General features: G+C 62.3%; 2 protein-coding genes, 3 long non-coding RNA genes and 1 pseudogene across 8 annotated transcripts; 3 read left to right on the top strand and 3 right to left on the bottom strand.

Annotated features, from left to right (window-relative positions):
- Positions 1-37,531: 37,531 nt before the first annotated feature.
- Positions 37,532-92,694, top strand: BAHCC1 (BAH domain and coiled-coil containing 1). The gene is given in 28 exon segments (XM_039859900.1): positions 37,532-37,773; positions 59,112-59,288; positions 68,739-68,861; positions 71,657-73,372; positions 73,667-73,775; positions 74,112-74,320; positions 74,486-74,644; positions 74,851-75,053; positions 75,198-75,534; positions 76,420-77,241; positions 80,452-80,651; positions 80,771-80,907; positions 81,271-81,399; positions 83,268-83,373; positions 84,030-84,304; positions 85,045-85,223; positions 85,299-85,600; positions 85,807-85,914; positions 85,963-86,030; positions 86,032-86,126; positions 86,236-86,350; positions 86,447-86,522; positions 86,640-86,748; positions 87,239-87,358; positions 87,546-87,722; positions 87,825-89,008; positions 89,664-89,900; positions 90,341-92,694. Coding segments are annotated over 28 exon segments (7,860 nt in total). The 5' UTR covers positions 37,532-37,592; the 3' UTR covers positions 90,548-92,694.
- A 6,456-nt stretch (positions 92,695-99,150) lies between these two features.
- LOC120600049 (uncharacterized) lies at positions 99,151-105,907 on the bottom strand. 4 transcript variants are annotated; one of them, XR_005652069.1, is made up of 5 exons: positions 105,100-105,904; positions 103,766-104,627; positions 102,716-103,311; positions 101,924-102,089; positions 99,151-101,634 (listed from the first exon to the last, which is right to left on the bottom strand). It is a non-coding gene; the product is annotated as an uncharacterized LOC120600049 (long non-coding RNA). The 4 variants fall into 4 exon arrangements; XR_005652070.1 differs by having other exon boundaries at positions 105,188-105,904; XR_005652068.1 differs by having other exon boundaries at positions 103,766-105,905.
- Positions 105,908-108,902: 2,995 nt separating this feature from the next.
- LOC120600050 (uncharacterized) lies at positions 108,903-111,456 on the top strand. Its single transcript, XR_005652072.1, has 3 exons — positions 108,903-109,114; positions 110,507-110,590; positions 110,714-111,456. It is a non-coding gene; the product is annotated as an uncharacterized LOC120600050 (long non-coding RNA).
- A 6,010-nt stretch (positions 111,457-117,466) lies between these two features.
- Positions 117,467-117,585, bottom strand: LOC120600515 (uncharacterized; annotated as a pseudogene).
- Positions 117,586-125,872: 8,287 nt separating this feature from the next.
- Positions 125,873-128,655, bottom strand: ACTG1 (actin gamma 1). Its single transcript, XM_039859144.1, has 5 exons — positions 128,499-128,655; positions 127,760-128,128; positions 127,045-127,483; positions 126,768-126,949; positions 125,873-126,679 (listed from the first exon to the last, which is right to left on the bottom strand). Exons 2-5 carry the CDS (start codon positions 128,120-128,122, stop codon positions 126,536-126,538), a joined length of 1,128 nt encoding a protein of 375 aa, XP_039715078.1. The 5' UTR covers positions 128,123-128,128; positions 128,499-128,655; the 3' UTR covers positions 125,873-126,535.
- A 6,393-nt stretch (positions 128,656-135,048) lies between these two features.
- LOC120600074 (uncharacterized) lies at positions 135,049-136,936 on the top strand. The gene is made up of 2 exons (XR_005652086.1): positions 135,049-135,813; positions 136,647-136,936. It is a non-coding gene; the product is annotated as an uncharacterized LOC120600074 (long non-coding RNA).
- The last annotated feature ends 479 nt before the right edge of the window (positions 136,937-137,415 follow it).

The following is a 137,415-nucleotide window of genomic DNA, read 5'->3' as shown; positions in this document are numbered from 1 at the left end:
TTTAACTTACTGTACTGGGTTGAAGAACGGGGCCCAGTTCCTCACCCCATAGCAGGATTTCACGTCCACCTCCTTGCCGTGGCCTCCGGGTGAGTGGGGTGACCTTGGACTTGGCAGCGTGACTCATTTTGGCCATCAGGAGGCTGGCAGATGTGAAGTGAGCAGAAGCTCAGAATGTGCCAGCACCTTCGGCCCTGTCCATGGGAGACTGTGCCCGTGGAAGGGTGACCTCATGCTGACGGGGAGCCGCCGGCCCGAGGAGGAGGGGAGCCCGCGCCGCACTGACCCTCTGTCGTTTTAGACACGGCGCTTTGGAGTGTCTGTTGTGCAGCATTGCTGGGGCCACTGCTGACCAACATGCCCAGCCTAACCGATACAGAGATGGGCACCCAGGGAGCTGGTGTGACCAAACCCCAAGTCCGTGGCGTCGGCTCAGCAGTTGGCCTACGGATGGCGGGAAAACGGACGTGGTGAGCTGGGAATAGTAACGGATTTCTCTTGCTGTGTCGCGGCGAAACGCTTGGGAAAACCGGACGCGGGTGCCTGCTGGCCAATCCCGCTGCTTTACCATGGCGTTCCCAGGACGCGAGGGCCAGTCTGCAATCAGGGCTAGCCGGGGAGAGCCCAGTGCTGACCCCTGAAACTGGGGGGAAGTGCTCGGTGCTCAGAGCCTCCCGTGACAGCGCTGAAGGCAGCGTGGGGACTGTGGCAGAGGTGGGATGGGGCGGGTAACGGGATACCTGCTCTGTCAGCTGGACCACGAGGACGCACATCTGGACCCAGCATGAGGCTGCGCATAGCTGAGAGCGCGCGCTATGAGCTGGGTCTTCTCCCTCAAGACGGGGGCGTGGGGCTTTTCTCCACATGGGAAGAAGGCTGGGGTATCTGGGGGCCGGAGGGCCGACTGTCCTCCAAAAGCTGTTTCCCCACCCTCTGGGCTCCTGGACGCACCTCATTTCCCAGGTTCCTTTGCAATAGGTGTGGCCAGGTAACACAGTCCATCCAAGAGAATGTGGAAAAGCAACAGGTACCACTTTCAGGTTGCACAGAGACCTCTCACAAGCCTTCTTCTAGGGTCCCCTTCCCACCGCGGGGGGGGACAGTCAGAGCCACCGTGGAAGCCACATGTTGCCAATAGGACCCTACCCCTCACTGGAGCACTTGCCCTGTGTGGGTCAGAGGTAAGTAAGCCGCTAGTTTGTTGCTCTTAGAGTCTACCTGTTCCATCAGGTTAGCCTGCACTGATCGCAGAGGAAGCAAGTCTTCAGAACACATAGGATGCTCGCCGGCAGCACTGGGGGTACCCTCACGAGAAAAGAGGAAAGATGTTATCTTTTAAAGATAGCCTTTGGGGAGGTGAAGTCTTGATAATGTTCACTTTCTTCCTTATAATTTTATGTATCATACACGTTTTCACAAGGATATATTATTTATATATTCAGAGGACAAAAACAACAAAAATAAGAATAAATTTGCAAAGATACTTTCCAAACATCTGCTAGATATCTTGGGACACTGAAATAAATTGGGACACCAAAATTAAAAATACTCAACAGGCAGGCCGAGGAGTCAAACGGACACGGTGGATCCTTGAACGAGTGAGCTGGGAGGTCAAGCCGAAGAATCCTCAAACAGATAGAGGAAATCTCCACAGCACAGAGGAAAAGACAAGGAGTGAGAATGTAGCAAGGAGAAGTTAAGGACGGTGGAAAATAAGCCCATCGTCTCCCGCATCCAGTTATTTAAAAGGCGTTCCAGAGGCCTGAAGGGAAAGGGTGTAGGGAAACCACCCCTGGCTGGAGAAAGACAGGAGAAAGAGATCAAATACAACCTCCCAGCGGGAAAGAAAACAGATTATGTCCAGGAAAAGAACAAAGGCGGAAAAGCACGAGGCTGACGTCAGGCGTCGGTGACTCCGGGCTGAGCAGTCGAAGGCGCCTTGGGCCTGCGGTTCTCTGCCGGGCTCGCCGCCCTTGAGCTGGGAGCAAAAGCTGACCCTTTTTTTGGGTCGTGCTGCGTGTTGGGAGAGTTTATTTCCAACAAGTACTATTTGAAGTCGTCACTAGATTCTATGCTTGAGCAAGACGAAAACTGAACCCGGGAGGAAGGCTTGGCCTGCGAGAGCCAGGGACGCTGTTTGCCCCGGGGTCGCCTGCTGGAAAATGCTCTGTGCAGTCTGGGGGACGGTCCAGACGAACTCAGCCGGGTAGCGGAGGCGGGGAGAGGGACAGGGGCGGTGGCCTTGATGGCAGCAGCCTGGGTCCGGATTCACTCCGGGCAAGGCTAGGGAAAGGCGGGCTCAAATATGCACGTGCTAACAGATGCATATGTTAGGAATCTAAAGTGACCACTGGGTGAATAGAAAGACGGTGTAAAGTTTCCAGCCATGAAACAAATCGGAACAACAACTTGCTGCATCTTAACGGAAGCAGGAAGCAGGAAATGGGGGTGGGAGGGGGGATGAGAACGACAGGAAACATGCAAATGGGGAGCGGGACCCCAGCAGGAGGCTTAAGCAGTCATCACAATAAAGGCTGACCAGCTAAAGCTGTGCGTAAACGGACAGAGACACTTAATGGGTGGGTAAAAATTCCAACTCCGGACACCTGCGCAGCCCCCACAGGTGGCGGGCGGGACAGGAGTCCCTCCTGGGTCCATGGGAAGTGCCCAGGGGGAAGGTTCACGGGCAGTCGGGCAGTCGGGCAGTCGGGGGGCCGGGGCCTTGCATACGACCGCATTGTTACCCCTTTCTTCTCGATGACCTCTAACTACAATCTGGCATTTATTTCTTTCAGTTACGAACCTGCGACTTCACTGAAATGACAGTTACTTTTAAATCAGGCTGCGATTCTTCCCGATCGCTCGAGAGACTATTTCCGGTCGCGGGTACTTCAAGCCGTGGGTAGCCCTCCCCTCGCGTGCGCGTGCGCACAGAGCGTGGCCCGCATTACAGCATCGACAGGCGGGCTTTGCGTTCCCTTCATCAGCCTGTGCGCTTTCTGTATCTAAAACCCTTGTTCTGAGGAGGGGTCCGCAGACCTCACCGGTGCCGGGAGGGGTGCGGGCCAGTCTGGTGTCTCCACTGCTGAGGCCTGCTCTGCTCAGTGCCCGCCAAGGGACACGTGCTCCGGGCTCGGGGACAAGCTCCCTGTTTTTGCCAGAGCTCCGGGACGTGCGCGGGGCGTCCCTGTGGGTCTGGACGGGAAGCCCTCCGCGACCAGCCACCTCTCCCAGCCCGAGGGCAAAAGCGACCCCTTCCTAATTCCCTGAGTCCGAGCGAGGGACCCTGGGTCTGGGAGACGCTGCTGGACCTCTGAGTCGCCGCCTCGGGCGTTTGGCCACCTCTGTCCCGTGACATGAAACTTCACTCTTGGTGCCGGTCTGAGGCCGAGTTTCTGCTACTTGCACACCCACCCAGAAGAAACGCCGCGGCCGCACGGAAAGGGGCGACGGAAGGGGGGTCTTCGTCTCTCTGTCTGGGTGTTGGATGCCTGGGGGCATATGTTAGTCGAGTGGGACTTTGAGAGCTGTGCGTCTGCGATATACAGACTAAGGTTAAGGCCTGGTGCGTTTTAATGTACATATATGGTGCTTTGATACGAAGTTTGCAAATGCCTATCAGTGACGATGGCTGCGCAACGTTGTGAATATTCTTAACGTCCCTCGATTGCGCCGCCTAAAAATGGTCGAAACATACATTTGACATGTATATTTTGCCTCCGCCAAAACGAAACAAAATGGAACGCGCAGGGCTACACAAAACGTGCTCCAGCAGACAAATGCTGATGAGACAAGCGCACGTACTAATAGGAGACAAAGAATTCAAGGCAAAAAACACTGAAAGTGACCCCCCTCGAAAAAAAGAGATCCCTATATTTATTCACGGCCATCACAGAAACATGACGGCTGTATCAGATGCTCCTGTAACCGTTCACCTGCAAATAACAGAGAACTTAACAGACCGTGGGATGCACAGGCAAAGGGTTACTTGGTCTCACATGGCCAAACGGGTGGGAGCTGGAAGATTAATGCCACATCGGAGACAGCGATTCTGTCTTTTGGTGACACCTGGCTTTTGTCCTCATGGTGGCAAGATGGCTGCCACGCCTCCGGGTCAAGCCTTGTCTCCAAACGCCTTTATATTTAGGAAACCTTCCTAAAATCTTCTGCCAATGTCTCCTCAGCCAGGACTGGGTCACACGGACACCCCTGTCCTCAAGGGAGACCAGGAATCTGGGTGCTTCCTTTAGGGAGGAGGCAGAAAAGGGGGCGGAGTGAGTGGCGAACCTTTTTCTCCAGAGCCCGGCACACCCGTCGTGACCTGCTATGGCCCAACCGATGTATCTTAAAAGCATAGGAGCAAAAAATTATGAAGTGCGCGTATTAACAAGTCCACGTGCAGTGGAAGATCTTAACACACCTTTCTCAGAAACGGAAAGACCCAGTGGACAGAAAACACTGAAGGATAAAGCAGATTTGAAAAAGCACAATGAACAAACTTGGTCCGACAGGTCGACGCGATAGAACTTTGCGATGGATGAACAGTCTGCTTTTCATGCCTATGGATGGATCAGCCCCTAGAAGCTGACCATTTATCGGGCCACCGAAGAAACTGGATAGGTTAACAAAGCAGAAATCACATGATTTTCATTCCTTGACTGCAAACAAATCATTTCGAAATTAAGAGGAAGAAGATAACAAAAATTAGTCACTTGGACGTGTAAAGACACCCTTCTCAATCACTCTTGGCTAAAAGGAGATCAAAATAGAAATTGTAAACTTTATAAATGAGGAAACAATGAGAACACTATGTCTCAAAACCTAGGGGATATCCCAAAGGAAAAATAAAAATGCGTACCCTTAAAGACATTTATTGGAAAACGAGGCAGATGGACAAGGAACAGGCTGAACTTTCAACTGGAAACATTTATAAAGAACAGTAACGAAATCCAAACATGTCGGTGAGGGGTCTTGCGTCTGTGCTCATAAAGGAAGTGGAAACTTTGATTTCTTTTGGTTTTCCCGCTTCCGGTCCCGGTTTGTGGGAGAGTGGGAAAGAGCCCCGTCTTTCTCCGAGCTTTGAGGGGCTGTCTGCGTGTGGAAGTCCTTGAAAGCTCGGGTGGAACTCGCCTTAGCACGGTCTGGGGCTCGGGATGCTTTTGCGAATGGGTTCTCGGCCGCCGTCCCAAATCCCAACGGTTATTTCTACTTCTTCTTCGGTCAATTTTAGGATTTGTTTCCTCTAGAAAATAATCTCATTTAGATGTCTTTTGTTTGGTCGGTGCAGAGGCGGACCTCGCATCTCATACTTTTTTAAAAAACCTCTGCATTCGCAGGTTTGCTCCGTCTCCTCACTCTGCGTGCGCGTGCGTGCGCGTGCGCGGGTGCCTGCGCGTGCGTACGTGCGTGCGTACGTGCGTGCGTGGGTGCGTGCGCGCGCGCGCGCGCGTCTGCTTTCTTGGTTTCCCTTCCCCGCAGCTCAAAAGGGGGACTCGGTCCCTCAGTTCTCTCTTCTCTGCTGTGTCCTGTCATCTCTTTCTTTCTCAGCCGGGCTTTTCTCCTCGGGTCGTAACCATGCTCAAGTTTCTGTCATCCTCACAGTAAACGTCACCATCACCATCATCACCAACCACCAACCAGCCGACCTCAAATACTTCCTGTGGCAGCACGGTCCTTTAGCTCGGCGGTCCCCAATCTTTGTGGCCCCAGGGACCGGTGCTCCCATGAGACTCTAGTGCCCGGCGGTCTGAGGCGGAGCTGAGGCGGCTGCGGACGCACACGAAGCTTCGCTGCTCGCCCGCCGCTCACCTCCTGCCGCGTGGCCCGGTTGCTAAGAGGCCACAGACCGGTACCGGTCCACGGCCCGGGGGTTGGGGACCCTGTTTTAGCTCAGGCTCTGCTGCTCCCTCTCTCAGCCGCACATCTGGAAAGAGTGGTCTTCGCCAGTGCTTCTGTGTTCTGTTCTGTTTTGTTTTTCCCGATCCATTACGACTCAAACTTTTGTAAAATATGGTAAAAAGGATTACTAGAAAAATGAAATTAAAACCTCGAAGACATCCAAAACGCAGGCGCTAATCATTATTGGACGCGACAGACATAAACGATTCTGCCAGGTCGCCGGAAAAGTGGCAGGCGCTCACCCTCGATGTCCCGGATTTATCTGGACGTGGACGAGTAACCAGAGCTCAGGGCGGCCCCGGTCTGCGGCCACACGCAGCGTGCGGCCCAGCAGCTCCCACTTCCAGGCCCCCCACACGCGGCCAAGTCCACGACCGCCATCTGGCTTCTGCTCCCGCCGTGCTGGCTCCCGCCACCGGCTCCGAAGCCTGCCTACGGCTGCTGCGCCCTTGCCTCCCGGGCCACCCGGCTGCCTTCACCCACATCGCTCCCCCCATCCCCTCCTACGGCCCTCTTTCTCTGTGATGTCCTTTGTGGCCCCCTTTCCCTGCCATCCGTGGAGGCCTGGTGTCCGGCCGCCTTCACCCCTCTCTGCACCCACATCGTGCGTTGCGTTTTTGACCACGCGCACCTGCCGAGGGCTTCCGGATTGGCGCTTTAGCCACAGGCTCCGGGCCACTTCTCGGCCACCTCCACGTGGATGTCCCCAGATCCTCTGCATCTGTTAGACTCCTGGGGCTAACTTGGAAAGATGTCGCTTGGCTCGCTCACGGAGTGGAGGGGAGAGCTGTGGGTGTCCAGCAGGACAGGGCGGGGGGCCTGAGGTCGAGGTGGCAGAAAGCCCGAGCCCCCTGCCTGGGCTCCCACGGGGTGTGTCTTCTGTGTCCCAGGAACCGACGCTACACGACAAACACCCCAGCTCCCTGTCTAGAACCACCAGGTCCTTACGCCCACACACCCTGCAGGTCAGGGGTTCGCAGGGCAGGGAGGGCACAGCTCGTTTCTGCTCCACGGTGTCCGAGGTCGTGGTTGGGACAGCGGCCGGGGCTGAGTTGAACAGCGAGGGGGCTGGAATCAGCTGGGAGCGACTGCACTCACGCGTCTGGCGGCTGACACCAGCTGTTGGCTGGAACCTCAGCTGGTCTGTCCCTTGCACCCACCCCTGGTGTCTCTTTGTGGCCTGGGCATCCTCCCACATGGTGGCCTCAGGGGTGTCAGGCTTCTCCCGGCACAGCTCAGGGCTCCCTAGCTGGTGTCAGAAGAGAGACAGGAAGCTGAGGGCTTTTCTGAAGGAGCCAAGCCAGTCCCCGAGACCAGCGCTGGTTCCGGGGGGCAGCGGGGGACGTGTCCCCTCTAGTGGGCAGAGTATCGAAGAATTTGTGAACATGTTTTTTTTTCACAAACCACCACATGAGGGAAATCTTGTGCAAACTCCTGTCACTGCTCGAGAGCCGAAAGCGGGGAGTGACAGTCTCGCTGCTGAGTCCCGTCCCTGTGCAGAGGAGTCCCCAGGACCGCTCATTTTAAATTCAGATTCCCAGCCAGAAAATTCGGTTTCATATTTGGGGAAGAGTCTGAGAAGCTCACACACTCGGCTCCCCGAGTGATTCTGATTGAGCGACGTCTCGAGTGCGGGCAGGATGCGTCAGAGCTACGGCAATATGTATTTACCAATTAGTTCTATGAAATCCTATGCATGTAAACAAAAAAAATCAGGATTGTTTCCGGTTAAGCTTTTCATTTTGAAATCATTACAGATTCACACGCAACCGTCAGAAATGACACAGAGAGATCCCGCATACGCTTTACCCAGTTTCCCCCCAAAATTATGCTCCAGGATCTCAGCCAGCCTTCGAGCGTTGATACAGTCAAGATACAGAACATTCCATCACCACGGGGTGTCTCCCGTTGCCTCGGTGCAGCCTTGCCCGCTCCCCTCACCCCGCCTCGCCCCTGCAGCCACCGCACCGGTCTCCATGTCTGTAACTCTGCCATTTCGCGAAGGCCATATCAGCGGGGTCACGCACAACGTGACCTGTGGCACTGCCTTCTTCCCCTCGGCGACACTCCCCGGAGATGCACCTGGGCGCCGCGTGTCAGCGGCGTCCGGGCGTCACGTGTCGGCATCTCTCCTCCCTCGCTGGCGGCTGTTCCGTGCGTGGTCCGGACCGACCAGTTGGCTTCAGCATTCACCCCTGAAGGTCGTCTGGGTCGCTTCCCATTTTTGGCCGTGACAAATAAAGCTGCTACGTACATCCGTGTTGGGGATTTTGTGTGAACGTTAAGTCTTCGCTTCTCTGGGAGAAATGCCCAGGAATCGATTGCACGGTTCGAGGTAGCGTGTGTTCAGCTTTTAAAGAAACTGCCGACCTGTTTTCCAGAGAGGCGGGTCCGTTTCGCATTCCCACCAGCGATGCGGGAGTGATTCGGTTTCTCCACGTCCTCGCCAGCATTTGCTCTCGCGACTGTGAATTGTAACCGTCCGGATAGGCGAGCACCTAGAATCTCACTGTGGCTGTAACTTGCATCTCCCTGGCAGACGCTGACGTTGACCGTCTTTGAAACCTCTTCGGAGAGATCTGTCATCATGTCTTTTGCTCATTTCCTAATTCAAGTGTTTGCTCTTTTACTGTTAAGCTTTAAGAGTTCTCCACATATTTCAGATACTAGTCCTTGGTTGGATTTGTGGCCCACATATGTCCCAGTCCGCAGCTTGTCTTTGTTGTTTGTTTTGTTTTGTTTCGAACAGTTTACTTTTGAGTAATTGCGAACTTACAGAAAAGTCGTTGGAACAGAACGGAGTTCCTGTATACTGTCCGGCCAGGTTCCCCAAATATTAACATTTGACCACGTTTTCTCGTTCTACTGCTTTAAAAATGTTTTGGACCCTTTGAGAGTAAGTTGCAGACACGATGCCCATTATCCCTTGACCCCTGAAACAAGGACAGCTCCGACATAAGCATCAAAATGGGGACATCGATGTTGACGCGACACGACCCTCCGCCCACCGGCCCCAGCGACGTCTCACGTGGGCCCGAAGCTGATGCAGCACCACACGTCCGTTTGCTGCCGGGTTTCCTCGGCCTCCCTCGATCTGATTTCGGCCTCCTGTTGTGGCTTCGCTGCTTGGTCCGGAGGAGGCTTTCGTCCCACACCTTGGTCTGATGGTCGGGTCAGCGCCTTGGAATTCAGGGGCGAGGCAGGGCAAACGGATGGGCAAGCCGAGGCTGGAAAATGTGGGGTTTGCTCAGAACGGCACAACTGGCCGATAGTGGGGTTTCCAGGCTCGCTTCCCCTTCCCTGAGACCCCGAGCTGGGACTCTGAAAGTCACTGTCAACTGACAGGGCAGCCCAGGAGGTCGGAAGGCAAGAGGGCCGCTTTTTAAAAACCTAATCTAGAATGTGGTGCCTCAATCTTTACCCTTAAAACCGGACTTTACAGTTCGCGACTGTGACGTTTTTGAAGTGTACCAGCCCGTGACTTCAGAACGGATCCCCCCGGTTTGGGTCAGTCTGGGCCTGACGCTTCCCATGACCGGACGCCGCTTCTGCGTTTTCGGCAGGGCCATCTCATGGCACCAGGAGGCACACGCTGTCTGTTTGTCCCCATACCAGGTGATATGAACGTGTGTCACCTCCTTAGAATCACGCCTGCCAAGCTTCTGCCCTGTAAAGTGAATTAATTAGTATTTCAAACTCACTGGTTAATAAGTAATAATTCGTAACCACTTCGGGAGGGGACACCTCACGTCCCTGCAGACATCCTGTTTCCCATCAGCCTTTCTCCGGCGGGTTCGCGCATTCCTTGTAGATTTTTCCCTGAATCAATTACTAACGTGCTGGTCGCCAAATGGAAGTTTTCTAAGTCCATTATTCCTCATACCTTCAAGAGTCGGCTTTCTCTCCCATCTACATATTCATTCATTTATTTACATCATGAATCATTTACATCATAAATAAAGATAGCACTGCATTACTCTTTGTCTTGTTGCTCAGATCGGTCCAGAGTTGGCCAGCGGGAGCCCCTGCGGGCTGTCCCCCGCTTTCTGACATCTCCGGGCTCCTCCCAGGACACCCCACGCTCACCTGGAGCACGCCCTGCCCTGGTCCCGGGATCAGCCATTTCTCCAAAAAGCCCCGTTCCTTCTAGTGGAGGATGGACTTTTGAAGCCATGATCTGGGCACTAAGTGTGCTCGCTGCTACTGAGACTTCATTTTCCCAGGCCCTTTTGGCAGACAGAGCTAAGAAATACACACACGCGCGTGCGCACGCGCACACCCCCCCCCCCACATCCATTTCCACGTAAGAAGTGTGCGTTCACGCCAATGCCTCGGCCGTAGCCCAGCTCCGCAGAACCGACTCTGGCCTGCCTCCTTCCGGGATCGGAAACTCCCTGCCCCGGCGGCGAGAAGCCCAGCTCCTCATCCTCGGACCCTTCGCAGCGGCTCCACTGCCCCGCGTGTGAGTCTCCGGCCACGTCCGCCTGCTCCCTCGGCCCAACGGAAAGGACTGGGAACGAGGGAGGAACAGAGCAGAGCGCAGCGGGAAGGGAGCGTGCTGCGTTTTCGTGGTGGCTGGAACAAATCGCCGCCAACCGGGTGGCTTAGGACAACGGGAATTCATTCTCCGAGTTCCAGAAGCCGGAAATCTGAAATGAAGGTGTCGGCGGGGTTCGTTCCTTCTGGAGCCTCTGCGGGAGAATCTGTCGGTGTCATACCTTTCCCAGCTTCTGGCGGCTGCCTGCAATCTCTGGTGTTCCCTGGCTTGTGGCTGCGTCACTCCAGTCTCTGCCTTCATCGTCACACGGCCTTCTCCTCTGTGTCCCTATGTGCAAATTTCCCTCTTTTTGTAAGGACGCCAGTCATTGGATTAGAGCCTTGGTTTATAACACTAGCTTCCTGTTCTGTTTCAGCTGCCGGCATAACCACTGGCGGGTTAATGAATCCCAACCTAATCGCATCTGCAAAAGCCCAAATAAGGTGACATTCACGTTGGGGCTGAGGACCTGGGCGTGTCTTTTGGGCAGATCACAGTTCGGCCCACGGCAGGTGGAACCTGCGTTTGATAAGCCCACGGGCTGGCTGCTGCACAGTCTCGATGGACCCCGGGCTCGGCCATCCCGTTCAGAGTGCACGGCGGGGCCGCGTGCGGAGCAGAGGCAGCCACTGGGGTTCCCAGGGCTCAGGTCTGGACAGGCCAGAGTGGGGAAGTGGTGGTCGACGGGGTCTGCACGAGGGACTCTCTCTGTCCCCACCCTGCCGCCAAGCGTGAGAGCCGAGTGGCCTCGAGCAAGAGCCCGAACCTCTCAGAGGCACCGCTGAGCACTGCCAGCCCCTGGGGGGATGGGCGTTCCAGAACCTGCCCTCACACGCAGGGGTGGGCGGGCCCCGCTCAGGTGTTAGCAGCACTGGACCGATTCTGGCATGGGGATTCAAGGGAGGGAGTCAGGGTGCTGAGCAGCATGCAGGGGGCCTCTCACCAGAGAGAAAGGGAAACTGAGGCCCAGAGGGCGGTCACACACCCGCCGGAGTCAGCCGGGGACCTGCCCCAGGCCCCGCCCCGTGGGCTGTTCTGTTGGAGTGGGGAGGAGGGGCAGACGCCCCAGTCTGCGAGCCTGAGCGGACCTTGTCTCCCGGGAGGCCCGGGGAGGCCGGGGCCACGGCTCTCTGTGCTCACGGCTTCATTTGTTTGATGAATTTGTCATAACTTGAAAGGCCCTGGTTTATAGCACTAACTTCCTGTTCCAGTTCAGTTGCCAACACAACCGCAGGCAGGTTGACTGCGTGTCCATCAGCTCGTCTGGGGAGGCGGCCAGCGGAGCCTCCCTCCTGCCCTACCCTGGCCTCGGCGTGGGGGACTGGGCCAGCACCCCCCATCTGGGCTCCATTAGCTCCTCTGGCCACACCCGCACCCCAAAGAGCCAGAGCCTGCGAGGTGGCCCAGATGCGGGGCAGGAGGAGAGGCAGACTCGGCGCTTGCTGGAGAGAGAATTGGAACGGCCTTCCTAGAGCCGCCTGGCAGCGTTCAGCCCCACGTGCGAGTGATCTTAACCCAGCAGTTCTGCTTCCTGAGATCGTTGCCGCTGCCAAGCCCACAGCGACCCCCGGGTGTGGCGCATGGGATGTGCACAGCCCTAATAAGGCTGGGCCGGAGCTGAGCGCCGGGTGACTCGGGCGGGGCGCGGGGCGCGGGGCGCGGGGCGCGGGGCGGCGTGTGTGGCGCTGCGGGCTGGGACATGGAGCAGCTGTCTCTGCACGTGTGCCGATGCCCTGACGGGTGCCAGGGCCATCCTTCCGCTTTGTCATCTTTCCTACCTTTTGGGTTTTTAAAAGTATTGTAGCATTTTCCTAGGATTTCTCTGACAAATTTTCACAACCTCGGTGACTTAAACACCCTCTCTCAGCTCTGGGGGCCAGAAATCCTAACTCGGGGTGAGGGCAGGGCCACACCCCTGCCAAAGGCTGCGGGGAAGAACTCTGCCTGGCTCCTCTGGTTCCCAGTGGCCCCGGGCACCCCTCTGCGTGTGGCCGCGTCACCCCAGTCTCCGCCTCCTCCTCACGTGGCCTCTCCCCGTGCGTCAGGGTCTCCAACCTCCCTCTGCCTTTTTCTTATATAAGATTGGATTTTGGACGGAGTATCGACGAGAACCAGGAGCGACCTGGGGACCGGGAGCCCAGCCCTTCCTCTCTAAGCGGGGGGTCCACAGCCCTGGGAGCAGCGACTGGCCCAGGCTAGTGCCCCCAGCACCTGTACCCCTGGCACCTGGTCACCTGGGCACCCGGACCGCCCTCCCGGGGCCTCTTCCTCAGGCCCCACCCAACCTTGCTGGCCCCCAGGTTCAAGGTCAGACAAGGCAGGGGGCATGAGGGTGGTGGGAAGGAAGAGGGCAGAGAAGCCGCAGCGAAAGTGTCCATGCATTCTCGAGGCCCGCCCGCCCGCTGGGGCTCAGAGGCCGGGTCGTGCTGGGCCCGAGGCGGCTATAACCAATCGGGCTGGGTTGATGCCCCCTTGGGTGGCATTTGGCCCCTGCACAGCCCCATAGCCGTCAGGACGCAGTGTGTGGGGTCAGATAGTCCTGGGCTCTGTCCACAGTCGTGTGGCCTTGGCTGAGTGACTGCTGCTCCTCATCCGTAGGCAGATGGAGACCTCCACGTGGTGCTGGTGGCCGCTCTTGGGACTGGTTTGGTCTGGCCACCAGACTTCACCCCAGACTAGGCCTGGGGAGGAGCAAGTGGGCATCTCCTCCAGCCCTCTGTGTTCCCCCAAGTCTAGAGGCAGCCGGGCCCACGATGGTACCCCCCGCATGCAAGCGTGTGGAGCCTGAGGTGGCTGGGAGGGAGGGAGGCCCAGGGTGCCACTCGGCCAAGGCATCAGGTGCTTCCCCTCATAACGGAGGCAGGATCCGGCCCAAAGCTGCGGCAGGAGGCTAATGCCGTGGAGCGCAGCCCACTGGGGTGGCCTGAGAGGCCTGGGCCCCAAGGCACAGGGCCAGCTCTCTCCCTCCACCAGGCAAAAGACAAGGTGAAGGGCGGGGAGGCCCAGGGGTCCCACAGAATGGGCTCGTGACCTCTCGGGGGCGGAGCCCGCCTTCACAGAGGAACCAGATGAGCTGGTCCCAGTGAAAGTGGTTCGTAGGGACCTCGAGTCTCCCTGAGCTCGGTGAGGATGAGGGAGGGGGCGTTCAGTGGTCCCTGACCGAGCGGTGGAGCCCGGCCAGCCCTTCTCTGCTCCCAGGTGCAGGGGAGGCTGGTCCAGCCCACGGCAGCCTTGGAGGGGGCCAGTTAGTGCGCCTTTCGGATGAGGCTCAGCGGGTCGCCCGCTGGCCAGGGACGACCAGAAAGGAAGGAGCAGGCTCCTGTGGGGTCCCCAGGGCCTCCAGCAGCCCCCAGGCCCGGGCGGAGCCCACACTCCTGCTCCTGCTGGGCGAGTGGGGGTGGCGCTCTGCTCTCCTGCAGCCGCCTGGCTGGCTCCCTGCGACACGGGCCCACCTGGCAAAGGTGCGGTTGGCACCGCAGGTCCGCCCAGCCTCACCTCTGCTCTGAACACCGCTTCTAAACTCTCGCCTTCTTCCTTCTCTTCCTCGAGGCTCCTCTCTTGCGTCAAACCTTCTCCTCCAGAGCAAACCCTCCCTCACAGGCGGCCATGGAGCAGAGACTCCCGGGTCCCCAGGAACCACCTGGGAAAGCCACGTCCGGACACGGGGCAGGGGCAGCCAGGCTCAGGGACACAGAAGCCCGGGCCGTGTGGGGTGTGGGGGCTGGGAGACAGGTCTGGGCTGGCCGGCCCGATGGAGCTGGGTGGGCTTCTGGAGCTGGACTTCAGTGGGTGCCAGCATGCGGTGTCACATGCTCCTCCCTGCCTGGCACAGGCCCACGGGGGTCCTCCACCTTGTTCACTGCAGCCTCACTTAGTGGGTGGAACCGTGTCCCTCAGAAGGATGTGTTGAAACCCCCGCCGTGACTGCGACCTCATTTGGAAATGGGATCTTTGCAGATGGGAGCAAGACGAGGTCATATTGGAGTAGGGTGGCCCTCACGGTGACTCACGGTGTCCCTACAAAGGGGAGGCACCAGGAATGGAGGGCGGTGACAGCCGCACAGCACTGTGAATGCACGTAACGCCACCGCCTTACACGTGGTTCAAACGGTAAATTTTATGTACATTTTACCACAGTTTAAACCAACAAATAGCCATTGTAAAGATCAAAAAGAACAAAGCAGAGATTCGAGATATAGAGGCAGAGATAGGAGTGATGTGGCCACAAGCCGAGGGACAGCGAGGATGGTCACAGGCACCAGAGGCCCTGGGCGGCTCTCCTCAGAGCCAGGAGGAAGCAGCCCGGCCACCGTGGCATGGACCCCCAGCCTCCAGAGCTGGGAGACAGCAAGAGTCCTCAGCCCCCTGTTTGTGGACCTTTGTCGCGGCCCAGGAGGCTAACGCCCAACAGGGGAAGGACGAACGTGTGGCCTGCTGGGGTCACACCCGGGAGGAGCCGGCAGGAGGCTGGGACCATTCCTCCATCCAGCGCCAGCTCCACGTGGCCTGAGGGGCTGCCGTCCCTAAGGCCTGGGCCCCGCGGGGACCCTGTGGGACTCACAGGGCACCGAGGCCACCAGCCGTGGGGCTGGGGCCTCCCTGCAGGGTCGGGAGGTTGGGGCTGGGAGGCCCGTTCAGGGAGGGGACCCTGGGGTGCCCGCCGGGGTGGGGAGGGTCAGTCCTGTGTGGGCACTTAGCCTGAGAGAGAAACGGGCCCTGGCGGCCTCCACTGCACCAGAGCTGAGGGTCACCGTTCTGCCCTCCTCCTGGTGACCCAGGGGAGGAGGGCGAGGACGCCTGCCTGGGACCTTCCTGCTCCAGGCTCCGAGGACACACCCCGGCCTGCGGCGCTCCTGCCTCCGCTCCCCCTGGCCTCCTGGGCCGCCCCCTCTCGCCCCCGGGCCGGCCTCGTCCTCACCTCTGCTTTCTGTCCAAGCTCCCTCGCCATGGTCCAGGCCTGCGAGCCGACCGCTGCTCTCACGCTCTTCAGACTGAGCCAGCCGCCTGACAAGGCCTTGTGCCCCGCGGACGTGCACCCCGCCCCGAGCCGCGCCGCAGGCTGCCGGCCCTCAGCTCCCCGGCCCACGGAAAGCCCCATCCCTCCGGGCTCAGGCCCAGACTGAAGTCATGCTTGATCCCTGTGGCTGGAAATTCATGCAAATTCCCTGCCACCCTCCCAGGCTGAGCTCGGCCACCCCTTCCTGACCTGCAGCCCCTCCCCTGGGCTGGGCTGGGCTCCCCTTCGGCCTCTCCCAATAGCCACAGCGGTCCTTCCATTCTCAAAGCCCCCTCCTGGCCTCCGGAGCTGCAGGCCCAGGGTTGGTCTTCCTAGTGGCCAGCAGGACCTCTGGGATCCAGCCACCAGGGCCGCCACTCTCTTCCTCGTCTCTCCTCCCGCTGCCCCCACTGAAGGCCCACGGCCGCCCTCCCTTCCAGGAAGCCTCAGGGCCTTTGCACCTGCCGGTCCCTCAGCCCGAAGTGCTGCCCCTGGGGAGCCTGCGTGACTAGCTCCCTCATCTCCAGCAGCACTTTGCTCAAATGTCCTCTCGAGCACCCTGTCTAAAACACACACGCTCCAGCCCCCAGGGTGCCATGCCCCCCTTCAAGCATGCCACGTAATGGGCCACGTAATGGGCCACATAATACTTGCTTCGTCTATGCCTGTCCCCTCCACCCGCCCCCATGGCAACATAAGCCCCAGTGTCCAGCTCCACGCAGCCCCAGCTCCCTGTGCACACGTGGGCCCAGGCCGGGGCCCAGAGGACGGCTTGGTGGCTGAACGAGGGGCAGGTGGGGCCGCCCCTGGCGTGCCCTTTCCTTGGGAGCTGCCTGCCCCTCATCCAGAGGGTCCTCCGGGAGCCATGCTTGGCCTGAGCCCCAGGCCTGACAGCTGTAGCTGGGTCTCAGGGCTGCAGCTGCCTGTCGGCCTGGGGGCCTGGGCTCTACCGGGGTGCTGTCGGGGGGCCCTGGTCAGTGGAGGGGAGGAGGCCGCCTTCCACACAGAGAGGGGCCAGCTGAGCGAACTCTTGGGGGTCCCAGGAGTCCGAGACAAGCTCTCCGCCGTACCTGCAGCCTCATCCCAGGGCCCTCTGCGCAAGCCGGTGGGCGGGCTTTCTGAGAAGAAATGAAAAGGCTCAGGGTGACCGGTACATAGACTGGCAGACCGACCAGTGGTACAGGAGAAGGTCCTGAACCAGGCACCCCCTCGCCGCCTCCTCAAATCAAGCGATTTATAACAAAGGCCACCACGGTGCTGGGGAAAAGGACAGCTTCTCATTTAAGGTGCCATGTCGGCTGGATACTGATGGGAAAAACGACCTTCGGTCCCTACGTCCCACCATTTCCAAAAATTAATTAAAAATGGATCACAGACCTCAGTGTAGAAGAGTAAAACCAAAAGTAAAACCAGAAGCTTCTAGAAGGAACCGTAAGAGAATCTCTTCAAGGCACTATCACTGGCAAAGATCTCTACACAGGACACGAAAGGCACTTGCCGTGAAGGAAGAGACTGGCCTTCATGGAAGGCAAGGACATCCGCTCACCGTCACGAGTGAGAAGGCCACGGCCTGGGGACAGCTCGCTCCGCACGTTCTGCGTCCCGCTGGATACAGCTCTCCCATCGAAGCCTCGTGTACGGAATATATGAAGAAATCTTGCAAATCAATTTCTAAAAAGACAGACGAGCCAACTTTTGCAGGAGCAAAGCCCTTGAACAGGCACGTAGACCTAACGCGTATGCAAATGGCCACCGTGCAGATGAAATCGCGTGGCCTCATTAGCCATCGGGGAGTAGGAGCTAAACTGCACGAGGCACCACCTCCCACCTGCCGGAGAGGCTAAGGGTCAGCAGGCTGGCGCTGTTGCGCGCTGGCGAACGTGGGGAGCAGCCGGGCCCCCCCACACTTGTGGCGGGGTGAAGGCCATGCACCCACCTCCGAAAGCCATCTGCGATTCCTCTTGATTCCTGCGGCTGGACGCCGACCCCATAATTCCACCCGGGTACGTGATGCTTAAGTCTGTGCGTCAGCGTGACCAGGTCCCCGTAGTTGGTCCAACGTGATTCTGGGGTGTCCATGGGGTGATCAGAGACGAGATCTCCTCTCGAATCGGTAGATGGAGTGAAGCAGACGGCCTCCCCGGTGTGGGCGGGCCCCGTCCAAGCGGTTAAAGGCCCGGGCAGAACAGAGAGCCGGGCCCTCCCAAGGTCAAAGGGACTCCTCCTGCCTGACGCCCAAGGCCTGCGCTGGAGACAAGGCTTTCTCCTGCCTGTGGCTCGAACTGAAGCATCAACTCTTCCTAGGTTTCCAGCCTCTGGAATTGCATGAACCATTTCATTATTAGAATAAGTTTCTTCATCTCTTTATATATACAAGTGACACATAATACCCGATACGAATAAATGAGTAAGGGCCACGGCACGGAAGGCGTGAGTGAGGGTGTGCAGGACACACAGCTCGCCTTGTTAGTGTCCTGGGGGCTGCTCGCCTGGAGGACCACCCACCAGCACAAACTCACACCCTCACGGCTCCAGCTCGGGGACTGAGAGTCTGGGCTGGCTCCTTCTGGAGGCTCCGAGGGAGTCTGTCCATGTCCCTCGGGGCCCCTGGTGGCTGTGACAATCCTCGCCGTCCCTTGGCTCGTGGCCGCATGATTCGTCTCTGCCTCCGGCATCACGTGGCCTCTCCTGTGCGTCCGTCTAATCTCCTCTAGGGATGTTCGTCACGAGACTTGGGGCCAACCCTAGTCCGGGGTAGTCTCACCTGATGTTGATAACTAATTACATCGCAAAGACCGTTTTCCCAAATAAGGTCACAGTCGTAGGGCCTGGTAGACGTATGTTTTTGGGGTGAGGAAGGGGCCGGCGTGGGAGGCCCAAACAGGAAATGACCCAGGTGCCCATCTGCGCGGAGAGTGGATAAGCAAATGCGATTATTCCCAGGACGTGGTGTGCTCCAGCCGTGGAGAGGCACTGCCGGTTCACGTGACAACACGGGTGAATGTGGCTGGAGGACGCGGCATGAGCGAAGCCAGACCCGAGAGGCAGAAGAAGCAAAGCAAATCCATGAGCCGGAAGTCGGAACAGTGGCGCCTGGTCAGGCCCGGGGCAGTCAAAGACCGGAAGGCCCAGGGACAGTCTGCGGGGGCAGGTTCCGGGCCCACCTGGCTGCTGGTTCCCACGGGTGAAAACATGGGGATCTGTAACTAGAGATGAGTGTGTTTTACTGGCCCAACATCGTAGCAAAATTGAAGAGGGAACCTCAACCAAGACCGCAGGCTAGGGGGACACCTGCAGGGCGGGGGGCACCACCCCGGGGTTTGGGGAGCGTGGGGGTGGTGCTGTCAGCCTTTGGGGGGACTCAGTGACTCTGCCGTTTGTAGCTTGACCTTGACACCTCACTCCATGTCCCCGAACATCAATTTCCCCATCGGCCAGTCCGCCAGATGGGTGGGTGAGCCCTCACGTCTGCACAGGGAGCCGCTGACCTGCTCCATCCATGCGGGGGGGGGCCGCAGGACAGGGCAGGAGGCTGCACCCTGTACCCACAGCTGTGCGTGTGTGTGTGCGTGTGTGTGTGCGAGTGTTCATGTGTGCGCGTGGGAGTGTGTGTGTTCATGTGTGCATATAGGAGTGTGTGTTCGTCCGCACATGTCGCGATATGGGATGTGTTCATGTGTCGCAGAACCGTGTAGAATAATATTCATGTGCGCATGTAGGAGGTATGTTAATACATGTGTGCGCGGATAGGAATGTACATATGAGATGTACATATGGGATAGTGTGTGTGTATGACTGTGTGAAGTATAGATGCATGTATGCCGGATGAGTAATGCGTGCATGTATGCGCGTGAAGATGCCACGTACATGTATAATGAGCGCAAAGTGTGTACATATACATATGCGGGAGTATTATGTGTGAGTGTGTATGATGTAAAGGTAATGCTACATGTGGGAGATGTGGGCATGTCGCGCCGATGAGTGTCTCTTGTATGCAGTAATAGGATGTGCGCATGTGGAGTAATGTGCGCATGTGGGAGTGTGGCGTGATTATTAGGAAGTGTGCATGTATGGATGTGTAGGAAATTAATTGAAATGCGTGTGATTATGCGGGAGTAATGATGCGGAAGTAATGATGCGCGGGAGTGATGTGTGTAGGATAACGAGTGTACACGTAGAATTAACGCACGTGCAATTAGTAGCGATACATGTATGCGCGATAATAGGAAGATGTGTACGCATATGAGATGCGTGTGAAATTATTAATAGTATGTACAGAATGATGTGAAGTATTCATATGTATATGTGTAAGGGGTACATGCGTGATGATGCGATGTAGAGTGAACTATATACATATGCGTATAGTATTATTGTGCATATATGCGTGTAGGGTAATATACATGTAGGAATGTCGCAGCGATGCTCACGTAGAGTAGAGTAATATGCACGTATGAACGCAGGAGTAATGTGCCAAAGATGCGATGCGCATGTGATGCCACGTGGCGGAGGTAATATGCGTAATGTCTGCGCGCGATATGATGTGAGTGTGTGTGTAATGCGTGAGAGCGTGTCGTACGGAATTTGTGTGCATGTGAGAGTAATGTGTGTGAGTGCGTGAGGGAGTGTATGTGCGGGAATTTGTGTGTGCGTGTGGGAGTGTGCGTGTGCGCGTGCAAGCACGCCCAGGCACAGCTGTCAGCACACTCGAGCGCCTACGTTAACTGGAAATCCTCATAGGGAGGGGCCGGAAAAGTCTAAATCCTGTGTTGCGGCAGGAATGATGTTTCCGTGAGGTGGCAGTGGTCTAGAAGGTGACCGGGCAGGTGCAGGGCAGCGGGAGGACGGAAAGAGGGTGTGACCACGGGAAGAACATCAGGAAGTGACCATCCCTGGGGCCTCGACCTCGTACTTGCATAGGACACCTTGGAAATCCTTCGTAATTTTTGAACTGGGGGATCCCACATTTTCATTTCATGCTGGACCCTACAAATTATGTCCTGGCAAGTGTGAAGGCATTGGGACCCCGGCGGCCTGGGCAGGGGCTCCCAGGGGCTCGGGGCTGGGGCCGAGGAGAAGCAGGGTCACCAGGCCCGGTGACCAGCCCCTACCTTCCAGGGCAGGGGGCAGCCTGTGGTCAGCGCTGTGGAAGCCGCCCAGCATCTGGGGTCTGGCACTTGACTGCTCACTCGGGGGGGTGCGCCCACATGTTCTCACCGCCCCCTGGCCCCTCTAGGGGCCATTCGGCTGGAGAATCCTGTGGCCTGAGCTACAGCAAGTGGGGGGCAGCGGGGGGGGGCTGGGGCCTGCAGAGCCGAGGGAAGCACCACGACATGGCGCTGCCGCCCGGCTCGAAGGCTGACCGGAGCCCGCTCCTGTTTAGCTGCCCCGGGTGTAGGACCTCTATTGCCGTCAGAAAAAAAACATTAATGACACGTGTGTGAATTCAAGACGTGTGTGGCCGCACACACTGGGGCCCACACTCACTCGGAGGGGTCTGCCTCAGGCCCTCGTGGGAGCCGGATCTGTCCAGGCAGATCGAGGACGGCTGGGAGGGGTCTAGATCAGGGCCGCCATGACGAGTGACCACGAACCGGTGGCTTCAAACCGCAGAGACTCTCTTCTCACTGTTTCAGAAGTGAGAAGGTCAAAATCCGGGCGCCATGGGGCCGCCCTCCCTCCGGGGGCTCCAGGGGAGGGTCTTTCCTTCTTGTCCAGCTTCTCGGGGCTCCAGACGTCCCTGGCTTTGTGGGGGCATCGCCCCCAGTTCTGCCTCCTCCTCACAGGGCCTTTTTCTCCTCTGCCCGCCTCTTACAGGGACCCTTGTCATTGGACTGAGGGCCCAATCCAGGATGACCTCGTCTTGAGGTCCTTACCTCAGTTACTTCTGCGAAGACTCCAAATAGGATCACATTCCCAGGCCCGGTGGACGCGTCTCTTGGGGCCACCACGCTGCCCATGCCAGTGGGACTCCCAGGTGTCACGAACCAGGGAATGAGCTGCTCCTGGCCGCGCGGTTACAAACGCGGGGTATAAAGTCTGAGAGCGGGGGGCTGGTCACCAAACTGCTTCTCGGAAACGCCAGACTCACACCAGCCCCCATCGGGGCTGGAGATGGGATGAGGTCACGGGGAGGGCCTGGCCGAGGGGCCTCAGTGACCGTGACCGCGGCGGCCCTGACCGAGAACGAGAACGCGGGCAGCCCTCATCCACAGGCACTGTCCTCCAGGCTTCACCGTGTCACTTGGGGGACACCCCACCACCCGTCACACTCCGCTGGTCCCCATCCAGAGAGGGTCTTTCCCGTGATCGTGGGGACTCGGAGGACTCAGGGAGCAGGGGTGACCTTTCCGGATCTAGATGGTACCTGGCAGACCTGGATTTGGGCCTGGGTCTGTCTGAGCCCAGGACTCCGCTGCCTCCGAGACCAGGAGGCATTTGCCTGTCTGGCAGCGGGAGGCCCAGCCGCTCCCGCCAAGCTGCCCGTAGGTACAGCCGGGCTGCAAACGGTGGGCAGGAAGCGAAGGGTCTCATCCCGACTCACGGGGGTTAGATCCCTGGGCACTGGGTGGCCCCTCGGATACTGGGGAAGGGACCGAGGGAGCCCCATCTCCTGTTCCTTGGGGTCCAGATCACACAGTAGACCTGGGGTGTCTGGTTTTGTGCGGGCCCTGGGCATGGCCTTGCAGGGCACGCGATGGGGGACTGGGCACAGGCATGGGGACTTGCTGGGGCCACATGGGGTTGGCCAGGGGTTCATGGAGCTGACCTTCTCTGCAGGAGGGGACGTGGGGCTGGCTCGGGCCCGACATAGCCTCTCTCCTTGCGCAGTGCGATGGCCGGAGCGGATGAGCCTGCCCGTCTTTCTGTCGCTGGTGCATCACCCAAGCCTTTGAGCTTTGGACCTCGAGTTTATTAACGGTGTAAGTCACCCGACAGGGGAGAGCAGCAGACACTGGGATGGACCCCAGATGCCTGGCTGGTGCTGGTACCCGGCATCCTTGGCCTTGGCATGGCGTGGGCAGGGGGCTGACTGGGTGTCCAGGAGACAAGTGCTTTTGGGGTTTGGAAGGACTTCCAGGGGCTGGCCTGCATGTCCCCTGGACTCCACGGCCTGAGGGTCTAGAGCTGAGCAGATGGCACCGCCCTGCATCCAGCTGGTGGCCTCCATCAGGCCTGGGGCAGGGTAAAGTGAACTGAGGTCCCCAGGGCCTACAGCACTCAAGGGATTTGTGGGGTGGGGTGGAGCCCAGGGGCCTGGGGACACCCAGGAGCACTGAGCCAGGGCGGGAAGTCTCAGGGCTCCCCAACTGCGTGGCTGGGGGCGGGGCTCTCTGGGCCTGGGGGTTTGTTTGCGGGTAATGTTTATTGTTTTTGTTTTCTCTTATTATAAAATTAATACATTTCTAAATGGAAATTTGAGAAATGTAGAAAATTATAAACCCAGGAGCGCTTCCTTCGGCTCCTGAGGCCCCTCGGACAGGACCGGAGCCACTGCGGCCTGGCAGTTCTGGGGTCCCCGGGTCTGCATTGTCCCCCTCGCCACCTGTGCAGCACACTAGGAGGGAACACGGCTCACTCACGGGGGCCCCCACTCCCTAGCGCAGACCTGCTGCTGCAATTCTCACCATCAAACGACCCTCACCCGCACTCCCCACCTCCAGGAAGCCCTTCCTGATTGACCCCCAAGGCAACTTGCTCCAAAGTCACTGCACGCTCCTCCAGCTTCCAGCAGAGGGGCTCCAGGCTCTTCTTCCTCTGAGGTCAGGGCTCCTGGGTGGGGGGTGGGGGAGTGGGGCGATGGATACCAGTGTGGGGCACCCTCCTCTGAATGGCCAAGACTCCCCAGAAGTGAGGCACATGCCAGAGTCAGATGAGGACTGGGGTGCCATCACACTGGACTTCTGTCCCCAGCTGGGCCTGGCGTGGGAAGGGGGTTCTGTGGGGAAGACCAAGTATGTGTCATAGTTACCCCCACCTGGATCCCCTCACCTGAGACCACCCTCTCATTTCCCCAGTGACTGCAGCCATTTTAAATCTGGGGGGGGGGGTGGTTCAACAAGCTACTTCCAGCCTCGGGATTGACCCTGATTTTCACCCTTCTCCACGTCCCTTCCCTGGCCCCCAGGCACTGAGCTGGGAAAAGACACCCACTCAAGGGTTAACTGAGGCTGAAAGCAGCCACTCTTGTTCTGAAGCACCCCCAGCCCCAGGCCTGATCCCTGGTCCCGTGGTCACCACGGGGGTGTGGGCGCAGACAAAGCTGTGGTCATCCGGCCTGGGTTTGATGACAGCAGCACAAGGACCCCATTCTCTGCTGTCCCCAGCTGCGTCCCCTCCCCCAGCGAGCCTGACATCCAGGGAGGGCCCCCAGGGCGCAGGCTCAGCTGCTGGGCTGGGGGAGATCCGCGAGGGGCCTGCCCCGGGAGCCGGCTCTGCCTGAGCGGTGCCGACAGCTGCGCGTCGGCTCCTCCCGTGTTCATGGGAAGCCGCCTGCGTTTTTACAACTGATTTTTGAACCTAAAAGTGGAAGTTCACATCCAGCCCGTTAAACGCAACCTGGTTGGTTTCAGTCCCATGCGACCGTTTGGAACCCGGCTTCCCGATCCTTGCCGTGTCTTAGCAGTTCCTGCAGCGGCAGAGTCGGTGACCTGCCTCGTGCCGCCTTCATCCCAGTGACTCAGAAAACAGGCTGGGCTCCCGGAACCCATGGCGGAGGCTTCCCAGGCAGAAGTGGCCTTGGCGGCATCCTCCCATGGGTGCTGTGGCCCAAAGTGCCCAACCGTGGTCATGGGGCCATTTTTCTGCTCACATGGAAGTGGGGACACAAGTCCGCCCCACCCACAAGTGCTGGTGCCTTCGGGGACTCAGAGGCCAGCCAACCCGTGTCCTGCTTTTGCAGAAGAACCTGGGGCCCAGGTCCCTAGCCCCTCGGAGAGACTGCAGGCTGGCTATTTACTGCCTCAGACTCAGTATGCTCGTCTCTACAGTGGGCGTGATCACTGTGACATCTGTGTCTCAGGCTGTGCAGGATTAAATGAGTGTCTAGGACAGCGTCTGGCACCCAGATGCCCACGTTGGCATCTAGGCTGGAGAGGAGGACCAGTGGAGTCTCCCAAAACCTTGCTCTCTGCCTCCCCATCTGGGCCCCCAAACAGGCATCTGTCCCCTGCACTGCGTGTCACCTGCCCCAGCCCCGGTGCAGTCAGGCTGGCCGGTGGTGCAATGTCGTGAGCACAGGTCCTTTCCTTTCTTCAGGTAGCTGCCCACTGGGGCTCCCTCATTCATTTTCCCTCTAAGAAACACCCCTTTGCCCCCACTTGTTGAAAGCCTGGTCCCAGCTGTGCACCCCAGCACGGCGAGGTACCGTGCTCAAGCCTGGAGGTCTCAGGCAGCGGGTGGCGGGGCGGCTCCTGGGCCGGGGCCTCCCCCAGACAGGCGGGCAGGGCAAAGGGAAGCCGCTGCGCAATTTTGTCGGGGGTGCGGGGAGAGCTCTCTGCGCCCGGCCGGGCCGCTGCCCCCGTGCCCCGCGGCCTGACCTTCCCCGCGGCACGGACAAAGGCCGGCAGGGCGGGTGGCGCCTTTAAGGACGCGGCGCGGCGGGGTCGGTGCCAGGAGGCGCCGAGCGCGCCCCAGGGGAGCCGTGCGGCGGGCGGAGAAGAGCGGGCGCTCGGGGCCCGCCGAGCGCCGCGGGGCAGCCGCCCCAGTCGCGGCCCGCGTGGTCACTCGCCCTCTTTTCCCGCTTGCTCGGGGTGGGGGCTGGGCGGCCGGGGTTCCCTGCTCTGTTCTCGGCGCCGGCTCCACGTGGTGGGGGCGGGGAGCTCTGCTCTGATGGGGGGTCCCAGAGTTGGGGAGCTGAGCCCGAGCCAGGGGCACGTCGGAGCCGCCATCTGGGCCCCGGGCCCTCGGAGCCGGTGGACCGGGGGTGCTTGGCTTCCCGCTCCGCCCGGCCGGGGAGCACGGAAAGGAGCCGAGATGCGCCCGAAATGCGGCGGAGAGTCGGGGGGCCCGGGGCGAGGGTCGCCGTCCCCTCGCCAGCCCACGGGCCGGGAGCCCGGAGTCGGAGGAGGCATGCCGCGCGGGGCTCCGAGCGCACCAGCTTGCGGCGATCACTCTGCTCGCGGCCCCAGCCCCCTCCCTGCGAAGCGCGCAGAGGGGGGAGATTAGATTTCGCTCCTCTCTCATCAATTTTCTGTTTAATGTCACCGGGCCCCATTGTGGCAGAGGGAAGCACGTCACCCAGGCCATAAATTTGCGATTATGGCGCCTCCGGCCGCCTCCCCGTTCTAGGGCGCGGGGCGGACTCCGGCGAGCAGGTCGCGACGGTCCCTCCCGGACACCCGCCGCGGGGACCGGGGCCCGGCCGCCGCGGATCAGCCGTGCGGTAGGTGCTGCGCGCCGCTTCTCCCGACGCGGGTCCGGGGGCGGCCCCCGCCGCCCGCCCTGCGGCTCAATTTCCAAAGGGCTTTTGTTTGTGGCTTGGAAGTAGGGACTTTGATTTTCCCCCATCCGCCTCGGGAGGCTTTTTGCATTGCAAATGCCTGCTATTAAAAAATACAAATACAAACTAAACAACATCAATTCTGGTAGAAAGAAACCCCCCTATTTGCGTCTGAAGCTTCCACTGGGGGGGGAGGGAGGAGGAAGGGCGGCCGCCGGCCGGTCTGGTGTTTGCATATTGACAGAGTCCCGGGCTCAGCACCGGCCACAGACCCGGCCCAGTGGAATGTGCTGGAAAAGGCCCCGGAGGAAGTGGCCCGTGGGAGCTGGCCCAGGGCAGGCTCCCCCGGCCGTCCTTGCTTGGGCCTTTGGAAGGGGGGTCTTCTGGGGAGTCTCCCTTTGAGAGACTTTTCTGGAACAACTCTCCCCCTGTTGGGGAATTACCACCCGCACCCGGTACTGACGCCTCGTGAATTGGGGTGAACTATGTATTTGTGCAGGTCAGAAAAAAAATTGATCTATTGAATGATTTTTAATTAAACGATTGACTGTCCTGTTAACTAGTGGCGATGGAGCTCGGGCCAGGCCGGAGCGGGGGTCACGGCTGCACCAGCCAGCACCGCCGTCGCAGGCCTGGCTGCTCTGTGGGAACGTTTGATGGGAATAATTTACTTTTGGTCTATATATGCCGCAGGTAACCAGGCCAAGGACTCAAACGCCACCCCCTAGAAATCAGAGGGAGGTGAGCGTGTGTCTGGAGCCTTCCCACCGATGCCAGCCCTCCTCCAAAGGCGGGCTGGGGAGGGAGCATCCAGCCTCGGTGGCGGCCGAGGGAGAAAAGTTAAGGTTGCTGCAGGACAGGATGGGGTGTGGCTCTGCCCAGAGGAGATTTGTGGGGTGGGATGGGGAGAGCTGGGTTTGGGATGTGAGCAGGAAGCTTGGCAAGCGACAGCTTTACAATAGGAAGGGGCGGGCCGGGGGTGTGCCGCCCAGGGCTCGGTTTGTGTGTCAGAAGCAAGTCTGAATGGGCAGCGCCTTACCCTCTGGGGCCCTCTGCTGGGGCAGAGGCGGGAGGGGCCGTCTGGCCCCGGCTGGGGCTTTTCCAAGTCTGGGAACCTGAGGAAATCCTCTGGGAAGCCGGCTGCCAGGGTCCTGCCCACCCTGGGGGCTGGGTGGAAGGGCAGGTGTGGCCCTGCCCTCTCGCCGCCCCAGCCCTGTCACTGGTGCTCGGAGGAACCTCTGTGGGGCTTGTGCGGTGGGGGCGGGGCTGACCAGCTGTGGCCCCCACAGATCGGTTGCCAAGTCCCCGCTCTTTAGGTGATTGGCCTGGCCTGCCTGCAGCAGCTCTGCCTGGGCCTTGCATCGGAGAAGAGCCTGACACCCAGCCTGTGCCCTTCTCCCAGGACCCTCCCCCAGAGTGAGACCAGGCCCGGGAAGTCCAGCCCTTGGAGGCCCCATCCAGACATACCCTGACAGTGACACGTGTAAACACACCCAAACACAGCCGTGCAGAGCAGCCTGCAGCAACTGCTCACCCCGCACTTTCCCCGCTGGGCCGAGGCTGGTCCGGAGGGAGGAGGGAGGCAGGTGTCCTTCCAAAGAGGGGGCGAGCCTCCTGGAGACACTGAGTGCCTGTCCCCTCCTTAGGCTCTACTAGAGCTTTTGTCCTCACGCAGGGCAGTTCCAGCCACTAAGCCATCCTGTCCCCATTCCTGCAGGCGGGGTCTGAGCTCCAGCCATCAGTAGGGGCCTTTCTCAGAGGCAGGAAGACAGAGGGCCCAGTTTGGGTCAGCCTCCAGCAAGGAAGCCTCCCCCGCCTCCCCCTCCCCCCCGTGCACCCCAATTTCTGCTTTAGAGGGTGAGTATAGGTCCCCAGAGACCAGGCCTCCCCCCACCGTCCTCTTCCACCCTTCCTGTGGGGAAGGGGGCAGGGCTGGCCTTCCCGGAGTATGGCCTCGCAGGGCACTGTTGACTCCTTTCCCGACATCCCTGGGGGTCCCCTGCCTTCTCCCAGCCTAGAGCAGAAGGGCAGCAGGAGGCTGGAGGGGGCAGGACCGCAGGAAGTGGGAGGGTCGTGGGAGGCTCCTCCTGCCCCTGGGGGTCCCAGGCATCTCCCCATCCCCCTCTGTAACAGTGATAACAATCACAGTGTCACTAATAAAACGTCAGGGAGAAGCCCGGCAACCGGCGCTCCTGCCCGTTTATGAAAGTCACGTCAATTTAACCCAGATGGGTCTCCTGGTTGATAACCTCACCCAACCAGCACCTGAATTATACTTTCCCTGCGAACACACCGCGTTATATTTAGCCTCGAATTACCGCTCCGTGTTTAACAAGCACCTTCCCTGAGCCGTGGGGGCTGGGCGGTCTCCTGACCTGGTTGGATGAAGCGGCGACAACAGAACCGAAGGCCCCCAGGAGGGAGGGGGCCGAGAAAGCTGTTGAGACTTCAAAGTCTCTCTCCCTGGCTGCTCTTGTTCCCTTTTAAAACTCACAGCCACATCCCCGGCTCTGTCTTCGAGCCCGTCTGTGGCCTGCGGAGACCCGCTGGGCCTCGGCATCCAGGCTCTTTGCTCAGCCCCGAGCTGGGACCTTCGCGGAGGGATCCGGCCCAGCGCGCGGGGCCCGAGTGACGCCGGAGGTGCCTCCGGGGGAGGCGTGACCGGAGGACCCTCCCTGGCCTGGCTAGATAATGAAGGGGCTGTAACTGGAGACTTCGTTTCCATGGGGGCAGTCCCCTTCTCTTTGAGGAGGGGTCAGGGAGACCTTCCCCTTCCGCCCCGCTCCCCCGCAACAAAGCTTAAGCCCCAAAGAAGGGAAACCCGGTAAAGAGAAGGCCGCCCTCCAGGATGGGCGCAAATTCTAGGCAGCACCTCGGAGTGGGCTGGGTCCGGGGCACTCGGATCTTCCCCAAGACCCCTGCCCCCTCCAGGAAACGGCCCAAGGCCCCTGTGAAAAGAACACCCCCCCCCCACACGTGGTGGCGGAAGTCCTCCAGGGAAGGCTGGGGGCCCGGCCCTGCTTCCTGGAGCCCGAGTGCTGTTGCGGGCCTGCCCCTCCGGCCAGGGCCCTTCTGCCGGCCTTTGATTTTTTTCTACCCTCTTACTTGAGAGGAAGGATGCAGACTCCTAACCCCTGCACTGTCCTTGGAAAGCCAGTGGGCTGTGACAGCCACATTCCCCATGGAGGTGGGGGTAAAGCTGCCCTCCTGTTGAGGGAGCGCGGGGAGTGCCGGGAACCACTTCTGCCCCCGACTCAGGCCACCCCTCACCCCTCTCCCGAACACACTACTGGCTAGACAAGTGCAAACCCACGGTGCGGGGGCCCCTCCAGGCAGGCGTGCTTGCGCCGGGGCCCTGGCCTCTGGACCCCTCCGCCTCTGGTGGGAAGAATTAAGAGTCAATTTTTGTCAAGAAATTGTTTCTAATTTGCCCTTTGACTAATGGCCCTGGGAACAATGGAGAGACGGCACACACTTGCTGGGTGCAGCTCTGGCCCAGGCAGGCATTCATTTGGAGCAGTGACTAATTCACGATTTTATGTAACTCGCCTGACACCCCCACCCCCTTGTGTTAAAAAATGATTATTTCACGATTTCAGACGGAGCAGGATCTGGGTCTTCCAGGCGCAGGGAGACCCGGATCAGCTCCACTGTCAGGGTGCAGTGTGTGGGTGAGGGCTGGGCGAGGGTCTGGGGCAACGGAGGTCCCCAGGCTGCGTGTGGAAAGGCAGGTGGGGGTGCGGGTGGGAGTGTGTGTTGTGAACAGGCAATGGTGGGTGCTGTGGAAGTGTGTGCGGGTATGTGCTGTGCACGTGTCCGTGTGGGAGCGTGAGGTGCCGCGTGATGCTCCAGTGTGTGCCAGCTTGTGCTGTGTTTATGCATGTGCATGCATGTGATATACACACGGGAGGCTGCGCATGAGTGTTATATGTGTGCGTGAGTGTAATGTGCATGTCCAGGTGTCAGGGCACAGCTGGCTGCATGGGGCACGGTTTATCTTCTCCCCAGACCAGCGGGCAAACCCCAGTGGCTTGTGTGAGGCTGCAGAAGGCCGCACTCCTGCTAAGGAGGGTGTACTGGGGGTCCCAGGGGGTCCAGGGGTCCCTGGCTGTGTCCCAGGCTGGCCCATCCATGTGTGAAACTGCAGGAGGTCGCAGAGACCTAGGCAGCCCCGCTCAACCATGAGCCACATTATCGTCTTCTCTCTCCTCTCTGTCTCTCCCTCCCCCACGGAAGGCGAGTCTGCAGATCCCCACACCATGTTTCTCAAAAATTAAAAACATTTGTTAGCTCTGGACAGCAGGGAGAGTAAAAAAGGAAACAGGGAGTTTTCCTCGGAGCTGATAGCGCGCCCAGCCAAACATGCCCCGGCCCGCTGGAGCCTGGGTCGCGCCGTCGTAGGGGAACACGGGAGCTTATTTTGGTAACGCGGGAGCTGCCGAGCGGCCCTGCGCCCGCCCTGGGCGGCTGCCAGCCCCTGCCGCATCCAGCAGACCCGTCTGCAGCTATTGCTGTAACAACTGTTTTGAAACAGTATTAAAAAAAAAAAAAAAGCCCACTAGATTTGTTTTAAGTGACGCTGGCAGGAGAAGGGGGGAGCGAGGCCGGCAGGGAGCTGCGCGAGGCCCAGGCGCACCCGAGGCGGCCAGACCCGCCCCACGCGGGCGGCTTCTCTCTTGAATGCGAGACAGGAGGGGCCGGGAACAGCATTCAGGGGTTCTGATAGCCAGTTCTCACCCCCTAATTTAGGAATCTGGCGATGGCGAGCTGCAAGGATCAGAGCCGGCTTGCGGAGGGGAGGGAGGCCCCAGACCCCGTGCTGTCCTCTGCTGTCCCATATCCAGCGGCTGGGGTATGGCTCATTAGCCAAGTTCCCGGACCCTCAGACAATCTTCCACCAACAGGCGCTGGGGGCAGGGTTGGGGCAACTTCCCCCCGCCCCCCACACGCACTCTGGAGGAGAGTGGGGGCTTAAGAGACTGGAGGCCCCCGCCCCTCCCCCACCGGGCGGTCCGAGGCAGGAGCCTCGGGAGGACTCAAGGGCCCGGGGGTCGCCGCTGTCGCTAAGGTGTTCTCTCTCTTGGGTGGAGAATTTTTCTTATACATCTTTTCTTATGTTTTTTAAAATTTCAAATGGAACTTTAAAATTTAATATCAAGTTAAACAGAAAAGGTTCCTGGGCCGGAAAACAAGCTCATCGGAAAAAGTCAGTAATGGAGAGCTCCTCTTCCAAAGGAGAGTAGGAAACTCGCGGTCAGCGACAGGCGCTCTGCCGGGGGCCGGAACTCCGGGGCCTGCGGGAAGCTGGCGGGGCCCTGGGGCGCGCGGACCCGACAGCCCGGGCGCGCCCGGCCACGGGAGCTGGAGAGGCGGCGCGAGCCCGCGCGCTCCGAGACGGCGCGGCGAGCGGCTCGGACCCCGAGCTCCGGCGCTTCCTGGCCGTGCGCTTGCTCCGAGAGCCGAGGCTGGCGGCCGCCCCCGCCGCCCACCCCTCAACGGCCGCGATTTCTCCGGAGCCGAGGCGGGATCATGCTGGCTTTCGTCCGTGTGCGTGGGAAGCGGGCGTGCTCCGCACGCAGCCGCGGGGTCGGGACCTGGAGGAACCCCGGCCCCCCAACACTCACACGCCGGGGTCGCCGCTGCGACTTCACCCTCCAGAAGCCACGGCCCGAGCCTGGGGGTCCGCGCCAGGCGCCCCCACCCTGACGGCCGCGCCCAGCCGGTGCGGGTCCCCCCACCCCCTGGTCCGCACCCGGGACCTAATTCAATCGTCGTGGGCCTAATGAATAGCCGCGCGCTAATCGGATCTCCGGGCGCTTTATGGATTTATGCGTGCCGCCTCTCCTCCCGCGGCCGCCGCGAGTCCTGCCGGGGTAGCTTCCGCAGGCGCGGGTCTCGGGACAGCCTGGGCCGTGGAGGCAGGGTGCTCCGCCGCCGGGTCGGGGCATCGCGGGAGCCGGGACTCGGGCCTGCGCGCCCTGTCCTGTGCCCCGGCCCGGGCCCGCGGAGCCCCAGCGCTTACCTGCCAGCCCCGGGCTCTCCAGAGCTGCCCCGCTGGCCCCGCCGCACGAAGCGGGCGCCCGATCTCGGAGTCCCCACCCGCGGCCCGAGCCCCCACCCCAGGTCAGGGATGCCCGCGGGCGAAGGCCGGCCTGGGCCGCGCGCCCGCTTCCCCTTTCTCTCCGGATTCCTTTGATCCGCGAGCTCTTCGCCGCACTTCGGCTCCGGGGCTGCCGGGGTCGGCCCGCGGGGGTCCTGGAAACAGTCCCCAGCTTATCTCCTTTCATCAAGCGGCCCTGGGCCGCCTTGAAACCGCGGAGCCAGTAATTGCTTTTTTCAGGAGGCCCTGTGCGGACTGGACAACAGCCAATCAGCGCCTTGTTTACACTCGGTGATTGACAGCCTGCTGGCTGAGTGCCAACCAATCCCGGCGGTCCCGCGGGAGCGGGCGGGGGAGCCGGGAAAGGAAGGAGACAGAAGGCCTTGGGCTTAACCCCTTCGTATCCCTGCCGGAATGAATTGGTGGAGACTCTAACGCGTGTGCCTGCTTTGGTTGGCATCTAGGTTAAATATTCTTATTTTTGTCTCCCAGAGGGGGAGGCAGAGATTCACGTGGAGAAAGAGGAGCAAAAATAATGTATCCATCGCCACTCAGACATCTCTGACTCCCGAGAATAAATAGCATTTTGTTGGGAAACCAAATTCTGAAAGAAATATTTATTTGGAGAATATTTTAGAAAGTGGTTTACAAATTATTCCAATGAAGATAATTGCTCAGAGGCTCTTTTTAACTGGGGCGAGAATTTAGTGGATATGCAGGACAGTGGTATTGAGAAATACCATGCAGTTTTCGTAACGTACATATTGAGATCGACGTAGTTTTAAAATCTAGTTGCAGATGAAAAAAGGGCAATCTTTCTCTTGGCCACGAATCCCCGATTTTTATTTTGATCGGTGCTCCGTTTCAAAGCGTAGCTGAGAGAAAAACCGAGGTTCCGAAGATAAATGGCCAGAGACGCGGGGGACCCTCACCCCGGGCTCTGATCTCCCGGACCGTAGGGAGAATGGACCAGGCAGGCGTCTGTGGAGCCTCCCAGGCCACGGACATACGGGCATTTCTGAGCTCGGATTGAGCAGGTGGAGGCCTGCGTGGTGTTAGGGTCGGGAAACCCGAGGAGGCCTCTGTGCTTGGAACTCGGGCCTACATGTGCCCTGGTTCAGCCACCTGCCACAGATCCCAGGTATAAAGAAGCATCTGCTTTAACGGGTGTTGCTGTTTCTTCTCCTGGCCCCTCTGTGTACCAGAAACCAAACGTTAGACCTGCTGGATTAAATTTTAAAAAAAGAAAGAAAAGCCTCCCCCTCCGCGCGGACACGCGCTCCCACTCGCCCCTGCTCCCTCTCCCGCCCTGCGCCACCACATTCCCATTCAGCAGCAACGATCTGCGCAGAGGAGCTGCGCAGTCGCCGGGATTGAATTAGGCGCCATCGGGCTCGATAGTAGCCCTGCTGCTCCCTGATTGGCAGCTCCCTGGCCCGGCGCCAGCCTATTGGGAGGCCTGTTTACGCCGAATGAGTGGCACGAGCTCCCGGCCGCGGAGGACCGCGTGGCCAATCAGCGCACGGGCTGCTCGGGGCTGAGTGGCACGAGCTTATTAGTATGCAGGGCCCGTGGCTCGCCGCGCCGGGCTGCAGGTTTGAGAGCCGCTCTGGATGGGCTCGCTAGAGTCGTTGTTGTGGAAGCGGTGCGTTTACAGTGCAACAGTCAGCACACTGAAAATACCAATAGGAATACAAAACAAAGTCACATTTACTGGTTTAATTGTATTGCATTCAATTGTATCCAGGAAACAGCCTCCAGTAAGTAACTGAAATTGCTTTCATTTTTTTGTTTTTGTATTTTTATTATTAATTTATTTTTTTATTTTGGCTTTGGGGATTTACATTTTTTAAGAGAAAATCAGGGTTGTGATGTTAAGAAATATATATCTTCCCTTTAAAAATTCCGTTATAATGTCGAGCAGGGTTTTTTTTTTTAAAGATGGACTATATATAAGAGCGATTTTTTTTTCCTCTGAAAATTCTTATCGATCGGTTTAAAATTCCCCCCATAATGCGTCCTTGCTTTGCTCTGAGCGCTTGTCTCGATCGACACCCAGCATTGAAAATAAATAATCGCGACAGGACAGGGACCGTCAGGCTGCGTCCGGCGCGAGCCGTGCGGGCGGCTGCGGGATGACAGTCGGGGAGGTCCCGGACGCCGCCAACACGCGCTGGCTCCGGTGGCACCACGAACGAACCCCGATTGTTTGCACCCCCCCCCGCTCCCCTCCCGGTTCCCCCCGGAGCAGTCCCGGTCGGCCCCGCCCGGTCGCTCCGCAGCGCAGGGAACTGGCCGGCTCGTGGTGGCTAAGGCCGCTGACCAGAGGGGCTTTCCGGCACCAGTTGGGTGCGGGGCGAGAGGCCGGGGCGGGACGGGTAATGGCGAGTTTTTCGGGTTTCGCTTTCCAGAGCCTAATTCATTTCAGGATTTTTTCTGGGTGGGAGTGCGGATAGAGGAGGGGGCCGAGCGAGGCCAGCGCAGCGGGGCGTTTCCACCGCGCGCCTTCCGGGCAGCGCACGGGGCTCCGGCCACCGCCCGCGAGGCGAGGTCTGCCATCGAGTGCGCCCTGGGCTGCGGGGGTCCGGCGCGGCCCCGGCCCTCCGTCCTCTCTCGGGAAGCGCGGGGCGGGGGGGTGGCGTTTCGCAGGGAGCGGGTCGTGCCGCCGCGCCAGAGCAGCCGGCCTCCTGTTTGCGCCTGGCCGCAGCCCAGCCTGCAGGCCTCACAGCGCCCGCACACCCCGACAGGGTGCTGAGAGAGGCGAACCGGAAGGGTATCCTCGATCTTGGCGGGCGGCCGAAGCGAGGGCGGGTTTTGAGGTGCATGAGTTAAAAGCAAAGCAAACCTGAGGGATCTCATATCCTAGAGTGCGCGAGCTCTGGGAAGAGGCGACGGGCGGCTCCGGGGACAGCGCCCCGCCACCCGGGGAGGAGCCGGGGTTCCGAGCTTCGATTTTTTCCCAAATGCCCTTGTCTGTGATTCTCCAGCTGGCGCCGGCCCCCTGCCTGCCACCCGCACTCTTATTTTTTCCCTTAGACCGGCTCGACCCGGGACTGCGGCGCGGTCCTCTGCGGCAGCCTCCCCTGCAGCTTGCGGTGGGGGTTGGGGAGCCTCGGAGCCCTGAGAGCCGCGGGTGGCGGCGCCTGGACCCCCAGAGCTTACGGCCCAGAACTCCGCGGCCGCGCGTCCCCAACCCGCTCCTAGCCTGGCTCGGGTTCCGTAGGCCTCGGGAGCCGCGCGCTGGCGGCCGGGGAGGCGCGGCGCGGCCTCTCCCCGCGAGCAAAGAACACAAAGGAAAGCCCCCTCCAGCCCAGCGAGAATCGCAGCGGTCCAAGGGGCGACCATAATCCACCCGCTGTTTGCGTAAAACTCCAGCGGGCTGGCGAGGCGCGACGAGCGGAGCCCGCGATCCGCCCGCAGGAGGCAGAAGAATAAAGTTGATAGCGCAGCCCGCGTCCGGAGAATCGGAGCAGCTCGCGCTTTCTGGACGATTTTGAAATTTTTTACTGGAAACTAGAAACCTCACAAAACAAAAGCGTGGCGCATACGACCCCCGCGCACGCAGCCCCCGGCGCCTTTGAAGCCGCGGGTCCCAGACCTCCCTCCCCTCCTTTCCCTTTGTCCCGCCCCGCGCCCCCCGGCTCCCGCCTCACTGCGGCCCCAACTGCCTGGCGCGCGCAGTACAGGCCCGAGCGGCGGCGAGCCGAGTTATTTGTTAGACCCGGGGAGAGAGCCAGCGTTCCCCGGAGGGGAGGGTGCCCCAAACCCCTTTGTATGAAGCTGAGAGACAAAGAGAATTCTTTGTGTAGCGCGCATTTATTGACAATGCAAAAGCTCTTCGAATAAATATTAAAAAAGCTTATCAGCTGAGCAAATATGTATTCTCTTAATACATTGTGTTTTCGGTTATAGATTAAATCAAACAAAATAGTCTGCAAATAAGACGTCGTAGAACTCGTAGCATTAAATATAGCAATTTAAAATGGTATTCACGAAATGGGAAACATCTTAATCGCTTTGTTACGGTGGGACGGCAAAAAAAAAAAATCGAGGTTTTCTGCAAAGTTCACAATCGAGACTGTTACTCCTATCCTCCTCCCTTTTGTTGGAATTGATATCAAACATTAAAACAATACAGATTTAAGAAATAAGGAGAAATGCGCAAAATGAAGGAGGTACACGGGGACGCACAGTCGTGCGGCTTGTGCCGCTTGCTCCGCATTCAGCGTCTGAAATTGTCCCCAGTTTAGCCTCGGAGTGGCCTCTCCGCGTTGGGAGGGGGCGAGAGAGAAGGGAGGTGGGGTCATTTTTCTGTGGCCTCGCCAAGAGGTGGAGGTGAACTGTGGAAGCTCGGGTTCTGCAGGGACTCCCGCAGGGGAGAAGGTTGCGCCTGCCTAGGCCGACTCTCCAAGGGCCGAGCCCGGCGCCGCAGACCCCGAGTCCCCGAGCAGCCCGGCGGCGCGGAGAGCGGCCCGCGGGCAGGCGCTGAGGGAGAGACCCCGTGGCCGATTTGGGGCGTTGAGAGAACAATTTCTGGCGCTCAAAGCGGCCCCCACCCTCTAATCCTCAGAGAAAGATCCTGGGAGAATTTAATGGGGGGGCGGGGTGATTGTTCCAGCCTCGCCAGGAAGCTCCCGGCTCGCGGACAGCAGGCCGGGCACTGCGGCGTGGAGGCCCAGGTGACGCCGGCGTCGGATGCAGACGCCCGGGGCTCCAGGGAGCTGGCTTGGGGTCCTGGCTTGATGCTGCGGGCTGCGGGACTGGTCCCTTTGGGATTTTTGAGGGGCGGGGTGGTAGGTTCAAAAGAATGGACCGAAAGGCGCATGGGGGGGGATGGAGGGGGGAAAAGGGAAGGTTATAAAAAAAAAAAAAACTCTTGAGTTACAATCAATAAAATTACTCGCTTAATTAGCATGGTTATTCGGTTAAGCGGAATGCAGTAAAAGCTGGACCTCGCCATGAGGACGGGAGAGGGAAAAAGCGAACGTGGACCCCAGGCCTTTCCCTCCGAGGCACCTTTGGGCAGCGGGGGAAGGGAGAGGGTGTGCGTGAGTGTGTGTGTGTGCGTGTGTGTGTGCGCGCGCGCGTGATGGCTTCGCAGATTTGGGTTTTTTATCACCCCGCGGAGCCAGCAGTCTTTCGCCGCGGTGCCCTCGCCGCGGGGACACGCAGGGAAAGCAGCGAACCGGGCGCCGGATCGCCCCAGGCTCCTGCGGGCCGAGCATGGCCGGGACGGTGTGTGCGCGCGCGGGGACCCGGGTGGCCCGGCGCGCATGTGTGCAGTGGGGAGACGCGCGGAGCGCTCCGGCCTGGCCTCCGGGGGTTGGGGGTGGGGTGGGGGGCCCGGCGGGGCGGGGACCCCCGGGCGAGCCGAGCCCCGAGTCACCGAATCTCCTCCGCTTGCTTCTGCAGACTATGGACCCGCACGGCGGCCGCTGGCTCAGCGCGCGGCCGCCCGCCAAGGAGAGCAGTCCGCCGGCGTGCTGACCAGCCCCGCCGCCGCCGGTGACCCGGACGCCGCCTCCTCCGCGCCGCCCGCGCGCCGCCCGCGCTCCAAGCCGCCCCCGGGCCCCGGCCGCGCTGCTCGCGGGAAGAGGCGGTGGCGGCGGGCCGGGGCCCCGGCATGGATGGCCGCGACTTCGCGCCGCCGCCGCATCTGCTGTCGGAGCGCGGGAGCCTGGGCCACCGCAGCGCCGCCGCCGCCGCCGCCCGCCTCGCCCCGGCCGGGCCCGCGGCGCAGCCCCCGGCGCACTTCCAGCCCGGAAAGTACTTCCCGTCGCCGCTGCCCATGGCTTCGCACACAGGTCAGTGGCAGCCGGGACGGGCGCGGGAGTGCAGGCCCAGAGCGAGGTGGGCACGGCCGGGGGTCGAACGGGCGCCCGCCTCGTCTCTGCTCCGAGCATTTGCGGAGAAGCGCTCGGTTTCATTTCCCTGCGCCCGCGCGCGGGCAGCCCAGGCGCAGAGCGGCTCCCCTCTCTGCCCCGAGCCGGATAATCGCGGTTTAGAGAGGCCTTCCCCGGGGTCCCCCGGGGTCTCAGAGGGGACAGCCTCGGAGCTGGCTCAAAATGAAGCCTCTTGCCCCTGCCATCCTCCCCCACCCACCCCTTCTTGCAGAAGAACTAAATTCCGCGGAAACCTCATTTCTGCATTCTGCATTCTGCATTCACATCCTTAAGACATTCCGGGGCTGGGACAACGAGCCACTTTCTGCGGGAACAAAACGGCTGTTGTGACTTGGGGGTGGGAGGGGGCGCGGGGCGCGCCGAGGCCTCGCGGATTAGGGCGGTGTGCACGGGGGGGAGCCTTAGTAAGGACTGCTGGTGTCAGACGAGCAAATCCTGTTTCTATATAAAGCCTTGAAGTGTCAGGGTGAGAATGGGTTTGCAGGGCGTGCTTTTGCTTTAACAAGTGCCTCTGGTATCCTGCTAAAGCGGACACCGCGTGGCCGGAGCGCGGCCCAGGGGCAGCGCGCTGGGGGCGGCGCGGCAGCTGCGGGATTGCGGGACTTCGGGATTTCGGTGCAGGCGAGTGCAGGCGAATTTGCTCCGAGAGGAGGCAGCGAGCGGGTGGCCCCTAGCTCCTGTCCTCTGGGATTTCCTGCCCAAGAGGGTCTGTCCTTCAGGCAGAGCTGACCCAGGCCTCCAGAGCAGCCCCTCTCTGGGGTGGCTTTGATGTTACAGTTGAGCCAGGTCAGCGGAGAAGCAGGCCAGCGGCAGTGTGGCAGAGGGGCAGCCACCTCTCGCAGACCCTGGGGGTCACTGGGCAGCCCCGCCGAATTTGCAGGAAGCGCGTGGGGACCCCGTGGTCACCCTGGAAGGTTGGCTTGCCTTTGTTTACAGTTTGTTCCAAACATCAGAAATGTTTGCCTCTTTTTTGTTGTTGTTAATTTGGCAGTAACAGTTATTATTGCTAGCTTGATGAACTGTGAATACTAATAAAATTATATCTGCTTTAATGGGATTACAATTAGTGTGTGGATTAAAACGGATGGCAGAGGCAGGCTGGAAGGGAAAATGTCAGAAGGGAAGGCAGTCAGAAAGAAAAACGGAAATTTCCTTAAAAAAATGCAAAACTGCCTAATTAATAGGGGGCTTTTAGCATTTGCAACATGAGATTCAAAAAGTTAGACGTGGACGGGGTGGAGGCGCTGGCCCCCAGCCCTCATGGGCTCAGCCTTGGCCACCGCCTCGCCCCCGGCCCAAGGCGAGCCTTCTGCAAGGCCGCCTTTTTCCTCGCTTGCTCTTCCTTCTTTCTCTCTCTCGCTTTTTTCTCCTCTAGATTTATAGCTTGAAAGAGAAAAAGTACTTGCCTGGGCAGTTGGTGATTTAAAAATATCTGTCCTGGCTGTCCTGTGGTGGTGGCTGCCCACCCAGCTCAGCCCATACTGGGGAGCTGTGGGTGGGGGCTTGTGGCTGCAAGGACAGTGCCCAGTCCTATCAGCCCCATCTCCGGCCAGAGGCCCCTGAGGGTGGGAAGGCTGAGCCTGCAGGTTGGGGGAGGGGGAGGGAGCTGGCTACACCCTCCCCCTACGCCCTGCCCTCCAGCCTGGCAGGTACCAGTACCAAGGGAAACAAGGGTCTGGAAGGCCCTTGACACAGATCGGGCGCGGGCAAGCTGGGGCAGTCACGGCGGGGGGGGCGGGGGGAGGCATGGCCAGGCCGGACTCTCCCTCCCTGTCCACCCAGCCCAGCGGCCTGGCCGGAGCCCGGTCAGCAGCCATTTCCCCTTTCCGCCGCTGTTTGCACATGTAGGCGCCACCGAGTCAGGTGGGAACGTGGTCGGGTGGCCAGAACCATTGTCTCCTTCAGTCCACGTTGGACCACGTGGTGCTTGGAGCGCAGGCCACAGAGGGCTTGGAGAGATTGGGTGGTGCTGGCCAGGTCTGTGTCCTTGACCCAGACCCTACTGCCTTCCCCATACGCGAGGCGCTCTAGAGGGCGCTGGAGGTCCCCGGGGCACCCCCAGAGGGGGGCTGCTGGAGGGCCACGTGTCCCCTGCTCCTGGAGGCCGATCCACCCCCTGGGGGGCCCGAGAGACCTATTGTGCTTGGTGACAGGAAGGCTGGCTAGAAACATCTGCCACTGAAAAGCCTTTCGAAATTGCCGAAAGCCAGAATATCGTGTTGGTTTTTAAAATTTAGCTACATTAATTTTTTAAAAAGGAATTATACCCCCAGTCACGTTGCTTCGGTCTGTATCTATGTAGAGTCTCGTTTAGAAAGGAAAAAAAAGTATAATTAAGTTAAAAAAATTGTTTTTGCCTCTCGTATGCGGATTTCCAAATGGCCGGTTTGGGGAACTTAGTCCCCACTTCCGAGGACGGCCTAGGGTCTGCAGGCTCCAGCCGCAGCCGCCTGCCCGCCCCTCCCTCCGCCAGCCGCTCCCTGCGAGGAATGTCGCCGCTCACTTCCTCCCGGTCGCGGGCTCCAGCGTGCGGCCAGCCCGGCCGCGGGAGATGGAGCCTCTGGCTTCCAGGGCTGCTCCTCGTCCCTGGCACAGCCACCCGGTCTGGGCCAAGGGTCTCCCTCCTTGCCTGCTGCCTGTGCTGCTCTCCCTTGTCCCCACCCAGTGCTTTCAAAATGTCAGCTCGAGGGAGGGACCCTGATGGGACGTCGGGCTCCAGGGTTGCTTCTGTTGTTTCTCTAAAAATGAAAGTGCCCGTAGCTTTGTCACTGGGCTGTAGGGTTTTATGGTAAAGTGCTGTTCCAGTAACCTTGCCACCAAAAGGTGCAATTAAAATGTTTGGAGTCCTTATTTTTAGTGCAGTGTTAGATTTTGTCTCTAATACAGATGGTCCGGAGGCAAAGCTGTGAAATCTGGGGGGAAAAGAAAGAAAACTCGACAGCACAGCAGTCCCAGGTTCTCCCCCAGTGCGGCTGCCTGGAGGGTTGGGGACCACGCCGCTCAGGGGCGCTTTCGCAAGAAGGCAGCCTGGCCAGGGAGAAGCCCGCCCCCCACGCCGCTTCCGGGGGGCAGCTCCGGTCCTCCATCCTTCTCTGTCCCTCCACCACCCCAGGGGCGAGCCTTGGAGCATCACTGGGTCTCCACCCGCGGAAGGCCCCAGGGAGGTGGGGGTGCCGTTCCAGTCATCCTGGGTGGGTTGGGTTCTCCCCCGCCCCTCCTCTTGTCTCTGTTGGGGTGTCAGTGGCCCGGCCTGGCAGCCAGGTGCCCTGGGCCCGGGGCACGGGGCACGGGGCGTCAACGGGGCAGCATGTCCCTTCTGTGGGGAAAACTGCAGGCTTCTTCCCGCGGAGCACCCCCGATCGCCAGTCTCAGAGGGAAAAAAAAAGAGAAACCCGCAGTAGAGGAAAAAAGATGATTTCCCAGTGTGAACAGACCCCATCAAAGGTTCCCCCTCCCTCCCATGTGATATTTTTTTGTAAAGGAAAAAAATACATTTTCGTAAATACCTCATTAACTCAATGACACGATGGAGTGTTTCTGCAACAGTTACCAACATTAAGTAGGTGTGAAAAGAGTTACTTTCTGAAGCCTCCATCCATCCCGCTCTGTAAGTGACAGAACCAGACATCAAAGCCGCTGCCAGCCAGCCGCCCAGCCCGGGATCCAGCACCAGCTCCTGGACCCGCCAGGCTGCGGCCCTCGTGCCATTTTGGGAATTTTTTTTTTTGTCCTCAGTCGGGCCTGCGCTGCCCCCTTGTCGGATCATTCCTATAAGGATATTCCTATAGGAATATGCCGGTCACGTGAGTAACGAGGCAGATTAGCTAGTGGCCTTGTGCAGATCGTCGTACCTCTCCCCTGGAAAACACCGCACCCCCACACGCTCCCCTATTATTCTTAGAAATCTCCCTCGTCTGCCGTGAGACTGGGCTCTGGGTTCAACAGCCTGCACAGGACACAACGCATAGGAGGCTGTTAGCATAGCATGGATGAGGCTAAAAATACTCCTCAGAAACACACATAAAAAAGCCAAATCCAACAACAGAACGAGCTAAAAATATCTCAGGCTTTGGCAAAAAGCACAGAGTTAAATAAATTATACAAGAGCCATTCATGGGAGCAAGTTCACTTTCTCTCTTACGGGAACTTGGTTCAAGCTAATAAAAATAATAATTTACTAGCCACTGAGCTTTGCATGAGTTTAAATTTAATTGGTGGGGCTTCTGGCGTTTGTCACTTCTTGGCGATTTAGTGGGCTTGCCCTGGCCTGGGCCTGGGTGGGGAGGCATTGCCCGAGCAGGGTCCCCGGAAGCAGGAGCAGTGTCCCCCGGGGGGCCAGGACCTGGGTGCAAGGGCAGGGCGCCCAGGAGGCAGAGGAAGAGGGGGGCGGCAGGGGGGTGGGCAGGGAAGGCGGATAAAGGACAGGCCAGGCACGGCTATTTTAATTTGATAAATGATCATACACCTTTAAGAGTGTGTTTTAACAATCAAGATACACTCCAGCAAGTTGATAGGATGTTCGCTGTCAACTTACATATGTCATCGGAGCAGGCTGTGAGCATAAATAACGCGTGGGCGCGAGCAACGTGCTGCCGCCTCTCCCTGAGCCCCCAGGTCGCACCTCTGTCCCCCGGTGGGTGCTTCTGTCGCCCGGTGTCTGGGGGCAGCAGCCGCAGGAGGACAGGAGTGAGGGGCACTTTGGGTATTTCCTCTCTGGGGAGTCCTCAGGTCTCCCCACCAAAATAAGAGCGCTGAGCGGCTTGCTCAGGAAAACGATTGCAGGTGTGACCTGCGCTGGACTCGGGGCCTTGGCTGGTGTCTGCTCAGGCAGCGGATGAGTCTTAAGTTCAGCCATTTCCCAGGAATGTTAAAATCCCACCCTGGGGTTAGGGTCAGGGTAACCCCCTCGCTCTCGCCTCTTCCGAGGTTGCCCCCCCATCTCAGACGGCCCTCCCAACTCCCAGAGGACTACACTTCCCAGAATGCCCCTGGTCTGGGTCCAGGGTCTGAGCCTGAGACCAGCCCTGAGCTGGGAATTCCCAAGCCCAGATGGAGGTCGGCCAGCACCACTGGGAATGAGTGCTTTCCGGGCTGGCCACCCCCAGCGCCCCCTTGCCCTTCCTCCTGGAAGAGGCCTCTAGGCCCCGCCTGGCTCCCCGCCTACCATAAGTATGTGAATATGGGCCCCAGCGATGGGCGCTGACCCTCCCCCACCCCTTCGGCAGCGGCCCTGATGGTGGTGGCCAGGATCCCCGGGGGATCCCCACCAGCCGCTGTGATCTCAGCCCATTGCACATGCCCCACCCCCGCTTCAGAGCAGCCTTCTCAAAGGGGCCCTGGGCACTCCCGTGAGGGGCTGGCATGGAGGGGCTGTAGGGCCTCTGCCTGGGGGGCATCGGGGCCGGTCTCTGCCTAGGAAGTCCCGCGAGAAAATCCTGCACAGCCGTCGGCGTCTCCCCAGCCTCGTCCTCAGTAGCAGCCCTGGCCTCGTCCGTGGCGTTGACCAGCATTCATCCCAAATGACTTCTGGCCTTTTCCTAAAAGAAGCCCTTTTGAGGACTGAGGTCCTGCCCGAGGCCACTCCGAGGGGAGGACCGGGCTCCCCGTCACCTGTCCAGAGAAGGGGCCCACACCGCTGCTGCCCGCCGCCTACCCCTGGCGGCGTGGGAGACGGCCTTCCTGGCGGGCCTTCGGCCAGCCTTGCGTCACGTTAGCCACATGCGGGGACTTCAGGCTTCCGGGTGCAGAGCACGTGCCCTGTGTGTTTGGCGGACGGGCGACTTGCTCTGCGTGGCCGGGGACCAGCTCCGGGTTTCCCCGGTCCCCGTGGACCTCTGAGGCCGCCCGTGTCCCACCAAAGGCAGTATTACAAGCAAACGGGCCTGGGGCCGCCTCGGTCCTGTCGGCCCCGACGCTCTGCCCGCTGACGGTTTTATGGGATAATATACCGTTTAGATCACGCAGGCCTATTTGTCAGTGGGCCGCCCTGTTTGTTGTAATATATAGTGTTACTGCCTCCCGTGGACCTGTGAGCCGCTGCCTCCGACGACGGCATGGCAGGGACCGGGCGTGGGCTTGGAAGTGGGGGGCACCGGCCGCCGATGAGGTTGGTGCTGGGTTTGCAGAGGGTCCAGGCCCTGGCAGGGAGGTGTCTAGCGCCCAGGCTGGGAGCCAGCCAGGCGGCAGCCGCAGCCGCTGCAGCTGTCCAGGCGATTAGGTTCCAGATCCGATCAGCTAGGAAGCGCTTTCTTCTGTTGTTGTTTTCATCCTGACCCAGGGTGGGGGAGGAGGAGAGAACAAACAGGTGGGTCGGGTTCCCCGCCCCCTCTCCCCTGCCCCAGGGTCCCCCAGCAAAGAGTCCAGTGTCTCTAGATGCAAAGGCTTTGAAGGCCGGAGGGCCGTCCTCAGGCCAGGGAGGCGCTTTCCACTGGAAACGTCTAGAAGTGCAGGGAAGGGGGTGCTCAGTGGATGACTGTGCTGCCCCTAGAGGCCTCTGAGCAGCAGGCTTGGGTCCCCAAAGGGCAGCCTCTGGGCAGTGCCTTTGTGGGGCACGCGCCCCCCCACCCCAGAAAGGTGAATCCTTGGCCGCGTGAAATAAGTAAAGTGCCCTGCTGTCCCTCGGCCGGGGCCCCTTGCCGGTCCCCCAGGGGCTTCCTTCCCTGGGGTCTCCACAGGCGGCTCCAGGAGTGGGCATCATGGCCCCCCATCACAGAGCCTAGCCAGGCAGGGGTCCCCCTCCAGGCGGGGTGCTGGGAGCATAGCTGAAATGGGGACAGCCCGAGCCCAGGCGAGGGTGCGGCATGGGGGGCGGGGAAGGGGCAGCACCTCCAGGCAGACGCCCGCATCTCGCCACAGCTCCGCGTGGCGGGGCCCGTCTCGGACACGCTGCAGACCTCGACCCCGCCACCGACCAGCCGGCGTGTGAGCTGGCGGAGCTCACACATGCCCATACCCCACTCACGTGTGCCACCCCACCGGGCAGGGCTCCACACTCACACACACACTGTCGCTCACGCTCACAACTGGACTTCAAGGAGTCACGTTGCAGTGGCCCCGGGAGAGCCAGCCCCCGGAATGTGCGTTCCGGTCTGTCTCCACTTCCCGCCACCTGCTCCGTCCTTCAGCCCCCGGCTGCCTGCCGGTGTGGAGCCCGCGGGCCCCCGCGACCCTCTGCGGCCCACCGGGGCCCCCATGTGCAGGCCTGGGTGCTGCAAGCTGCCTGCCCTCTTGGCAGCCCCTCCCTTCCCGCTGTCCCTGTGGGACTCACTCCCGGGCTCCCCCGACTCGGCCCCTTCCCCCAGCACCTGCCGGCCTCCTGCCCCCTGTCTCATTGGATTTCCCAGGGGCCTGTGTCAGAGTCCCGTCTTCCTCCCCACTACCCCTCGTCTCCCTAGGCCCCCCCCCAGGCTCAGCCCGCCCACCACCTGTCTCATTCTATGGTCCCTGAAGGTTCCCAGACCCTGTGCCACCCTCTCTGCTGCCCTGGGCAGGCTTTCTGCGCCCTTCCGCGGCCCCTGCTGGACGCCCCCGCCAGCTCTGGCTCTGTCTGGCGGCCTCCACAGCGTGTGGCCTTGGTGCCCTTGAGGTCCTAGCCTCACATCCTTTCAGCGGATCCCCCCTGCCGTGCCCATGTCCCCCCAGCCCAGCTCACACTGCACCTCTCAGCTCCTTCCCGGGCCTCCAGCCCGCCCCCCACCCCCCAATCCTGCGTGGTCCGTGACCCCCTGGCACTGAGCACCCTCTGCAGTCTGTCCCAGCAGGCCTTGCAGCGGACCCGCCAACCCCTGCCCAGCGCCCGTGGGCCTGGCGCCCCTCCCCACACTGGCCGCCTTCCCTGTGGGGAGGGTCCTGTGTCCCTGCTCCCTTTGGATCCCCAGAGCTGGGCCTGTCACTGGCCCCCCTCCCACCTGGACAGTGAGGCCACGGGGAGGGGGCTGTGCCTGTCCACGCGTGGGTGGCACGCTTGCACCCGCGCACACCAGGAGGGTCCATGGGTCCTGGGAGACTAAGGCAGGAGGGTGCACTGGGGCCCGAATCGGCCCCGGTCTCTTCACTAAAACCGGGGCGCCCTGCCCCATGCCTGGCCACCACGCGGGGGCCTTTGGACGCTCTCACTGGCAGCGCCCCCCACGTGTCCCCCGCTGTGCGGCCACCTCCCTGGGGCCAGGCCAGCAGGGGCATATCCCGTCATTGGCACGGTCCCCAGGCCGCGTGCACTACATTTTAACGAGTGTCAGAGCTAAGCAGGCTGGCAGAGTGAGCTGTCCATGCCCTGTTGGTGCCACACCTGGCGGTGGGGGATGTGGGGAGCAGGGGGCTCCACTGGACAGTTAGGACGTGGCTGGCAGGGGCTGAGCACCAGGGGGAGACCACTTCCTGTGCGTCACTTACCTGGCCCCCAACCTGGGGACAGAAACCAGCAGCTTCCTCTGAGTCGTAGGGCTCTGGCAGGTGAGGGGGGGTGCTGGGGGAGAGTGCCCCTCTCCATGGGGGCTGCGTGGGTGGCTATCGGGCAATGAGGGCAGGGGCTGTGGGGTGCAGGCAGCCAGCAAGTGGAAATGCGGGTGCAGGGCGCCGAGCAGGGCAGAGGCAGGGCTCTAGGGCCCAGCCCGGGCCCTCTGCAGCCCCCCCATCCCGGGGCAGCGGCGGGTGCCAGCGAGAGCCGCCTTCCCGGGTCAGGTGCTTCCCGCCCCCGCGTTGCTCTTAGGACAGCGTCTGGCCGGGGACTCCAGCGGCCCGTTGTCCCTGCTCTGCCCCTTAAAAGCTCTGGGACCAGGCGGGCCGCCTGCGTGCCCCTCTGTCCCACCTCTAAAGGGGCCCGTGGTCGAGCCTTGCCGCAGGGTGCGTGGGCCCCCGGTGCCTTCCCCACCACCCTGCCCCCCGTAGGTGCCATCAGTCTTCCCATCCCCCGTCACCCTGTCCTGGCAGCCTACAAGGCCAGCTGGCCACACACCTGCACATACCCCTGTCCAGGATGTGACAGAGGCCTCGTGAGGAGTGGCTGGTCCCTGGGCCTCACAGGACGGCTGCTTCCCTGGGGACAGGCAGAGCAGCACATGGCGGACCCCCTTGGACCCCACTCATGGGTCAGAGCCCCTCAGCCTTTCCCTGTGCTCTCATTCCTGAGCGCCTGTGGGCTGGTGCCTTCGCCTGACCCCAGGCCATGGGGTCCAGCCGCATCCCGCCCCCACCACCCTCCCGCCTCTGTGTACTCGGGCTTCTGGGGGTGTCTGGGCCTCCTCACAGGTCCGATGTCATGGGGATGGGGTGGTAACCAGCTCTGCCCTGAGGCTCAGGGGCCGCTGGGGACCCAGCTCTGCTGGGCTCTCCTCGGCATCAGTCAGGACTCTCGGGGAGCCCTGGCAGGCGGCTTGGGGCAGGCGCCTGGGCAGGGGGTACAGGGCTGCGGAGGCCCCTGGATCCCCTCGGGCCCCCCACATTTGGTGCGGGGGGTGCTGCCTGTAACAAATGCAGAATGCTCCAGGGGGGTCTCAGTACCCCAGGGACGGTTCTTCCAGAAGGAATGCTTCTGCGAGGGTCCCTTTCGCCTGGAACGTGTCTGCACATGTGTGGAGGTGCTGGGCCCGGGCCCAGGGTCCAGCTTTGAGCCTCAAGTGGACCTGGGCTTTCTCCACTCCCTGCCCATCTCTCAGGAGTCATTCCTCCTGGTCCTCAGCCCCCACACCCCCAGCGTGAGTGCAGAATGCCCCAGCGAGACTCCTTGCTCCCACTTTTCTGCACCCCTAAACCCTGACCCCAGGCAGGCACCGGCGCTCAGACCTGCGGTCAGTTCTGGCTGATGGGTGAGGCTCTGTGAGATCAGATGGCTGGGTTGACCCCAGGGAAGAGGTCGGGTGGGGCGGTTAGTGACTGTGGATGGCTAGGGGTCTGCCGTGCTCTGTCCCTTGCTGCTTAGATCCTGACTGAGCCCAGGCTGCCAGGGGACTTCGGGGTCAGCGCTAGCCTTCGCACCCCCGTTCCTTCGTCACCCCGTCTTCTGTCTCCGGGTACCTGTCTGTGGACCTAATCCACACGGATCTGCGGGAGGCCCCGGTGGCGGCGGGTTGCAGATGTGTGTCCTCTGCGGACATCTCAGACTTCAGCCCCGCTGCCCCTTCCCCCAGCCCGTCCCCGGAGCGTCGGGCGGTCTCTGGGCCTCCGTACAGCCCCTGCCTGGCAGACCCCCCAGCCCGGCCTGCGCATCTCATCCCCATCCTGGCCCACAAGCGGCCTTGCCGCCCCTGCCCCGTGACTCCTTTGTCCCGGCAGCGTTCAGGTCCCTGCACCCCGGTGGCCTTCGTGTGTACGCTCAGGTGGCTTTGCGCTCAGAGCAGCACTGGCCCGGGTGCCTGTTCCTGCCACGACTCCCCACAGGGCCCCACAGGCAGCGGGGCCAGAACCCAGGTGTGGAGTGGGCAGGTATGGAGCGGGGATGTGAAGGCGAGGCCGGGGCCTCTGGCCGCGGCTGCACCTCGCAGGAGGGCGATGGCGGACCCCAGTGTCCCCGGCCTGTGTCCCCGGCCTCCTCGCCCTGTGCAGGATGGAGGGGAAGCAGTTGGACTCTGAGGTCCCCCAGGATACATGGCGTCTGCCTGGCGGGACAGCTGCCCTGTCCAGTCGGCCTGCCGCGTGGCACTGCCACCCCGGCAGTGGGCCACTCGTGGCCAGTCTGCCTGAAGCCAGTCCCCTTTCGGAGACTTTTTGCATCCCTTTGGGGCTCCTAAAAATAAGCTTTTAATTTATTTTAAATTAACATTAAAATTAAACCTAAATTAAATCGTAATGCATCTTTAGCCTGACTCGTAAAAGCCCTGAGCGCATGAGAGGACAGCCAGCGGGAAGAGCAGCGGAGGCCGCGCGAGGCCACCCCCGTCCCTCGCTGCCCCTCGTGGACCTGATGCTAGATGCTTGGTAGAAATCCCAAATCAAGCCCGAAGGGCCCTTGTGTGGGGCGATGGGTACACAACCCTCAGAATGCCAAACGAAAGGGAGGTGCAGGGCGTGGGGACCGTGCAGCGCCCTCCGCGGCTGCTTGTCCCCGCTGTGGTCAAGGGTCGAAGTGACCCTGGGTCTGGCTTAGAGGGGACGCTGGCTTAGGGGTCAGGAGTCTGACCCGCGGCTGGGCCTGGATATCTGACCCGTCTGCAGAAGCTCCCTGAGCTGCTGACTGCCCTCCTGGTCCTCGCTTTACCTTCTGGAAGGTTCCCTGTCTGCTCTGGGCTCCGCCGTGGATGCTGCACGCCCCGCCCCGCCCCTGCGGGCACGGTTGCTTCTCCGTGTGTGCGTGAGCTGCCACGTGTAACAGACGCTCCCCGCTCAGCAGTGTAAGACGGCAGACGTTTGTTCGCACGGCTTCTGTGGGCCGGGAATCTGAGCCAAGGGGTCGGTGGGTCTGCGGGCATCTTGGGGCTCAGCCCTGGGGGACCGCCCTCCGAGCTCGGCCATGTGGCCCAGGCCCTTGGGGCCTCTCCACGGGGCAGCCAGCAAGACGGCCCGGCCTTCCTGTAACGCATTGGAAGGGCCCCCCTCACTTTCGCTGTTTTCTGTTTATACAAGCAACTCTGAGTGTCGGGGGTGGGGGTGGGGGTAGTGTCTTGAGGGGGGGCATTACATAAAGGCATGGATACCAGGGGTCGGTGTCGCCGGGGGCCCAGGGGACCGGCCAACCCTACTTGGGCAGGGTCCACCTGGACCCCTCCTGAGACCGTAACTGCCTTCATATGCCAGCCACGCTCAGGTCCCCTCTGCCGCCCGGGCCCTCCCTGTCCCCTCGCTGCTGGCCCGCAGGAGGCCTCTGGGGAGTCCCCCACCCCATCCCCTCGCCTCCTGGCGTGTGGCCCAGCCGAGCCACCGGAAAACTGCCTCCCGCTCTGCCTGTCCTTGGTGTCCAGCTCCCTGCTCTCCAGAACCCCGTCATCACGCCTGTCCCCTCTGAGAGACTGACCGCCCCCCGCCACGTAAATGAGGACCTGCCGTCCCCGCCCACGGGCCAGGCGGTGCTGTCCGTGGGGCTCAGCATCATCTTACCACCTGTGGGGCGTCTGCTCTGAGAGGCGCTACCAGCCAGCCAGGGAGCCCGGCGTGAGCCACAGAGACCCCAGGGCCACTGCTGGAGGCCGGGGCGGCCTGGGGCCTCCTCCGAGTCCAGGCCGGGCCGGGGTGAGGGCGGTGACCCTGTGTGTTGTGGACACCGTGTAGCTGTTTGTCTGATGAATGGGCTGGGTTAGGGTTTCAGCCTCTGGACGGAACTCGGGGCCCGGCCTGGGGCTTGGGTGTCGGGGTTGCCGTCTGCCCTGGACAGTGCTTCCTCCTGCGTTCTCGTGCCAGCTGCCTGTCCCAGCGAGGTCAGCAGGTGCCCCGGGCTTACCTGGGCACTCCCCCGGGACTGCCTGGAGCCGACGCATGTCCGGGGCAGCCCTGCCGGGCCCTGGGTCCCCCTGGGGAGTGGGGAGCTGGCCCTGGGCCTGGCACATGGACCAGCTGGCTGGAGGGTCCTGGCGCCTCTTGAGGCTGTGTTTGGGGAGGCCGCCCACCCAGCACAGAGCACCCCACCTCGGGCAGCAGAGTTCTTTCTGCACATGACACCTGCTTGGAGCCTGGGGAGTGAATCAGGCGAGGGGTCAGTCTTCAGGCTCAGGACCAAGTCCCCTGCCATCCCCTGCCTCTGGGGCAGGTAGGCTCCAGGTGGCAGAGGCTCAGCAAAGCCACCAGCTTGCCCCATGGTCACACCAGAAGTGCCAAGGGAGCACGAGCCTCCGAGACAGAGTCTAGGGCTGGCCTGCCGGGTGCGTCTCCCCAACCCCGTACGTTCCTGCAGCAGGGTTTGGGGGGCTCAGGGCTGGGCACTGGTCTTCTCTGTTGGAAGCTCCTTCTGGGCGCCCTGAGCCCCCTCCCCCTGCCATCCCCCACTGCCCCCTCAGGATGGCTGTCTCTCCGGCCTCATTCTGGAGGCTGCCCCTCCTGCTGCCCCGGAGCTGCTCCTCTGTCCCAGGGGACCCCAATGTGTGGGGTATGGTTCCCCGCCCCAGAACCTCCTCACCTCACGAGTTCCTACAAACACCACCATTCACGGACGTGCTTCGTGTCCGCTCCTCAGAGGGAGGGGGTGTCTTGCCACAGTAGCCCGAGGTGGGGTGTGGAGAGTGGCCCGTTGGAAATTTGAGAATGTGGCTTTCCAGAGGTCTCTGTCCGGGTCCTGGTTCACGCGATGTCCCCAGCTGCTGGGAGCGAGCTGGGCACGTTGGCTCGGGTGTTGGGCAGGCCAAGGTCCATCTCCCCTCGACGTCCCCCGAGGTGTCCACTCAGGTGTCCACTCAGGTGTCTCTTGGACCAGTCTCCGCGCTCTCTCGGCGGGATGTGGGCTCGGCAGGCAGGGTCCTCCGACCCTGGCCCTGTGGCACGGTTTCTCTGAGGAATAAGCAGTGTGTTCGTCACTCGGACCCCTTGTCCCTGCCTGTCATCGCTCGCGTTCCACAAAGCGTTCACTGCCTTTCCGTGTTTGTCATGATTTCCCTTCCTCTCTGCGTCCCCGGTGTGCACGACACCTTGGCTTCTCTCCGTCCTTCCTGCTGGTCTCCCTGCTTTGAGGGCCCCCAACCCCGGGCAAACCGCGGAGGGGAGGTCGGGCCCAAGCCGGCTCCTTGTCAGGGTGGGAGGGTGGCTGGACACTGACCCGGGCTGAGGCCGTACTGGCTTCCAAGGGGAGCTAGAGTCAGGCAGCCATGTCCCGTGTCCCTCTGGCCTCTCGACTCAGCCTGCCCCTCCTCTTTCCTTCCTCCTCTCTTCCTCCTCCTTCCTCCCACCCCCGTTTTTCCATGGGGGTGAGTTCCTGGGACCCTGGGCTAGCCTGGGCCCCACGCCTGGCACCGGGCCAGGTGTGGCAGGGAACGGGTGGGTTCGTTCCAAGCCCCTTGGAGGTGTTGCTGGATGGTTAAGTAGATGGATAGACAGACACATGCATCGAGGGCTGACTCCGCAGGCTGGGGTGGTGCACAGGCCAGTGGCCCCAGCCAGCACCTGCCTCCCCCATCCCAGCTTCTCCTGATGTGCTGGCCCTGGAGCCTCTGTCCGGTGCAGCCACCACGAGACCTCTGTCCAGTGTCGCTTTTGTGGGACCAGGTGGGAGGAGGGAGATCAGCCTTGCTGGACATTGGTCTAGTGCCCGGCCATGCAGGACGCCCTAGCTGGGCAAGGGCTGGTCAGCAGGGCAAAGTCGCTGCCCATGGGCTCGGGGCCTGCCTGTGAACCGGCTCCCTGGGGGTCCATCGTGTGCTGGTGTGGCCAGACCAGACCACACCCTGTGAGCAGACCTGCCTGGCGCCGTGGGGCCCTGTGGCCCTGTGGCCCTGTCCAGGCCACCCTCTCGTCCTCCTTGACCACAGTGGAGACAGGAGCACGTCCAGTGTCGGCTGGAGGACCTGGGGCCCGGGGCCCTGGGCCCAGGGGACGGGATGTGGGACAGCAAGCTGGGCGCCTCCGCCCTGCCCAGACGGGCCCCCCCTTTGAGCGACGAGTGGGCTGGGCGTGCGTGTGCTCGTGCGTGCGTGTGTGCACGAGCGTGTGCCCAGCGTCCAGGCCAGGCCAGTCTCTTTCCACGGTGCAGCGTGATCCTCTAGCTGGGGAGGTTGGAGGGGGTGGGGCTGACCTCCGCATGCCCCCCCCCAACTCAGGAGTGTCCTGGAAGGGGAGGTGCTGGCCGCCCGCCAGGGACCCTGTGAGAGGGAGGAGAGGTGGGTGACCAAGCAGGTGTGACAAGGAGGAGGGCAGGGCTGGGAGCAGCCCCCTCCGCCCTCCCGCCCGCCCGCCGGGGCCCCTCTGAGTCACTCTCAGCCCCGAGCCTTGAGGGCGGCCCCAGTGGGGAGCATTGGCTCCCCCCCCATCAGCCCAAGGGCTAAATTTACCCTTTTAATAAGAACCAGACTTACATCCGATTTTGCTTTCCTTTTATTATTTCTGGGCTGTTGGTGGTTGGGCCCGTCCACTGTCATCACTGCCTCCCCGTTCGGGGGCTGGTGGCTCAGCAACCACAGAGTTTTCCTATTATGGCCTGAGAGACGCTGCCCTTGGGCCAACCGGGGCTTCTGGAAGGTTCTCCCAGGCTGGCCAAGAGGGGCTTTCCATGCGATGTGCTCATGCTTCTGGGCCGCCCCCGCCTCCCAGGGTCGGCTGGCAGGGGGCTCACACCGAGCTCCGGCCCCTTCCCCCCTCCCTCTCCTTCTGTGTGTCCTCTCCCTGTGCTGGTCTCAGCGTCTGCTTCTCGTCCAGCCACCTCCACGGAGCTGTGGATGCATCCGGGGTCATTGGGTGGCACCTCGGGGACCCCAGTGCAGGGGCAGCAGAGGTGGCTCGAAGCAGAGCAGGCCTCGTGCCGTGAGACCGGGTGAGTGAGGGGACCGCCCGGATCTGGACGATTTGTGGGCCCCGAGAGCCTGCCCGGCGAGCTGGCCGATCGGAGAGGGCTTTGTGCCAGTCTCCGCGGCTCGTCCACCGCAGAGGGGTCGGGCTGCTGTGGGGAACTGGCCTGGCCGCGTAGCCTGCCAGCTCCCCCCCAGAATCCATGAGACTTCCGGAGCCGCATCCAGGTCCAGGGGCTGGGAGCCTGGGCAGCAGGGCTCTGAGTTGGGGGCCTTGGAGCTGCAGATTGGTGCGGACTGGAAGCTAGGGTTCCCCTTCCCCCGAAAGTAAGCCCGGATGTAACCCCCACGCCCCTCTCACTTGGAGAAGGAGGCGGGCGGGACTGTTGGCCTGCTGCCCCTCCCATGACAGAACCCAGGCCAGGAGCTTGTTCCAGGTCAGGGCCAGCGAGGGCACCAGTCTGATGGAGGCTTGACCCTGGCAAATTGTCTTTGAGGGCCCACCCAGCCAGCGACCCCCTTGTGCACACTCAGAGGAGGCATGCACACCCATATCTGCAGCCTCCACTGCCTCTGTGCCACACGCACCTGCACGCACAGACACCTTCATGCCTGGGCCAGCCCTGGGCTCCAGCCCGCTGGGGAGTGTCCCTGCGTGGTATCTCGGGGCATGCGAACCTGTGCACACCCACCGTGGGTCTCCAGCAGCAGTGTGGCCCCGCCTCTAGGGCCCCTGTCGTGGCTGCTTCGGGTTCCTGGTTGGGGCGGTCCCACCAGGGCTTGGCCTCCCCATTCGCTGTCCCCCTTCCTCCACCCTCCTGGACTGTCGGATACATGGATGCCCACCTGCCTCCAGGAGGCCTCCCCACCTTCAACACATGGACACCCAGCCTGGACGTTCTCCTCTGTGCCCCCCTCTGCTGGAGAGAGAGGGGCGTGGGCCAGGTCCACATGGCGGCTCTCGATCCTGCCTCCTCCCCCTCCCGCTCAGCTCCTTCTGGGGCCTGGCTCTGCTCCAGAGGGGCGCTCCAGAGGCCACCTGTCGCTGCAGTGTCCCAGCCACACCTAGTGTCCTGGGGGAGACCCAGGGATGGCCCTGGGGGAGCCAGGTGTCCCCTGCGCCCAGGCAGGCTGTGCAGGCGACTCGGGAGGCACGGTGCGGGGGAGCAGGGAGCCTGAGCAGGTGTGAGCGGGAGGGTAGGAGCTGGCGCGGGCGGCGGGCGCAGCCGCCAGACACCGAGCGGGAGCCCCGTGCCAGCAGCCCGTCAGCTGGGCTTCCGGAAGCGGCGGGAGCGGGAGTCTGGGAAGGGGCTGCTTCTCAGGAGTGGCCGCCAGCCATCTCTCAGTGAGGCCCTTTTTTTTTTTTTTACACCATTTCACGGTTCAGAAAAGGGGTGCGACGGTGGCTCGCCCAGTCAGCAGATGCTAGCTGAATGCCAGCTGCATCCTCGCGCTCCAGCCCCCGCCCCGCCCCGCCCCGCCCCGCCCCCGCCCCGCCTCCCGGCGCTAGAGCCCCGCCCCTCCTGCTGCTGCCTCTGCCCTGGGCCGGGCGTCGCGGTGGAACATGGCTTCTGGTGCGCTGGCCCAGGACAGGCCGGCAGGGTGCCGGGGCTGGAGGGAGAGGGGCGGTCGGGCACAGCGGGCCCCTGGCCACCAGTGTGCCTGCCCCTCCAGCTCTGGGCGCCTTGCAGCCTGTCAGACCTGTGGGCAGTCTCAGTGGGCCCAGGACTGGAAGCACCCAGGCAGCGCCCGGGCAGCACTTAGGCTCTGGGCAGGAGCCCATGGGGCTGCCCAACATCTGCAGACATTTTTGTCAAGGCAGGTGAGCCTGGTGACAAGTTGGCGGAGGAAGACCCCAACCCACTTGGATTGGCCTGGCCACATAGGGCCACCTCTGCCACCTACTTGGTGCCAACCACTATGCACAGTGACCTTGTGGGCAAAGGCTGGGCTCAGTAGTCACTCGAGATTCTCGGGGTGTCAGGGCATTCCAGCCTGGCTCCATCCAGCTGGGACAGCCAGGAGAGAAGTGGCCACCACAGCCAGGGACCAGGTACAGCCTGTTTGTGCCTTGGGGCATGGGGACAGACAGGCCTCCGGGGGTGGGGGCTGTGCCTGAGGAGCTGGGCCGTGAGGGGGGTGTCGACCAGCTCCCCCGGGCGGGCTGGCTTCCGGAGTGGTTTTCTCAGCCAGCCTGGGGCCTGGGCCAGGCCCCCGCGGGGCACTGGGCATTGCTGAGGCAGCGCTAGGGCTGAGGCTGGGGCTGCTGACCCTGGCTGGGCTGGCCAGGGGCAGATGCTTGGGGCAGAGTGGCCCGCCTCAGTGGCCCTGCCGACACCTCACACAGTGTTCAGGTCCCTTTGCAAGATAACCCTAAACATGTGCCCTGTCCCTGTGACGAGAGCTGACAGGGACCCGGGGGCGTGGCTACCTCATAGGGCAGCCTCAGATGAACAGGCCTCCTTCAAAGCCCGCCCTGGGACCATGGGGCCCATTTCCACATGGCGGCCCCCACCTGGGATGGCCGTGACATAAGTTAGCATGAGGTCTTTAAAGCCCTTATGCTAATGGTGCCAAGACTCGAGCCCCCAGCTCAGGGTCCAACCCAAGAGCCCCCGTCCTTCCCTGCTTCTTGGGGCTCCCACTGCCCCCTCCCAGCCCGGTAACCGCAGCACTCCATGGGCAAGGACCTTGCCAGGGGGAAAGAGGCCTACGGCCCAGTTCCCGGCCAGACTTGGCCACTCAGCCCCGGCCCTGGCCAGGGCCCAGGCCGCCTCTGCTCAGCTCTGTCCGGGGCTGGCTACTGGTCAGCGAGGAGGGCTGGGGAGGTGGCAGCCAGGTCTGCCATGGCTCTGCCGGCTGGGCATGGTGCCGTCACCAAGCTCCTCAGAGGTGGAGGTGGCGGCGGGAGCCGGGTTGCTGTGTCCAGGGGTCAGGAGCTGGCTGGAACAGAGGCCGCTCCAGGGGTTGGCAGCCCCCTCCCGACACGTACCACGGAGGTGCCTCCTGGCAAGGCCCTCACCATCTCCTAACTTCCAGCCCGGGACGGCAGAGGGGAGACGGAACCCTTCAGAGCAAGGGCCACGGAGCCGCACTGGGCGGGCTGGGCGCGAGGCGCACCTGCGCGAGAGCCCCTGGCAGGGCCTGTGCCATGGGGGCCGGGGGTTGAGGAGGGAGAGGTCACCTGGCACCCGACCAAGTCTTCAGGGTGAGCTTCCTGCACCTCATCCACTGAGCGTTTTGTAGTGAGCATGTAAAGATGTAATGTCATCCTGACAAGCGCGTTCTGTTTCAGTATGGAAGGAAGGGAGAGTAGAGACCCCCAGGAGACTGCTTGGTCCATGGGGGGCCACTTGGGGCCCTGCTGGCCACCCACACGGCCGGGAGAGGCTGAGGGGCAGGGTGGCTGGGTCAGGCCAGGTGGGCAGGGGCAAAGGCAAGCCCTGGGGAGCCTAGGAGGGAGGCCCGGGGGCTGGAGCACCGTCCCGCCCCCTCATTTCCCACAGTCTGGGGAGGGGTCCTTTCCTCGTGGACTCAGAGAAGCCAGCTGCAAGGAAACACTCCAAGAAGGCCCCTAAGCAGGGAGACAGGCCAGCACAGGCGAGGCAGGCCCCAGGCTCGGGGTCTCTGGCCACAGGAGGAAGCGCAGCCTGCCACTGGCGTGTCCCTGCTCTGTGGAGCCAGCACCCGGGCTGGCCGAGCTGTGGCGCCCCCACCCACAGCCCCCGTATGGTGGAACGCCCCTCCCGGGTGGTGTCAGATCAGGGCCCCTCCAGCAGGCCAGGATCAGTCTCCTGGGAGGACGTGTCATTTCCCGAGCCCCCTCACCAGATTCAAGTTTAGGGTTCCAGTCGGATCAGACACCCCGCAGGTCCTCGGGCCTACTCCCCACCTGCCCCTGCCCCAGGCGGCGGTCCTCAGAGGCCCAGGTGGCGGGTCTTAAGGAGGCGCCTGCTGCCCCTGCGGGGGCCGGGGGCATGCAAGACCCTCAGAGGGAGCTGCCCTGAAGCCTTGGTGTCAGGGACCCACGGACTAGAGGGCGCTGTGGCCGGGCGGGGGGCGGGAGGCCTGGGGCCTGGCCCGCGTGCCGTGGGAGCCGGCCAGGTGCGGGGTTCTCAGGCCGAGCTGGAGAAAGCCTCTATCCAGACCCGGCTCTTGGGCCCGGCCGCTTCCCACTGTCCCTGAAGGAGCAGGGTGGAAGGACTTGCCTGGGAGGGCGCGGGGGTGGGAAGGCCTGGGGGACCTGGGGTGGGCCGGGCGAGGCAGGAAGAGGCCCCACTCATCCCACAGGCATGGCCCCCCCAGGGTCTCTGGGGCCCCCCGCCCTCCCTCTCCCACCCTGCTCCAGGCCCGCCCAGGAGGCCAAACTTCCCAGCCCGGCGTCCCCTCCCCCGGCTGGACGTGCCTGTGGTCTGGCCGTGGCCCATGGCAGCCTCAGCCCTGCGGTCCGGGAAGTCCCTGGCTCCTGCGCCCCTTTGCCCCCTGCCCCCGGGTCCTCTCTGGGTCTCCCTGCAGCCTGACAGTGACTGCAGAGGTCAGCTCGCACCCCAGCCTGGCCAGCGTGCACAGACCCTTCTCCAGGCCCTCGCACCCGCACATGGAGGGCGGGGGCTGCCAGGGTCCGGCTGGGGCAGCCCCTCCCTCTCCCGGCCTCCCCGCCTCTGCTGAGTCACCCTGTGTCTGGGAAGCTCCCAGGGCCCAGGCAGCTGAATGAGGCTTCACAAATCCGCCAAGTCCCCCGCCTCCCAGGCTGGGAAGCGGCTGCCCTGACTCACCTTGGGCTGGGCCCGCAGCCTCCCGGGTCCCCAGAAGCCCTGCACACCCCGACAGGCCCCTATGCCCAGTCCGTCAGGGCGGCAGGCCCCCAGGTCCCTGCTCCCCAGTCCCTCACTGCCTGTGGGTCAGAGGTGACAAGGTGCTAGGGCGCCCTGCCGGGGTGGGGGCCAAGCGCACAACCCGGACCACCCACCAGGCGGCGGGCGGAGGTGGGGGGGGCGCTGCTGTGCCTGCTGGGCATACATGTCTATCCTTCCTGTGCAAGTCACTGGTTGCCATGGAAACCCAGGCAGACTCACTCTGCCTGGCCTTGGCCACTGGCCTTGGGCAGAGGGGATACTGTGCTGGAGGGCGCAGGTGGGTATGGGCCGGGCAGGCGCAGAGGCTCGCTGCGGGGGAGGTGGCGAGTGGCCACCTGCATCTCCATGCCAGCCCGGTCAGGCCGACCCCGAGCCACCCAGGGGATGTAGAAGCAGAGCCGTGGCATCCACCCTCAGGCTCCGCCCATCCTTTCTCATCTTGTGCCTCGGTTTCTCCTCTTGTTCCCTTGGGATGGAACCCCTAGTCCGATGAGTCAGCTAACCGGGCTTGGGGAGAAGGCTGAAGACCCCGCTGTGGGGAGAGCCCAGAACTGCGGGGCCAGCAGGGCTGGGGTGCAGCCTCTGGCAGGACCCTGCTGACCCATGACCCTTCCGGGAGCTGTGGGCACAGACAGCACTTTGGCAGGTCTGTCCTGTGTGTCCGGTGGGGTCAGGGGCCCTGCCCCTGGAGAGAAGGGCAGTGCGTGAAGCAGTGTGCCCCCCAGGCCCTGAACAGCACCTGGCACCTGGTTGTGGGGGTAGGGTGGGGTGCGTGCCGCAAAGCGGCAGAGTGCCATTCCCGAGGGCTTTGTAGTGACGCGGGCGCCAGGCCTCCGGACCCCAGGCCTCCGGACCCTGAGCATGGCTGTCAGGCATCCGAGTGGGCAGCTGCTCGCGCCTTGGCGTCTTGGGTGCCCGAGGACGGAAGCTTGGGGAGCTCGGGGAGCTCGGGGCCTGAGGGTCCCCCCGAAGGGCTCCGTGGTGGGGGTGCCGTGCCTGCCCAGACTGACTCTCGCCCCTGTGTCCACAGCCAGCAGCCGCCTGATGGGGAGCTCCCCGGCTTCCTTCATGGGCAGTTTCCTCTCCGGAGGCCTGGGCTCGGCGGCCTCGGCACACCCCGGCGGCCCCGCCCCCTCCCCCTCGGAGCAGGCCTACCGCGGCTCCCACCCCGCCACCTCCCAGCTCTGGTTCTCCCACTCCCACGAAGGTAAGTCGGGGCCTGGGCTCCGGGCAGCCCCCGCGGCCAGAGCCGCTGACTGGTGCCCAGGGCCAGTGACGGGGTGGAGGGCTCCCCTGCCGTGGCCCGGGAGACCCCGCCAAGTGCTCTGGCGAGGGGCCGTCTCCCGGCCAGGGAGCCCCCGTGGGAGAGGTGGTAATTGGTTGGAAACGGGTGGGCCCCGCCCGGGCCCCGCCCCGCCCAGCAGCGGTCCTGGCCAGATGTGCACCACAGATGGGCAGAGGGAGAGAGGGAGAGAGGGGGTGGGGCCGGGGCTGTGGCGCCGGGCGGGGCTGCACCCTCCACACTGGCTGCAGCCGCCCCCCAGACTTGGGGAGGCATGGGCTCCAGATGTGCCAGCTGGGAGGGAGGGGCGGGGAGGAGGGAGCTGTCAACATACTCAGGCTGCCACCCTGGGGGCCTGGCCTAGAACAGGGTCCCTCCCAGGCCTCTGCCTCCTCCCGGAGAGGCGGGCCCCCATGCACACAGTAGGTGCCTCATGAGTGAGCGTCCCTCTCAAGCTGCGAGGCTGGCAGGAGAACTCCTGGAGGCCTTTCAAGGACTCTGGGGGCCCCTCAGCTTTCCCAGGGCAGGGCACCCCCCAGCTCCCCACTATCTGCTCAGTCTCTTGGCACGGTGACGTGGACGGCAGCGCTGGGCCCCAGCGTCCACAGCCTGCGGTTGCTGGTCCCTCTCGGCCGCCCATCGCTCAGGGCGTGGGAAGGGTTAAAGCAGGCGCCTGGCTCGCAGGAGGTAATTGCAGTTGGCACCGGGCACAGAGGGCTCTCCGCTCCTGGCACCGGCGCCGCCGTAACTCAGTGACTGCCGAGGGGCGGGCAATGTGTTTGCAGAGTGCGTGGACCCACACACCGCGCCCGGCGCTGCCGGAGCGCGAGAGAAACCTCTCTTTGTACAACAAGAAAGGGGCTGTTTTCCAAACAGGACAGGTGACGAGTGAGGGACAGTTGTTAAAATAATCTGGGCTTTAAGCGCCGAGCAGAGTGCACATGTCGGCCAGGCGACGAGCAGCCGCTGTCTTCCCCAGTGGAGGGGAGGCGGCCGGCGAGGGCCTGGCCCAGGCTCACCTCCACGTGCCGCTGCCGAGCCTGCACCCCCAGCGGCCTCCCCGGGGGGAGACCGAGTGCAGACTGCCGGGCACTGCTGCAGGGCTTCCCGCGCTGGCCATGGGACGGCCCCACGCGCTCCGGGCACCACTCGTCCCCTGCCCGTCCAGCCCTTCTGCCTTCGGTGTCTGCTGTGACACTCCTGGCTGTGGCAGGAGCATCTGGCTCCCAGGATGTCTGCGGGAGGGAGGAGGGCGGGGGGCTGGCGTGGCGGGGCCTGCAGCAGCCATGTGTGACCACCTCAACTGAAATAACGGCCGCTCCCTGCCCAGCCTGGCCGCAGGTGCAGGCACAGCAGACTGCTGACTTGGTTTCCCCTCTGTGCAGCGGTGGGCCCCGGTGGGAGTCTTGGTAGCAGCTCTGTCCCACCCCTGGGGACCTTGCTGGTGAGGACGGCGGTTTGTGGCCAGTGCCACCTGCCCTGGGGCCCTGGAAGAAGGTGCCCCCATCCTGCCCCTCTGGGGGCTGCTGGGAGGGTAGGATGGGAGGTGGCTTGTGACACCACGCTCAACGGCCTCAGGCCACTCACTTCCCCTGAGTCAACGGCTGCCTTCCCAGAGTGGCTTGCAGCCTTGGGGCACCCCACCGCCCTCAGCGGGCACCCCAGGGAGTCCACCTGGCTGCGTGGGAGGCCGGTGGGGGGGGTGGTGGCATCATGGCCTGTGCCCTGTCCTGCATCCCTGAGACGCAGCCTGAGCAGGAGGAGGCTCCACCCCAAGGGCTAGCGGTCACCTGTCTGTCAGCCCCGGTATACCACCGGGCTTCCTGGGGGGACATGCCACAGCCCAGTGAGGGAGAGCACAGAGGGACCCGGGACGAAGGGAAGCAGGATGTGGCCTCCGCCGCCCACCCAAGCTCCAGAACAGGGAGCTGAAGATGAGTGGGAGGAGCACCCCCCAACCTGCCGGGCCCCACCTGAGGGCAGCGCGTGTGTCTGCCCTGGGGCGCGGACTGGGCCAGCTGTGCCGCAGGGGGCCCCTCCCAGCCGCCCTCCTGCCTTCAGTTCAGCTGCCCCGCCCCGGGATCCCCTTCCTCGGGGGTTCCCCTGCCCTCCGCCCTGCCGTCTGCGTGCTGCAGCCTCGCTCCCCGACAGGCCACGTGGTGCCGGCTGCCTCGCTGTGAGCTTGGAGCATAAAGGCCAGCGGGCGGGCGGGGTGATCGGGTGGCGGTGCCGGCTGGCTGGCTGCCCTGGCAGCGTGCCTGGCTGCTAGTTTGACTGGGTGCCAGCTGGCTCCCCGCGAGCTGGGGCCTGCTTCTCTGCCGTGTGTATCGGAGGGAAGGGGGGCACAGGACACGACCGGAGCGCGGCAGTCCGCAGGCGCGGTGGGCTGCCTGGGCGGGCTGCTGGAGTCTGGCTCAGACCCTGGTTCATCCGCAGCAGCCCCAAGAGCAGGTGCCCGCAAAGCCTGGCCAGGGCTGGGCCTCTGAAGGGGCGGGAGGCCAGGACGGGGCAGCAGGTGGGGGCCAGATGTGGGGAATGGGCCTTGGTCTCCCCCCCAGGCAGGCCCCCACCTCTCCACTGGCGGACCCAGCATGCCATGTGGGGGCAGCTGCCAGAGCTGGGGCTGGGGCTTCCTGCTCCCCCGGGGGGCAGCTGGAGAGGCTGCCAGAACATCTGGCCCTGAGCAGAGCCCCTGCGTCCAGGCCTCCGCCTCCTGGCCCCCGGGGCTCACCCAAGTGAGGGATCCTGCCGGAGCCTGGACATTGCCCTCTGGGACTTCAGGTGGGGGTGGGCAGTGGAACTGGCCCCCGGTAGGGGTGAGCCGGTGTCCAGCCAGCCTGCCCCTGTGAGTCAGGGGGAGGTGGAGGCGGGGGCCAGCACAGCTGGTCCTATTGTCAGTGAGCCCGGCCCCTCCCTCCCCACCCCACCCCCCAGCTGCCTGGCTGGGACCACCCACAGGCCTGATGAAAGGGGTTTCTGTGCCTGGGGGCTCAGCTGGGGAGGGGGGGCCGGAGCTGCTGTGCTACACAGCCTGGACAACTCTGGTCCCTTGTGCCACCTGGAGGGGCAGCCTTGGGTGGCCACAGGCACACGTGGGCCCTAGGCGTGGCTGGCCTTTCTGGGCGCCACACCCACTCTAGCGGCCACTCCGTCAGGCTGGGCTAGGCTCCAGTGGGGACGGGGGCTGCACCAAAAAGCCATCGGCACCCCTGCTGTCCCCAGCTCCCCGGCTTCCTCAGGTGCCGCCAGCTGCCCGTCTGTCCCTGTGGAGACCTCAGGGCTGGCCAGGGCTTCTGGGGACCCGCGGGAGGCAGGAGCACCTCTTGAGCAGGGCGGGAGTCCCACCTAGTGTCCAACACCCCCGTGTGGCCTCCGAGGACCTGGCTCCTGCACTCTGTCTTCCAGAACCGTCCGAGGAGCTCTCCAGCCGTCCGCCCCTCTTGGGAGTGCGGGTCCCTGTCCCCAGACTCTGTCACTCCTCCGCTCTGCCGACCCGTCTCTGGTGGCTGAAATGGCCCCTGAATCTGCCCCCACGGGACCACCCACTGTCACCCCCAGTGCTCTTCAGGCCAGTGACATCTCCTCGCCCGCGTGCCACCCCTCTTGCTGCCCACCTGTCCCCTGCCGTGGCGGGGGGAGGCTGGGCCGGTGGGGACATCCAGCTGCTCTGAGATCTGAGGACGGCATGGAGAGGCCCAGGTTCCTCAGATCCCAGCAGGGGCCCAGGGCTGTCCTGCCAGACAGGCCCCTCCAGGCGGCCTCACCACGGCCCCAGGGAGGGCCGTCCCCCACCAGGGTGCCAGCCGCCTGCTCTCCTCCGGCCGGCGGGCCCCGGCCCACCACGTGCCTGCACCGTCCACCACGGCTGAGGGCGGAGGCCGGTCCTGACCGCCGTGGGGCCAGTGCCCAGCGGAGAGCACGCAGCCAGTCCCCCCTCCAGGCCTGGTGCCGGCCGCAGCAGCTGCCCCAGGACGGGGGCCTCGGGCCCAGTCCGTGGCTCCAGGGCAGGCCAGGTGGCACACCTGTGGCACTCAGGGTAACAGTGCTGTATCCAGTTCCTGGCCCCGGGGTGGCCTCGCCCTGTTTATGCTTCTCAGCAACACCGTGTTATGGGGGCCGTTGTCACCCATTTTATGGGTGAAGAGACCGAGGCTTTGGCAGGCGTGGTGAGATTTGAATGCAGAATCCGACCGGAAGGCAGTCCTCCCAGCTCCCCGCACCCTGCTGCCTCGGGGTGGGCACCTCTGCCCTCTGAGCCACGCCTCCCTCAGCTCTCTCTGGACTGGGAGCAGGCGCCCCGCTTCCCCAGCTCTGGCTGGTCCCAGGGCAGGGCAGGGCAGCCCCTGCCTGCAGCCAGGCAGCCGCGGGCCTCAGGACTGTGCCAGACAAGGCCCCGGGCCCCTGGCAAGGGGCATCTTCACAGCCCGAAAGGAGCATTAGCCTCGAGTCCGTGCGTCCAGCTGGGCGGCTGGACATACTCGGCCCCTGAGCCGTTTCCCCACATGCAAATGGCACCTGGTGGCTGGAGCAGGCCACGCAAGCCGAGCACTGTCCGGGCCGCACCACGAGCACCTGGTGGAGGCGCCTGGAGCCCTTGCCCTCTGTCCTCACGCGTCCCCAGCTGTCCTCTGCAGGGCAGGGCCTGCGCTTTCTCGGGCTGGCGTTTGCCGCGAGGCCGCGTATGTGGGCAGCTCGCGGTCTGACTGGGCGGGAGAGGCCCGTGTCACTGCCGGGCCAAAGGCTTTGCCTGTCCGTGGGCTCCGGTTCTCATGGCCCCAAGCCCCCAGGTACCCCCAGGCACGATGCCCTGCATGCGTCCAGGACGCCTTGGAGCTTGGAGCTCCAGGGGCAGGAGGTCTGGGCAGGGTGGGGCGGGTGTCAGCCCCTGGGAGTTGGAGGTGCAGTGTAGGATGCCGGCGAAGATTTTGGGGGTCACGCCAGCTTGCTCCCGGCCCCGAGCTCTGAGGTGCCGTCTTTTCCCCAGCCCTCCTCAGTCCTCAGGCCCCGACTCCCTCGAGGGACTTCTGCCCGGCCCTGTATGTCGCTCTGGGGGCCTGGGCCTCGCTCCTCCCTGTAGGACTTGCCAGGAGCCTGGGACTGCCCGCGGGCCCCCTGGATCCCGGGCAGGCTGCCCGCTGCTCCTGTTCCGGCAGCACCCACGGGAGCCTGGCACCTTCCCCCGCTCTCCGCCGCTCCTCTAGGCCTGGGGACAGAATGCCGGTCCCACACCTTGGCGGCCGGGGCCATGTGTGTGCGTGGGGCCGACTGTGATGAGACAGAGACAGGAATCAACGTGACGATGAGGCCCGGCCCCACCTGCGGAAGGCTGAGGTGTGGGCACCCCTAGGGGACCGGGTCTCCCCAGCCCACTCCAGCCCTGAGGAGGTGTGTCACCGGCTGTCCCCAGCACAGCCTGCGTGCTGCCCTGGGAGCTGCTTTGGAAGCACAGCCCGGAGGCCCAGGGCTCTGAGTGCCGAGGGAAGGGCCGTGGCTGAAGTGGGGGGCGGGGGGCCGGGGCAGGGAGGACGTGGGGAGGGGGCTGTGGCAAGCACGCCCTCCGATGCGCGAGCGGGGTGGCCCGTGCCCTCCTGCGGCTGGGCAGACGCCCCTGGCCCCGGCGCGTCGGGCTGCCTGTGGTCCCAGTCCAGCCCTCGGGTCGTCACCGTCGCTGGGGAGGCGGTGGCACCACACTGAGAGGCATGGACGCTGGGCGATGGGGCGGCTTGTGGGAGACAGTGGGTGTCGCGGCTGGCAGGAGACGGCTGGGGGCCCCACCCCGAGGCGCTCTCTCCACTGCCGAGGAGCTGGGACCGCGGCCTGGGCAGGCGGGCAGCGGGCAGTCCGCCCTGGGTTCCGGGGAGCCCGCCCCGTAAAAGCACAGATTCTGGCCCCAGCCGCCGGGGGCTCAGCCAGGCGTGTCGGGGGAGGGCCTGATGCCAGGACTGTCTAGCGGTGTGATCCTCAGGATCTGTGTGGGTGTCATCCTCGGGGTGCGGGGCCAGTGCCTCTTGTTCGGGCTCCTGCTGCAGACGGCCTTGTCCTCGTGGTGTGGGAGCAGGGGCAGTGAGCAGGACAGGGCCCCGGGGTGGGGGGCTCCCAGGCAACCCTGCGGTGGGGGGTCCCTTGACCCTGCCAGGGCTCCTGGACGCGGCGGGCCTCTGGGGAAATGCTGCAGCATTGGCCGGGGAAACGAGGTGCCCTGCTGCTCTGCTGTGGGCTGTGACGCCTCGGGCCAGCAGGGCAGCGTGGGGTGCGGGCGCCCCTCCTTCCTCTCCGGCTGGGCGGCTCCCAGCAGGCCTTGAGTCTTCTTCCCAGGCACCCTTCCGGGGGGGCGGGGTGGCAGGAGGAGCCCATACCCTCTCATTTATGTCCCCTGTGTCCTTCAGACCCTGTCCTCTGGAGGGCCCCTGGCAGGGCGAGCTGCCCGCTGTCTCCTTCCTTCCTGCCCACTGGCCCACGTCCCCCCAGAACCCCCGAACTTCCTGGGCTTAGGCAGCTGAGGCCCAGGGGTGCTGGGAGGGGCCCATGCTGTGGTCACCTTGCCTGTTGGGATCTCGTGCACTGCCCCTGCCCAGCCACGTGGGTCAGGGGTGCTAGGCCCGCTTCATCACACCCCATCGGGCGTTGACCCTTTGACCCGTTGCCACTTAGGTCACGGGGTTGGGTCGAGCCTCCTGGCAACTCAGCAGTGGGGCCAGGATGGGGGGTGTCCTCAGAGAGATATCCACTCAGGCCCAGGGCCTCCCAGGTCCCCTGGAGGCCAGGGACCTCCAGGACTCCTGGGCATGGGGGGAGGGAGGGGACAGCAGGCCTGGGGCCTGGCTCCCCGCCAGGACAGGTGCTTTGCTGTAGGTGCCACCTGGCAATGAGGGTGGTGACAGCAGCCCCAACCTCAAGGGCTGTGGGGCCGTGGAAAGGGGCCCGGGACCGTGCCACACAAGGTCAGGCCCTCTGGCCCTGGAGCCCAGGTGTCCAGCCTCGCCCCAGACCGCATGTGTCGTAGCCGCCCTGTCCGTGTCCTTCGCCATGCCCTGTGCCTCCCGCTCCCTGAGCCCCGCCCCATTGTCTGACGGCCCCTTCAAGGCGCTGGCAGCCCTGGCTTCTGGTTTCTGGTCTCAGAACAGCTGTTCTGATTCATAAAAACCATTTTTCATTTTCTTTCTCGATTCAGGGAGTGAGGTCTTGCTGAGGGGGAAAGGGCCGTTCTGTGGCTGGCGGGGAGGGCTTCTCCCTGGCTCCTCCCTGTCCGCTCACCCCGCCCATCCGGGCCTCTCCTCGCTCCCCATCCAGCCAGCCCCTGGCTCGCACCCCCCGTTTCTTCCTCCATCCTCCCCATCTGTCCCCCGCTTCCTCCCCCCAGCCCTAATCCCCCTTCTAGGGTCTCAGAGGGCGGGGCCTCTGCAGGCGGGAGGTGGCGGACAGGCCCCTGGTGGACGGTCGCCAGCTCAGGGTCCGAGGAGAGGGACATGCAGGGCCTTGTCCCCACACCACCCCCACAGGGGGACGGCAGAAAGTAACGCACCCCTCAGCCGGCTGAATGCCTGCTGCCCCCACCTTGGTGGGCGGGGGGCCAGGACCTCTGCAGGGGTCATGGGAGTCCGCCCCTAGGACACGGAGTCTGGGAAGGAGGAATTTACAGACTTCTGTTTACCAAAACGAGGCCCTATAAAACATTTAACGGCAGCCAATTAAAGAGGGACAGCTGCGTGGTTTAACCGCTTCCCCCATACGACACACAACGGGCCCCTGCCTTTGTCACGCCTCCCAGGGGCCGCGCTGGATCAAGGAGGCCTGCTCCACACGTGTCCCCACAGAAACCAGGCCAGTGGGACTCAGCCCGTGGCCTCACAGGAGCAGGGCTGCAGGGGGACAGGCAGGGTGGCCCTGGGCGCCGGGGACGGGGACCCGAGCAGGAGACCGCTTGGGCCTTGTCAGAGCCTTCAGACACACACTCTTCACGTTACCTGAGCTCGTGGGATCCGGGACGTGTTCCCCCTGGAGCAGGAGCCTCTTGGGGTGGCGGCACCCCACAGCCTCACGTTGGACGCACTGGGCTGGGAACGTCTAACTGTGGCCTCCAGGGCTGAAGGTGGCCTGCCGTGGCCAAGGGGCCCGCTGGGGTCAGGCGCAGGGCGCCCCACTTGGGCAAGTGCCCCCACTTGACACCTGGGCGTTTCCCGCTCTGAGCTCTGCTGCTGGGTTGCTTGTCTACGCCCGCCCTGGCCAGAACCCGGCTTCCCTGGGGTGTCCCCTCCCTCAGCACAGCGAAGGCGCCCGGAAGCTGGGTGGGAAGCCGCTCACGCTAGCCGGTGGCTCTTGGGACAGTCGTGGGGTCCCCAAGGGAGACTCCCCTGGGGCCCGTTTTCTGCAGGAAGATCTTTCAAGCATCAGCTCAAGGCTTGAGTTCTGGAGCAAGACAGGGTACTGCCTGTCCCGGCCACCCCAGCCTGGGCCCTCTGCCCTCCCCTGCCCCTCCTGCTGGGCCTGGTGGGGAAGGACCAGCTGTGAGGGGCCACAGTCTGCGTGGCTGGTGGCCGCAGCAGACAAGCCACACTTCCCCGTGCCCAGCTGGGGTGCCCATGCCTGGGTGAGCCTTCCAGGCCAGTGGCTACTTCTCTGTCTTCATCCCTTCTGGCTAACAGAGTGTATGTCCCAGGGGGCCAGAGCCCCCCAAGATCCAAGGCCAACTGGTGGGGCCAGCTGCAGAAGGTTGCTGGGGACCCTGGGTGGGCGGCGCTGGGCAGGGCAGACCCCTCAGAGGAAGGGACAGGGACCTGCTGGAACGACTCAGAGGTGCCAGGGCGGGCTGGGACCAGCGCAAGGAACCCTCGGGGCAGAGATGCTGCTGCTGTGGGGACCAGCTCCCTGTGCAGGTCTCAGTGCAGAGGAGGCCAGGCTGCTGGAGAGCCCAGCACCCCCAGCCTCCGGCAAACAGGAGCCTGCCACGGCCCACCTACACCTGCGCCAGGTGTGGGCCGCCCACCCCCTGGGGCCTGTTGGGTGCTGCGGCCTGCGGCGGTGGCTGGCCAGGTGCTCGACCTGTGCTGGGCGGGCATCCATCCACCGTGTGTCCCCCACGTCACCTCCCTCCCGCGACACCTCTCCGGAGCCTGCCCGGAGCTTGCTCGCTGCCGGGAGGGAGATGGAGGCACCCCGCGGCCCGCTCCCCGCACTCGGCCCGGCAGCAGCTTGGTTTGCCCTGCGTGGAGGGATGGCATTAGTCGAGTCCGTTTACGTGCTGTATCGATGGGTCGATCTCCCGCGGGCCCCGAGGGGCATCCCTCCTCGGCTGCCCACCCGCCCCTCGCCTCCCTCGGGTTAGGCGGACCCTGGGGCCTGGAGGTGCCTCTGCAGCCGGTGTCCTTGCTTCTCTAGCTCCAGGGTACCCCAGATTTTCGGGGAGTCTGGCATCTACCTTCCTACCCATGAGCCACTTGGATCACCATGGAAACAGCAATGTTCTCTATGGGCAGCACCGTTTCTATGGAGCCCAGAAAGGCAAGTGCTGGCTGGGGCCTCGAGGGGCCGTGTGGGGCCTGGGGCATAGGGCATCCTGGAGGGGTGGTCGGGGCAGGGCTGGGGGCTTTTGGGGCACCAAGGACAGGCAGCCAGCCTGCTAAACCCTCCTCTCTAGGCCTGGGCCTCAGTGGGTGCAGGTAGGAGGAGGGTGGGCCTGCTTCTCAGGCTCCTGGAGGATTTAAACTCTGGAACCCAGGACTCTGGCTAAGCAGCAGGTCCAGGGGCATCAGGCAGGTGCTCTGAGACACGGCCACACCGTCTGCAGCTCTCCTGGTTCAGGTAGAGGCCTCTCAAATGACCGCGGCCAAGGGGGTGGTGCTCAGCTCTCTCAGCACCTGTCCCTGTCCTGTACCCACCCCAGGCGCCGCTTGGGGAGGATGCCATCGGGTGTGGCCAGGGGAGCCCCCCAGAAGCCTGTGCTTCCTGCCTGGCTGGGCTGCATGAGGCCAGGCCCCCACCCCACAGTGGGGCCTGAGATCAGATGGTGCTGGGGTGTGTGGGCGTGTGTGCATGTGTGTGCATGTGTGTGCGCGTGCGTGTGTGCACGCAGGTACTGAGACAACACTGTGTCCCAGCAGACAGAAAAGAGTTTCTCGCACCGTGGGCGGGAGGGGGCCTCCAGGAGGTGTCCCTGGAGAGGGGACATTGATGTCAAGCTTTACTGATGAGAAGTCAGGGCTGGGGTGCCGGTCGGGGGCTCCAGCACACACGTGCACACGCCTCGAGGGCACGGACCCCATGGAGCACTGCAGGACACGTGACTGCCTGAGGGTGCGACAGGTGCCGGGAGTGGCCGGTCGCCTCGGTGCCTCATCTTGAGGGTTTTCCTGGGTGCGGTGAGGTCTCATTTGCATTTTAGAAAGAGCTCCCTGGGATGTGCCTAGGATGCTGGGGCAGGGAGACCCCTGGACTGGTTACCATGTTTAAATGTGATGACAAGTGACATGGATTTGAGCCCAGACATAGGGTCTCATGGGGGCCCAGAAGGGGCATGAAGGTCGGGGGGTCCTCGATAAGGACCCTGGCTGTGGGGGGCACCTGTGCCGGAGCAGATCAGAGGGGAGGGGTGAGGTCAGCTCCCATGCAGAGGTGTCCTGGCCCCTTTGGGCTTGGTGGGACAGCAGAAGGCCTTGGCCTCGGCCCAGCCCAGGGCTGGCCACCTGGGGTTGGTGCAGCCAAGATCCTGCCTGCGCACGGGGCCAGGAAACCTCCCTGCCCACCCAGGGGATGGACCGATGCTGGACTCTCCCAGGAAACCAGGGTCCTGTGGGGCAAGACCCAGGCGCCCTGCTGCCCAGAGGCTGGCAGCCCACAGACAACAAGCTGGGTCCCCCACACTCCCACGTCAGCCCCGGTGTGTACAGCTACCTTGACAGCATCTGTCAGGGCCGAGCAGGTGGTCCCAGCCCCAGAAACCCGACTGGCGAGCCTGGGCCCGGCCCCCGCAGGCAGCGGGCCCTGGTGGGCTCTTGGCGTCCAGTGTTGTGGTGGGGGACACTCTGGCTTTGGGAATCTGCTAATTAGCTTTCTCCCAGGCTCCCCTCTTCCCCCTTGTTCTAATTAGCAGGAAATTGACAAGGAATTTACATGACTGAGGACAGTTTTACAGGCTCCAAATGCTTCTCAGGTTCCCCCTTGTCTGCAGCCTCTTGGCTCTAGGCCTTCCGTGCTCCCTGCCCGCCGCCTCAGCTGGGTGCTGAGGGGCGCCAGACCCCAAGGTCCCCAGAGATGGTAACCAGGCCCCAGCTTGGAAACCTACGAAGAAAGCATGGCCTGGGCAGGAAGGGTTTGCCCCAGGCTGAAAGCCCAGCCTGGTCAGCAGGCCGCAGCCGATCACGGTGGGCCAGGGGTGCGCCCAGCACCAACCAGGCTGGACGGGCCCAGAGCCGCAGGGACACTGAAGGGCAGTAGTGCACTAGGGGTGGGGACAGCCAACCAGGTCCATTTTCGTTTCTCTCTGCTTTAAGGGATCACCCTCGCCCCTTGACGGAGGCTCCCATAATTACAAAGCAGAGGGGCCGGGTCCCCAGACGCGCGTCTTTCCTGGGACTAGCTTCCTCTTGGGGGTCTTAGGGGCTAATAAGAGCCAGACTTGGCCATGCAGAGCATGGTCCTGCCCACAGCAGGCTCTCAGAGGACTCGCCACGTGGCTGGGCATCCTGGCGCCACGCGCTGTGCAGTGGCCACATGCCACATGTGTTGCCATCCACTTAGCTGTCAGCCATGAGCTAGAAGCCTCCATAGTATTTAGGGGTCCAACGGCTGTAGAGACAAGACCAGCTGATACTCCCCCAGCACCGTGAGGGGTGGGGGAAGATCTCACTGCCCCAGACCTCACCGGCTGGCCCCCGTCAGCGCACAGGGCCGCCTGCTCCCCCCAACCCTGTCCTAATCCCCACGGGCACTGGGCCAGGCAGGGGGCCCGGCCACTCACAGTACCGCCTCCTGGGGGCTGAGTGTAAGTCAGGGCCTTCCGGAGGGCTAGGCGTCGCGGTCAACACGGACACAGCTTCAGTCTGGGAAGTTGCTAAGTCCTGGACGTGGACGCCAACGGCTGCACAGCGGTGCGAATGTGCCTAAGGCCGCGGTACCGCCTGCTTAAACGTGGGCGGAGGTGGCAAATTCTGTTTTGTCTGTTTTACATGAGCCTCCTGCAGCCAGTGGCCTTGGGTCACCGCCAGCTGGCGTCGCAGAGGCCCCCGGAGCACATGTCTGGGGGGAGTCGGCTCTCCGGCCCCGCCCGGCCTTCCGTTGACCCTGGTTCTCTCATGCAGATAACTTCTACCTGCGTAACCTGCCCCCCCAGCCCGCACTCCTGCCCACCAACCCCAACTTCCCCGGCGTGGCCCGGGCCGCCCCCGGCCACCCCATCGGCTCCTGCAGCCGCGACCGGGGCGAGGCCGGCACGCTGCAGAGGGCCGCCAAGGAGTTTGACCGCTTCCTCGTGGGCAAGGAGAAGGCCAGCAAGGTGGCCGAGGGCAAGGAGCGGCTGGCGGCCGAGGACGACGGCGGCAAGGAGCGGCACAAGCCGGGGCCGCCCCTGCCGGCCGACGGGCCCCCCTGCGAGGGCCGCCCCAAGCACCTCGCCTCCTGCCTCCTCAACACCAAGGTGCTCAACGGCGACATGGGCAAGGCCGCGCTGGCCAGCTGTGCGGGGGGCGTGCTGGTGCGGCCGGGCGTGGGCATGGCGGCCCCCGGACGCTGCGCCAAGGAGGCAGCGGGGCCCGCGGAGCCGGGGCAGGCCTTCGGCGAGTGCCCGGAACGGCGGCAGGTGCTGCGCCACGCCGGGTCCTACCCGGCGCCGTCCGGCCTGCCTGCGGGGCCGCCCCCGGCCCTCAGCACGGCCGCCGGCCCCTTCCCCTGCCTGCCGCTGCACACCGGCCCCGACGGGCTCTGCCCGCTGCAGGACAAAGTCCCCCGGGACCTGAAGGCCAGCGGGCCCACCTTCGTGCCTTCCGTGGGACACCTGGCCGACAAGAGCCGCCCCTTCCAGGCGGCCGAGGCCTGTGCCGTGGCCGGTGAGGGCAAAGACCGGCACCCGGAGGGGGTCTTGGCCCCTGAGCACGCCACACCCTACGGCGTCTCCTACGCCCACCTGAAGGCCGAGGGCAAGGGCGAGCGGAGGCCCGGGGGCTTCGAGGCCGCCCTCAACCCCCGCCTGAAGGGCCTGGAGAGTCTCCGCAGCGTGGGCCCCGAGGGCCCCTTCCCCGGGCTCCCCACAGGCGGGCTGGACAAAAGCAGCTACTTCGACTTGCCCGTCCCCTCCCAGGACTGTGCCCGGCCGAGTCTCCCAGACCCTCTGGGCGGGAAGGTCACCCAGGCCTGCTGCACTTTAGATAAGACTGCCAGCAAGGAGACCCCCACGGGTCCCCCCGGGGCCCAGAAGGTGGCCCGGATCCGGCATCAGCAGCACACGGTGGCCCCTGAGGTGGAGCCTGGGGTCAGCGGGGCCGAGGCCAAGCGCAAGTCCCTGGAGCTGGCATCTCTGGGCTACGGTGGGCCCCAGCTGCCCCCGTGGAGTGTCCAGTCGGGCCAGGGCGCCCCCATGGCCATCGGTGAGGAGCGCAAGGGGTCCTACCTGGACCCCTTCGGCGGCAGCCTGCAGCAGCCCACGCTCCTGCCGCAGGACCTGCCCGCCCCGGCCGACGAGGTCTCGGCCATGAAGAACCTGCTCCAGTACAGTAAGCAGGCGCTGGTCGTCAGCCAGAAGGCGCCCTTCGTGGGCCTGGGTGGCCTCAAGACCAGCTGCGCCCAGCAGGACGTGAAGTTCCCAGCCTCCAAGGGCCCGGGCCAGGCCCCCGGCGAGGTGGACAGGCCCGACTGTGCCCGAAGCCGGGAGCACGACCCTCTGCACGGCGACGGAGAGGTCCGGCAGCCGCCCGTGGGCATCGCAGTGGCCTTGGCCCGGCAGAAGGACACGGTGAGCCGGCCAGAGACGGCCTATGGCACCAACACTGGGCGGCAGGGCCGGGCAGCCCCCGCCTTCAAAGGTACAGACCCACCCTGGGGAGGGAGGCATGGGGTGTGCTGCTGACCTGCCCTCGTCCACCCTCCCAAGGCTCCCAGAACCCGGGCCATCCCACCAGACCCTCCCACACCCACCGTCCTGACCGGCCCCACCCGGCGCCCGTGAGCCCGAGCCCTGCCCTCGGCAGACCCTCGAGGCCTGTGGGGCTTCCGGCTCCTGGGCTGCCCTCCAGCTCGAAGTGGGGTCACCACTCCCTTTAGCCACTGGCTTCCCAGCTGCCCCAACCCTGTCCCTCTGCCATCCCCACCCTGTGCAGCTGGCGGTGGGCCCCGCTCCACCCACGCCCTAAGCCTGGAGGCAGAAGAGGAGAGGGCCCGCCTGTGCGAGGACCGCCTGGGGCTGGCCGGCCGCGAGCTGCTGCTGCAGTAAGACCCGGGCAGCCTTCGGGACGCGGTGCCGCCCGCTCGCGCCTCTGGGCTGGCCCACCCGGGGTGTGGGACAGAGCGGCCAGGGCGCCAAGTCGGGTGGCCTGTCAGGGGCGGGGCTGTGCACCCACCCTGCTCTTGTTCATGCTGGGGTTCCTGTCCATGTTGTGGGGAGCTCTGCTAACACCCCCTCTACCAACGGGGCCTCCATTGCCAAGGCCTGCTGGAGCCTGAGCTCATCCCAAGACCCTGCCTCCCAGGTCGATGGCCACGGGGTGGGCTGGAGCGGATGAGTGGTCGGGTGGCTGTGCTGAGCCCTCCCTCCGTGACATGCAGGGACAACAAGGACCTCGTGGAGTTCCCCCGGATCCACCCGTCGGGCAGCTGCCCTGGCGACCTGGCCCCCCACCTCATGATCGCCGGAGGCTCCTCGCTGCAGAGCGGCCAGCTGGGCACGGAACCAGCCCCCCACCCGCACCCTGCCCACCCCCCCTGGCTGCCCCGCACCCGCAGCCCCTCCCTGTGGATGGGGGGCCATTCCTACGGTCAGTGCTGTGGTCAGTGGGGGGCAAAACAGGGAACCTGGCCGGGCCTGAGGCCGACATCCGCGGCCCAGCGTGGGAGACCTGGGAACAGCAGGGACCCTGGCCGCCTGCGGTCCCTGCTGCCCGCCACCCAGCACTGCCTGACCGCTGCACCCTGCCCCCCAGGCCTCGGGCACCCCGCCCTGCACCAGAACCTGCCCCCCGGCTTCCCCGCCTCGGTGCCCGGCTCCATGCCCTCCGTCTTCCCCCTCGCCCAGGATGCCCCGACTCAGCTCGTCATCCTGCCCTCGGAGCCCGCGCCCCACACCGCCCCCCATGCCCTCGGTAAGGGCGTCCGGGCCAGGCCGCTTGCTCATGGGGGTGTGGGAAGCAGGGCTGAGGGAGGGAGCAGCCCCCGTGGGGCAGGGGCGTCGAGGGAGGTGAGGTGGGTGAGGCGGCGGGCAGGGGCGGAAAGGCCGGCTAGGGTGGTGGGGACGCAGCCAGGCGCCCTGTCTCTGCTGGGGCTGACGCTGCTCTGGCCCTGCTCGCAGCCGATGTCATGGACCAGGCCTCGCTGTGGCCCCCCGTGTATGGGGGCCGGGGCCCCGCCTCCCACGTGCAGCACCCCGGCCAACTCCCCGTCTACTCACGGTCCCACTTCCTGCGGCAGCAGGAGCTCTACGCCCTGCAGCAGCCACAGCAGCACCCACAGCACGCAGCGCAGCAGCCGCCGCAGCGGGCCGCCCCGTTCCAGGTACCCACCCCAGCCACACCCAGCGGGACCCGGGGCCCGGCTTGCTCGCGCCCTCTCTGCTCCAGCCTGGCCTGGCCCAGGAGTCCCCAGCCCTGGTGCCCTGAGTGGGGCCAAGCCTGGCTGAGCCTCTCCCCCATCCGACAGCGGAAGGCCGAGGACCACCACCTGGAGCTGGAGGAGCCCGCCCAGGAGAAGGCCCTGAAGTCCACCCACAAGCCAGTTGCCTTAACCCCCACGGCCAAGGGCGCCCCCTCACCTGCCACCGCAGGCCCCGCCAAGCTGTCACCCTGCTGCCACTCTCCCACCCCGAAGCCCCCCCAAAGCCGCCCCACACCGCCACCGCCGGCGTGTCCTGGCGCCCCGTGCACTTTACCCGTCTGCCCCGCCGGCAGCCCTGGGCCTGGCCCCCAGCTGCCCAGCACCGAGGATGAGAGTGGGGAGGGCCGGCAGGCCGGAGCCGGCCTCAGCGCGTTGGAACCAGGTGAGCGCAGGCAGCACCGGCCTGGCTGTGGCATCTGCAGGCATGCCCTCACCTACCCGGGCCCCAGGTGGGGACCCGGGGCAGTGTTACCTGTTCCCTGCTCTGTCCTCAGTCCTTCTGGGTGACCCACGCAAGGAGCACTCAGGGTCCTCACCATTCCCTTCCCAGCCCCTGGCAGCGGGGGTGGGACGAGGGTCAGGCCCAGGCAGGCAGCACTGGGGTCCTGTGGATGACAAAGTGCCTGGCCCGCTGGGGACAGTGGCAGAGCCTCAGGGCAGGGGATGTCGCGCTTGGCTGTTGGGGGCAGAGATGCCGCCCACCTGGCCCTGAGCGGGCGGGGGGAGGCGGCCTCGGTGCAGGTCCTGGCCGGCCTCGGTCTGCAGCCCGCCCGCCGCCTGCCAGCTCCCCCACGGCTGTTGGATTCTGTCTGAATTAGGCTGAGTGTTTACACTGGAACCTCGTGTGGCGAACATAAAGCCCGCCCCAGTTCCTGTCCATAATGACACCTGTTCAACAGAGGGCCTTTTTTTTTTTAGGCTCTTTTTTTTTTTTTAGGCTTTTTTTTTTTTTTTTTTATTGCAGTTAATGGGGCGTAATGCCTCTGACAGGCTGCCGCTCGCTCTGGTTCAGGAAAAGCCCTGATTCGAGTTATCTTGTGTTAAACCACCCCCCTCTGGTTAGCCACACAGCACCGTGCCAGAGGTGGCCCCCAGGGACTCCCATGGACCCCTCCAAGGGTACAGCTGCAGCCGTCCTGGCCGGGGAGAGGGGCCTGGCCCTGTGACCTCCCTCTTAGGAGTGGGTCTGAGGGCTTTGAGGCCCCATGTGGGACAGGGCTACCCCTAACCCCAGTCACTCTCTCCTGATGACACCCCTCTTTTGCAGACCTGCCTCCTGGACACATGTGCCCCACGGCCAGCTCGGGCTTCTCCTTGCCCCCCAATGTGCATTCATCTGACCTCTCGGACCCCGAAACTATGCAAACCACCGCCCCCAGGGCCCAGCCTGAGCCAGCGAGAACGTTTCTGCCTGGGCCTCCATGCCCCCGAAGCCCCCGGAGCCTGGAGGAGCCTGGGCTGCCGTCGGGGGCCAGGGAGGCCACCCAGGACATTGCTGCCACCCCCCACCCTGCCGAGCGGGGGCTTCCGAGGGTGGCAGCGGACCGCAGCCCACTGGAGGGGCTACAAGAACTGCGATGCGGGGCCCTCCTGGAGGGAGGGGGCCCCGAGGCCACTGGCCGGGCTAATTCTACTCAGGGAGGGGCCCAGGAGGAGAGGACTAAGGGGGAGGGGAGGGCGGAGGGGGAGCAGGGGCCGCCACTGGGGGCCGGCCCCCAGGCCCTGGAGCAGCAGGCGGGAAGGCCCTGCTCCCCAGAGAAGGCCGAGCGGGGTGAGCGGCAGGCCCCCGGGGAGGCAGGCGCCGAGGAGGCGGCCGAGCTGGAGGAGGAGGAAGAAGAGGACTGGCGGTCGACACCCGACAACGGCCACCTACCCAGGGCGCTGCCGGGCCTGGACGCCCTGGTGGCAGCCAGCATCAACCTGGGGGACCTGCCCAGCACCAGTCCGCTGGAGCCCCAGCCCCCCGCTGCCCCTGGGCTGCCCAGCACAGCCCTCCTGCCCCATAGCTCAGGGATTCACGGCATTGCCCTGCTCAGCGAGCTGGCCGACCTGGACGTCCAGCCACAGGGGAGCGAGCCAGCCCTGCCAGGTGAGCACCGCCTGCTGCCCCATCCCTCTGGGGCCCCGGGAGCTGGACCTCGGGCATGGGCTCCGGGCCAGCCTGCCAGACAGCAGCCTTAGCCCTGCTCCGTCGGCCTACGGCATGTTGCCCACCCCCGCCACCCACTGGTCCATGGGGACGGGGTTCTCGTGGCCAGGATGGTACCCTGACCACAGGATCAGAGAGGCCTCCAGGCAGCACCTGGTGGCTGCGGATGTTCATGACACCTTGAGGAGGGCTGAAGCCTGTCCTGTTTCACACACGGGGTTGCCGAGGCCCACGGTTGCGGGGGTGCTTGGCGGCTGGACTGAGGATTCATAGCCAGGAAAAGAGAGAAAGCTTATGCCCCCCGGCTCAAGGCCTGCACGGGTCCAGCTCAGGACACCTCATTCTCACCCCCCGGGCCCAGGAGAGGCTCTATGTGGCCTCACCAAGCTTGGAGCTGGAGCGCGGTGGCACCTGCGGTATGAGATGCCCCTGGCTCCAGGCACCCCCGAGGCCGCGGGGTACAGGTGGGGTGCCGGCCCTGCCCCGAGGGCCAGGGGCCCTCCACACGCCTGCGTTGCCCAGGTGCTCCACCAGGTGTACTGCCTCCCCCCACCTTAGAGGGTGCCCCTGGGGGGGGGCGGGGCCAGCCAGGCATCGTGTCCCACTGATATTTATAGAAAGAGCCCAGCAAAGCTCTTTGCTCGGTTTCCCAAAGCACAGTGTCCTCCGCCAGCCACCAGCGCCTTCTGGGCTGTGTGGAGGTTAAGTGATCAATCTCGTCAAGGTAATTCCCTCACAGGCCCCCGTCCGTCACGCCTCTTCTGTTCCTGGACAGGCCACCGCTGTGCTGAGGGGATGAGCGGAGCCCCCTCCAGGCGGGCTCCCCACGGGACCCTCAGAGGGCCTCGCTTGGGGTTTGGGTCTGTAGGCTGAGGCAGGGTGCCCGGACGGGGCTCCGGCTGCCGGGACCCAGCGTGTGAGTGTGGCCGGCGGGAGGGTGTGCCAAACAAATGCTGGGCGCCGTGTGTGGCCACCCAGTCTGCGTGTGAATGCCTGCTGGACGGGCGCCCGGTCTTTGAATGAATGCTCACGTGTAGACCACGTGTCCTCGTGTGGGCGGGGCAGCTGCCGATCTGGGCCGGGCGCTGCAGTCACCACAGTGTGTGGACCAAGTGAGCTGCCACCACGGGGCCTCGACCCCGGACCCCTAGGCCCCCGCCCTCCCTCTGTCCTAGTTAAGTGGCCAGTCTGCACAGCTGCTCCCCGTAAGTGCAGTGGCCACTTGGCCTGAAATTGAACAGGTGACGAGCCTCCTCCCGGTGAGGAGCAGGACTCGGGGAGAACAGGAGCCCGGGCGGGGGCTGAGCCGGACGAGGAGCGCAGAGGGGGGTGTGCAGACCCAGGGGCCAGCGGGGCCTCCCGCCCCCTCCTCCCTCCAGAGGACTCCCCGAAGTCCCTCCAGGCAGGCAGAGCAGTGGGCTGAGGTCCAGCTGGGGGCCCTGGGAGGTGGGGGTAAGGAGGCGACCAGGTCCAGGAAGGTGGGTGGCCACCGTAGCCCAGGCTGTTTTCTCCCAGCGGCGGCCGGCCCCACCCTCACCGACGGGCCGGCCATCCAGAGCCTTCACTGTCCCCACCAGCAGGCCTCGGCCGAGAGTTGCTTGGCTCGTGCCGCCTGGGCTCCAGTCCAGGCTGCTCAGCGGGATGGGTCGCCCCTGCTCCCAGACTCCTCCTTTGAACTGCCTCACGGCTGAATCCCCCGGCCGTTCCTCTGTCCTGCCCGACCTCCGTGGTAGTCTGTGTCGGTGGACCTGCAACCTGCCTGGGTTATGCCTGCGCCTTTCCAGGCACGGGAGCCTCGCCAGGCCTGGGGTGTGGCCATTACCGTCTCTCCCCACAGCCCTGGGGACCACAGAGCCATACGGCTATTACTTGGGGCCCAGAGCAGACGCCCTCCCCAGACTCATCCTGGGGACTGCGGGGTCTGGACAGGCTCGGTCTGAGGACCGAGCGAGGGGAAGGGAGGCACAGAGGGGCTTCCCTGGGTGGCAAGGACCCCGAGAGGAGGGAGGCCTGCGGACCCGTTCACTGAAATGGGGCTTGCAGCCTCTCCCCCAGCCCAGGGTGCCTGGGACCCCATCTCTGGGCTGAGCGTCCTGTGGCCTCGGCCCAGAACTGCCGTCCCGAGCTTTGAGCTTCCGGCTCAGTGCATTGCTGAGGGCGCCTTCACGGCAGTGGCCGGGCCCCTCGCTCTTGGGGTTGATGTGCATCGTGAGGGGAGGTACTTTGAGAAAGTGCGCTGTCACATGCCCCTTTGAACGCCCCACCCAGTCGCTCGTTTATGTCATTGCGGCTTGCGGCCCCTTGTTCTCTTCATCCACTGTAATGTCACCGCCACTGTTTGATCTGACGATCGAAGTGTCAGACTCGACCCTTTCGTGGGCCGGACGCACCGACGTGGCCTCGTCCCTCTCGGAGCACTTCCTGTGTAACTGCCTGGCTGCCCACACCTCCCCGGCTCCTGGAGTCAGCCATTTCCCCCAGGAGCCTGGTTCCTTTCCTGTGTAGGAACCAGGGGTGTCAGGTGCGCCCGCTGCTGCTGGGGTGTCGCTGTCCCCAGGCCCTCTCGGAGGGCAGAGCCAGCTGTATGTCCTGAGTATCACGGCTGCCCCTTGACACCTCCAGCCCCAGGCTCCCCGTCTGACCCCACAGGGCCCTTTCTTGGCTGTAGCTCCTCTTCAGGACGGCCTGCCGGGGCCCGCCCTCTCCCCCGCCGCTGCCCCCAGCCCCTCCTGGAGGTCGCCCTTGGGTCCTGAGTCTCCGCTCCAGGCTTCCTCGCTGCGTGAACATTGGCCTGGCTCTGACCTTGCTCTAGGCCACCCTTCCCCACCCCACTGGGCTAACACGGCCGGGTTTTCACAATCCCAGGACTGGGCAAGAACGCACGGGCACTTTCTGTTAGAAGCGTGACAGGCACGTGGCTTTCATAAACGGCGGGTCCTGCACCAGGGCTGTGCCACCCCTCCGGCCTGGCCCACAGTGCCAAGGGGGACTTCCCCCCACCCCGCCCCTCCTCCTTGGTCCTCACGTCTCAGGGAGCCAGGCAGCCTCGGTTCTGGGCCATGCTGAGATGCAGGTTGACATCGAGGGTCTCTGAGGGGCAGTGTGTGCCTGCCGGCTATGTGCATACACTGACCCTTGTGTCCCCTACAGAGGAGGAGGATGTGCTAGCCTTCAACCTGCAGCGCCTGGCCACGCTGGCCTCCGCCTGGTCCCTGGTAGAGGCCGCGGACCTGGACAGCTCTGCCTGCCCAGCCCAGCCCCCTGCTGCCGACCCCTGCAAGGTTCCCGCGCTCACCCCCAGAATGCAGATCCTGCAGCGCAAGGACACCTGGACCCCTAAAACCAAACCTGTGAGTGGGGGGCCCTGGTCACCCCACTGCCCAGCATCATGAGCGTCCAGGCGGGCTGCCCACATGCCCGGTGGTGGGGCCCCGGCCGGCTCACAGACCCTGGTGCCCCCGCCTGCCAGGTATGCCCACTGAAAGCCGCCATCGACCGGTTGGACACGCAGGAGGTCGAGATGCGTGTGCAGCTGGCGGAGCTGCAGCGGCGCTACAAGGAGAAGCAGCGGGAGCTGGCCCGCCTGCAGCGCAGGCACGACCACGAGTACGCCGGGGGCGCCCGGGGCGGCGGGCAGGGGCTGGGAGGGGCCGGCCCGCAGTGGGGGTGGCCTCCGTGTAGGGGTGCCTGGCCGAGCTGGGCTCTAGGAGGCGTTGGCCCAGAGAGAATCCAAGCGGAGAGGGAGCGGGGTCCATGGGAGAAGCTTCCGCAGAGCCCTGTCCTGGGGCAGTGGTGGGAGCGAGGTCGAGCCTGAGAGGGGCCTGGGGGCCAGGGCAGAGCGCGAGACGACTGGAACGAGGGGGTGGTGCGGCGGGGACAGGCTCCCCGGGCCAAGACCTGAGAGGCCCTGACCCCCCCTGGGCCCGGGAGCGGGGCGGAAGCCCCTGACCCCCCCTCCTTCGGCGCCAGGAGAGATGAGAGCTCGAGGAGCCCAGCGAGGCGAGGTCCCGGCCGGCCGAGGAAGCGCAAGCACTCGAGCTTGCTGCCCGCCCTGCGTCCGGGGGGCCCGCTCCCCAGGGCCGACGGCAAGAAAGTCAAGTGAGTCCTGGGTGCGAGGCCGCCACGTGGGGCCTCAGGCCGGCGGCACACAGCGGCGGCTGGGCTGTCTGGCCCCCTCCCTGCTCCTCCTGCTGACCCAGCACTGCCCCCCCACCCCCCAGAACTCGGCCCTGGGGCGTGTCCAGCGCAGAGGCCCCTCCCTCCACCCGTAGTCAGCCCCCGGCCCACCCTGGGCTCCTCCCCTCTGGCCCCTGGACCTGAACGCGGCCACACCAGCTCCGCACACCTGGCCGTGCACCCCACACCCCACCGGCGCCCCTGCCGGCCCCCTCGAGCGCAAGGCAGCGTTGCGTAAAAGCCTCTTTATCTGCAGTGTATGAAGCCGTTGGTCACGCTGCGGTGCTGCTCACGGCTGCCGCGCGATGTTATTATCCATTACGCGCCCGCTGCAGTCGTTGGCGCACTCCCGGGCCTGGTATAATTGTCCTTCCCGGCTACAAATTGCCTCTCCCGGCAGGCCCATTTGCATAAATCCTGCGAGCTCCTCCAAACGCGATTGGCGCACGCCTGTGCGCACTGCATCAATCTGATGATTTGGTAATAATAGTTAAATCGGCACTAAATGGTTCCTTCAATTAAGACAGAGGCAAAAAATTAATCTCAGGGCTTTATGTCACAAAACATTAGCAAATGCAGAGAAGGTTACCGGGAGGGAGAGCTCACGTCGGCCGCGGCTGCAGCCCGTGGAGGAGACATGCCATATGGCTGGGGGGCCTCCCCTAGCTGTCCCTCCATCCTGCCCAGGTGTCACCCAGCGGGGGGCCCCGGGGGTCTTCCTTTGAGGACCAGCCAATGCGCAGGAGCCGCTGGCCAGGGTGGGGCCCGCCGAGGCCAGGATTTGGCCCTGTCGGGGTGTCCTGGCAAGGAAGCCTGGTCCTGCCTCTTGCACTGGGGCCACCTAACCCGAAGAGCCAGGCCCTGGCTGGAAGGCTGTGGCCTCAGGACAGGCAAGAAAACCAAGTCCAGGCCCTTCTTCCCCAAGAAGTGGGACTCCCTCCCTCCCCCTCTCCGCCCAGTGTGGGGCCCAAGCAGGAAGTGGGAGGGCTGGGGTCCAGGGGCCAAGCATGGCTGTAGGCCGGCTTCCTGCCCACCCTACGCTCTGGGCAGGAAAGTAAAAGGTGGCGACAGGCCACACAAGGCCCAGGCCAGGCCAGGGCCCTCGGCCTCCATCTGTTGACTCATTCCATGTGGGTGGGGGAGGGGGCAGGTGAGTGGCCCAGCCCCCGCCTGGCGAACAAAAGGCAGCCAAGCTCCCAGCCTCATACCTGTGGGGCATCATCTGGGTGATGGGCAGTGGGGTACAGGGTCCCTTCCCTCAGGACCCACAGTTGAGGGCAGAGGATGAAGCTCAGGGGCCTGGGCCCAGCAGTGGGAGTCCCTGGGGGCCAGGAGGCACAGCCTGGGCACGAGTTTCTCTGTCCACTGCCCCCATCCTTCGGGGTGTAGTGGAGATGCTGAGAGAGGACCCCATTTCCAGCACTCACCGCAGGCCTTACTCGGCCTTGCCGGGAGGCACAATGGTCATGGTACCTACTTTCCTGCTGGGAACACCGAGGCCATGGCCCCGGTCACACAGTGGCCCAGCTGGTTGCAGAGCCCTGGCCCCTGAGCCCTGGGCTGCCCCTCCCTAGCCAGTGGGCGGGGAGCTGGCCGGAAGGTGGGGGCCCGGGGACCCTGCTCCCATCTCCCAGCCGCCCCGTGTGCCCCAGGAGCCTCGGCCAGGAGAGATGGGGCGCGGTGGCCTCCCAGACTCACGGCGGCACCACAGGGACTGTCAGGGGGTCGGGGCCCAGGGGCCCAGCCGTGCCTGCATCTGGCCTGTGCCCACCTCCCACCTGTGTCCCCAGGGCGGTGCGGTCCAGCCTGAGCCTGCTGTGCGCCGAGCTGCGGGGCGGCGAGGCGCCCGCGAAGAAGCGGAGCCGGCTAGAGAAGGGAGTCCACGTGGGCTCCGCGGTGAGTCCCCGCCGGCCCCCACCCCGCCCGCCCCCCACCCCCGCTCGGTGCAGGCGGCTCTGCAGTGAACCCCTGCCAGCCCCTCCTCCACTCGGTGCAGGGGGCAGGTGACCGGCCACACGTGGCAGGCCGGCCCTAAGCCAGTGCCCAGCTGGGGTCCCAGTGTCCAGATGAGCAGACCAGGGCCAGGCCAGCATCAGGTCCCCCCTGAGACCTGCAGGGTGACTCGGCTGGCTGGGGTCCAGCGGGAGAGGAATGCAGGGGTACGGTGATCACAGAAAGACTTGCAGGGGTGAGAGCCCACGCGGCCACCGTGTCAGCTGCATACCTGGTGTGGGGGTGGCAGGTGAGGGCATCGGCCCCTCCCCTGGATGGCCCCTCCACAGGAGCCAGCATCCTCTTCCTCCTCGGGCCACAGGCACCTCCTGCCCACTCTATTCCAGGGCCCCGGGAGGGACAGGTGCGAGGTAGATCTGAGCATTGTCACTTTGCCCATCCCTCCCAGAGGAGGGGGTGGCCTCCCTGCCCCCGGCCTGAGTAGGATGGGCAGTCTGGGGGGTGGGGGACGGCCCCTCAGGAGGGCAAGGCCGGGGCAAGTGCCCCGTTCATGCCTTGGGTGGGGCTCAGTGAGTGCCGCTGCTGCCTGCTGTTCGCAGAAGGTTCGGTGCAAGAAGAGCCGGGGCCAGAGTGAGCTGGCGTCCCCAGTGGCCCACAAGGTGGCCCAGCTGAAGCCAAAGGGTAAGAGCAAGGGGCTGCCCGCCGGCCTCAGCCCGTTCCCGGGGGGGCGTGTCCGGAAGAAGCTATCCCGAGCCAAGAGCACCAAGGCGTCTGGGGCGGCCGGGCACCCACAGCCTGACAGCGAAGACGGCGGCAGGGAGACGCCCAGGTTCCCGGCTCAGCCGGCCACGGCCGCAGCACACGAGGCAGGCAAGTCGGTGGCCTGAGCAGCACAGTCAGGACCGCTGGGCCACGGTCACTGGGGGCCGGGGGAGAGGGCAGGCAGGGGCTGGGACAGCCACCAGGGAGGCCCTCTGGCTGGTGCAGGCTGGAGAAAGAGACCCCACTCCTGGCAGAGCGCAGCTGCTCCTGTGCCCCACCCCCACGCAGGGCCAAGGGGAGGAAAGAGGGGCCTGCTGGACACGTCCGGGAAAGGGGGCTAAAAATAGCCCTTTTGCCTGCTTCAGCCTCCCTTCCTGCAACGTCCGGCCAGGCTGACCCGCAGGGGTTATCTGGCCCCCAGCAAACACATCCAGAAATGGGAGCCTGGACAAATAGACACTTCCTCCCACCGGCCCTGGCCCCCTCCCCCAGGTCTCGTCTGAGCAGGAACGGAGGGAGAAGGCGAAGCAAGCGAGAAGCAGGGGGGACCCTGCAGGGCCGGAGCGGGAGGGGGCCGCCCTGGGGAGGGGCTCCCTGCCCAGGGCATGAGAAGGGGAAGCGGGGCGGGAAGGGGAGGTCAGACAGGCTCACCGCTCCCAGTCCCGGGCGGACACCCTCACCTGGACATCTGGCCCAGGTGCCCGGTCCCCAAAGCAGCCTGGGGAGGACAGTGACGGGGCTCCACTCACAGCCCCCCAACATAGCCACACACACTCGAATGATCAGTTTCTCTGACCTCACTCCAAATGGCGCTGCTGTGACGCCCGGGTCATCTGGCTCCCCCCCAGGCAGTGGCTATGACAGCGAGAACTGCGAGGGTCCCTTGGGGACAGAGGCAACCCCCAAGGAGCCTGGGCTGGCACTGCATGCTGGGGCCGGCGTGGCCGTGCTGGGGCCCTCACCCTCTTCCGTGGTCAAGATGGAGGCCAACCAGAAGGCCAAGAAGAAGAAGGAGCGGCAGAGCTTGCTAGGTAGGCGGGCGGCAGGGGCAGCTGCGGCAGCATGGCGGCCAGGACCCCTGCAACGGCCGCCGCTCCCCCCCACAGGGGCCTGCCGCCTGTCCAGCCCAGAGAGCGAGGTCAAGATCAAAAGGCGGACGGTGAAGGCCAAGGGGAGCACCAAGCTGGAGCAGGCCCCGGGGCGCAGGCCCCCCGGAGCTCCAGGCAAGAAGAAAGCCAAGGGCAAGGCCAACGGCGGCCTTCGGGCAGAGCCAGGGGCCACCCCGGGCAGGGACGCCCTCTTCAGCCCCGCCCGGGCCTTCACCTGCCGGGAGGAGGGCAGCAGACTGGCCAGCGAGCGCCTCAAGAGAGCCACACGCAAGAGCACGATGCTGCAACCAGGACTGCGGGTGAGGGCCAGCAGCCCCCTCCAGCAGCGGGCACTTCGGGGTCATTAGTCGCCCAGGGCCAGTGGGGACCCAGGAGTCCTGGGCCCAGTGCAGTAGGTGCCACCGAGACAGGCCTCCGGGGCCCTCACTGCTTCCCGGCGCCCGGGTCAGCCGCGGGTGGGGAGGCCGGTGCCACCCTCGCCACTGTCCCTTTCCACCACCCGCAGCGGAAGAACGGGGCCCTGTCCATTGCCCTGTCACCCCGCAACGCCAAGGCCATCCTGGGGAAGGGCAGGAAGGCGGGCAGGATGACAAGCAAGGCGGCCGGCAAGCAGGTAGCATCCCCACCCCACCCTGCCCCTGGAGCCCCCCCGTCCCCCCAGGGAGCTGACCCTCTGGCCCCCCAGGGCAAGGCCATGTGAGCCGGGTTGCTGGAGAGCCACGTGAGTGACCCACTTTGAGTTTGATGACAGCAGCAGCTTCTCTGAGGACGAGGAGGGGGAGGAGGCTGGCGGTCCCCTGAGCGCTGAGCAGAGCGCAGCTCTGGGTGAGCAGTGGGTGGGGCCGGGCGCCTGGGGAGGGGGGGGAAGAGCGGGGGCGGGGCAGGCACCTGGGGAGCCGTGGGGTGGGCTGCTGCTGACTGCCCTGTCCCCCAGCGCGCTCGTGCACCATCCACAAGGAGGACCTGCAGGACGGGCTGCCCGTGCTCATCCCCAAGGAGGACAGTCTGCTGTATGCGGGCAGCGTCAGGACCCTGCAGCCCCCCGACATGTGAGGCCAGGCTGCGGGCACGGAGGGACGCGCCGTGGCGGGCTGTGGCTGTGGGCCACAGGCTGGTCTCACGCCCCCATCCCCTGTGCCCCTCAGCTACAGCATCGTCATCCAGGGTGAGAGAGGCAACCGGCAGAGGGTCTACTCACTGGAGCAGCTGCTGCAGGAGGCGGTGAGGGACAGTGCCTGGCCCTGAGCCCCGGGGAGGTGGGCCTGGCTGCACCCCGTTCCTCCAGGGTGCCCCCCCCCGCCCTGCCCGCTCATGCTCCCACCCTGGCTGTTCCCACAGGTGCTTGACGTTCAGCCGCAGTCCAGCCGGTACCTGCCGCCTGGCACAAGGGTCTGTGCCTACTGGAGCCAGAAGTCCCGTTGCCTGTATCCAGGGAACGTGGTCAGAGGTGAGCCACGCCCAAGGCCCCCAGTGGGGCTGGCCAGCCCTTGCCCTCAGGGGAAGGGGCACAGCCCTGGTCCTGGAGGTCATGAGCTGGTCACATGGGCACCAGCTCCCCTGGGGTGAATCCTGTCCCCCCCCGCTTGCCCCAGGCAGGGGATGTGGGGCCCCTGGGCTCTGACAGGCGGGGAGGGGGGACGGGTGCAAGGCCTCCAGGTGGGCCTCAGCCAGATGTGCATCTGCGCACACGTGTGTGGGGAGGAGCCGGCCCTGCATCCCGTGTGTGCCCCGGGGTGGGGGTGATGGATGGCCATAATATTGCGGCTGTAGCTGCACTGCGGGAGGCGGAGGGCCCTGTGGCAGCTCCAAGGTCGAATACGATCACAGAGCAGATCGTCCTAGTGTCATTTGTCAGGCACCCCCCCCCAGGAGCCCCTCCTGTCAGGCAGAGGGGCCCTGAGTGCAGGGCTGCAGGCTCAGGGGGGCCCCGTCCCCAGGCGCCTCCAGTGACGAGGAGGAGGATCTGGACTCCGTGGTGGTGGAGTTTGACGACGGGGACACTGGCCACATCGCCGTCTCCAACATCAGGCTGCTGCCTCCGGACTTCAAGATCCAGTGTGAGCGGGGGTGGGATGGGGGGCTGGGCCCTTCCTCTCTCCTTTCCTCCCCCTTCCCCTCCTGGCCCGTCAGCCCCTGGCCCAGCCCGGCGGGCCTCTGCTGGGTGCAGGCGGGCTCCCCAGGAAAAGGCAGGAGGAGGCGGTCACCCCGGCAGCACAGCACTGAGGCCACTCGTCCACTCTGCAGGCACAGAGCCCTCGCCGGCCCTGCTGGTGTCCAGCAGCTGCCGGAGGACCAAGAAAGCTTCCTGCGAGGCACCCCCACCCAGTGAGCCCACCGCCCCCAGCCTGCCCCCCAAAGTGCACGACAGCCCCGAAGCCTCGAAGACCCCTGGGAAGAAATCCGTCAGCAAAGACAAAGCCGGTACTCAAGGGACCTCGAGAACCGGGTGCGGAGGCACCCTGGGGGTGAGGGGCCGCGAGGGGCCCAGGTAGCATCTCTGACTCTACCTGGCCGCTCCCCCAGGCAAAGCGGAGCTCCTCACCTCAGGTGCCAAGCCCCCCTCGGGGGCCTCAGACTACTTCCTGGGCCGCCGGGGCAGCCCGCTGCTGAGCTGGTCGGCGGTGGCACAGACGAAGCGGAAGGCCGTGGCGGCGACGGCAGGCGGCAAGGGGCCCGGCGTGCTGCAGAGCCTCTTCCAGCTCAACGGCAGCACCAAGAAGCTGCGGGCCCGCGAGGCGCTGTTCCCCGTGCACAGCGCGGCCGCGCCCGTGTTCGGCAACGGCTTCCGCGCCGACTCCTTCAGCAGCCTGGCCAGCTCGTACGCGCCCTTCGTCGGCGGGGCCAGCCCGGGCCTGCCGGGGGGCGCCCACAAGCTGCTTCGGGCCAAGAAGGCCGAGCGAGCGGAGGCGGAGAAGGGCGGGCGGCGGCGGGCGGGCGGCGAGTTCCTGGTCAAGCTGGACCACGAGGGAGTGACCTCCCCGAAGAACAAGAACTGCAAGGCGCTGCTCGCGGGCGACAAGGACCTGGGGCCCAAGCTGGGACGCCCCCTGCCCAGCCCCAGCTACGCGCACCCGGCCCTCATGGGCAAAGACAGGAAGGGGCGGGCGCCTGTCCACCCACTGCCCATGGGGCTGGCGCTGCGTAAGTTTGCGGGCCAGGCTGAGTACCCGCTGCCCTGTGACAGTGACTGCCACAGCTCCTACTCAGACGAGGAGGAGGTCGGGCCCGGGCTGGCCCCCGGAGTGCCCTCCCGCTTCCTGGCCCGCCTGTCTGTGTCCTCCTCGTCCTCCGGCTCGTCCACCTCCTCCTCCTCGGGCTCCTTGTCCACGTCCAGTCTCTGCTCCTCCGACGACGACGGCTCGACCTACAGCTCGGACGACGAGGACCGGGCGCTGCTGCTCCAGACCTGCCTCACCCACCCCGTGCCCACCCTGCTGGCCCAGCCCGAGGCCCTGCGCTCCAAGGGAAGCGGCCCCCACACACACGCCCAGCGCTGCTTCCTGTCCAGGGCCGCTGTGGCCGGCGGGGCTGCGGGCACGGGCCCCAGCGGCGGCAAGTCCAAGCTCAAGCGCAAGGAGGCCCTGAGCTTCAACAAAGCCAAAGAGGTTTCGCGGAGGCAGCGGCTGCCGTCCGTGGAGAACCGGCCAAAGATCTCTGCCTTCCTGCCCGCCCGGCAGCTCTGGAAGTGGTCAGGGAGCCCCACGCAGGTGAGTGGGCGGCGGGCGGCCAAGCGAGGATCCCAGTGCCCCAGGAGACTGGCCCCTGCTCCCGCCTCCTCTCCCTCCCTCCCTCCGTCCCTCCCTTTTGGAATTACTCTGTTCAATGTCCACAAAAAACTGGGAAACTCCAGGGAAGGACGAGGCGCCCACCATGATCCAACGATGCAGGGCCACCGTCCGGGTCCTAGCCTGTGCGGTGTGGTCACGGACGCGAGTGCACCACGGCAGGTGGATCCCCTGCACCTGGCTTCTCACTGCCACGCGGGAGGGTCCACGTGGCTGCACAACACAGCGGTCCCATGGACGCAGACGCGTCTCTGCGTGGACGGCCTGCGGTGGACACGTGGTGGTTCACGCTTTCGGCCTTCTGCACCGCAGTGAACATCTCACGGGTGTCCGGCCTCCCTGCCCTCAAAGCCAACGCTCCTTTAGAGCCGCTTACGATGACGTCATGGCCGCCGTGCAGGGCCGACCGCCCTGGACCTGCCCTGTCTTACCCGCTAGGTGCCCCCCGCCCACTCGCCCGCACTCAAGACCATCCTCTGCCATTGTCCCCCGCGCACCTCCCCCACCGCCCCGGCCGAGGCCCCCGAGGCCCGCGGGCCCCCTCAGCGCGCCTCTGCCCTGCTTGTCCCCGCTGCAGAGGCGCGGCATGAAGGGGAAGGCCAGGAAGCTGTTCTACAAGGCCATCGTCCGGGGCAAGGAGACGCTGCGCGTGGGCGACTGCGCCGTCTTCCTGTCGGCCGGCCGCCCCAACCTGCCCTACATCGGCCGCATCGAGAACCTGTGGGAGTCCTGGGGCAGCAACATGGTGGTGAAGGTCAAGTGGTTCTACCACCCCGAGGAGACCAAGCTGGGGAAGCGGCAGAGCGACGGGAAGGTGGGGGCCCGGGGTGCTGGGGGACCTAGGGGTGGGGCCTGGGGCTGGGGGGGCAGCAGCCGGAACAAGGAGACCAGTCCTCTGGGAAAGCCCGCCTCCCCCACGCCGCAAGACCCCCCCGCCCGAGGTGCGGCCGGCCCAGGAAGCCGCCCGGAGGGCCCCGGCCGCGGCGCCCCGGGCTTCTCCCCGGCTGCGTCTCCATGGCTCTCTGTGAAAGGGGTCATGGTTTTGCCTTACGGGGGGCCGTGACCGCGCATCCCCGCATTGTCCCGCGGCCTCCCCAAGAAGAATCCACGTTTGCAGTGCGTTTCCACAGCTCTGCGGCGTCGGGCGTCGGGGTCCGGGGCCCATCCGAGGGGCGGCCCGGGTTTGGGGGGCGGGGCGCGCGGGCCGAGGCCGCCCCCGACGCCGAGCGCCCCGCCCCCTCCCCGCCCTCGCAGAACGCGCTGTACCAGTCGTGCCACGAGGACGAGAACGACGTGCAGACCATCTCCCACAAGTGCCAGGTCGTGGGGCGCGAGCAGTACGAGCAGATGACGCGGAGCCGCAAGTGCCAGGACCGGCGGGACCTCTACTACCTGGCGGGCACCTACGACCCCGCCACGGGGCGCCTGGTGACGGCCGACGGCGTGCCCATCCTGTGCTGAGCCTGCGCCCGCCCGGCAGTGCCGGGGCGCGGGCGCTGGAGCCGGGGAGATGCTCCGCCCGGCCCGGCCGCCGAGATGCGGGGCAGGTGGCGCCGCCCCGCCCCGCCCCGCCCCGCCGAGCGGGAGGAGGGGCGAGTGAGCGAACACGCAGCCCGCGGGGCAGGGTCCAGGCGTTCCTGTCGCTTTCCCTGGAAAGCGAGGTCCTGGACGTGGAGAGCCCGTCCTGCCCCCGCCAGGGCCCCGCCGCCCGCTCTGTTTCCCCGCACCGCACCGGCAGTTCACGAGAGATTAGAATCCAAGCCATATTTTCCCTAGTACCTCCGACTGTCTCCCACCAGGGAAAGCAGAAATCAGGTGTGTTGTCTATTTATTTCTCTGTGTAAATATTGTATTTCTGCGGGGAAGTTTTATGGAAAAAAAAGTGGAAAAGGATTTCTTTTCCCACGTGCGTGACAAGGGTGTATGTGTGTGTGCGTGCGAGGGCGCGCGTGTGTGCGTGTGTTTGTGTAGGGATTTCGTTCTGGGGAGTTTTCTTTGAAAATGCACTGTTTTCTCAGCCTAGCTGAGTTCCGACGGGGGCGTCTGTGATGACAAGGCAGCGGGCGGCCAGGGGCCACAGGAGGGGCCGGCCAGGACCCTGGGTTACTCCCGCTGCTCTCTTGGGGGACTGTGTAAGATGGAAGTCACACTCGAGTTTATTTCCTTTGAATCCATCTCCTGGGAAACAAAGGTATCGGGAGGAGGATTGGACGATGAGGGTCCCTCGGGGAGAGGGGACTGCAGAGGCTGAAATGAAAACCAGGGCCCCGGCCCGGGAGTGTGACGCAGCCATATGTATCTTACCTCTGTTTAAAACAAAACGAAAATGAACAAATATTTTAAAGTATTGATACGAAAAAGTGATGTTTTGATTTTATGTCTCGAATATTACAAGCTATTTCTGACTTTCCTCTGTCTGGCCTCCGCTCAGAGCAGGGAAAGGACCAGCCCCACCAACATGTGTTGGGGCTTCTGGGCCTTTTCTGCGGCCACTTGGCAGGGCCGATGGCCTGGCGGCTGGTGCTTGGGGTAAGAACAGAGGTCCGTCCTGCCCACAGCCGGGCCCCGAGTGCAGGGAGCACCTGCAGGGGCTGTTCGCCCGTCTGCCCAGCACCCGGGGCACCACGGTGCCAGGCAGCTGTCCCAGGCCCTTAGGGCTCCAGTAAATTCAGAGAACTCGTCACCTCTTCACTTCTCCCGAGGCCAGGGGACAGAGAGGGCAAGCTAGACCTGTGACCCAATGGCCTTGTCCCCAACAGGCACTAAGGGCCAGGTGCTCCCCGTGTCCCACCCCACAGAGGGTTCCTGGCCCTCCAGGAGCCCAGGAAAACCCCCTAGTTTGCCACTGCTCCTTAGGATGAGCTCTCGTGTGACCCACAGTCACAGTCCAAACGATGTTGGCAGGTGCCTGGCACCCCAACCCCAGCCCCTCTCGGCCCCCGTTTCTTTCCAAGCAGGAAGCCATCGCAGCCCTGCCTGGGGGGGGGCGCCGTTCCTCCCACTCCTGGTGGCAGCAAGGGATGTGCAGGGACTTGGAGGGGGTCCCCTGCACCCCAGCTTACCTCTCCCGCCCGACTCTCCCTTTGTCTTGGCACGAGTGCAATATTTCATTCCTGGCGGTCGTCTGGGGAGACAGCGGCCGAGGTCCTGCTCGCGGCTGGGGACGCAGAGGAAGATGCTGATGGAGGAGGCCAGGCCAGCAGCCAAGTGGGGACAGTGGGGACAGCCCGGTCTCGGAAACTGGAGTCTAAGGCTGTTTGCAACCCCAGGCACCGGGCCGTGAGCGCGAAGGAGCGAGCACCCTCTCCTCGGCCCTCTTCCCGATCCCTTTTCCTCTTCTGCCGGGTTTTCCGTCCTTAGCTCCCCCTCCCTCTCCCTCTGTGTGCGTGGGGTGCCCCCCCCCCCGCCGGCTACCCCTGGCAGAAGCACGGCTATTGTAAATGTGTAAACTAAGAGGAGGGTTGGGGTTTTTTTCAATGTAAACACTAAAAACAAACACAGAAAACACAAATGTTTTATGAACAGCAAACTCTATGTAAAGGCATTTTAGTATTAAATTTTTTATTGATAACTTGCTTAAGAATAAATATATGAACTATTGTACAGGTGTTCAGTGGTCCAGAACCCTAACTGCCTCGGTGGCTGTGTGTGCGTCACCCAGTAATTCCCAGAGGCCTCGGGCTGGGCGTCCCCGCAGACGCCTGGGACTGGGGCATCCGGGCCAGGCCTACCCCACACTGGCCAGAGCAGAGCCCCTCAGGGACATGTGACCAGGACGGATTGGGGGTAGACTTGGCCTTCGAGACACCCCTTCCCCAGGATGAGAGTCCCCTTCCTTATAGGTCTCACTTGTGTGGGACAGATGTCCAGCCTGAACCAGTCTGTGTGGCTGGGGCAGGCACCTCTGCAGGAGAGGAGGGAGGGGTCGACCCCCACAGGGCACAGGCACAAGAGGAAGGCTGGTCCCCAAAGCGCTGTGGCCCCGGGGACCAGTCTGCAGACCAGACAGCAGATGCCCTCAGCAAGGAAGCAGGAGTTAGTTCATTCGACTAACACTTTCTCCACTGACGTCTGTGCAGGGGTAAAAAGTAAACAACACTCCTGATCGTTAAATGGGGGACTGTCTCCCCAAGGTCGGGGGCTTCAGGAAAGGGGGTACATCTGGAGAGCTGGGGTGCCGCCGCAGTCAGGGAGAGCCACGCCCGGCGAGGCTGCAGGCTGGGGGCTTTCCGGAAGCCTGTCTCTTAGCCGGGAGACCAGCCATTTCACGCCACCTCCAGGGCACTTGTGGACCCCCGGGAGGGGACCCCAGGTCAGATCAGGTATGCAGGGGCAAGGTCAGCATGGAAAGTGGGGCTACGACCCAGACACGAACCCCCGTCAGGTGCGTGAGGAGCTGGGGGCCATCGGCACCTGCGTGCACGCTACGCCCCACACACGCACGCTCCCCAGCGGCCCGGATGCCGCCCTCCACTTTCTCCTTTCCTCTGCTGGACGGACTGGATCAGAGAGAGCAGAGCGGGCAAGACCCGTCCCCACGATGCAGGACGAGGTCCGAGGCCACGTTGCCCGGCCAGGAGCACGGCATGGGCACGGGAGGGAGAGGCCCCGCCAGCTCCTCGCTCTGCCGTTCGCAGCCCACACGTGAGGGGGGTGGGAACGGGGCTCCCACCCGGGATGCCTGGGGCTGTGTGGTGTGGGGGTGCACGCCTGCGCCTGCCAGGCCCTGACTGGGTAGTCTGAGCACCTGGATCCAGCTGTGACCGAAGGCGGCCACGTTTTGCCCTTGGACGCCCCGAGCCCATGAGGCAGCAGCACCCGCCTTGCAGGTGAGTTGGGGGTTTCTGATGGCCCAGGTCCAAGAAGGTGGGAGACGGTGCCCGGGGGAGGCCTTGGCAGCCAGGTGAGTGTCGAGAGGACCTAACGGGGTGGCAGCTCTGAGCGAGGGAGCGCCTGCCGACTCAGGTGTTTGGCTTAGGGACCCTCAGTAGACAGAGGAGGGGGGACTGAAGCCAGAGACCCCGTGGGCTCGGAAGACCCAACTTCAGTTACAGGCTGGGGCAGAACCCAGGTGGGATGGGGCCGGAGCAGGGAGAGGCTGGGCCACTGCCAGGGCCCAAGCCCGGACCCGCCGGCCCCCTCCCAACCAGCTGTGGAGCAGGGCACATAGGGAGGCTCTGAGGCAAGAGGGTGGCGTGGGGCCAGGGCAGGGTGGGTGACAGTACAGAGGGCTGGCACTGACACCCACTTGGGAGCCAGGAGGGAACCTTCTCCGCTGGCGGGTCATGGGGTCGAATCCTCTACTCAGCCCCTGACACCAGCGCCATGAGAGGGGCAGAGGGGGATGGCTCTCCAGCCAGAGAACCTCCCGGTGGCCCCAGCGCTGGGCTCCCTGCTGCGGACAGACTAACAGGGACGGCCACGGCAGCGAAGTACCAACCATCCCCAGAATGGTCTCGGAGGGCTTCCGGGAGGAGGCGACACCTGGGCTCCCGGAGGAAGAGTAGGGCAGGGCAGGCAGAGGGCAGGTAGAGAACCTGGTAGCCAGAGGTCCGGAGGGCCTGATGCTGGGGCAGAGTGTGGCAGAGGCCGGGTCACGATGAGCCCACAGTACAGGGTGGGGTCTGCAGTGTCTGCTGGACAACAGGACACACCCGATGCCTCTAGGCAAAGGGTCCCCAGTCAGATGAGCCTGCTTTCTCTGTGGCTCCGGGGTCAGGGTTAGAGGGGCCAGGGGTCACCTGGGGGAGGAGCTAGCACCCAGAGAAGGGCTCTAAGGGCCTCGGGTAAGGGGCAGGGGCAGAGGCCTGGGCTGGAGGGCGATGGGGGAGGGGAGCAGTGCCGCCAACAGGCCCAGGAGCATGGCAGGCCGGGCGAGCTGGAAGGCGGTGATGCAGGGACATGGCAAACGGGGACTGTGGCAGAATTAGGTGAGTCCCCAAGGGTCGGTTCCCAGCCACCCCACCCCCTCCTCGCCCCATCTTCCCACTGGTTGTCCCCCTGCGCCCCAGGACAGGGCCAGGGAAAGGCACCGGGTGGGCACGTGGGGCTGCAGGGCCTGGCGGGCAGACATGCAGGACACACTTTGATCAAGACGAATGAGCCATTATGAGTAAACGCCGAAGCAAGATGAATGACGGCCCCGGGTGCGTGAGATCGATAAAAGTGATGTTTTATCAGGTAGAAATGACAACCCGGCTGATCGCAATTCGTTTTTAATACCACAAGCCAATTGGGGACGAGGGGATTTAATTGTTCGGGCCCCTGCCCGGGCAAGGCGGCCAGGTGGGGCGGGGAGCAGACTCAGACCCGGGTCGGGGATGGGGAGAGGTCAGCTGTGCGGCGCGGCCGGCCAGGGGCCATCTGAACACTCAGCCGGCCAAAGGCTGGACCCTGGTGGCCTCCTGGGTCTGCAGCAGTGAGAGGCTGCTCCGGGTGGGGACGGACCCGCCTCCAGGGCCCCCAAGTGCCAGCCAAGGAAGTGGACACGGCACCGAAGAGTGACCCCGAAAAGCTCCCTGGCCTCCAGCCAGGAACCGGGGGGTCTCAACCTCCACTTTCCACTGCCCCTGCCCACTGCTGCCACCCCGCACCAGTCCCCAGGGGACCTGGTGACAAGCCAGCCCCTCTCCAGAGCTGTTTCTCCTTTAAAATTCTGGCCTTCTGCACCCTTTCCAGGCACTGGCCTCAGGCCACCTGCTCAGACCCAGAACGGAGACGAGCGCACGGCTGCTCTGTGCCTGAGCTCCAGACACTGAAAGGCCGAGTCCCCCCTCAGTGTCCAGGGCCAGAGTGCCATTGGCAGAGGCACCAAGAGGCCCGAGGGACTCAAGCCTCCAGAGAGGAGGACGGTGGGGGCAGGCAAGGCAGGACGGCGGGCGGAGTTCGGCCTGGCTCTTCCCTGAGGGGTCCCAGAACCCTCATCTGTGAACCGGGGTCACTGACTACCCACCAATGAGGCTGGGGTGAGCTTTGTGGGAAGCAGCAAAGGCCTTTCCAGACCCCCATGCCAGGGGCCTTCCGTGGACCCACATCGCACCCTGGGGGGCAGGCCGGGCAGGTCACACTCCCAGCGCGCTGCCTCAACGCCCTACCGGCCCGCAGTGAAAGGGCTGGGCGTGTGGGGACATGCACGGGGCTCCAGGCTGGATGCCGTGGAGCCAGATTCCGCCCCAGCAACCGGCTCAGCGGCCTGACTCCTCCACCCACACTGGCCATTCCTCAGCGCCCCTCCACCAGGGGTCCCCGTGGCCTCCCTGGGGGCTTTCCTAAGGGGTGCATGCCATTCTCTGATAATGTTCAAGGAGCTTTCTAGGTGTCAGGTATGCATCCATCTGCCACTCCCACGTGACAGAGGATGCCTGGCAGGGTCCCCAAAGCCATGGGACATGTCTACCCCCTTCGCACTAGCCAGGGACCCCAAGGCCCAGACTGAGGATGGCGGAAACACGAGAGCTGCTGGGGCAGGCGCTCTGAGGGCCGGGGGGGAAATGAGGCCGTGGCGAGGCTTCTGGGCGGGGTGAGCAAAGTGCTCATGAAACCACCAGGCTGCAAACCAGACGGGCGGGAGAGGCAGGCCCTCCGGCTCTTCGGACCTCTGACTCAGCGTTCTGCGGTCCTGACACCCCTCTCCCCATGCCCCAGGGGGCCTGAGAGGGCCCAGTTCAGGCAGCAAGAGGCCAGGCCGGCCCCCAAACTAAGCCTCTGTGCTTGGTGCCCTGTTGAGGGTGTCATGTCTGCAGCTGGAGCTCTCCAGACATTTACATCAGTTCTGAAGTTCAGACACGTGATGCGACTTCTGTGCAGCCCACTTCTGTGAGGCCCAGCGGCTGGGGAGTACGCCCTCCCCAAGCAGGAAGCAGCAGCAGCTAGAAGCGGCCATCTCCAAAGGTGCACGAAGACCTGTCCCATTCCTGCTGTGCAGGTGAGCTGAGAGGGAGCGAGCCCTCACGGCCCAGACAAGGACTTGTAAGGAGCTTGCCACCGCTCTGAACCTGGGTCACCCTTTGTGTCCTTAGATTCTGCATTCCCCTGACGTCTTCGGCCCATCTTCACTTGCTCAGATTGCGTTTTCAGGTGCTCTCCATCACAGGCCACCCCAACTTCAGAGTTAGTGGGGCCCACTTGCATGAGTGTTTCCTGTCTGATTTTGCAGGCTCCTGAGGCAGACCACATCCATCTGCAGAAGGAAAAGGTGAGGGACCGACCCAGGACTCCGGGCTCGCCAGGCCAAAACCTGTTGTTCAGAAAAAACCTTCACCAGTCCTGTCTCCATCAATGAACAGGGACAGTGGGTCCTGGATGACACCCGGGGCTGGCGGAGAAGCTGCCGATGCCTTCAGCCTATTCCAAACATTCTGGAACCAGCTGTCCCGCCCATCAGAAACGGGCACAGCCCATGTCTTTTCTCAGCTCCTGCAGATGTGACCTGTTCCTGGTAGGGACACGTGTTTCTGTCTGTCCATTCTTCTATCCATCTGTCTGCCATTTCAACGAGTATATACTGACGACCTACTGTGTGCTGGGCCCTCTGCCCGGCACCAGGATGCAGTCCCGAGGGGATTACATGACGTCCCTGTCCTTCAGGAGCTGAGAGCCCAGCAGGGAAGAAGCCTGACACAGAGACCGTAGCATCCAGCGAACCCTGAGCGCCAATGCAGAAGCTGTGCCGGAAGGCGCCAGGCTGGGCTCCTCGTCGCCACAGAGCGACAGCAGGCCAAGACATTCTGGTCCAGGGCCCCGAGGACAGGAGCAGTGCTGCTCTCCCCAGAAACTCGGGCCCTGGAGAAAACACTTCTGGGGGCATCCGCAGCTGCTTCTTTTCACTGGTTGAATCCAAAGAAGGCAACTCTCGGAGAAAGGCAGGACGAGGGGTTTGCTGGGTGGGCACCATCTTCCATGGCATCACCTCAGAAAACAGTGACACAGAACAACCTCCAGGCCTGGGTCCACTGCCCTGGGCAGCATGGGGGTTGGGACTGGAGTGCCACTGAGAAAAAGTGCTCCGGCTGGCAGTGGGAGTGAATAAGCCCGAGGCCTCCACAGCCCCTGTCCCCTAAGGTTTCCAGCAGCCAGGAGCCTCGGGGCCCCTCAGGTCTAGAGGCCCCCTCACAGTCTGGCTTGCTGCGAGGGGAAAGTTAAAACCACCCCTTCTGTTTGGGAGCCTTTGAACAAGTTTAAGATCTCGCCCCTTGTCAGGAAGTCTGTTTTCACTTATGAGAAACAGACTCGGGGCGGCGGGGGGCAGAGCGAGTGTCGGGAGACTCCGCACTGACAGGGTAATTATATTTTTCACCACCGGGCCCCTTCAGCCACCCCTCTGATGCTGGGCAAGCATCCTGGGCCTGGGGCTCCCCGCGGCCCCGCAATGGCTCCCCTCTTGGGGTGCCCGCTGGATGAAGGCTGGCATCGGGTTCGAGGGACCCTACAGGAAAAGGATGCGAGCCCATTGCCAAGGACAAGCCAGCTCGGAGGCAGCCTCCGCTTAGGCCTCAGGAGAATTCTGCGGGTCGACAGGGAAACCACGACGCCCCGAACCCATGGGGCGTTTGTGGCCACTGGTGCCTGCGGAAAACCAACGCCCTCGAAGGCTGCCCCGGGCCACTTTCCCGGGCGCTCAGAAGCCAGAGCGGCACCCGGAAGAATCTCTCCCGGACCCGCGTCCAGAAGACCCACCCCGCACACGAGGCTGAGTGAGCCGCCATGCCACCCTATGGTCACATGACCCTGGCTGAGCCAATCGGGGAACCTCTGCCTTCTCCACCACAGGGATTGGCTTTGGGGAGGGCACGTGACCCAAGCTGAGCCAATCAGGGTCTACCCCTGGGTTCTCAGGTCATTTTGAAATGAGCGCGACCCCACCTAGGTAGCCAGGTGAGAGTTGTGAGCCCACTACAGTGGCTGACTCCCTAAGTAGCACCGGTGAAGCCTGTCTCTCCTGGCTTGGTACTGAGCTCCTGCCGAGCTGAACCCCTGACCTCTGTGTTTTCACCAGGTAGAATACAGGACAGCCCGTTTAATTTGAGTTTCAGATAAACAGTGAAAAACCTCATCTGAAATTTAAATTTAACTCAACATCCTATATTTATTTGCTACTGTGGAACAATGAGTTGACCTTGAAACCAAATTGTCCAACATAACATAAACTGGACAACAAAACCTGTCCGTAAGCAGGCGCACCCAGCAGCTGTCCATCGAGGGGCAGAAAAGATGCACCCAGAAGGGGCCGGGCAGGCCCTGGAGGCACAGGAGGCTGCTGGAGCCCACTGCTGCCACAAACCCATGGCCTCCATGAAGCTCCCTGATCTAAGCAAGGAAGAAGCAGCCAGGGTTCACAGATGGCCTTTTGTGGGGCTACCCCAGCCCTAAGCGGACCATGGTGCACTTGCAGCCCTGCCTTTCAGGACAATCCTCCCAGGTGCGTAACATTGAGCAGAAGTCTAGGTGCCCAAGGCTAGAGTCTACACAGAATCCTGGGCAGTGCCTGGCCATCTGGCCAGGCACAAAAGACTTGGAAGGAGCAAATGACAGATGAGTCAGGAAGGTGGTTCAAAGAGGAGAAGCGGACAGACATCATGGACTGTGCCCGGAGGCAGAGCATCTGCTTGCCCATGTGAGTGTCATCAGAGTTCACTGCAGAAGAGCTCTTAATAGACAGGTGGGCACATGACTCACCCCAGGGCTGCCCATCATGTCCGCTCCTCTCAGCCAGCCTTGGGCTTCCTCCATGGCTCATGCAAAGATCCCAATGGGCGGGCAGGAAGGATATGCTTGAGGACCCCACTGTGGACCTTCCCTCCCCAGCTGACCCGGATCCCCACTGATGAGTACCCAGTTGTCAGCAGCAACCACAGACCTCAAATCGCAGCTGTGGTTCCGTGCCTCGAGGGAACCAGGCAGCCGTGCTACGGCTGTTTGATTCCTTCAGGCCTGTCCATCATGGCATGGGCAATAGTTTGTCCTTACCAGAAACAGACGCCACTCTAGATTTGGATGTGTCATGGGCCTAGTGAACCCTTCGATTTGTTCAAGGAACCCCACCAGCACCTGCAACCAAGGAACTCATTTCTGAGCAGGGGTACACCAAGAGTATGACAGTCCATACCCCAGTTGCCCCAGGCTCCGGGGTCCTGCGTACACTCTGGTGGCCAGTGGGGCGGATGGAGGCCTGACGAGGGAGCAAGGGCAATGGAATTTCTGTGGACCCAGCCCCCAAAGCCACTGCACAAGTATTCCAATGCCAACGCATGCAGCAAAAAGCCGGAGGAGCCTACATGCTCACCAGGAGCTGGCTCGCCCACCGGCCCCGTGCCGAGGCTGTGGGGAGCCATGGTGCAGACGGAGGGGTGCGGGGCACGGTGCCGGATGAGCGTGTGTGTACACCCCATTCCGCACGTGTGTGCGTGATGCACTTAGATGTGTATGGCAATGGTCTGGAAACATATCCCAGGTTGGCCCCAGGGAGAATGGGAGGGGTTCATGGCTCCTCCTGTGAGTGGCGGCGACAGCCTTGCTCAGTGAGAGGCCAGGAGACAGGATCATCTCAAGGAAGGGAATGATGGGGGCCTCGTGATCTTGAGCACCCCCACCAGATGGGTGGAAGTTCTGGAAAGTTCTTAGCGGGACTCGCTCCTCTTGGCCTGTCCCCTACCTATGGCCCTTGGACAGGCCACTTGCCTCCCTAAGACCTGCTTTCCTGGTCTGTGAAAATGAGAAGGCGTGTGACGCCAGTAGACTCCAGTGTGCTCTGCACACCTCGTGGCCTCCAAGCCGCTGGGTGCTGAGTAATGACAGAATCTTCAGGGAGGGACAGAGCCCAGTCTGCTGGGCATTTCTTGCCTTCGGCATCATCTCCTTTCCAGTTGCCGGGAGGGGCAGAGACTGTGTTGCCCTGATATGTCCTTCTTCCTCAGTAACAGAACCCGCACCTGTAACTGGGCCCCAGCTCTCCAGAGTCAAGATCGCACCTCCCAGCTTCCCTTGCAGCTAGATGCAACCCTAGGACCGAGTTCCAGCCAATGAGGGTAAACAGCAACGTCACGTGCAATGGGAAGTGTCCTTCAAGGAGCTGTGCTCTTCTTTGATCCTTCTCCCTTCCTGCTGGCTGAAATGTACCTGTGATAGCTGGAGCCTCAGCAGCTATCTGGGATCATGAGGTGGAAGCCACATATGAGGACAGTGGAGCAAACAAGACAGAGGGAGCCTGATGCCTGATGACTGTGGAGCCTCCAAAGCTGCCTGGAGGCTTTATACGAAACAGAAAGAAATGTCGCTGTTATTCTGGACTTCCTGTGGAGACGACATCCGACCTTGAGCGCTGGGTATGGTTCTGCGCAGCCCTAGTGTCTTATGGTTCTCCTTTTGCTGCTCCCTGCCTGTCCATGCTGAGGACTTCCTTTCCACCTGGCTCCATTCCCCCCCAGACCCCCACTCCCATTCTTCTGGGACACCGAGTCCTGGGGCATTGTGATCTCTGAGGCTGGTTCATTCTCAGTCCTGATGTCGCTGCCAGGTCAGGCCCTCTCACAGCACGGAGAGCTCATCACAGCCTGTAATTATGTATTTATTGTGGATTTCCTTGATTGCCTGCTTCCCAGGACTGTCATTAACATGAAGGCAGGGCTCCTGCCTGTGTGTGGTCACCATTGTGTCCCTGCACCCAGCTCGGAGCCTGGGCACAAGTGTGCACCAGCAAACCCCTGCCACGTGGATGCTGACCCCGCTGACACCGCCGCCCTCCCCCGACCCTTCCTCTGCCCCCACAGCCCTGCTCTCCCGGCCCTCCTCCCCTGCCCTCCGCCAGTGCTCAGGGGCCCCAGCTCTCTCTGCTGTCCTGACCTTGCACTGGAGCTCCAGGCCCCAGGCCCTTCCGGCTCTCCACGCCGGCCACATGCCATCTCCTGAATTCTGGTCTCGGGCATGAGGACTGTGACTGGATTCCAGAAGCAGCTCCAGCGCCTGCTGGTGGTGCGGTCCCGCTTCTCGGACGCCCCCTCTTTCTGTCCTGCAAACAGTGATGACACCCCCCCCCAAGCAGGCGCTCCATTCACAGGGGCACTGGGACGATCTAGAGGTGGGGTACATCCCAACCCCAAACAGCTAACAGTAAAGGGCGGACGACTGCAAGTGTGGAGCCACCAGAATCCACCCACGCTACCAGGGACAGTGGCGGTCAGGACTGCCACTTGGGGAACCGATGGTACCTACTAAAACTGAAGCTTGGCTTCACCAGGACCCACACTACCGGGCACAAACCCAGAAGACATGCACTAGAATGTTCCTGGCAGTACTACTGGTAAACTTTGGAGTTAGCCCACATGTCCCTCAACAGGAGATAAACTGTGGTGCCCCATACGACAGAACGCAGTGTGGCGGAACCACAGAACGGACAGGGACAAGGACACGTGAGTCGCATAGCTTATGTTGAGCGAAAGAGGCCAGCCTGAAGGACAGTCAGTGTGGCCCGTTAATATGAATACACAGATCAGGCACAACTAGTCTCCGGGGGTGCACACGGGCGCTCTTCTGGGGTTTGGGATCGGAGTGGGCACGAGGGAGCCTCTGGGGGCTGGAAGGCATCTGGATGGAGGTGGTGGATACAGGGGTATACGGAGCAGAGAAACCACCCACCTGTAAGCTTGAGATCGGTGCATTCGCCTCCAGTTTTTAGATGAATTTATAAACTGGGGGGTGCAGAGTGAGGGTCTGTAGGATGGCTGGTCACTGTAACCCCCAGACCAGCCCTATTCCTCCTCCTCCACTCCCTTTTCTATTCAGGCCGCGCTGGCCTTCCTGCCCTGAGACTCCGGGCTCTGTGGTGTCCCCTTGTGGTCCCAGCAGCCATGGGCTCTTTGCTCCTCTGGTCCAGTCTCTTCAACCTTGACAGGGGCCACCACACTGGCCTCCCTAGCCTTGAGTCGGGCTGTTCCGACAGTGACAGCTCCAAGGACACCTACATGTCCGACCCCTCACGCCAGCTGCCGCTCCTAAGTGCTATCCAGCCACCTGCCCTGCCTTTCTTCCCCATGGGAAACAGGACTGGGGATGGCTTAGGCTCAAAGAGGCCAGGTCTAGAACTGGCGCTTCCCATTCTAGGCCATCAAATCCCAACTTCTGATGCCGGTTGAGTCAAGGCTGGCAAACAGGGTCATCTATGTGCCAGCTGTGGCTGATAAGAAGGCTGCCTGGAGAATGTGCTGGAAGGACTCAGAGGCTACCTCTGGGCTCTGCAGGAAAGAATGTCTGATGGATTAGTGACATCTGCGCACGTGATGGAGGAAGGATAGGCAACCGTACTGTCCCTGAGAGCCATCTCCACTCTCTACACCCTCCCTGCGCCCCCCACAGGCTCCTAGAATCCCACCAGCCCCACCACCACCTCCCCGACTGCAGCGAATGCCAATAATGACAGCTCCTGTGTATTTCCTGAGCCCGTAATTATCAAGTACAAAACCGCGCTAAGCACATCACATACATGCTCTTTCTACCTGCCCAACAATCCTACCGTTCCCACCGTGTGACACGTGGGGATCAAGGGGGAGGGGTGCCCGCCAGGCCCCCGACACCGGGGACAGAGGTGGGGCATGCGCACAGCCGAGTCCCCGATGCCGCGTCCGTGGACTCTGTCGCTCCACCTCCCTTGCCTGTCTCCCCTTTTCCACTGCTCCAACTCCTACCTACCTTTCGAAGCCACCTTAAGTGCCACCTCCTTCTCTCATGCCCATTCTGCCAGGAGTCCTCTCCCCTCTGAACTCGCGAAGGTCCCAGGCTCGGGCTGTCTCGCCCTGAAATTCCATATGCCTCTGGTGTTGAACCATGAACTTCACACCTGGAACACGTCCTTTCCTCCTCGGGGCTTCTTCAGGCTGAGCCCTGGCCGAGTAGAGAAAGGCCCCCCTGGAAAAGTTTGTCGAGTGAATAAATACCCCTCGCCTTGGACAGAAGCCCTGCTCTGGCCTCACCAAGCAAAATGCATGGTCCGTTCACCCTCCGGTGTGTGCTGAGCGCCTGGTGGATGCAGGCACCGTGATGGACAATGGTGAACGAGATCGGTCCCCGCCCTGGGAACTGACAGTTCCAACCGTGCCCTGTTACAACTGTTTAATAAAAATAGAGCATCCAGAAGGGCCTCCTGGAGGAGGAGGCACCTGAACTCTGTGGCCTACATGTGCTGACAGTCAGGCTGCTGATCCACTGCTCTGCCCACCGCTTGCATCACCACTTGCAGGCTGTCTTCCCGCTCCTGGACAGGTCTGGGTGGTTCTGCAGGAGGAAGGGGCCCAGCCGAGCCCTGCCCCGCCCATTTCAAGGTTGCCTGTGCATAGGACACACGCGGGTTTCGCTTATGCGGGTGCGTCACTGCGCACGAAGGAAACAGCAACGTGTCTAGGATGCTTTGATTCGCACTTCAGAACAGATGCTGGACACCTTAGCGCGGCACTGGGCCAACTGCCCTGCCCCCCAGCCTGAGGCCGACCCGTAGACACAGTATCCATGGGGACTCCCTTGCCCCAGTTGGGGCTAGATTCAGCCAGTGAGGAATCTGCAGACAAAAAAAAGAAAAAAGAAAAGAAAGAAAGAAAAAGAAAAGAAAAAAGACCTTGCAGGAGGAAAGCGAGGTCAGTATTATCAATGGCCAGGCTCCTCCCTCCCACGTTGCTGTGTCCCTCTCCCCAAGGTCACAGCTCTGGTGGGTTGGGTCTCTCCTAGGGGCTACAGCTGCCCTTCAGGTCAGGGGTGGTCACAGCTCCCCTTTGTTGCTGGCCCTGGGCACCGCACCATTTCTATTTTAATTCATTCATTTTCCATTTATTCAACTCTCCTCAAATGCCCTGTCTGAGGGTGCCATAAAAATGTAAGACCGTGTCAGTTATCCATATCAAAGAACATTCCTGAACGTTCCACTTGGAGTAGCTGGGAGGGGAAACTAATGAAAACTAGGGAGAAGCTTCCCCCGAGGCCCGAGGCCCGAGCTGTTTGTATCCCCAGGACAGTAGAAGGCGTCAATAACTGACCCAATCAATGAACGAGGTGACCCAGCCTGGCCCCTGCAGCCCCCCACAGCAGACCCGGCAGACTGTCTCTTCCTTCCTTCCACCTGACCTGCTTCAGCCTCCCGGCCAAGCCCTGGTGACAAGCTCCTTTTTCCCCCGTTCCCGAGGATAGCCTTCAGGGGGTACAGCGGTGGGTGAGGAGCCCCGCGCCCAGGCCCCCAGGTGGGGCGGGGACGCGCTGAGCGGCGGAATCAGGAAACCCGGCCCCCAGCGGCCTCCATTCTAACAGGCTGGGGGCTTTGAGGCTGTCGCTTCACCTCCGTGTGAGCGATGGGGGCAGAACAGATGACCAAAGATAGCGCAGCGCTTCTCGTGCAAAGGGCGCTCGGGGACCCACTGGGACGGCTGGGGGCAGCGAGGTGTTCCTCGGGGAGGGGGTCCCGGGAGCGCCGGGGCGGGGCGCAGGACGCCGTCTCGTCCCCGTGGTGCTCCCAGGATCTGCACACCCCGCCCGCCGCGGCCTGCGAACCACCGCGAACAGCCGCGCGCCGCCCCACGTGGGACCACACGGGCTCTCGGCCCCTGAGCCCGATTGGCTGCCGCGCAGCCAATCAGAGAGCGTTGTCGGCAGCGGTCGCGCCGATTGGCCGCCGCAAGCCAGCCCCGGGAAGGGGCGGGGCTCCCTTTTGTTCTTTCCTCCCCCGCACAGCAGCAGCCCCCACCCCGGAGCCCCGGTCGGGGCCGCCCGGAACTCTGTGGCGAGCATGTTGGCCGCGTCCGAAGTCCCTCCTAGGTGGCCGCTTGGGACCCTGGCCCTTCTTGCCGCCCCCTCCCCCACCCCTCACCCCAACTTGCTCACACAGCGGAGGAAGAATCAACGGCCTGAAACGCGGCCTGCGTAGAGGCTGACCTTGCGGAAGCCCTTTCAGTTCTCAGCCCTCTGTTGCCTTCCCCTGGCTTTCTCCATGCCTCTTGGGAATTGTGGAGAAGAGCCCATAAAAAAAGCGCTCGGACTTTTTAAAATATAACCAATCTGTGGTAGAAAAGCTCTGATTTCTCCTGAAAGCGAGCACGTGGGAGATCACCTAGGAGGCGAGACTAGGTGTCCGGATTTTGCTAACCAGAGGTCATATTCAGAGTGACGGACCTTTTCTAATCATGGCTGGGGGTTCTTGTCCCAGATGGGGCTGGGTGGGGGGTGGGGCAGAAGCCCCGCCTCCGCCAGGCCAGCTGTGCAAACTCCTAAATCATCCTCCTTCTTCAGCCACTCTTCCCAGTGCCCTCACTCTGGGGTGCAAAGTGGTGGCCCCAGGAGCCAGGGGGAGAGGGCCGGGGACTGGGCTAGGGGGTCAGGGGTTCAGGTCTGGGCTGCCTTTCTCCCAGCCCACCACCTTCCCCGCCAGAAACCTCCTGGAAGCATGTCCCAGTGGGATGGTGGCCGCACCCCACCCCCACTCCCCAGGCAGACAGGCTGCAGTGCTGCCCAGGCTGTGGACACTGGGCTCCTGACCTCTAGACTCGGGCCTGAGGTCCCCTGCCAGCTGGTGCCCCAGGCTCAGCTCCTTTCCTTCCATCAGGTGGCCATCAAGGAGACCACCAAGACATGGCGGGATGTCCCTGCAGGGGAAGGAGTTAAGCCCTAGGGAATTCACAGTGCCTCTCCCATCCCCCATTGACCTGGAACCCCCACACCAGTGTTGATGGAGAGGATGTCGATAGAGAAGATGGAGCCTTGACAGTGGCCCAAGGATGGCAGCTTGACCAAAATAACAGTCATCTTCAAGGTCACCAGCCTGGACCTGGGAGTCTAAAATAGGCAATTCCCTGAGAAAGACAGGTTTTAATGTGCCCAGCATTCAGAGTGCTTCTCTATGTAGTCCGTGGAACAGCCCCTCAGCCATAGGTGGCTCCTCGGCTCCCACGCGCCCCCACGCGCCAGGCAGCCCACTCCAGCTCCCAACAAGCACATGGGGGTCAGAGGCCTCCCCTGCAGCCTGCAGTGGCCCCTGGAAGGACTCCCAGCCGCAGGTCCTTGGCAGGTGTCTGCTGGCTCCCTGGGGGTGGGGAGCTGGGAGGCTGACATCTGTGGAGTGTTTTTACTGTTGGACAAATTGAATCAATTAAACAGGCCCCATCAGGGTGGCTGGAAGCCCAGTGAAGGGGAAGTTAGAGGGGAGCAGAGCCAAGGGGGTGTCTCCCCGGCAAGGGTTCAGGGTGAAGAGAAGCAGGACGTGCCCCTTCCCCTGCTCTTTGGGGGCCGGGACCCTCTGTGCTGGCCACAGTGAGAAAGGGAGGGATGGAGGGACGGAGAGGCATGGGGCAAAAGCAAAAGCCGGCCCGGGGATGCTGGGGCGAGTCATTGGGGCTGACATGGAGGAAACTTGAGGACTGGCGCCTGCCCACCCCACCACGCCGAGACCCATTTCTCTGTCCAAATCCAGGCGCTCTGGGCTTCTCGGCGGCCTGCCACACCGCTCTGTGAGGCACCAGCGCTGCCTGACACCGCAGCGCCTTTTCAAAAGCATTTTGTTGCTCCCACATGGAGGCCTCCGGAAGCTGGGAGGCTCCACCCGAGAGAGGAGGCTGCCCGGGGGGCCAAGGAAAGAGGAAACAGACTGCAGAGGTGATAGCGAGGGCGGCCGGACACCCACCTGGAGCGGAAGCCGCCCCCTTGGGTAGCCCGAGAATGATTTAGGGGCCGGCTGCTCTGCGACCCAGCTGACCCAGGGCTGGCCCCCAGCTGGGAGCCCAAGCAGCTGCAGGAGCACCCCTCTGCCCAAGTTGCTCCCAGTCCCCCGACTCCAGCCAGAATGACAAGGCTCCTTCCTCAGATGCCCTTCCCCGGAAAACTGGGGCCTCATGCGGGATCTTTGGGCCATTGCTGGGGCGGCAGGGTTTCGGTGAGTGGGGCCAGCTTCCCAGCCCAGCCGCCAGCCTTGCCACAGGCTCTCACCAAAGTGCCTTTGCTCATCCTGTGCCATGGCAGAGATGATCTCACTGTCACCCTGGACAGCCAGACTGCGTCTGTCCCTTGATGTCAAGTGACTGTTACTGGGCCATCCGAGGCAGACGGGCGTCTCATCAGCAAAATCCCACGTAGGACGGAGTGGTCAGCAGGAAATCTTTGTCTGCTGGCACGCGGGACTGAGGGGCAGAGGCTGAGAAAGGGTATGCCCAATGTCTGGGGTGGGGGTGCCTGAGGGTTCCACTTCCAGAAGTGAGCCTGGGACTGGGGCTACTTCAAGGAGAGGTGGTGAGGAGCCCCTTGCAGCTGCTACAGCCCGTGGCTGGGGCCTCAGTGTGGGTGCTGCCCCTTCCAGCCCAGCCACCTGAGGCAGCCTCATCCCAGGCCCGGCTGCTGGGCAGGGGACAAGGAGAGGGTGACGCTAGCTTTCTTTGATCTTGCACGTCACCTGTTGAGGGCATCTGCCTCCTCCTTGGGTAGAGTTTTGAGGCACTAAGGCGTTGGTGAGAGGGTGAGGGGTTGGGCCACCTAATGAGGCGTCTTAAGAGACGTGAGTGTTCAGGCTGAGTTGCAGGCACCCCCTGGGGAGGGTAGGCCTAGCCCCCGTTTGCTTGCAGAGGAACTGAGCTCCGGAGTAGGTAACAGGGAGGCGCAGGGCCCCAAAAGGAAAGGCGGTATCCCGTCCACTGAGCTTTTGCTGCCTTTCTGTCCCGACGTCGCGAGCTGCGGTGCAGATGTCGCCGTTGGGTGCGTTTGGGGACCAGGTCTAAAGCCGCCTTTGCGGCCTGCCGCGCCCATCCTTGGGTCTATCATGAGGCGTGAACCAAGAGATCAATCTCCGGCGCCGCCACAGGCCCCGAGGAGCGGCGAGCGGGTAGGAACGGTGCGGGGGCGCCCTCCAGGGGCCGTGACGGGGAAGGCGGCCGACCCGAAGGACCCGAAGTGCGGGGCTGCGCGGGTGGCGCACCCGCTGGGCGGGAAAGCTGGCGGCTCTCCCGCACCCGGCCTTGGGATCCCGCAGGCCAGCGCCCCCGACCCTCCCGGCACCCCGTGTTCCTGATTAGATCGCAGGTAACTTGGGAACCAAAAAGGGAGCTTCCCTGTGGTAGTAAAATGTAAGATGCCTCTTGGGGTGATTCTGCTGGGTGTCTGCCTGGGGCTCCCAGAGGGCGGGGCTGGGGAGGCGCGGAGGCAGCTCCAGCTCGGAGCTGGGGGAGGGGCACGGAGCAGGAACTGGGTCTGTTTTTATCCCCATCCGGTGCAGTCGTGTGCCCCGGGCCGTGTCTCTGGAATGGCCACAGCCTCAGGTAGGGAATGCCTGCCTCCTAGTGAGGCATCCCGCCCTTCACCGTTCACTTGGTGGGATGGAGAACTGTAGCGGAGTTGCACACACCTACCTAGTACAGCAGGGCGTCCTAGCCCACCCAGAGGTAATAGACACCTCCCTCTGAACTTGAATCCTACCACACAAAAGTGCGGTCCAAGAGTACTTTTGGAGAAAGAGACACTGTTTCCAGTCTCAGGGCTTTAAATGTTTTCACGGCTTCGTTGAGACTTACTTCCCACAGAATTCGCCCACTTAAAGCGCGCAAGTCCATGGTTTGGGTATATGACATCACTGACTTTTTAACGTGGTGAAATATGTGTAACATAAAATTTACTATTTGAAAACCATTGTTAAGTATGCAGTTCAGTGACATTAAGCACAATCGGTGTTGTGCAGAGGTCACATCACCACCATCTCCAGAACTTTCATCATCCCACTGAAACCTTGTCGCTTTAAGTTATATGCCCCATTCTTCCACCCCCTGGCTCTTCCTAAGCTTAACCTACCTTCTGTCTCAATGAATTTGCCTATTCTAGATGTTTCATATAACTGGAATCATACAGCATTTGTCCTTTTATGTCTGGCTTATGTCACTCAGCATAATGTCTTCGAGGCCCACCCACGCTATAACAGGTATCAGTACTTCATTCTTTTTTATAGGTGAGCAATATTTCATGGTAAAGATGGACCACATTTTGTTTATCCATCTGTTCACCGGGCCTTGAGTTGCTTCCACCTTTTCCCTATTGTGAATAATGTTACAATGAACACTGGTTTTCAAGCCTTTGCTTTGAATGCCTTTGGGTGTATCCGTGGAAGTGGAAGGTAATACTACCTTTAGCTCTTTGAGAGTGGACAAACTTTTCCATAATGGCTGCACCAGCATTGCATGAGGGTTCCAATTTCTCTACATCCTCGCCAACGCTTCTTATTTTCATTATTGTTATTTAGTATAGCGCTAATTTTAAAAAGTAACATTTCCGTTAGAAACTATATATTCGTTGAAAATAATTTATAAAATACTGAGAAAGAAAACGTTTTGTATTTACCTCCAATGCCACCGCCTAAAGATGACCTCCGCTCATTTTTGGTAATACTATTGGTTTTCATAAGTGTAGACTTGTTTGCTTTCTAAGGCCCTGTTTTTTGGAATGGCAGGATAGCAGCGAGGAAAGAGAGATGGCAAGGGGCGACTGCGAAACCCTGCGAGGGTCGCCCAGGTCAGTCCCCGCCCAGCGTGGCGTGGGGGTCATGTCGGGCAGTCTGCGGGTCTATGCACAGGTCCATTATTAGAGGCGACCAGGATCGCGGGCTCACTCGCGGCCTCATTTCCCTCCCTGAAGGGCGGCTGCGAGAGAGTTTAAGGAGCGACCACCCGGGCCCTGCGCCGGCGGCCCTCATGCGACCCGGCCACAACCCAAGCCACCTAAGCAGCAGCGCGGCCAGGCCTGCCAGGAGCCGCGCACCCATTGGCGGAGAGCGCGGCCTTCCGGGCCAATCACAGAGGGCGGTAGCTCAGCGGCCAATGGGAGTGCGGTGGGCGGGGAGAGGACAAGCGCGTGCGCACTGGGCGCCGCGCGCGACCCATTCCTTGCCACCTGGGGGTTGCTGCAGGGGAGTCCCCGGGTTCCTCGGGGTCTTCTTTTGAAATCCGTCCGCGGCCCTACCTCCCGAGGGTCTCGCAAACGTGCTGCCGCTCTCCGGCAGTGCGGGGACCCCCTCACGCCCTGCCATCCCACGCACCCTGGGCACCCCGAATTTCTAACCAAGACTGGGAGGTGGAAGCCCTGTTTTGCCGCGGAGCTGTCATTATTGTAAGAGAATAAACGCTCACTACAAAAGGGAGACGCGGAATTTACGAGACGGCCCCCTCGGAGCCCGGTGGGCGACATCTGGCAGCGACATTAGGCAAGAGGAGTCCCATTATCTAGAGACAAAGGCGGCCCTGGCCCTCGAGGCCGCAACGGCGGGGGTCCCTGTCGGCCCCCTACTCAGGCGGGCGCGAGACAGCGGAGAGTCTCGGCGGCGGATCGCGTGCTCCCCGGTTCGGGGCGGGCCAGCCCGCACTGCCCGTTGCGTGCTGCCCCCTCCCCTCCCCTCCCCTCCCCTCCCCTCCCCTCCCTCCTCTCTCCCTGCGGGTCTTCCGTCCCTCCCCCCCCACCCTCCCCAACCCGGCAGCCAAGCGCCAAGGTTAAGAGGAAAGGCTTCGGGACAATTTTCACTTAGTCAGCTCTGCTTGGGACAATAACGGACAGAATCAAGGCGTCTGCGACGCCCGTCCCTTCCGCGGAGATAACTTATCGAGGGTTCTGAAGGGCGCGCGGGGGCCGGGGATCTTCCGGGACAGGATCTGGCCCCTTCCCAGGGAAGCCCGGCCTCCCGCAAGGTCCGGCGGCCCTGCCGCCCACGCAGCCCTACCCTCGGGCCCCGCCTCCGCCCCTGTCCGGCCGGGCGGGGCTGTGCACAAAGGCCGCGGGGACCCGCAGCCTCAGCGCGGAGAAGTCCCTTGCACGTGACCCTGACCCAGCTGACCTAGACCGAGGCCCCGGGGCAGCCCAGGGGAGCCCTTCAGGACTGAAGGGGGATGGGCTGAGTGAGCAGACCGGCGAGCAGGTGTTGGCCCGCACTCCCTCCACGCGGAGAGCCTAGCCGGGTGCAAGGAGCCCTTTGGAGACCGATGGGAGTGGCAGGGCAGGCCACACCTCGCCCCTGAGCACAATGCCCCACCCCCGGCCGTGGGGATCTGTGACGGGAAGAACCCGGGGAACCTATCACCCCCATCTGCCTCCCTCCTCCCTGTTGCAGAGAGGCCTTTGATCCCCAAGGGCTGCCCGGGTGTAGGTCAGAAATGCCCCAACCTGCGCGGGGCGGGCAGGGGGGGGAGGGGGCGGGACCCAGCCAGGCGGGGCTCTGCCTCTCACACCTGGGGAAACCTGAGTGGCTCTGCTCCTGCCGGTGCCCTTGCCCAGCTGCCACACTGCACCCAGAGAACCAACACCCACCAAAGCCTTCTGGGGACTCGCAGGCCTCACCTAATCTGACCTCCCTGCCCCACGTACCACCATCTCATGGCCCCATGGCCTCCCTGCAGCTCCTGGAGTGCACCCAGCTGCCCTCACCCTCTGGGGCGTGCTCCTCCCCCTTGCCGCTAGCGTTCCCCGTCTTCTCAAACCTTTGCTCGAATGTTTGCCTCCGGCCTCCTCTTTGAACTTCGACCCCGCCTCTCCCATCTCCTCCCCGTGCCAGTCCGAGCTTTGTTCCTCAAGCTCTGACACACGACAGTGTCCTTGTCTTTCGTCTTTCCTAGTGTTTCCCTCAACTGGGACAGTTCTTTCTGCCCATTGTGTTCCCAGCTGCATCCTGCCTGGCTCCCAGGAGGCCCTCTCCAAGTATTCACTGACAATAACGTAGTGACCACAAATCCATATAAAGCCGTAGACCCCCTTTCCTGTCGAGGTCCTCCCTCCTGGCCCTGCATCAGAGCCAGTGCCGCGGGCTCGCGGCCACTACGCGTCTTACACGATGAAACGTTGATTTTCTCAGCGGATCAAGGGGCCTCTATCAACCCACGAGGAAGACAGCAGCACTTCGGTAGGAAAGAGGCAGCGGTGGTGAACGGACACTCCAGGACGGCCCCAGACGGCTGGGAAGAGGCTCGGCCCTCCGGAAATCAGACACGCACGCGCAGAGGACCTGAGGCCTCCTTCTCACCTGGCAGACTTGCAAACATTGCAGGGTGGTCATGGCTGGTGTTGGTGAGAAAAGGCGCCCACGGTGAGAGGCAGGACAGGCCCCCCAAGCCCTTGCAGGTTTGCGTGGAGGACCCAGTTGGAGGGGAGGGGGCCTCATGCCAGCTCCTCAAGAAACCCAGGCTCAGCTCCGGCTGTGCAGGAGCCCTGAGCTGTCGCCGCACTGTACAGCCACACGCGAGGATGCCAGCCAGACCTTCCCCGCCAGGACGGCCCCCTCCTGCCTGCCCCGTCTCTTTCCCAGCACAGTCTGCATCTGATGTTCCCGAAGCACTAGCCAGCCTGGCTGGTGGGTGCCAAGTTGGTGGGGGGACTCCACTCTCGACCTGCCCCTCATTAGCCCAGGGGCACCGTGCAGTTGGCAGGAAGCAGCCAAAGCAGCCCCTGAAATGCTCATTAAAGAGCCGATCAATCACCGCTCCATCCCCTCCCCCACCCTCTGAGTCATGGCCTGACGTTCTTGACTTTGAGGCATCTAATTTATCTTTAAAATGGGCAGGACCTGTACAGGGGCCCGGCAGAAACGAGAACTGACAGTATCTCCTGACTCTGGGTGGCTGGTGCAGCGGGTCCCCAGCACTGGAAGCTGTCCCAGACTCCCTGACACGCCCGGCGTGGCTCTGGGCCACTCACTGTGCAGTGGCTGCTGCTGTCCCCGGCAGCTGGCCTCTCTCCCCCAGCCCCAGCTGGCAGGAGAGCGGTGCCTGGGGGAGGGGGGGGCGAGGCACTGGGCCCGACGAGGCTGTGGGGACAGTGCATTATTCCTTTGCCTAAACAGCCAAGACAGGCAAGATCTGTGAGCGTCATGCAAAGGGACTTTTTTGCAGCGAATGAATGTTTTCAGGAAAAAGAATCAGAGAAAGTGTCCAAGAGAATTCTGTGTCTATGCTGGACAGGCCGAAGCCATCAGAGCCTGCAGGGCCTCCTGAGAAAGGATTCCAGAAGAATCCCAGCAAAAGAGCCACCTTTTACTTTCTAGGTGTGGCCATCAACCTGCTTCGAGTGGACCCGAGGCATCTTAGTAACAAACATGTAGCCAGGAGACACTTGCACAGCAGCAGCCACCTGTGGTGGGCTCCTGGGATGGCCCCTGGTCCCATGCCCTGGGGTCCCCTCCCACACTGCACCGGGGTCAGCCATGTGACCTGTGGAACAGGGCAGAGCCGATGGCGCTTCTGAGATTAGGTTGTGAGACACTGCAGCTGTCACTTTCTTCTGCCCTGCGAGAAACAGAGGCCTCCGGCCAGCAGCCACATGAGCCCGTTCCGTTAAGTCGTCAGAGACCGTGGACCCAGCAGTGTGGGAGACCCTGAGCCAGGACCACCCAGGAAAGCCACACACAGAAGCGACGCGCCACCCAAAGCAGAAGGTGGAGCGGATGCCGCGGTGCCCACAGGAGCCAGCTGTGAGACCGGAGAGGGGAGGCACTGTGGCCACGGCGGCCCGCTCCTGACGGAGGACAGCGGGCGGGGTCGGGCCCCGGCCTGGCCCAGGCAGCTCCCCGGTTCTCCTGGCATTCATTGCACGTGGTGCCCCAGCCCAAAGGTCTTGCTCCCCCTGTGCACCGCGGGATCACACGGGTGAGGAAACCGAGGCACGAAGAGGCTGAGCGACCTCGCTGAGATGGCACGGCGCAGCCGTTCGGTGGCACAGCCAAGATCCCAGCCTGGCAGGCGGGCTGCGAAGCCGCGCTCTTAACCACTGCCGTGGCTGCTTCCCGCCTGTTGGGGTGGCCTCCCATCAGCCATGCTCCCCACATCAGCCACCACGGGGCCTGCCCCCAGCTGCCCCTATATGCAGGGAGGTCAATACTGTCTCCCCCAGCTGATTGGTCAGGCTGTCCAGGTGTCGGCCAATCAGAACACAGTTTCCCTGACTGCAGATCAGCAGCAACGCTGGTGACTTTGAGTCTAGTCTCGCCTGAGCCTAGGCGCAGCGTAGGGGAGGGCAGATCCGCAGTTACTTTGCCACCTTGAAAGAGGCCAACGCAAACACAAAGCAGGCAGCTGGGACGGGCAGAGCTGAGAAGACCAGAGAGAAGCCTGCAGAGCCCTGATCAATTTGTGCCTGAAGCGTGTGGCTAGTTACATGAAGCTCCATGCAAGGGCCAAAGACCACTGCCCGCCCCAGCCCTGCAGCTTAGCCTATGCTGGCAGGTCAGATGTTCCCATTGAGACCTTGTGTCTTGAGGTAGTGACAGAAAGAAGTAGATTCTTTGGACCAGCAGCAGCGGCACTGAGAGTTTGGGTCCCCACAATAGAGGGTACAAAGGCAGGGGACCCCACAACTGGACCATTCTAGGCGCACCAGGCCGGATGCCGGCTTCCTTGGCTCCTGCCCACCTGCCAGGAACAGCTCTCGGTGGCTTCGGCGGGCTGCCCGATCTCGTTCCCCAAACCATGTCGTCTCACTTTGTCATGCAGGGTTGGGGACCTGTTGCTTAGAACCAAAAATCCTCACTGAGGACATGGCCTGTGATGAACGTTGTAGTACGTGACAGAGCCATCGGGCACCGTGCAAATCTCACCTGGCCCAAGGTACGCCAGCTGAGAACGGGGTACCGGCTGGGGATAAATTCAAATGCAAGCAGCAGAACGCCCGATTAACGGGAGTAAATGCGCAGGGGCTTATTTCCCTCATACGACCAGAACTCCAGAGGCGGAGTGTCCCCATCAGGGCCCTGGACGCTCTCGGTCTTTTCGCTTTGTCTTCTGTCGCAGGCGGACTTGGACTTTTGTCCTCATGGTCTACAAGCTGGCTGCTGGAACTCCAAACATTTCATACACCTCCACGGTCAAGGCATGAAGAAAGGAGGAAGAAGCAGGGCCAGCCATATCCGTCCCCTTTTACAGAAAGAAACCTCCCAGAAGTCCCTGCTGTGAATTCTCCCTCAGGCCACATTGGCCAGAACAGGCCACACGACCACCCACCCTGGGAAGGTTCTGAGAGAGCAGGAAACCAGGTCGCTGTGGTTGGCCTTGACCGTGACGGGCAAGGTCACTATGCAGATTTCAGTCGTTGCTTCTGCATCGATAAGAGTTTCTAGAGATGAGGTCACCTCCCCCTTCCTGGGACAGCCGGGGAGGCCCCGCACACATGGAGGCTCCCGCACAAATGTCCGTGTCTCTTACAAGTGGGTAACTTCTACTCAGTTTTCAGAGCCTCTCCCTTGTCTGCTCTTTCTTAAAAATAAACAGCTAAAATAATCCTTATGCCAAAAGTGTGTTTCAGGGTGACAAATTCTGTTCTCCTTCAGCTCCTGGAGACAAACTTGTGCAGCATGTGACCGTACTGAATACTGGAGACGACTTGTGTAACGCAACATGTCACTAACATGCTGATCAAAGAAAAACCAGGTCACGGAAAAGCATCCCCCTTATGTGTGAAAAGATGTCGGTGTCATTACTGCAAAGCATAGAAAGGGCGTCTGCTTCTGGCCGACGTGGGGTAAGGGTGTGGGGTTTGCGTTCCTGCCGTAAATAAGGAGAAAACAGGGAAGAAAATGCAGGAAGCAGCTGCGCGTCGACTGTGGCTCCTGGGAGGCGATCCCTGCGGGGGCCTCGCCTGGCGCCTGGAGGCCCTGTGTGGACTAAGGCACAGAGCACAGAGGCTCCCTGAGCTGAGACACGGAGACCGGAGCTTGGAGAGGCTGAGGCGGTCGGGACTGCGGGCCGTGCCTTCGCCCACGCGAAGGTGGCATCAGCTCCAGCCTCGACACGGAGGCCCCTCTAGGCTTCAATGCGTGTGCAAGGAAACCCACGAGACCCAGCGAGGAACGGCTCCCAGAGAGCTGCGAGCCAAGCTCCCCGGGGACCGAGAGGCACCTGGGCTCCCGTGGGACCTCATTAAGCACTCGGCACGTTTGGTGAAGATTCCGCAAGAGTCACATGAGCCGCCCGTCTAGACAATCCCAGAATCAAAGGCGGATCTAGGCTCGTTTTCACAAAGCTTTCAAATCACCTCAGAAAGATCAAACTGCTCTGCCATGAGCTGACTTCCTGTCAAAACAAACTCCAACACTCTAAAAAAAAAAAAAAAAAAAAAAAGACAATGAAATCCAGAGATTCGAGACTATAACATTTACAATGTTCAGCATTGGGTGAAAGCGACTAGACATGTAGAAGCAGGAAAATGTGATTCATAACCAGGAGAAAAAGCAGCCGACAGAAACAGACCCGGGTATGAAAGAGACGGTGGGATTAGCAGACAAGGGTTTTAAAACAGAGGTTTTACATGTTCAAGAATTTATTTATTTATTTATTTTAGACAAGGCAACCCTTGGTTGACCTCACAGATTGCAAAGACATTGTCAGCTTACAATCCCTTATTTTTAAAAAAGTTTTTTTATGCCTGCAGCACCTAGTCTTCCTAGGTGGTCTCCCATCCAAGTACTAACCAGGCCCGACCCTGCTTAGCTCCCGAGATCAGACGGGATCGGGCTTATTCAGGGTGGCGTGGCCGTAAACTACGAATTTAAAACAAAATGGAACATCTAATGCTGAAAAAATACAATACTTGAAATTAAAAATGAACTGTGGGCTTAATAGCAGCAGATAGACAAGCCAAACAAAATATCAGTGAGCCTGAGGACATAACAGTAGAAATAGTGCAAACTAAATCACTGGCAGAGACTGTGAAAAACAAGTAGAACCTCAGCCACCTGCAGGACAACAGCGATTAGTCTGACACATATGGAACTGGGATCCAGAAGGACAGGAGGCAATGACAGAACATACAATTTGTGAAGAAAAAATGGCCGACATTTTTCTAAATTTATTGAAAACTATAAACTCACAGATGCAAATATTTGACAAATCCCAAGCAAGATTTGAACACACACACACACACACACACACACCAGCACGTTTAAATCAAAATTTCGAAAACAAGTGAGAAAGAGAAAAGCTTAAAAGTAGCCAGAGCGAAAAAATACCCGTTATTTCGGGAAGCAAGGGTAAGAATGACTGCAGACTTAAGTAAGAAACAATGCAAACAAGAAGACAATGAAATAAATTGCTAAAAAGAAAAAAAAAATCCGTCAACATAGAATTCCATATTCAAAAAAAAAACCAGCCCTTCGAAAATGAAGAAATCAAACTTTAGACCAAAAAAAAAAAAAAAAAAAAAACACAGAGATGACTCATGGTCAGCGGACCTGCACTACGAGAAATGGTACTGGAAGCTACAAGCTGCATGGAGGGAGAGTGCCGGTGATGGGAGTCAGGCAGGCAAATTTTCTTTCTCTTCTGACTTTCTTTAAAATATAGTTTACTTTAAAGCAGAAACACGCTTTAAATGTAAATAGGTTAATATTTAAAGAATGGAATATGCTGTGCTGTGCAAACACTAACCGTAAGAGAAAAGGTTGCTATGTTAATGTGAGACGGTGTAGATTTTAAGGACGAGGAATATTATCGGAGGCAAAAATGTAATAATAATTCTAAAGGTATGTAACAAAGCTCCAAATGAATGAGGCGAAATCTCACAGAACAGTCACAAGTACAACTGGAAATGTCAACTTCCTCTCAGAAATTGAGATAACGGTTGAAGAAGAAATTAGCAAGGGCCTGGAAGACTTGGACGCTCAACTCCGTTCAAACTGCACGGAACATCCGCAGAATAAAACTCACCCGACATGGCAGAATGCACTTCCTTTTCGAGTGCACCTAGAGAATGTACTAAGAGTGACCAAATTCTGGGCTATAAAACACGTTTTAATAAATCCAAAAGGATTGTCCTCTGACCACAATGGAATTAAAGTAGAAATCAACAACAGACGTTCTGGAAAAATTAAAAATATTTGAAAGTAAGCATATTTCTAAATAAACCATGGATTACAAAAGAAACCACGAGAGAGATTATAACATATTTTTAATCAGATGGTATCAAAAACAATATATCAAAATTTTGGAAATGTGGCTAAAACAGTGCTGAAGATATATACAGTTTATGTCTTTGTATTTTTTTTTAAAAAAAGAAAGGTCCTAAATCAATTATCTATGCTTCTGTCTTAAGAACTGGACAAAAGAAGAGCAAATTAAACTCAAAATAGAATGACGAAGAGAATGGCGAAAATCGATGATAATGATACAGAAAATGAATAAGCAATGGAGAAAAAGCAGTGAAATCGAAAGCTAGTTCTTTGAAAAGTCCGATAATTTTGATAAACCTCTAGCTGAATCGTGTCCCCTCGAAATTCACGTGTTGAGGCCTTAACCCCCAGCCTCTCAGCATGCGACTGCGTTTGGAGAGAGCATCTTCAAAGAGGGGATCAGTTAGAATGAGGCCGTGGGGTGGGCCCCATCCTGTACGACGGGAGTCCTCGTAAAAGGACGAGATGAGGACACAGGCCCACGCGGAGGGCCAGCCATGTGAGGACACGGGGAGGAGGCGGCCGCGGAGAGAGGCCTCAGGAGAACGGCCCTGCCGACACCTTGCTCGGCGACTTTGGCCTCCAGAATTGTGAGAAAATAAACTTTGGTTGTTTAAGCCACCCAGTATGTGGTACTTTATTATGGCAGCCACTGCAAACTAATAAAACTGGTCAAGAAAAAAAGGGAAAAATCACATATTACCAATATCAGGAAAAAGAGCGGATATTCCGCAGATCATATACACAATAAAAGGGTAATAAAACAGCGTATAGACAACTTCATGCCAGTAAGTCTGACAAATTATACAGAACAAATTTCTTGAAATAACACAAATTGCCAAAACTGATAGAAGCAAAATTATGTACGTACATACATATGTGCACACGCACACACAGATACACACATGCGTACATTACAAACTCCAGGCCCACACGGCTCCATCGGAAAATTCTGTCAAACATCCAAGGACGAGAAAATACCAAACAGTGTTCTACAAACTCTTTCAGAATATAGAAGAGGAAACACCCTTCGGCTCATTTTTCAGGCCAACGTTAACCCTCGGATTTGGCAAATAGACTACAAGAAAAGACCACTAACCTGCAAAGGGATATGCCTCAAAACGACCGCCAGGGGAACCCGTGGCGCCCTGGCAGACTCAGGCGGCAGCCTGCGACAGACGGAGGCGTCACAGTGAGCGGGGTTTATCCCAGGAACCCGAGGTTGGTTTACCATTCGAAAGTCAGTCGATGTAAAATTCACCACGATAAAAATAAACGAAAAGAAAGTACACGATCTTCTCAATGATGAGGGAACATTATGTGACCCATTTATGATGGAAACAAAACTCATCAAAATAAAAATTGATGAACGCTTCCTGAATCTGATACAGAGCGCCCGTGGAAAAGCCACAGCCGACCGTCCTGAACGACGATGGACTGAAAGCACGCCGTGACAAGGAGCAAGACACCGGCTCCTGCCACTCTGCTGGGTGTCGGGCTGGAGATGCGAGTCAGTACCAGGCGAGCAGTAATCAGTGAGTCAAATTAAAGGCAAATGCATGTGAGAGAAACAGTAAGACGTTCCTCATCCACAGGGGATGATCATGTACGTAGAACATCTGCTTCTAGAAACTCTGCAGTGGAGACACCTGGCCAACACCTCAGCCAGGAGGCCAAGGTCACATCAGCCGTGAGGAATGGAGAGCACGGAGCCTTGATGTCACTTGATGAGAAGGGTGCTTGGCCCTGTGGTCTTCCTCCCTGAAACGCATGAGCCCAGACTGATCGTGAGGAAGGTCAGGCGAATCCCAACGGAGGGACAGTCTACGGAGTCCCCACCCAGCACTGCTCACAACTGTCAAGGTCACCCAAAACGAGGACCGTCTGAGAGACGCAGCCCACCAGATGTGACGACTAAGTGTCACGTGGGATCCTGGAGCAGGAAAGTGACAATGAGCTAAAAACGAAGAAATATGAATAAAGAATGGACTCTGGTTAATAAAAATGTGTCACTTGGCTCGTGAATTGTAACAAACGCGCCACACGGGAGTAAGATGTGAGGCCCTGGGTGCAGGGGGTGCGGGAACTCTGCGTACCATCCTTGCAACTTTTCTGTAAATCTAAAACTGTCCTAAAATTAAAAGATTAGAGAAGGAAGAAAGGGAGGGAAGAAAAAGAAAGAAAAACGTAGAAAGATACGTTTAACTTGGGAGAGCACAGACTAGTCCATATCTTCGTCTTTTTTAAAGCACAAAAAAAATGAAGCCCGTTCCCACGCGCCCACAAACTCTTCCTGGATGGGCGGCGACCTCGGCTTTTCGCACTAATTTGCCTGAGTTCGAATGTTCCGCCTTCGCAGTCAGACGTAACGCGTTCTTCTTTCAATAAATACGTGTCTGTGTCCCGGAGTTTCCTTCAGACCTTCTACATGGCAGGGGCCATCCCTCATGGGGACAGGGGCTCTGAGGAGACCAGTCTAAAGCGACCAAGTGTTGCGGTCACAGTGAGGGAGCAACAGCTGTGGGGCCCTTCGTGCCCCCAGCGCGCCCCTGGTTCTTTACCAGCCCTACGAAGCGGACGGGAAGTCTGAGGACCGGCCCCTCCTGTCCTGCTGGGGGGACGCGGCCCCCAGGGCCTCCTCTCCAGGGCAGTTTCAGTCCTGCTGCCTTGGGTTCTGCCTTCCTCGGCGGGGGCCAGCTGGTCCGCAATGACCGGTCCCCTTGTCCTCACCGGCCAGCAGCGGTGCGCCTGGCCTGGGCAGACAGGGATGAAGCAAGGAGGGCTGTGGACTAGCGGTCAAGCCGAAATACTGCGGCCCCTGGGTGGCGGCCAGGCTGACGCGGAGCCGTGTCCGGGGCCCTGCTCCCCACGCTGGCGACAGCACTGGATGGGACCCAGGGCAGGATCCCAGGGTCTTGGGATCCCAGAGCGCCCCCCACCCCTACCCCAGGAAGCACAGGCTGCGTTTCTAGAAAGGACAGGGCAGGGGCAAAGGGTGGGTGTGACGCTGGGGCAGTCGCGGCTGGGGGAGGGGCAGGTGGACCGGACAGGGCGGGACCAGTGCGCTGGTCACTGCTGAGGCTTCACCTTGGGACCGCTGAGTCACCCCCTCCCCTGGCAGCGGGGGCCCAGACGTCCAGCTTCACGTCGACCTCTACTCTGGGGAGACCGTGCCACGGGAAGAGGAGGCACGTGGTGCCGGAATCCTCAGCGCCTCAGAGTCCTGGACGGCCAGCTCCACGTCCACGCAGATGGAGGCGGGGCACCTGCGCTCACCCGAGTCGCAGAAACGGCCCGTGTCCATCAGCGGATGAGTGGACAGACACAATGAGGTCTGCACACAAAACAGAGCATCGGCCTTAGAAACGAAGGACGTTCGACAGAGTGGGTGAACCCCGAGGACACCGTGTTCAGTGAAATAACCCAGGTACTTAAATTCTCTATTGTTTTTCTTTTGCTACCTGTGGCTTTGGTGTAAAATCCCAGAAATCATCGCCAAACCCAGTGTCGTAAAGCTTTTGGCCCGTGTTGTCTTCCCAGAGTTTTGTTGTTTTAGATCTCACGTTTAAGTCCTGGATCCCTTTTGAGCTGATCTTTGCGTACGGTGCTAGGTAAGGGTCCAGCTTCTTTCTTGTGTGTGTGGATGGCCCGTTTTCCCAGCCCCGTTTGATGAGAAGCCCCTGTCGAGTGGTTTCGGCTCCCCTGTCCACATCATCTGACCGCACGTGGGAGGGCGTATCTTTGGCGCCTCTTCCCTTCCATGGTCTCTGTGTCTGCCTTTATGCCAGGACCACACTGTTTTAATGACCGTAGCTTCGTAGTAAGTTTTTAAATCAGGAAGCGTGAGTCTTCCCGTTTTTTCTTCCTTATTTCAAGATCGCTTTGGCTCTTTGGGGTCCCTTGAGATTCCATGTGAATTTCAGGATGGGCTTTTCTGTTTCTGCAAAAAAAGTCATCAGGATTTGGACAGGATTGCATCGAATCTGCAGATTGCTTGGGTAGTAATGGTGACACCAACTCTTCCCACCCACAAACACTGTGTGTCTCACTGAGGTGTCTGAAAGTTCTCTTTCAGCAGGGATTTGTAGTTTTCATTGTGTAAGTCCTTACCCCTTTGGTTAATTCCTAATTAATTATTTCTGGTGCAATTGTAAGGACACATTTTATGTTACGTATATTTTACCACAATTTTTAAAAAAAATCTTGCAGACCAGGGAGGGAGACAGACGAGGGACACAGGGATGGCACCTGCATATACCGTGATGCTGTGTCAGGCAGGAGAGGCCCAGTGACGCTGTGTAACAAGTGACCAGCGTCATGGACTCACAGCAGTAGGGAAGGGCTCCCGTCTTATTCACGCTGTGCATCCATCCAGCTGGCTCTGCTGGCCCCTCAGGCCTCCGGGCTGATGGCAAAGCCTACGCCTGCAACGCTGTGGCCCCAGAGCAGAGGGAAGAGAGAGCAGGGCCACCCCACACTGCTCGTGACTCCGATTTCATTATCTAAACCACGTCCCATTGCAACACTGGCTGTGCACCGTGGTGGCCCCCCCATAGGGCACCCCTCGTAGGGGGCCCGGCAGGGAACTGAGAGGGGAGCTTCCCAGAGGGACAGCTGGATGGCTGCTTGTTGGGGGATGAGGCCGCAGGGCAGCACCATTGTTGGGGACACTGGGGGTGGCTCTGTGTGCAGCAGGTGACCCCAGCAGCAGTGGCTCATGTGCTTCTCAGAGGAGAACACCCCGTGGGGAGCCTTCTGGGGCTCTGGGGGGGCTTCTAACCAGAGAGGATCCTGGAGGCCGGTCTGTCACCAGACAGCAGCCTCTCCAGTGTGAGTTCTTACACTCTCTCCTTGAAACAGTCTGTCCACAACTAAAACACTGGCCACTTGGGATGAGAGGACCTTGAACTTGAAATTGCATCCAATAAAACACAGTGTCCACCTCTCTCCCAGGGACGGGGAGTGTGGGTTGGAACGGCTGCTGGTCATGCTCTGGGCGTGTGGTCAGGCCCCCTGGCCCTGTAGGTCAGCGGTTCCGGCCTCCTGCTCCCGAGTCCACTCCTCATTCCGCCTCACCATCGGGACACCCGGTCGCCCCAGCAAAGGGGAGCCTTTCGGAGGTACACAGACCCCAGTATCTGAGACTCTTCTCCACGGAGGCACCCCTTCTGGAAGCTTCCACTGACTGGTGTTTATGACAGTCAGCCTTTGAGGTTTCAGCTTCCTGTCGTTCGCTCTGCCGGGCCCTTGGCTGCAGACTTTGCTGTTTCATGATTTGAGGTTCGCGTAGTCTGGGGGTTAATCCCTTGTGCCCGTCCTGACTGTGGACTATCAACTCTCAACGCAGTTTCCCTTTCCCTTCGTGGGCGTGGGCGAAACGCTGCTTTGATTTGAGCTGATTCATACTTCCAAGTCACGGTGGGTGGCCCCAGCGGCTCTCTTCTCCCGAGCCCCCTCTCCTTTTTCAAAGCTGGGCATTGGGGCGCACGCACCCCATGCTCAGGGCTCCCAGGACAGGTACAACTTCCACTGGGGTGGGGGGGGCGGCGGGCCAGAGATGACGTCCTCACAAGGGTCGAGGGCGGTCACGGCAGCGAAGCCTCTTTGGGGCAGATGCGCCCGCGGCCAGCAGGCCCGGGGCCGGCCGGGTGCCACGCCCTAGGACAGGCTGGGCCCGGAGACCCGCCACGGCACCCTGTGGCAGACAGCGCACGCTCCTTCACTGAGTGGGCAGAGGTCGGGCTGGGCAGCTGGCTGCCGTCCCCAGAGCGCCACAAAAAAAGGCCTGTGTCTTTTGTCCTGCAGAAATCTTGCCAGCCCACAGGCGGGTGGGGGGGCTGCCCCGTGACCCCCACCCCGCCCCCGCGTGCAGGCAGAGTGTGTGTGGAGGGGCCTCGTGAGTCTTCACCTCCATGGGTAGGTCTGTTTGGGGGGCACAGACCCACAGTAACAGGCCCAGCAGCCCCAAGAGCAGGAAGGGCGGTGCCAGGAAAAGGTCAGGCAGTGTGGCCGCACCCGACAGCCACCTTCCTCCTCGCCTGGCCCTCAAATCCACTTGGCACCCGGTCCAGTCTATTGTTCCCTGGGTCCACTCAGTGCCAAAGACTTTTAGTCTGGACTGGAAGTTTAACATTGCCCAGGACCAAAGGGAATTCCAGGGTCCCCGTGAGCGAGGGTGGAGGCCTGTGCTTGGCACCGTCCACTTTCTGGGCAGGCCCTTCGTAACCCCGCTCCAGTCACGTGTCCTTGGGGCCCCTCGCCACCTCCCCATGCAGTTAGAAGTGGAGTGAGAACGCACAACCATCCCCGCTGAGATTCGCTTCCACCCGCTTCGATAACCCCGTTTCAGGTTCTCCCAAGTCCTTGTCCTGCACCCCCTCCCCCTGTCTAGTTAGAAATCTTACTCCCTGACCTGCAAAAACAAAGTTCCAAAACTTGTAAGAGCTGTGCAAGACCCCCATCTGCCACCAGGTGCACGGACCGTGAAGCAAGGTCAGAAACAAGGTCCAGCTGTGGAGAACAAGCTGTCGAGGAGAGTGGCACTTGTCACAACGACCGCACCGGCACCTGCCAGCCTACACGTCCCAGAGCGCAGCAGTTCCAGTTGCCTTTGCCTTCCACCCGCAGAGGCAAGCAGCCTGCAACCCCTCCACCACCCCGAAGCCCCATGTGCTTCACCGGGCCTCATCGCATGCCAACGCTAGGTACCCGAGACAACTCCCAGGTCCCAGCCTGAGAGACTCCCCGAGTGCCCAGCTGCTCACGGACTCCTCGCTCCTGAACCGAGCTCTTCGCCCCAGTGGCTGCGCGACCCGCCCCGGGGATGCCTCAGGCACAAGCCCCCCACACCCACCCCGCACCCCACAACAGCCACCTGCACATTCACTGCGGCACTTTTTATTTTCCTCACAATGTGTTGCTGGGGCCTGACGGTCTCACATGACAGTAAAAAAAACAAAATTTGTCATCTCCAAGAATTGGGTACAAAAACCTTACATAAATTAAAAGGATGAGTAAATTTACATGTGTGAATGCAAACTGTTTTCCAACTCAAGGCAAGTAAACCCCCAGGGTGTCCGGCGGGAAAACGTCAGCTAAGGAAGGAGAGCAGGTCCCAATGCCCTCAGACCGGCAGGACAGAAATGACAACTGGTTCAGGACTTGCCAGCCTCTACAGAAATCCTGGAACCGGGCGGCTCTGCACGCTAACACCCTGCACCGGTCAAACGCGGGGTCTCAGATCCTCATCCAGCCGCTCGCTTCAGCCGAGTGACCGAGCCGCGTGTGCTAGGGCTTAAATCAAAGACATGTACAGGGCATTAAACGTGTACCAAAGGAACAGTTAAACTTGATACAAGGTCAAAATCAGCAACCAGGCCTACAATCCAGTGCTGATATCAGATACAAGCTTCAAGGACAAATTTCTTTTCAAAGGCTTATTCCAGTTTCATGAGGCTAGCACGAGGTGTGTACATTTGCCAGGGCAAATTTTATGCTTGTGATGAACTCATGCAGCAGATGCGTAGCATCTGCCTGCAGTCCGTTTAGAAGCATTTGCGGTGCACGATGGAGGGGCCGGACTCGTCGTACTCCTGTTTGCTGATCCACATCTGCTGGAAGGTGGACAGCGAGGCCAGGATGGAGCCGCCGATCCACACCGAGTACTTGCGCTCTGGCGGAGCGATGATCTGCAAAGGCAAGAGCGTGGCTTTAGCTCCAGGCACCGCCTGCCCGGCAAGGCCTCCCGGGCCACGCCCACGGCCACACTGAACCCACCTTGATCTTCATCGTGCTCGGGGCCAGCGCCGTGATCTCCTTCTGCATCCTGTCGGCGATGCCGGGGTACATGGTGGTGCCCCCAGACAGCACCGTGTTGGCGTACAGGTCCTTCCGGATGTCGACGTCACACTTCATGATGGAGTTGAAGGTGGTCTCGTGAATGCCAGAGGACTCCATACCTAGGAGACAAAGCTCTCCCGTCAGCACGCGTGCCTCCCTCTCCAGGTGAAGGGCAGCGCAGCCCTCGCAAGCCTCACCGGGAGTCAACACCTACCCAGGAAGGAGGGCTGGAACAGAGCCTCCGGACACCGGAAGCGCTCGTTGCCGATGGTGATCACCTGCCCGTCGGGCAGCTCGTAGCTCTTCTCCAGGGAGGACGAAGACGCAGCGGTGGCCATCTCCTGCTCGAAGTCCAGGGCAACGTAGCACAGCTTCTCCTTGATGTCACGCACGATCTCCCGCTCGGCCGTGGTGGTGAAGCTGTAGCCCCGCTCCGTGAGGATCTTCATGAGGTAGTCCGTCAGGTCCCGGCCGGCCAGGTCCAGACGCAGAATGGCGTGGGGGAGGGCGTAGCCCTCGTAGATGGGCACAGTGTGGGTGACCCCATCCCCAGAGTCCATGACAATACCAGTGGTACGGCCAGAGGCGTACAGGGACAGCACGGCCTGGATGGCCACGTACATGGCTGGGGTGTTGAAGGTCTCGAACATGATCTGGACAAGAAACAACAGACTCCTTAGCCAAAAGCCAGGACCCTGGACCACCCCATGCTCACACGCTGCATGCCGGCATGCCACAAATGTGATGTGTGGAGAAAGGAAAAAGCAGCAAGCAAACACAAACAAGAAACCTTGAGACTTCAGGGAGGAAATGCCAGGAGAGGAACAGAACCCTGGAAATAGTGAAAGAAATCCTTGAATTTCAGAAAACGCAGCTCCACAGAAAATGACTTGTGAACCGACAGGATGGAGTCGCAAGGCAGCGCCTACCTGAGTCATCTTCTCGCGGTTGGCCTTGGGGTTCAGGGGCGCCTCGGTCAGCAGCACGGGGTGCTCCTCAGGGGCCACACGCAGCTCGTTGTAGAAAGTGTGGTGCCAGATCTTCTCCATGTCATCCCAGTTGGTGACAATGCCGTGCTCGATGGGGTACTTGAGGGTCAGGATGCCACGCTTGCTCTGGGCCTCGTCGCCCACGTAGCTGTCCTTCTGCCCCATGCCCACCATGACGCCTTGGTGTCGGGGGCGCCCGACGATGGAGGGGAACACGGCCCGGGGGGCGTCGTCCCCAGCAAAGCCAGCTTTGCACATGCCAGAGCCATTATCGATGACGAGCGCGGCGATTTCTTCTTCCATGGCGATCTGCGTGAAGATGCGACCGGCTCAGGCGAGCGCTCCGCCCCGGAACGACGTCCGCGCCAAGGTGCCGCCGGCGCCGGCCCCGGCCCCGGCCCGCCGACCCGGCGCGAGTAACCGCCTGGAACCGGGCCGCGCCTCTCCCGTAACGTCCCCCGCGTTCCCCGCCGCGGCGCGGGGGGCTCTCCGCACTGCGGCCCGGCCCCGCCCTGCTCCCCCAACCGGCGGCGCCGGCGCCGCCGCAGCCCACCCGCCCCGGCCGCCCTTTGTTCCCCGGCGGCGGCCGCGCCGCCTCTCGGCCGAGAGCGAACTCCCGGAGCGGGGTGCGGGGCGCGGGGCTCCCGCCGGGACCGGCCACGCAGGCTGGGCCGCTTACCGGGAGAGGCGGCGGTCACGGGAGCGGAGAAACAAACGGGAGATGCGAGAGAACAGAACAAGGCGCCGGCGGCAGGGAGTGAGACCGACCGCGGCCTCCCCCGCCGCTATTTAAGGGGAGAAGGGTGCGCGCGCGGCCCCAGAACATGTCCATATATGGCGATCTTTCCGAACGCCGGGCGCCCATTGGCCGGGCCGGCCAGGGCACGTGGGGCTCCGCGCCCGGCCCCGCCCCCCGCCCGCACCGCCCCCAACGGCCCCGCCCGCGCCTCCCGGCTCCCGAGACCCCTAGCCCGAGACCCCTAACCCGAGACCCCGCGCCGGCCGGCGTGCGGGCGGGGCGGCCCAGGGCTTGCGGGAGGGTTGCGGGGAGGACCGTGCGCCCCACCAGCCGGCCCCGCCCCGGGATTTCCGCGCATCGTGGGGGAGGACCCGGCTGCACCCCGAAACTGCCTGGCCCGGGGCTGGGCCGTGTCCCGAGTCGGGGTGTGTCGCTGCCGCTTAACCCCTTTTGGGGGGCTCTGCTTCCCCCGCGCCCCCTGCGAGCTTGCCCCCGAATCTCCGCAGAGAGCCCAGCGGAGAAGGCGGCTCCTGGCGCCGGTCTGGGGGAGGGGTAGGTGGAGGGCCCCTGCGACCGCCCGAATGTCACTCTGTCTCGGGGCACTCCGTGGAGCTGTGACCTCGCACCGGTGACTTTGGAAAGGAGCCGCCGATCCCACAGGGCAGCTACGACCTCGCAGGTCCCTCCGCCGGAGGAAGGGGCGCCCTGCTCAGGGTCCCTGGCGGTGCAGACAGAGGCCTGGTATCGCCCACACCCCGCGCATCCTGCTGCTCAAACCGCAGTCGCGATTGTTCCCAGGCGCGGGCTCCAGGCCGGATTTGAGGCCGCCCCAACCCCCTATCCGCTGGGGAGAGAGTGAGGCTTTGTTTGATTTTAATCACCTGGGGGCGTTATAGGGAAACTGAGGCAGGGAGGGAGAGTCTTGAAGGCCCGAACGGTTGGCTGCCTGCTGGATTTCAGGAGCACTGGCTTCTCTGTCCCGTACTAGGACAGGGCCAGGCCTGGGGTAGTTTTGCCGAAAACAGGCCGACCGCGCTGCGCCCCTGCCCTCTGGCCCCGGCTGCCCGGGGCTGTGGATTCTCCCAAGTCCAGGGCACGCCCTTTCCCCTGGAGCCAGCGCTGGGAGACCTGTCATCAGGCTGGCCTGGCCGCACCTGCTGGCGCCAGTGCCTTGGTTATGCCCAGAGGGGATGCAGGCACCTTGCTTTCCTCAGGTTTATTTGTAACCTTTGGAACCGCTGGGTGTAAACGCCAGAGAAAGCAATGGAAAAGCAGTGGCCAGGACGGGTGGCAGTGGTGCCAAGCAGAGCTCACTCAGATGGACCTGGGCAGGTGTCTGGCAGTGGGGGTGGGGGCCAGGTGCCCCAAGGGCCCAGCCAGCTCAGCTGCTGAGCACACCTAGGAATGAGGATGCTGGGGTCCAGAAGGTGAACCAGCTGCCTAGCTCACCGGAGGTCTGCAGTCCCCCAGATGCCAAGGCTTTGCCTGTGGCCACCATGCCACCAAGCCCAGCTGGGTCACCGCCTCTCTAGACGTTCCAGGGTGCAGGGAAGGGTGCTGTCCCTCCCGTGCGTGCCCCACCGGTGACAGAAGCCCAGGCTGGTGGAAAACCCACCCTTACTGGAGCCCATGGGCCCCGCCACAGCTGCGCAGCCCCCAGATTGGAGCGTCAGCTATGAGGAGACCAACCCACTTGGAGATCCCAAGATGTCACACACAGGACATGAAGGAGGCGGAAAGTATCTAAGGCCTCCTGCCACTGTGTCTGCCGATCCCACATTCCACTCGGGGCCCCTCAACTTGGAGTAGGGGGACCTACTCCCCTCTAACTTCTAACACTCCTTTGTCTGATATGTGCCTGGAGGAGTGGCTGCACCTGGTTACCCAGGCTGCTCCTGGGGACAGATGGAGGGGACAGAGGCTCCTGCTTCTGGAGACAGATGGAGGGGACAGAGGTCCACGGGCCTCTGTCCCCGCCCCCCAGGTCCTTTCTTCCCCACCTTGTAGTCTCCAGGACGCCCGGTGCAAGACCAAAGGGTCGTGGGGGAGTGGGGCGGGGCCGGGAACACCGAGATTCCAGGGGCTGCCCTCAGTAGGCGCCAGCCCCGCCACCCACAGGGCCGGGGATGCGGGCAGTGGGGGAGCTTCTTCCTCTTCCGCGGCTGTGTCACCGCCCTGGGGGTGAGGGGGGAGTCAAGGTGCGGCCGCAGGTGTGCGGGCTGGGCGTGGCGGCGCGCGGCGCGGCCATATTTGGCGATTTCAGCGCCGCCTGGGAAACTGCGTCCCGGGCAGCCCCGTCCCCGCCCGCCGCCGGCCCTGAGTCACCGGCCGGGCGGGGGGCGGAAGTAACGGACAGGGGGCGCCGGGCGCTCTCCGCGCCTTATTTAGTCAAGGAGGCGGCTGATTGGCCAGCGGAACAAAAGGGCGGTGGCGGGGCGGCCCCGGCGCCTCCGAGGTGGCACGGAGGGGGGTGGCGGTCGCTCCCCATCCCAGGCCCCTCGCGCCTCCCGGAGACCCCGCTGCTCCGCGCTGGGCCGAGCCGGGAGAGTGGGGGGGTAGGGCTGCCTTTGGCTCCCGAGGTCAGGTGGTCGCAGGGGATGGGAGGATGCCCGGTGGGCTGGAGGAGAGGGGCGACCGCCTCCTGGGAAGCACCACTGGAAGCCAGGAGTGAGTGGACGCGGTGGGGCCCGGCCCCAGGTAGAGAGAGGCCCCCCAGCCCCGCGCGGCATATGCGGGAGCATCGCATTCTGCACCGAGATTTTTCTATTTTGCAACTGGGCAGTGCGAGGCCTCGCCCAAGGTCACCTCCGGGCTGTGCTCTTGGAAGCGCTGGGCCGCCCCCGCCCCTCCCGGCACTGGAGAGGGCCGAGCGTCCCTGGGGGGTGTGGACCCCGTGAATGTGGCAGCCCCGACTCGGTGATCCAGAAGTCCCTGGGGAGGAGGGAGAGGCAGCGATCACCCTTCTGCCCGGAACCGGGTGTGCCTTGCTCATCTGGAAGTCCTAGACTTGGGGCTCAGAGAAATATGTGGAGTTTTTCCTAGCCCAGTGCTGCTTGGACCTCATTTCATGGCTGAGGAACCGCGGAGCAGGGTGGTGACACCACCTTGCAAGGAAGTGTGGCCCAGCTGAGACAGCTCCAGGGTCTTTCCCGTGTTCCTCTGACACCCATCTCCTGCCATCTCCCTGCTCCTGTCCAGGGACACAGCCCAGGATCTCGGCCACCTCTGGGGAGCATGGCCTACAGCACACCCTTCCACCCTCCCCACCCTCCGGGCCCCCTGCCTCCCACTTCAAGCCACCCCCAAAGAGATAGTCAGTCATCCGGCAGACAGTAGCCTCGGCCTCGGCCATTCCACCTGCCAGGCTTGCCTTGCCTTCTCCCTCCAAGTATGGCGGGATCCCAGAGCAGAAGGACAGACCATGGCGGAGGGGGCAGACAGGAGTGAAGTCCGGGGTTAATCATTACCACTAAGTACCAAAGGCAGCCTCGGTGTGGCAGCTGGACCTTGACCGTAAGGCGTTAACACTGGGGGGAGCTGGGTGGAGTTCACGGGCGTGTTCGTGCTGTCTTTGCAATTTGGCTGTAAATCTAAGATAATCTCACAATACAAACTTTATTTTAAAAAATCCAAGGAAAACCAGTTTCCTTGCCCTCAGCTTCCTGTCCTGTTCTCCCCCACCTGTGGACAAATCAAATGCAAGGTGAGGCTTCTGTCACCTAAAGCCACTCCAGGGCACTGGGTGGGCTCCCCCGGGGGCAGGGCCATCTGGGAGTGGCTCTGTCTGGAGCAGTGGTCCCCAGCATGCCCTGCTAGGCTAGGCCAGCTTGCACAGGCCGGGCCTCCCTGCCTCTGAGTTTGAGGTCAAAAGACAAGGTCAGGGGCACGCGCTTCTGTCTCTGGCCTGGCGCCCAGCGGGGACTTGTTTGCCAGCACTGCACAGACGGGGCCACAGGAGGTCCAGCTGTCCAGGGGCACACCCAGAGGTCTGGGCTCAAGCCCCCTCCTGTGCCCACCCACATCCCTGTGGAATCTTCACGGTGCGAGACGTATGGTCACTCTGGCCACTGTTAGTTGAGTTAGGTGCTGTGAACTCGCAGCTGCCATTTATCCTGTGCCTGGACACACTGGGCCAGGCCTCTTTATGTGTCGTCTCGTTCACACTGCCTGAAGAGGCATCACAAATGCCTCTTTACAGCCAGGGAAACTGAGGCTCTCAGTGTGTACCCCTGCATGAAGTTTGGGGGGTCAGGTACATAGAGACACCCAGATCAATGGCCCCTGAGCCCCTCCCCTCCTGCTTGCTGCTCCAGCAATGGGGGAGCTCCAGGACTTTTGAAGACAGGCCTCAGCGGAGGGTCCCCACTTCCCCGCTATGTGCGGCAGGAACCGCGGAGGCCCCTAGGAGAACAGTGGGCTGGGAGTCGGGCCTCAGCTTCCGGGCCAGGCTCAACCCTGTGCCAGCTGCGCCCCTGTGCCTCCACTTCTGTAAAGAAGATGAGCCAGTGATGTGAGGCTCTGAGGCTGATGGCCCTCCTGCCCTGGACACCAGGCTGGGGACAGGAGGTCATCAGGTAGCTCAGCGAAACTTCCTTTCCCCGCCGAGGCCTCAGAAAACAAGTGACGTTTTCCGGGCCTCCAGCGTTGACATGTCCAAGCATTTAATTTTTGGTGACAATTAAAAAGCATTCAGCACCTCCATGTGTCAGACTGAGCGTTCTGGGAGCAGCAGCCTGTGATGGGGCAGCGGGTCCCCACTGCGCTTCCAAGGGCGCTCCCCCAGACCACGCCCGCCTGGGCCCCTAGAGACAGGATGACGGCCACTGCCCAGAGGAGCCCTCTGCATAGCACTCACTCTCCGTGAGCCGTGTGCAGATTGCAGTGGGGAAGGACGACTGAGCCCAGGAGTCCGGGCCTCCAGCTGCTTCCCGACACAGCCCCGCACCTCGGCACGTGGCCGAAGCCAGAAAGCAGGGTGCCCGCCAGGCCGCAGCCTGCCCAGCGTCCCTGGACTACCACGGCGTCCGCCCAGCTTGGCATCCGCCTCCTGTCTCTCCGCAGTGTTGCAAATCAAGTCGCTTTTCTCCCTGTGCCAAACGCTGCCTCGAAATGGAACCCGACCCCTGAGCCTGGGGCCTGACCCCTTCAGCTACTGCACCTCTGGCTCACGGCCCTCCAGCCCCGACCAGCACCTGGCCGTTTCTCTGCCCAGAATGTTGTTCCCGTTGGCTGCCTCCTGCATGCAGGCCTCCAGGACACCCTCCGGCCCCCTGTCAAGTCCCCACCTTGAATATTGCCTGTCCCCGTCCTCACTGGAGCGTTAGGTTCTCGGGGCACGAAGGTGAGGCTGGTGGCCCCTGTGCCTGGAACAGCTCCTGGCACCTACGCGTTGGCAGAAAGCAGGAATGGAGACAGGAATGGAGAGGGGGAAGACCTCACTGAGAGGCAGAAGGGGGACCGGCGAGAGGCTGACCTAGTGTCACCCCAACCCCGACTCCAACATGCAAAGGCGGATGTAGCTCCAGGGCTGAGAGGCGAGCCCCGCGACCCGACTGACCCCAGAGACCCCTCCCTCCCCCTCAGCTAGCAGGTTTCCAGGGGTGCAGCGGACAGGCGGGTCCTTGAGGTGCGCAGCTAACCCTTACTACCCCGGCCCCTGCTGCCGGGAGCGCACGCCCACCCGCCACGCAGCTCTCCTGACTTAGGCTACGTCTGGGGCTCTCAGGCTGGTGTCTCCACCCCTGGGAGGCCCCGGGCCACACCGAGGGCCAGGAGGCGGGTCGGGGTGGGACGTGGGCAGGGGGTTGCCATTCTAGGGGCTCTTGCCTCCCTGTCACTGTCCCAAATGCTGCAGCTGGGATGGACAGAGTGGAGGGAGGTGGGGTCCAGGCTGGGGTAGAGCCAGGCTCATGACCAGAGCCCCCCACCCACACTTCCCAAGGGGCCCGGCGCTCTGGGAGGCGGGCCCTGTGGGGGGCGGGCCCTGAGGAATGGGGAGCTGCTGTGCTCGGCCCCACCGAGCCCAGCCGGTGGCGGATCCGGCGCGCACTGCCTCGAGGAGACGGTCCAGCAGGTCGTGGAGCGAACCCCTCTGAGCGTGCCCGGGCCTGGCATCGGCTTTTCCTGCTCCCTTTGGAGACCTCGCCGGTGTCCCCAGAAGAGACGAGGTCCCAGGAGATGGGGTGGGCGCAGGCGGGAAAACCAGCAAGGGCATCCCCAAGCAACGCAGCAACACGGTGCCTGAACTTAGCATGCACCTCTCCTGGCCCGCCGCAGGGCTGGGAGTGGGGACACTGACACTGCCCGGAGAGGCAGCGAGCTTGGAGGCCTGGGCCAGGAGATGGCGCCCCGGCCGGCCTTGGCGCCTGGAGCGTCCAGCTCAGAGGCGGCCGGTGTCGTTCCCAGGTGGGCCGCCAGGTGGGTCCTGCGCTCGAGGCTGGGGCTGGGCCAGGAGTCCGGGGCACCTGCCTGCACCCCCCCCACCCCCCGCACACACCCCCCCCGCCTCCCGCCATCGAGCGCCCGCCGGCCCTTTCCGACTCTGGGAGGCGCTCGGTGCTGCCTGCCGGCGCTGAGTCACCGTCACCTCCGCCCGAGGGTGACGCAGAGCGGCTGGGAGTGGCCTGTGACCTCAGCCAGTGCTGACGCCGGGAGAGAAGGTGGGATCGGGGTCAGCCCGCCCTCACCGCGACGGAAGAGGGGGGAGCTGCGTCTTGAAGTCAGCCCGGCAGCACCTTGTGTCTAGGCGGAGGGTCGGCACCTACATGGGGACCCCCCAAAGCCAGGGCAGACCCTGAAGCCGATGTGTGTCTGTTGACTACGGCCAGTGCCCCAGTAGACGGCCATCGAAACAGTTCAGAGAGAAGGAAAGGGAGGCTCAGAGAGGTCGAGGCTGGTTCCAGGTCACACGGCAGGAGGGGCGGAGCCAGAACTGGAGGGCAGGACGCCAGCCCCCCACCCCCACTGTGCACAGCGTGCTGTGGGAAGCCAGGGTTGGGGGACAAAGGGGAGTGGGTTTTTTCAGAAGCTTTTCCAGGCGCTGGCAGGGGCAGCCTCAGGGGGACCTGTGACTGGCCACGGAGAGCCGGGCGTGAGGTGGGGGAGGAACAGAGGGCAGAATCGGGCAGGTGGCCCCGAAGGTGGAGGGTGAAGGGTGGGGGTTGGAGAGAGTCAGGCTGGGGTCAGGTCACTGAGGAGAAAAGACAGATGACGCCCATGGGCACATGTCTGGGCGGTGCCTCACCTCGGGTGACAGGTGAGTCCGGTACCTCTTGTGTCCACCGGGGATTGTGGGAGTGAGTCACCAACAGGAGCGGTCCCCACCCACGAGCATGGGAGGGAGCCTGAAGGTTAGCTGTGTCCAGCGCTGTCCCCCCGCTGGGCCGCCTGGGGCCTGTCCGGAGGATCTGCGTTTTGCACCTGCACAGGCCCGTTTCTCGCCCTACCTGGGAGGGCGTTTCCCGTTGACAAGGCCCCCTGGGATTCGGAGGCCTGACTCCCTCCCTGGCCTCCCCTCCTGTCCTGCTGAGCGGAAGCTCCTAGGAGTCCCTCGCAGAGGGCTGCTCCTTCTTGTTCCCTTCCAGTCCTTGGGCATTTTCTTGAATTCTTTCTCTCACAAGTTCTTTCCTGTTTGATTGTTTCTGTTCTTTTTTGGGGAAATTTCTATTAATCGGGTGTCATAGCTACTAGACGAACCCTATAATATTCTTATTTTTTTTTCCGTTTGTCTTTGTTTTATTAACTTTATGGGATTTTTTTTTTTTTAACTTCTTTTGACCCTGCAGTAGATTCTTTATTTTGTCGTTACGGTTTTTAACCTCTCTGTTTTGAGGCGGCTTCGGCGGCCCTTCGACGTTCGCCGCCGGCCGCCGCTCGCCGCTTGTTCTTTTTCTGTCTCACTTTTCACTTCTGAACCATTTGGGGGGCATGTCTCGGACACTCCGCCCTTCACGCCTTGATATTTCAGTGTGTTTTTCGTAAGAACAGGGACATTGTCTTCTATGGCCACAGTACAGTGACAAAAATCGGGCAATTTCACGTCGCTACGACGCCATTCATCTAACGTAGAGTCTGTGTCCATGGCGACAGTGGTTTCCGTGGTGTTCGCCGCAGCGTTTTTGCCTGACCTGCCCCGAGATTCTGGATCACGCTTATTTGCCGTCAACGATCGCGTGTTCGAGCCCCAAGGCCGCTCTCCCGTTCTCTGTACCGTTTACAGCACAGCGCCTCCTACAGGTGGGAAGGTTTACGAGCAGAGCAGCCGGGCGGCTGGGAGCCGAGCGGGGCGGCGCTGCCCCCCGGGGGATGCTAGACAAAGGCCGGAACCTGTGCAGAGCCCGTCTCACCGCTGGATGAATAAATGGTCCACTTCCGCTTTGTCCCAAGAGTCAGTTCCTTTCTGGGTCCCCGGCAAGGTTTCTTGCACACAGTGACCGCTTGGAGTCAGGGTCTGGTGATTTCATGATGTTGGTGCCTCTGCACATAGATGGGGCATTGTGCTGTGTGTGTGTGTGTGTGTGTGTGTGTGTGTGTGTGTGTGTGTAATGTAGCACATTAATCTGGGCATGTGTGTGTGTTTGTGTGAAGATGCCCGCAGACAGGGGCAGAGCAGAGGCTGCCTGGTCACCTGTGGAATTGTGAGTTTGTGAGTGTCCATCTTGGCCTTGAATCCGTGTGTCTGGAAACCCAGGTGGGCCGTAGCTGTCTGTGAGTTGGTCTGGTCCTCACACTGAGCCTCAGGCAACCAGAGGCTCCCCCTCCGGCAGTCCTGTGACTGCTCCCCTCTTGTCCTACATATGTGCAAAGATCCTGGGGTTTCGGTGTTGGAAGATTGCCCCCTGGTCGTAGGGCGTCTGGA

The sequence above is a fragment of the Pteropus medius genome, unplaced genomic scaffold (genome assembly GCF_902729225.1).
Source record: "Pteropus medius unplaced genomic scaffold, Ma_sr-lr_union100, whole genome shotgun sequence".
Classification (NCBI taxonomy): Eukaryota; Metazoa; Chordata; class Mammalia; order Chiroptera; family Pteropodidae; genus Pteropus; species Pteropus medius.
The sequence above is the reverse complement of the archived record's forward strand: the minus strand, read 5'-3'. Positions and strand labels throughout refer to the sequence as shown.

Bases quoted from the DNA above. Each gene is read 5' to 3' on its own strand.
- ACTG1 (XM_039859144.1), bottom strand. From the start codon at position 128,122: ATGGAAGAAGAAATCGCCGCGCTCGTCATCGATAATGGCTCTGGCATG. The intron at 127,484-127,759 runs GTAGGCGCTGCC...TTTCTTGTCCAG, and splicing joins ACCGCGAGAAGATGACTCAG to ATCATGTTCGAGACCTTCAA. The intron at 126,950-127,044 runs GTAGGTGTTGAC...TTTGTCTCCTAG, and splicing joins GTTCCAGCCCTCCTTCCTGG to GTATGGAGTCCTCTGGCATT.